Source organism: Alosa pseudoharengus, unplaced genomic scaffold (genome assembly GCF_046254945.1).
Source record: "Alosa pseudoharengus isolate Yale_2024_CS ecotype anadromous, Long Island Sound unplaced genomic scaffold, YU_APseudo_1.1 YU_APseudo_1.1_scf_20, whole genome shotgun sequence".
In the NCBI taxonomy this organism is placed as follows: domain Eukaryota; kingdom Metazoa; phylum Chordata; class Actinopteri; order Clupeiformes; family Clupeidae; genus Alosa; species Alosa pseudoharengus.
Genome location: NW_027468664.1, coordinates 4,035,675 through 4,178,502, shown reverse-complemented (window position 1 = coordinate 4,178,502; position 142,828 = coordinate 4,035,675). Strand labels below are relative to the sequence as shown.

Below are 142,828 nucleotides of genomic sequence, written 5' to 3'. Positions count from 1 at the left end.
AAAGGGAAATGATTCAGATAGATAGATAGATAGATAGATAGATAGATAGATACTTTATTGATCCGTAGGGGAAATTCAAGGTCACAGTAGCATACAGACAAAATACACACACACATTCACTAACAGCAGAAAAAGTAATTAAAAGTATATAATATAAAAAAACACAACTAAGCAATAAGGACTGTAGAAGATAAAGAATATACTAAATATACTAAAATACAAATTATACTAAATAAAAATTAATCTAAATCAATTCTAAAAAACAGTATCCACATAGTGGGTGATTAATCAATAAAGCAGGGACTGAGCCTGTGGTCCTCTGTGCATAAGGTAAGGTAAGGTGCTCTTTGTGAATGAGTCTCATGGTGATGGTGCAAATGAGTAAGTCAAACAGTGCAACAGTGCAAGAATAAAGTCTATATATCTATATATATTTAACTATATTAAGAAAGGTATATAAGTGTGGTCACAGTTCGGCTGTGGCATGGAGGGAGGGGTTGTGCATAAGTGTTAATAAAGCACGCAAACAGTGAGGCAGAAGACAATGGTAAAGTGGCTAGTGGACAGACAGTTCAAGACATGGAGGTGGTGAAGAGGCAGACAGACTATGCGGAGAAGTCTATTTCTCCTCTTCCCTTAAGTGATGCATTGAACAGTTCAATGGCCCTGGGGACAAATGACTTCCTCAGTCTGTCTGTTGTGCAAGGCAGTGAGCGAAGTCTCCAGCTGATCAGGCTCTTCTGCTTAACAATAGTGCTGTGGAGTGGATGACACTCATTGTCCAAGATGTCTATCAGTTTGGTCAGGGTCCTTTTGTCAGATATTGAAGTGATGCACTCCAGTTCAGCTCCCACTACAGAGCCAGCTTTCCTTACCAGCCTGTCAAGTCGCCCAGCATCCTTCTTCTTTGTGCTTCCTCCCCAGCATACCACTGCATAGAAGAGGACGCTGGCAACAACAGACTGGTAGAACATCCTGAGGAGCTTGCTGCACACATTGAAGGAGCGCAGCCTCCTCAGGAAGTACAGCCTGCTCTGCCCTTTTTTGTAGAGTACGTCAGTGTTGGCTGACCAGTCCAGTTTATTGTCCAGGTGGAGACCCAGGTACTTGTAGGTGCTTACCACCTCGACATTGACCCCATCAATGGAGACTGGTAGCAGAGTGGGCTTAGACCTGCGGAAATCCACCACCATCTCCTTGGTCTTTGAAGTGTTTAGTTGGAGATGATTGAGTTTGCACCATTGCACAAAGTCCTCCACCAGGCTCCTGTACTCCTCCTCCTGCCCGTTCCTGATACACTCCACAATTGCTGTATCGTCAGAAAACTTCTGCATGTGGCATGACTCAGTGTTGTAGCAGAAGTCAGATGAGTAGGTGAACAGGACTGGAGAGAGCACAGTTCCCTGTGGCACTGCTGATCACAGTGTCAGAGAGACAGTTCTTCAGTCTGACGAACTGTGGTCGCTCCGTCAGGTAATTTGTGATCCAGGTTACCAGGTGAGCATCCACACCCATCTGCAAGAGCTTGTCTCCCAGTCTGAAGGAGTTGGATGGTGTTAAAAGCACTTGAGAAATCAAAGAACATGATTCTTACAGCACTTTTCCCCTTGTCTAGGTGAGAATGTGTCCTGTGTAAAAGATAAGTGATGGCATCGTCCACACCCACTTTCTCCTGGTATGCAAACTGTAACGGGTCTAGTGCATGGCGTACCTGGGGTCTGAGCATACCTAAGACAAGTCGCTCCAGTGTCTCCAGTGTCTTGAAAATGCTCTACACTCATGCTCTACATGCTCTACAAATATAAATGGCTTCAATGCAAACACAGGAAACAGCCAGTATCTGGCCAACTATGTAATACAAATTTTGGATTTCAAATAGGAAATCCTGATGGTAAATATTTGAAATTAATATCAATTCTAGTAAAATAGAGGGGATTGGATTACCTCGAAATTGCATGGTTTGTGGCTATTTTATTTCTTAATTTATTTTTTGCTTACATTTGCCCATGAAGACAGAATGAAATTGTGTGTACATAGCTGCTCACAACCCATGCTGTGATTCGAACAATGTCCTATTTTAATTCACCTAGCACAACTGATGGTAACATGCACAGGCTCGTATATCCTTTTTAAAAATTGCAACTATTCTGCATTGAACACAGCTGTTCAAACTTCAAATGTTTTTCCAAATATCTTTTTCACCAAAACCCTCTCAAAGCTTTGAAATAGCTTAAGACCCCCATCAAAAACAGCAAGTGAGTTTTTTAAAAAGCTGTGGCATTTAAAATGTTGTTTAATGCCTTCCTGTTTCAATTCCCCTTATCAACTAGATTAATGAATTTTATGGTTGAGGCAGGGAAATGCAATTTGTAGCCGAGATCGAATCATTGCAGATGAGTTAGAGGTGTATGGCCGGGCATCTTTTCTTTTGCTTTGTCAGATGGTCAAATCTTATCTGATAAAGTTCAACAAACTCACAGCACATCTCTCAAATGTTCCCTTGCTGCTGGTACCAGTAGCGATCTCCTGCCTGGGCTGACATTTACAGCAGAACAGAGGGTACCAGGGCTGCACAGATGGATTAGGCCTCAGATGAGTATGATATACAAGCTGTATGCCTCTATGTGCAACTCTCTCTTCCTCTCACTGTCTGTGTGTGTGTGTGTGTGTGTGTGTGTGTTTGTCTGTCTCTCACAGCAGGGATTAAGTAGTCATCCCAACCCCCCTGTCAGATTTCAATTAAAATCTACATGATAAATCTCTGGGGTGTCAGCAAAACTATCTCTCCTGACACCTCTCTACATCAGCTCCACCAATACCTTCATCAGCAGAAATAGAGAATATCCAGAACACCCAGAAACAGGAAACAAAACCCTGTTTTATGTTTTTAACAATTCATTTTGATGAAAGAGAAAGAGAATACAGGCCTGTGCTCGCAACAGTCGTGAGAGGTCAGATGAGTTTCCTGTGATTTTGACTGGCATCATCATTTCTGCTTACAAATGAGGAACGGAACGTCTTTTGGGTTTTGTTACTTTATATGAAGTGTGTGCTTGCTGCTCCCTCCAATAAAATGGGAAAGATTGAAGGATGAAGATGTATTTCATGATGTGTTTTAATCTGCATGTCTACAAGTGCTTTCCTTTCTCTCCTACAAGCACAGGTTTGGTGTCATGGCAACGTTAAGCTCCATTGTAAAGGAGAGCATTTCAAATGATCAGACAGAGACTGCTCCTCTCTGATCTGCCTCTCATAGCTATCATGGCCAATCCACACAGATGAGGATGGGAACAAAACAATAAATGACCACATTTAACAAGTGACCGGTTGACACAGCACTAACAGCATGGGTCACGGCACACTGCCACCCGTGGAGCTCAATACTTTATATTCTTCAACGTGGACAGGAACAGCATTATTTGTAATCAGGTGTATTTTTCCCCCCAAATCCATGGATCCATGACCTCTCATATGATGAGCAGAAAGGCTTTCAAGGATAGAATATGGATGTCATGCTCCTGCCCTCCACCAGTCAACAACCCACCCCATGCTGACAAGCTGCACTTGATGCTGTGTCTAGTTTTCACACGGTAAGAATCTCTTCTACTATTATTCCTCTATACCGCCTTTCTGAGGCCGGCCCAATCTTACATGCAATGGCAATAAATGTCATCATCCATCTGCTCCAATACTGACCTTCACAGATGTTAACCACAGACCAGCGCTTGGAGTCAGGGGCCCCAGCATGGTTAATTTGACGCCCAGTGCCACCCCTTGGGCAGATAATGTGCCCCCCGGAGGGTACAATTACCTGGCGCTGGTGTGTGGTGTCCCACTCATCCTCATCATTATCCTGGGGAACGTTCTGGTTTGTCTGAGTGTTCTCACCGAGAGGTCCCTGAAAACGGCTACCAATTACTTCATCGTCAGCCTGGCTGTGGCGGACCTCTTGCTGGCAGTGCTGGTCCTGCCGCTGTACGTCTACTCCGAGGTAAACTCTATTGCGCTCTCTCTCATGCAGACATCACAGGCATGTAATCACGCTGAGTGCAGTATCTCTGCTCTTAAGGACATCTCGTAACCCGCACTGTCATTTGGCCCTATGTTTTTATGACACTTTCATTTCTTCATGGTAATTCAAACACACTCCATACCCACTCATCCCCTTCACTCTCCACTCCACTGGTCCTTTAAGTCTCTCCTCGTGACTTTCCTGAATGACCATTCAGATCAGCCATTCAACAATTATGAATTCAGCTCCCCAAAAATGTACAAATCTAGAGGAGATTGTCCTGCTTTAAAATATAGATGCATATCAAAATGATAGTGGCTTAAAAATGAATCTACTGTAATGTGTTAAAGGAACAAATTCTTATTGGCTTCCAGCTGTTCAGACTTGCCTGAGTTAAAGGTTCTCTAAGCATGGTTGGGTCACTTCTGTTGACGTTTCAAACAAAACAGAAAGCTAGCTCGCCTAGGGTTGCCACATGTACTGGATTTTCTGGGAATGTTTTTTTGAGTGACTGTCCTGGATAACTAATAATATTTTCCGGGACACGAATTGTCCCGGCTTTTGGTGAAAATTAACTTCTGATTATAATTTCTACTAGTTTCAAATGAAAGGCAATGAATGTCTCGGATTTTCACAAATCAAATGTGGCAATCTTAAGCTCGCCCCTCCCTCTCCCTCCCTCCCGTGCAGTTGAAACTGACATGAACGCGCATCTCGTTGGTGATTGGCTGGAACAGTTTGTTATGTTTCATGGTCCAGGCTGGACCAGGCTGTTTTTGTTGCAGTTTTTGGAGCCTGGGCTGTCCACAGAGACCACGTTTTTTACAGTGTATTCAGGGGACAGGCAGCTAGTGGATTGTGAGGAGATGTTTGTTGTATGTGACAAAAAATGTCTTAGCTTAGAAACCGCGTAACATGACTCATCGCATCTTTAAGGAAATGGGCTGTTTAATGTGGTCATATACTTACAGTAAGTGCTCCTCATGCTTTTGTGTCCCGATGAAGTTTCTTGGGGGAATGTGGACACTGAGCATGTACATCTGTGATGCGCTGATGACCATGGACGTGATGCTGTGCACAGCCTCCATCCTCAACCTCTGTGCCATCAGCGTGGACAGGTGAGACTGACTCATCTCCTCAGTTCTGAAAGACACGGAACATACAGTATCATGACTAATGGCCAGTGCAAACAGGCTTATTGCACTGTATAACAGCAATAAAGACTTTGGCAAAGACCACATCCCTGGCCTGCTGTCTGGATTATAGGCACATTCACAGATAACGCCTAATGGGGAGGGCTGGTATTGACTTCCCTACAGACTTCCGAATACGGATATAGCAAACTGTTGCTGAGAGACACTTGATACTTGATACACTTGAGACACTGAAAGCACACAAAGATACAACTTTGTTCAACAACAATGTTCTAAACGTGAAACAGATTGGATAAAACTAATGGATAAAATGCAACAGCTTTGCAAAAGATAAATTAAACAAGTTGTTTGTTGTTTACCAGTAGTCAATAAACCCTACTTTTATCTATGAGAACAATACAAAATATAACATCACTTTATGAATTTTAGGGATTAGAAATAAGATCCAAACTGAATCTGTTGGTTGGTTTTATCACTCTTTCTATGGTTTTCCTCTTTACACTTGCACAGGCTAATTCGGATAGCTAGGCAACAAATGAGGGACTCCATTATAATACATTTAGCTCATCTAAGTCACTGTTGAAGTGATCATGAAATTTTCATGTGATGAAATGTGGCTGTTCTGCATATTCTAGTGCTCTGTTCTCACCTCCAATCTCCAAGCATCTGAGAATGGGCAGTCAATTTGTACAGACTGACGTCATCTTTAAGTTTTTAAAATATTCAAATCCTTTTTAAACAAAACATCAACATAAAAAATGTCCACCTTCAAGAGTGAAGATGCACTGAGCCCCCTGAGGGTTATGAGCTACTTTTGCATTCTCTTTGTATTCTCTCACAAACATTTTTGCAATCCCTCACAATAGGCTTTGTATTCCCTCACACCATGCTTTGTGTGCCCTCGCAAATGCAAAAGTATTGAAATTAAGAAATTAAACATTAGGCCTACATTGTTTCTATAAACAATTCTGTAACTGTCTATTTTAGGTAGACTAGATTGTGGTGATTAAAATTGATTTTGTTGCTCTTACCATACCGCTACCCATACTTCCCCTCCCATTTTAAAATGCTACTGTATATGTAAGGCTATTGTTTTAAACTAGTTCCAGGGTGATTTAAAATAGCTTTGTGGTTTGTAGAGTGGTGAATTATTGCTTTTCTTTTGTCCCTCAGGTACATTGCTGTTGTGGTACCTCTTAAGTACAACAGAAACCAGTTTAGCATGCGGCAGCTAGCTCTGATTGGGGCCACATGGTTCCTGTCCCTGACTGTGGCCAGCCCAGTAATATTTGGACTGAACCAGGTGCCAGACCGGAACCCACACGTGTGTAAGCTGGAGGACGAGCGCTTTGTGATCTACTCGTCCGTTTGCTCCTTCTTCGTGCCCTGCCCAGTCATGCTCTTCCTGTACTACTGGATGTTTCGGGGGCTGAGGCGCTGGAGCTCGGGCCGCAGCCGATCCCACTTCAGACGGCCGGCGAGGGGCCCCCAGAGCCGGTCCATGCGGCTGGGCACGGCGCTGCGGAAGAACAAAGGTCAGGCGCGGGAGAAGGTGGTGTACCTGGTGCCGGGAGGCCACATCCCCAACTCATTGACTGCAACACCCGCTACACCCGTCATCTCTGCCACAGCTGAAACTCCTGCCTCCCCCGACACCACGACACCAGCCAGCCCTCTGAGTCCTGTCAGCCCGCTGACCTTGACGACGGATGAGAATCAGCTGGCTTTGGGGGCAGAGAGTGATCCTATGACCACTCAAATAGACAGTGTGTCAGATGCTGAACCCATGGAGAGGCCTCTTAATGCAAGTGGACCTAACGTTAGGGTGAATGGGCTTGCAAAGAACCATGGCTCCCAGCGGTCCCGTCGGCACAGTAAGAGCAGCCGTGTGAGTGGACGTGAGCGAAAGGCCATGAAGGTGCTGCCTGTTGTTGTAGGTACGTTAACACATATTACACGTTAACAAAATACATAAAAAAAATGTATAACATGGAATTATGGACATACCCTATTCCAGTCAATCAATGTGTTCAGAAGCACTGAAGAGAAGGTCAAAATTTGATTGGCTGTTGAGTTTGAAAATCAACAACCTTCTGTCCCAATTGAGGACTATGGCCTACATTTACAGTACACAAAATCAGTGAAATAAGTGAAAAATGAATATGAATGATGGCCTATACAGGTAAGCTACTGTGTATTTGTGAAAACAACCAATGTGCTGTTGTACAAATAGCTCAGTAAATGAAACAGAATACAAGCAGAGAGATGCATTTCATGAAATAACTAGGGCTGTCAATCGATTAAAAAAAAGAATCTAATTAATTACATACTCTGTGATTAATTAATCTAAATGAATTGCATATATACTTTTTATTTGAAATATTTAAATTCAAATGAATCATTGAATAATCAGCATTAGTGACATTAAAGTTCAAAAACTCTTTTATTATTATTTTCACTGTTCAAATAATTGGCATAATACTCTATGATATGACCTAATATGCTAATATGTCAACACTTATTTCTTTGCATTGATGTGCGACTATAGAGTTGATGAACTCCGGTGATATGCAAATTCCTTGCTGCAGACATTGCAGAGGACTTTATTTTCAACACTTTATTTTTTATCAACGCCATCAGGCCATTTTTTAAAAGTAAATGTTCCAATCAATGATCCAGCACGTTTTCTTCTCTCCTTCATTTTACAGTCTAATTTTTACTGACTAGAACGGCTCGGGGTCAAAGGTCATACGGAATCGATTAATCTGCACTAATTTTTTTAATCAGTTATTTTTTCTCTAATGAATTAATCTAAATGAATCAGTTATTTTGACAGCCCTAGAAATAACAGCTTTCTATGTCCTGCTGTGCTTGACTAATAGCCATTAATCTCTCTCTCTCTCTGTATGAGTGTGTGTATGTGTGTGAGTGAGATATAGAAAGACAGAGTGAAAGAAAGAGAGAGAGAGAGAGAGAGAGAAAGAAAGTGCTTGTATGTGCTGAAACTGAAACAATGTAGCAGTAAAAAGGAGAACATATAAGCACATGTAGCTGAAAACTCCACTGATCCTAAAATGCAACACCAATACACACTTTCAAAAGATGCTGCTGCTTATCTAGATATTCATCAGATATCAGTTTAACTTACTGATCAATCTATGCCAGGTTATTTATCAGTAATATTTCATAGTATATACAATTTCATATTTGACATAGTTAAAGACCTTTAAACTATTTCAGTTGTTTTGACAGTATGTAAATAAAATTCAAAATTGCATTATCACCACCACCACATAATTGGGAAATAATGACTGTTTGTGTATGTGTACAGTATGTGAATGTTTGCACTGTACAAAGACATGTGCATCATTTGGCATATTTTAATACCAGTAACAACACACACCTGTCCTTTTGCAGAACACTTAACTGCATCCTTAATCAGTGTCCCCAATCTCTCATCTCACAGGTGTGTTCCTGGCCTGCTGGACCCCATTCTTTGTGGTTCATGTCACCAACGTCCTCTGCCTGTCCTGCAAAATTGAGCCGTCGCTAATCAGTGTGGTGACATGGCTGGGTTATGTCAACAGTGCCGTAAATCCCATCATATACACCGCCTTCAATGCAGAGTTCAGGAATGTCTTTCACAAACTCCTCTGCTGTCGGACATGAAGCCTGTATTTCTCCACCAGGGATAAAAAATAAAATAAAAACCCTCATATACATTGGGTCACTGTGGAAAACTTAAATTATGCCTTAGTCAATATGACTGAACACAAAAAATGATGCTGCTTGCCTTGTAATATATTTTCAATCCATTTTCAGTGATTGTTTGAGGTACACTCAAGAGTACTGTTGACATCATGGCCCAGAGGCATAAAATATGTGAACATGTCATGTGCAAATAAAAAAAAACATTACTGTACTTGATGTGTATGTAATGTACAGATATATTGTATCTTCATTTGAATGATGATTGTTTGAACTGTGAGTTACCAAACACTCTTTTGTCTCATTGTGAACACATTCTTTGCTTTTCTGATTAAATATGTCATTGTTGACGGGATTACTAACTGAACTATTGACATTGACTGCACCTACACACAGATCTGGTAATGATCGCAGACAGAGGCATGATCCGGTGATGGTGCCCATTTAAAATACCCATTTAAAAACATAGCGTACCATAGTGTAAATGGTCTGATGATTATGGTTTCCAATATATTGATGGTCCATGGAGTGCTGTAAATGTGTATTTGAACCCAAATGACTCTTGAACAGAACACGTGTCTCTGTATTGTACTGAATATTAAAATGTGATAGTTGAGAATATTGAATGAGGTGTTATATCAATTTCAATTCAATTTCAATTTATTTGTAAGGGACAGTGTGCAATTAAAACATAAATGTAAACATTTGATGCATTGCACCAGAGTTAGCCTTGGGCTAATTTACATCTGTAGTCCCACAGAAAGCACAAATACAATATTCAGGGGTAACTAACATCTGGCAGATATCATATATTGCATTTCTCACATGCAAAGTCTATTTCAGTGCTTCAAAAAAGGTTGTATTCATTTCAACTGTATTCCATGTCAGTGCTATGGTACACAATAAAAATCTGAAGACTAAAGATCTAAATGAAATGGCAGTTGTGTCATGAGCTATGGGACAAATGGAAAACAAGATGTGCAGTCCTCTGTCAGTGAAGCTGACACTTCCACACACAATCTCCTAGAACTACACTCTCACTCCACACCGGCTGACCTGTAGTCACGTTTTAAAAGACGGACAACACAGCAATGGCAGTGTACATTAAGCGCCAAGGTGGGCTACACTCTCCGCAGCTTTGCCACCTGGTGAAGAGGCAGGGGCAGCACGCATCTGTTGTCATATATGCAATTCATTTGCCTGCTGCAAAGAACGTTGGTGTGGTTTGCTGTCGCCTACACCAGATGGAATGGTGGCTGAACACGTAGGTTCTGGCCGAGATATGGCAATGCTTCTGTGTGGCACATCAAGGGAGATGACCCACTGCACACAACAACACACTCCGGTGGCAGACTCCCTGCATATACTGTGCAAACTTCGCCTTTCTGCGAGGGAGATGACCCACTGCGCGATGTGGCTCTCGATTCACAACGCCCTTATGCTCCTATACGTTTCCCCCCATTCACACTCATTTGTACAACTGGACAGAGTACGCTCGGACGGCCACTTGGTGATCCTTATCGCTCTGCACTGGCCGACCCAGATATGGATGTCGGACATCAGGTGAATGCTTTGCAGCCAGCCTTGGCAGCTGCCAACACACAAAGATGTTCTGACACAGGCACACAGACTCAAATAAATGGCAACTGACCATCTGGCCCCTGGACAGGTGAGCTCGGACGGCCACTTGGTGATCTTTATCGATCTGCACTGGCCGACCCAGATATGGATGTCGGACATCAGGTGAATGCTTTGCAGCCAGCCTTGGCAGCTGCCAACACACAAAGATGTTCTGACACAGGCACACAGACTCAAATAAATGGCAACTGACCATCTGGCCCCTGGACAGGTGAGACTGATAATGATCGGGCTAGGCCCCTCAGTTGTTGAAGCGTTTCAGAATGCGAGAGCCTCATCTACACGGTCCATCTGCTATTTGAAGAGGGCAGCCAACTGGTGTGCTGACAATGATTGAGACTCAGACTCGATTAGTGTCTCATTGACTCTGTACTGACATTTTTACATGATCTGTTTGAACGGAGACATTCCATCTCTACCCTCAGTGGTACCCTCAGTATCTCCGCATGGCACGCAGGATGGGCAGACGAGGCATCAGGTGCACATCCCCTGGCGTCCGCTTTCCGCCGTCGCCAGCAGCGCCAATGCCCCTGTGGTGAGGAGAGTGCTTCCACTGAGCCGGTAGACAATATTGAGCTCAACATGATGTCCCTCAAAACTGCACTTTTACTGGCCTTGACATGGGTCAAGCATGTGAGCAACTTGCCGGCCCTATCAGTCAAGCGTATTTTTATGCAGTTTGCCATAGGTTTTGCGATTACCGGTATCTTACATCCTAACCCCCTCTACCAACCTAAGGTGCTGTCCCTCGGAGTAGAATCATTGGCCTGCCCGCTTTTCAGACGTCCAGCAGGTGGGACTTTGGCTGCACAAACTCTGGCCTGAGAGACCACTGCACGCTACCCACAAACAAACACGCCCCCTGCGTAAGACGGAACAGCTGTTCATCTGCTGACGGCAGTCGGTTGTGAGTCGCTCGCGTTGAGAAGTTCAGCATGCACCGACAGACGGCACCAGCCAATCAAGCCAATCGACGGACGGCACCAACCAATCAAATTACGGTTATACTTCAAGTCATTTGCATAGCTACCGTCGGGAACACCCACTGGCATGTGTTGACGGAATGCAACTGTGTGTAGAAGCCATGAGGCTCTCTGTGATGCGCACCACGTGTGAGCTTCATCCTGCGTCAGCGCGTTGACACTTCTCATCCAGCATCACGACTCTGCTGCGAGCAGACACCTGTGCGCTAGGTGCGGTTTCATGTGTGAATGAGAGATGCCTCTGGTACAGTAGCACGTGTCTGGCTGTGCACCGTTGAGCACCTTATGAGCCTGCCGATAGGCTGCCGTGAGCTGACAGCACAGCCATGACCAAACACCAGCGCTTGTGAGTATTCTGCTTGTTTTACATTGTAAAATTGCCACATTGCCACTGTGCACTTGGAAAGGTCTCTTGCGTGAATGGTATATAAGTATAGTATATATACTCTTTTGATCCCGTGAGGGAAATTTGGTCTCTGCATTTATCCCAATCCGTGAATTAGTGAAACACATTCAGCACACAGTGAACACACAGTGAGGTGAAGCACACACTAATCCGGCGCAGTGAGCTGCCTGCAACAACAGCGGCGCTCGGGGAGCAGTGAGGGGTTAGGTGCCTTGCTCAAGGGCACTTCAGCCGTGCCTACTGGTCGGGGTTCGAACCGGCAACCCTCCGGTTAGTCCGAAGCGCTGACCAGTAGGCCACGGCTGCCCACCTCCAGCAGCGTGCTTCCGGCTGCACACCGTTGAACACCGTCCCGACCAGTAAGGTACCGCTCCTACCACTGCAGGCAGACACTAGCTCTATCAGTGTGCACTTCAGGGGCGTCACTAGACCTTATTCACTGGGGCACGTGCCTTAGTAAAAGTCTCCAGTGCCCCAGTAAAATTCTAGCGCTGATCTCGCTGGAAACGGCATTCATGAGCGCATCTCCATGCCTGCTTTAGTCATGACTCGAGCCTGTCACTTACCAGCCAATAAAAAAAAAAAAGGAAAAAAGAAAGGGGCCATAATAGCCAATCAGGAAATAGCACCTCTGTAGCTGGGTAAGATTGAAAGCAACAACCAATGAAAATCGTTCACATGATTCTTTCGAGTGTTTCGTTGTACACACACATACACAGTGGAAACTGTTGCAAATTCACAACTTGTTTGACAAGTTGATCGCTGTTAGAGAATGTTGCCCACATAATTAGCATCTGTTTTTCAATGCTTAGCGTCATTGTAGCCTACATTTAGCAACAGTTTACCAGCTTGTGCTCTCTCCCTCACACACACACCATGCGTAGACTGCATGCACACATGCGGACAATTAATAATGATACGTATACTGTAGAGAAAGTCCTGTAAAAGTAGCCTATACTGTTTGTGAAGCTGTCCTACTGTAAAACTAAACATAGCCTTCTGATAAACTATTCAGAGATGGACATCATAAAATTCTTCCTGAACAGAGGCAGAGGGAGAGGAACAGTGAGGAGATGAGGAGGACGAGGGAGGTATGATAATTGCCCACATTAACGGTAACATTAACATTTATGCTGGTAATAGCCAGTGCTGTGATTTGATCAATGGTTTAATGGCAAACTTAAATAAGTTTGCTGCATTTGCAAATGTAGCCTATAATAATCAACACAGATATTTGCAAATGATCACCAAAAGTCAGTATGAAGGCTTTGGTATAGGCTATTTAAGCTACAAAGAACTATTGCCAGGATGACTATAGGACCCTTGCCTGGGAGGGAAGTTTATCTCAATTTTGACTAAAAAAGTCAGGAAAGACTATTAAATTCATGCAGTGAGTATAGGCCTACTTATGCCTATGTGTTTGGATGTTGCTGGATAGTGGCTGCTACAACAATTGAGGGAGAGAGTGCTGGAGGAGGAGGAGGAGGCGGAGGAGGAGAAGAAGGTCGAAGAGAAGGAGAAGAGAGGGGAGAAAGAGCACAGGCCAGGCAGTCAAGTACCAGGCAGGGTACCTGTAGGCTAGCCATTTATTTCATATTGCGCGCACAATTTTTTTTTTGTATTGGGAGTTGGGGGCCTGTGCCCCAGCAAAGCTCTAGGTCTAGAATCGCCCCTGGTGCACTTGTGCTATGTTGTTAAGTTATATTCTTCACCTTGTTGTGCGTACAACGCCCTCAATAGATCTGAAATGGTGGGTGCTTGGCCATCGTCGCCAATGAGGCGCTGTGGTGTACAGGGTACATTGATTAATGAGTGAACTCTCTGAGAGAGAAAACAAGATGTTAACCCTTTCCTGCCTCATTGGACCTGGCCTTAAGGATCGTCTCAGAGGCATTAGTGACTAGTAGGGTGCATCATCCGCCTCACTTTTTGAAAAACATTTGAAAATCAATCTGTCCCTAGAATAATTTTGTTCCATTAACAAAATAAAACTTCCATGAGAAATGTTATTGAATTCTATTGATGTTTAAGTGTCCCACCGAGCCTCTGAAGTTTCCAACTAAAGACGTCCATAAAGCTAGGCTGAAAATATCATTTTTTTCTTAAATAACGCCAAAAATAATGGGTCTGGCCCTACAGTATAATGTCAATGGAAGTTGAATATAAATATGGACTTTCCGCATCATTTGGTGTGGGTTGTGTGTCTCTATCTTTATTACTTCCTGAGATATGGCAGTAGTGGACATTTTGGGGGAAGCAGCCAGACCAACGGATTCCTTGTCTAAACTGAATTACTGAAGCTAAGCAGGTGTGGGCCTGGTTAATACTTGGATGGGAGACCTCCTTGGTAAAACTAGGTTGCTGCTGGAAGTGGTGTTAGTGGTGTTAGTGGTGTTAGTGGTGTTAGTGGGTGGTCAGTAGGTGGCACTCTTCCCGCTGGCCAAAAAGATCGATCCCAATGCCCCAGTGCAGTGACGCTGTACTGTAGGAGATGCAGTCCTTCGGATGAGATGTTAAACTGAGGTCCTGACTCACTGTGGTCATTAAAGATCCCATGGCACTTATCGCAAAGAGTAGGGGATTCCCCGATGTCCTGGCTAAATTTCCAACCTGGCACATTCAATCTGGCCCCCTAATCATCCTCCACTGTAATTGGCTCATTCACTCCCTCACTCTCCACCTCAATCTTGTGTGTGGTGAGCGTTCTGGCGCACAACGGCTGCCGGTCTATCACCCAGGTGGGTGCTACACATTGGTGGTGGTTAGCGAGGTCCTTCTTTCCATGTGAAGCACTTTGAGTGTTGAGAAAAGCGCTATATAAATGTAACATGCTTTTGTTGCTGGAAGATGCAATACAAATTGCCTTTGCCAGGCATTTTCAATAAACAGCATGAAAGTAAACTATCAATAAAAGCTTGCTGTCATGGGTTTTCCCAGTACCAAATTTGAAGGCTGGAAAACAATATATATGTGTCCCACCAAGTCAATGTAAAATACGCATCATGTTTGAAAGTTGCCGTTTATACTCCGATCAGTCATTATCACTTCACATTCACACGATATTTGCTGATTCCCACTTTGTTCTGTTTTCTGATGAACCATCCGAAAGGTACCACATGAAGCACCTGAGAACTTGACAAAAGTTTGGAAGACGGGATCCAGTGATAATCGAGTCATCCTGAACAAGGCCACTGCCCAAACCAAATATCCAAGATGATTGTCTTGTAGACAGAGTACATTTTGATGACTGTGGATTGGCATTAGGCTACTAATTAACTCTCCACTAAAAGCCATGTTGCAAGAAATGTCATGTAATCCTGTGTGATACAACTACTACTCTACACTAAACAAAACATTCCCACGCATGTAGCCTATATCTGATTTGGAATTATGAGATTTTTATAACACCATAGCAGTTAAAATAAAAGATTAATGATAAGTGTTACAATACACATTAAGGTGTTTTTCATCAAATAACATATTATTCAAAATAGAAAAGAAAAACGTTTTTCTGAGAAAAATCACTAAAATATGTATGACAACATAAAGAAACCCAATGTTTATCCAGTGAGCTGTGCTTTATGCCCTTAATATAGTTATTATTCAATTAACTACTGGCTAACAAATTGAAAATAGTGAAATAATGTGAAATATACCCCCATAGTCCCCCATATTGCCAGCCGATTTCCTGAATTTGGCAACAATTTCGACCATTCATAAAGGTTAATGGTGGGCCACCTAAATATTATCCAATTTACTTCAAAATTTACCAGGAATGTTTTTTTGCTCATTGGAACATAATAAGCATAGGGACAGATTAATTTGCATATGTCAAGGCGGATGATGCACCCTAGTGACTAGCCTACAAAACACTCCTGAAGATAATTTCCCATTGGTGTATTATTAAGGCATAAAATTCTCCAATGGTAAACTAAAAACAAAGAGATTATTTCAAGACAAACGGAGAGAAATAAGGCTTGCTAGTTGTCCACCATGAACAGAGGGTGATTGGATTTTTGTTGGATGAAAAGATGGAAAGCACAGACAATCGTGTTATTTCCAGGGGGAGCCCAATGCAATCACACAATTACAAAGATTATGTTCTCAATGGACAGGCCCCTGCCCGTGATACTCAGATTCAGCAAGTTATCACAAATCCAACAAAGTCCATAAAACACAAGGGGATGTCACACACACACACACACACACACACACACACACACAGTCTACTGGGACGCTGCTGTCTGGTCCTGATCTGATTACCGGTATGCATCAGAGAAAAAGGAGGAATGATATCAAACCAACCTCTACATAAATGTGACATTTATCATTGACATTTTAATCTCCCTTGAGTCGTCCTGCCACAGTGAAGGTGCTCTGTAGTGGGTTTTATATCACTCCTTTGTGCTGTGGCTTCATTTAAAAGCAAGCACAGCAGGAGAGACGCGTGCTGCCTGCCTGTGTGAGCTGTAGCGTGTAGAAGGTGTCTGCGCTTTTAGAGCTCAAAAATAGATGAAAGACTGGATTTCACCACCTTGGACCTCTAAGTAACCACGGAAACAAGGCAGAATGAATCCATGTAAAGGGCACTCTCCATCCTACTGTAAGTGCACTGGCCATCAGAATGTCCAGATCAGACACTTGACACTATCAATTTAGCACACTTCAAGCTCTGTATTGTAGCCTATGCTCCCATATATGGCCTCTGCGTGCTCTATGGAGCTCTAGGACACTCTACACAGATTGAGTGATGTTACATGATGTTAAGGCTGTTATGTAGCATTGCATTTAATTCATGTTTAAGAATGCTGTGGAGTGACCTTTTTTCCTGCCACATTTACACAGAGATCTTTAACTCAACTACTGGTAGAGCAACCTGTAGAGTATTGTGTGCTCATTTGACTAAAACGACTCTACATTTCACAGCCATGCGCTCACTTTAATGAAATTGTGCACTCATTGTAAGGATTTAATTCCCATGTTTTATTCACAGAGCCAAACTAGGCCAGCACAACAAACAAACTTGGGCTACTGAGCTGCACACAAGTTCCCAGAAGCAGGCCGTTGCACTACATGCACTAAGTAAGGTAGACACCAAGTTAAAACCTATCATTCACAAAACCCAACTCCAAGTACATAAATGGCTCAATATTGTGGGCTGCTGGATGAGGACGCTGTCAGGATGAGTCTACAAAGGTGGATTATTGCTTAGTAACACCCAGACATCCCAAGTCTCCTGGAGGTTCCGGGAGTCTCCCGCATATTGATAACGGCTCCCTGATGCCCGCAAATTAGATAAAATCTCCCGGAATCTAGAGCGAGCGAGCAAGAGTGCGCACACGAGACCGAAACTTCAAATCGTGTGTGCATCTGAGTGTAGCGCGCACACGACGGGGATAGAGAGAGAGAGAGAGAGGTAGTGCGTGTGTGCCTGTTCAACACAGAGAGCATCCTGATTGGCCTGTTTCATGTTCAGTTCAGTGGGAACAGGAGCGTCATGGCAGAGGCAGAGTGCCCCCCAAATAGGACCCATTTCACATCAGACTACACGAAAGTGTACCCTTGTCATAAGAGTTCAAAATAACGATAGTCTTGCATGCTGCACTGTTTGTAACAGTGACTTTAGCATTGCCCATGACGGGTTAAATGATTGCAAAAGACATGTTGAGGTGAGTTTAACAAGTGTCATTTCATGTGCATATTATTCAGGACTAGCCTACTAGATGGCTATTTGCCAAGGCTACATAAAGACCAAACTACCAAAATCTACATATTTTATTATCACAATTTCTAACTATAGGCCTTCCTTATTTGGTGTGCTGAGTAGAAACAATCAATTAACAAACATAGACTATCTATTCATCACTATTTCAGTATCTAAGAAGGCTAAAGTAATTTTTTATATATATTTTTTTTTTATTTATTTATTTATTTTTTTTTGGGGGGGGGGGTACCTCCCTGAAATGGCTTTTTGAGAAGTTATTTCCTGTTTGTTATCAGCTGATTGACATGAAACTACCCTCTTATTACTGATCTGTACAGTGAAGTACAGTACTACCAACAAGCACATGATTGAGTAGAATGAGTGCACGATTGAACAAAATGAGTGAACAGTATAACAAGGCCATGATTTAGTAAAACAAGAGTGCACATTTATTTAAATGAGCGCACTATATACAAATAAAATTTTGCAATGATGCCTCCTGGGCTCCGGAGTGGACGTTATGTGCAAGTTATGTGGACGTTATGTGCAGGTTATGTGGACGCTATGTGCAGGTTATGTGGACGCTATGTGCAGCAGAGATGGGAAGTAACGAAGTACAAATACTTTGTTACTGTACTTAAGTAGATTTGTCAGATATTTTTATTTTACTTTACTATTTATTTTTGAGGCGACTTTTTACTTTTACTCCTTACATTTTAACACGAAAATCAGTACTTTTTACTCCTTACATTTTACAAAACTGGCTCGTTACTTTAGTTTGAAATAATTTCAGTGGAGTTACCATTATTATTTTTCACGTCATCAATAGCGGATGGGAATATAGCCTATGTTGCACTTTACGTACCACTTCAAGATGACTCGACAGATTTGGGCGGCATTCATTCGTGGCAAATCGTTGCAGCTTGATGGCAGTAACGTTAACGTTAGCACGTAGTAGTATGTCTCAATTAAATTAGCTGTTGTGCCAAACTGTGCTGGAGAAGAAACACATTTATTTAGCATGACCAGCATTGTGTGGAATAGTGCAGTTGGTTAGGAGGACAGCTCAACAATAGATGCAAATTTGATATTTCATATTTAACCTGTACTATGATATACAGTGGGCTCCACAATTGTTGGCACACCATTGTTAAATATGAGAAAAAAGGGTTATAATAAATTCATCCTTTGAGAATAGTTTAATCTGACACAACAAAATGTTTACAAAAATCCAAGTAAATTTCCCTCATCGACAAATATTCCATATTGCATATTCCACAACTATTGGCACCCCTTGAAAATCAAAATCTTACTAATGCATTTTACTATATTTTTTATACATATATACAAACTATATTTTACTTTTGAACAAGCAATAATTAATCACTTCATGTCACACAGATAGGCCCACATTTAAGGTTAAACATAGTCATATGCCCTTAGTCATTCTTCAACATGGGAGAGACTAGATCAGTGATTCACAACTGGTGTGCCGATGCACACCAGAGTGCTGTGAGACAAAGCCATTTCATTTTGAGGAACCGGGTGTGTTTTTTGTACAGGCTCATGTCCTGTAGAGGGGTCTTTTAAATAAGCACAACACAATAGTTTACAGCAACAGAATAAATCTTTCCTAATCTCTGAATAATCTCATGTTTGCCTTTCTTTTGTGCTTTGCCTGGTGTTATAAAGGAACCCTATAAGCAGCTCAGTGAAAACTTAGTGTTATTGTGCACTTATCTGAAATGGCACAAGCTAATAAGTGTATCATAACAACATTTTTAGGCGATTTCCATATTGTTGTGTAACTTACTATTTCTATGTTTGGTTTTCCATGTGTAGATCTTAGCAGATGTGAATTCAACCTGGACTGACATTACCAATTGGACAGTGAAAAAGGACATGTCACCTTATCTCTCTTCCTTTTGACCTGATTGCAGAAGTAGGCCATGGTTATGGAACTGTACTCATATCAAGATATATAACCTTCAAATTAATTCAACTTTCATTCTTAAAGCAATACTGTATTGTGTCTTTCTGTGTTCAGGATATTACTCCTCATGTTTCCAATATGCACCTCTGTACAGATCATGATACACACTGTGATAACTCTGATAGGACTGGCTCAGTCTCCTTCCCTATGAACAGTGTGATCCTAATGATTTCAATGTGAGTACAGATGGGCTTTTTTTTTGTTCAAATGGCACCTTGAAGTTTGATATAGCTATTTGAGGAGTGCTAATGATATTCCACAGCTGGTGGGTGGAGGTGTCAAGCAAACACTGTCAGTGTGTCAAGTAGAAGAAAAGCGCTGGAGAAGAAGGGAAGAGATAAGTAAGTATATAAACTCTTTTGATCCTGTGAGGGAAATATAGAAAAACAATGAGAAATCGAGGCACAGAGATGTAGAACTATTTTTTTTTTAAATCAGTGTGTACTGTCAGAGGATTGGCTGCCATAATATACAGTTCTAACACATTCTTGTATGATCCAGATCAAGTGTTAATAAGTGTAATCAGCAATAGGGTCATATTCTATTTTTACACACATGATATACAAGTCATTTGCACCTGAACAAAGCAACGATGAGGGGAGCAGAAGAGAAAAAAAGAAAACAAACCTGCGTCATCCCTGCAGTAGACATACAGTAGCACTTCCACTTTGGAGGAGAATGTAGACGTGTTAGGTTAAAGGCAGATAAATTCACTAGAAGTAAATGCTTCTGACTTGTGCCTCCACAAGAGAGCTTTCTAATGATGTAAAGGAGAAGGTCAATGACTAAAAACACTGGAAAGGGGGTCACAAGTCAAAACTAATTCATGAGCTGGCCTTCAGAGACACAATGTGAAATACAAATAAATCCAGTTTGTTCAAGGAATGAGGATTTCGACCAGAAAAAAAAAAAACATAGAATAATCTCAATTTAGAAAATCTGCCCCTGGACAGTTTGAGCACGTAGTAAGGACAAAATAAATGGTTTGTTCTGAAAATGTTACATCATTCCTGCTATAGCTGAATATATTGCCATGTCACTGCCAATGGATACATTCTGACTATGCAGTAACATCTACAGCATGATGACGAATTCTGTTGGCTTAGAACTTAGAAACACTAACATTAGCAAATAGGCCAACATATAAAAACTGTTTGCAACAATAGCTAAGCATGGTTATTAACACTCTTGCAAAGGCAGAAAGGAATTGACTTAACAAAGCAAAATGGTTTTCTAGAGATACCATGTGATCATGTGTGAAGCTGGTTGTAAACTTATTCTATTGCTTTATACTGTAGTTGTCTAACACTTTTCAGTTGGATATACTAAATACTTGCTGGAATTAGCTGATGCAATGTAATTAGAGATGCACAATATGGAATTTTAGGGCCGATAACGATAACCGATATTTATTGGTTTGTTGTGGCCGATACCGATACGATAACCGATAATATTACTCTTGAAAAAAAATTGTGAAAAGTGATTTGGGGAAAGCATTTAATAAGCATAATTTTATTGCAGTAATTTTACCTACCACCAAATGATGGACAGAACTCATAATAGTCCTCAATAGTACAGCAGTCAACATAACAGTAGCCTAGCCCTATACAGTATATGTGGCTCCTTTAAGTGAACCTGACGTCAGTGAATTGCGAGTGAGTGGCTAGAGAGTATGAATCGTTTTAATTTAGGACTAAACATTCATAAACGGCTCAGCTGGGAATAAGCTACAGTATAGCGACCAAATCAGAGTTTGTGAGGGAAACTTAGGTTTAGTTTCAACTGCGGGTAACTGAATAAAGCTGCAACTCCTCAGACTGTATCTTATGTCCGTCTACTCTGTTGCGCACAACCTGCTGCAGCAGAAATGAAAGGGGTTAGCCCAGTTTTAATAACTTATTATGATGACCTGTCTGGAACTGAAGCAGGAATGGTTAGCATATTTCTAGGTAATAATACAAAACCCAAGCTAAAGTAATGCAAATATAATACTAAAACACAACTTAGAACTAGGCCTACTTATGTACTCGTCCCACTAACGAGTTTGTTTATTTGTTTCCCCGACCAGCGCTGTAAAGTGCAAACACACCAGCACAAGACGGCTCTAGATAGGGCTGAGCTCCGCTCTGGTAAGGTTAAATGGCGGATCATTCACGAGAGGATTTTGAGATGCACAGATTCCCAAATGAACGCATATCCACAGATTTTTTTAGAGTGGTGAAATACATTCACGCCGCTGACATTAGGCTATATTGAGGAAAAAGTATATCCAACCAAGCTCAAGTAGCTCAGTGTAGCCAGACGGACCTTACATAGTCCTAAATTAGGACTTTAAAAAATATCGGCGCAAATTATCAGCCAGAATTCTGTTATCGGACCGATAATGATATTTTCATTTTTTCACTTATCGGCCAATAATATATCGGCCGCCGATATATCGTGCATCCATAAATGTAATGGCATCTGTAAAGCAAAATAAGACAATCCAATAGATCATACAGTATATCCAAATCAGCCAACTGCTTTAGAGACCACCATTGTCATGAATCTCCTCTGAAAACAGGTTTAGCCCATTATGAAATGAAATGGCCGTTCTGCTTGTGCACTAAAACTGAAGGTGTTTCACGAATGAAACACCTCTCATAAGAGAATCATGAGAAGTGGCACGTTATGGGTAGAGTTGTCCATTTGTGCATCTGTGCATCTCTTTGTGTGCAGTCTGCTAGCTTGTGTGAACAACATAAACACTGACTGAGTAGTTGTGGTTTAAGTTTAAGTGGTTAAGTGGCATTACATGTAAAGATGAAAGGTTTAGTTGACTCTTAAGATGCTCTTTCTATATTAATCTCAAACTTATCAAATTAATCTAGATTTTCCCAGATCTATGGACACTGCCCCTTTGATTTTTTGCAAACCCAAAGTGCCATCTACTGTCTGAAATGAAAATCAGATTTGTAGACCAGAACATTCTGTAACTCAATTGTGCAACAGTTAGAATTATTCGGCCAGAGAATTAAGAAGACAGCACAATGTTTATAGTTGATCCACTAAACCTAACACAGAAATTCAACTCCATTCACAGTACCAGGGGATTTAGCACAAGTGTACAAATCTCATTCACCTTTAGCCACATTTTGATATTCTTTCAAATAAATTATGAAAGAATAATAAAGCTATTTAATAAGAATAAACAACTCTTTGTTGAGTGAACTTTAGACACATTGGATCTTAAGATGCTGGCAAACATGTTTAGGGGCAATATGCACCTGTTCCAACAAGGAACCAGAAGTGATGCAAGTAGCTATTGTGTTTTGCTTTAAGCACCTCTCAGAAACTTAAAGAGACAAGGCATGATCAAAAAGTACTTAACTATAGCAAGTGCACATGTACATAACTGTGAGTGGACGTGCACAAGAGCTTTGATGTGTCACTTGAGATTTCATCCGCAGGACAAGGGCATGGGTCACTAGTTAGAGCAACAGGATATAAAGGTGAGCTCGGTCTAAGTCTGATCGGTTTCTCTGCAAGCATGGGAGAGAGGACACTGTAATTCCACACGTTCTGCCAGATAAATAGAGGGGGGAGAATTGGAAGGGGTGGAGGGATTGAGAAGTCCTGTGTCTGATGATTAAGTCCATTTCCATTTGAGTCACAGTCTGGCCTAATGTTCTTTGATTGTCTGGCTCTGCAAGGCAGACGCTAGTGTACAAGGAACAAGAGGGGACTTTGACACCATTGTGTATGTACATAGAGCCATGGGAAGTGAATAGTGTTTAATCCATAATAGCAGTTAATCATAGCACAGCGGTAAGAGGACTAAACCAATTATCTCCTGTTACTGCCTTTGCTGTAAGCTGAGAGAGTTGGGGGAATACATGAAAACAAGTGGATGTAAGGATCACAACACAACAGATTCTGGAGCGGTCTAGTACTGTTTCCAAAGTATAAGATTGTGGAGCAAGTTGGAAAGCAAATGAGAGAGACAGGGGCAGTTTAAAGGTGAGAGGGGGAGGAGAGTGCTGAGCTACATAATCCCTTGTCAAATGTGATTAATGAACAGCAGTCTCACAGAGGGTTTCTAAAGGGTGGGATTGACGTAGCAAAGTCAAGCAATACGAAAGGAATACCAATCCAGGCATCAAGGTTAAACTGGGTCCTAGCAATGAGTCTGAATGACACAACTCCACCAGTGAAAGAGCCGCGTGGTGTGGTCATTACAGAGGACACATCAGTCGAGAGCGCACGTGCCTCAGGCTGCGGGCCAGTGTGGAGGAGGAGGCAGGACCGGGCAGCTCAGGCTGCATGAGCTTGGCACACAATAGCCTCTCAGCCTGCAGCGTCCACGCTCTCCATGTAACCTCACTCAGTGGCCACTGAGCTCTCCTGTCCTGGGAACGCCTTCTAAGCCCCCCCTGTCTGCGCCTGGCGAAAGCTTTTAATTCTCTTTAAACACACACACACACACACTTCTCTCCCTCTCCCTTTTGCTCCCTCTTTATCATTAACAGTGAGGCCCGCAGAACGTGTTTACATGTAGCGCTGCTGTGGATACCTTCGTCCCCGAGAGAGAGAGAGACAGAGAGAGAGAGAGAGAGAGAGAGCGAGAGAGACAGAGACAGAGAGAGAGAGAGAGAGAGAGAGAGAGAGAGCGAGCGATGTTCCGTGAGGAACGGGGACGCGGCCTGGAGAGGGAGCCTGCAGGATCCCCCGAGTTCCTCCACATCAAGGGCTGACCGCTCCTGGCCCCAGAGTGAGATTCCATGCCTTCATAAATGCAAGTGTGAGTATGGCTCATGGAGCTGCTGGCAAGTCCTGTGCATATGCCTTGTGTTCTGCTTATTGTTGTCTGCTTTAGGATTTAGTCTGTGTGTGTATGTGCATTTGTGTGTCAAATAGAAAGAACTTCATCCTTATTCTAGTCGTTTAGTCATCCATGGATTTGTATATATTCAACTTGATGGGCAGTTGTTTTGCTTTATCTATGCGGATTTGCTCGGACAAAGGCTGATGCTTGAGTTAAGCTTAAGGGTCGAGGTCAAGGGCTCACAGTCCCAGAGGGGCTGTACAGGTGTGGGGAATGACTGTCTCTATCAGTGAATGTAACACATCAGAGACATCAGTGAATGTAACACATCTAAGATCACACACATTTCTGAATCACTGAGAAAACTCACATACTCCCCAATGCTTGTGTATAGCTAAGTTTTTAGTTTGAGTTTTGAAACAGAATGGTGTTGTTTTGCTGTGGATACTGAGCGCGTTCTCCCTCCTAATTGCTTTGAAGATGTTTGGTCCAGTCATCCCATTAGACTAATGAGACTAGTGCTGGGAGAATGGAGGAAAAGAGGCCTCACAGAGCTTTTCAATATGCCCTTCATAAGCACAAAGTAAACAACACAGAGTATCTGACCTGACACTTTCCTCTCATGCTGTTTCCCTCAGTGCTAAATCCCCAGTAATTCTCATAAATGAGGTACATTTGAATTGAATGATCTTACACACAAACAATACACAATGCAAAGATGAAAAGAGATGTAACCATCAGCAGTGTGCAGTAAGGGGTTGTGGGATATCAAATTACATTGCCCCGTAATCCCCATAATCCTACTGTGTGACACAGACCTACTTCCTGAAGCATATTTCATGGCCATTAAGTCACTAATCCATATGGTTATTAACCATTATATGAATTGCATATTGTATAACAAAACCATGTCATTGAATAGACCTGATAACAAATTAAATGAAATGATTAGGTTTGTACTACTATCAAGTTAAAGTATGAGCTTACATGTTTTATATTCAATACCAAGCTAAGTCCATTCATTCATTCAGTCATTCATTAACTCAATCAGTCTATTCATTTTGATAAGAACGGAATCTTTGTCCTTAATATTGCTATGTAGACTATATCTGTGCATTTGTCAACTAGTTTATATCTGTCTGCTCATGCAAGTTATAGCCATGCTTCTAAATAGCCATCTGTGGTATTACTACAATCCAGATTTATATGACGTGCTGAACAGATTATACTAAAAAACAAAGAGATGGGGTTGCCATACTGTTAGAAGTACAAGTGTACAAGTACAAGTACCAGAGCCATATACAGCTCTGACAAGTACAAGTGACACCTTGGGTGTTCTGCAAAAGGTAATTCTTCCACAAGGGTAAAACAATTACATACAAAGAGCCGACCCATTTGATGAGCAGATCCAAACAAATTGGCAATTTTTTTTACATTTAAGGAAGTGTTAACTTCAGGCCACAGTTTGGAACCTTTGTGAACCTCTTGACCCTTTGTGAAGTAGAGAGTAGGGTCATCTGTGTCCTTCAGATCAGTGAAGTGCTTACACGATCATGAACTCTGAACTTCACTTTGAAGCCCCTCAGACCTTCTTATTCTCACCACTACAGCGTAGTCCTAATGAGGAGCTTTTAATAAACACTAAACAACTTAAGACGATCTCTCTTCATTATCTCTCACCCACTGTCTCTGTGCGACAGACGGCTTTGAGAGAAGAGAGACACCCAGTGGATCACTAGGGTAATTTCAGCTGCACATACACACACACACACAAACACAGATCTGGACATATCAAATGAGTTATGTGTAGCTACAGTGATTTAAGATTCCCTGATGAAGTCAGCGAGAGCAGCACAGGGATTGTAGCTTTAGTGTGTGTGCAGTGTGCTCAACACTACAGTGAGGTGGAGGAGGGAGAACATGGGGTTCTAAATGGGATTGTAGCTTTAGTGTGTGTGCAGTGTGCTCAACACTACAGTGAGGTGGAGGAGGGAGAACATGGGGTTCTAAATGGGATTGTAGCTTTAGTGTGTGTGCAGTGTGCTCAACACTACAGTGAGGTGGAGGAGGGAGAACATGGGGCTCTAAATGGGATTGTAGCTTTAGTGTGTGTGCAGTGTGCTCAACACTACAGTGAGGTGGAGGAGGGAGAACATGGGGCTCTAAATGGGATTGGCAGGGTGAAAACATGCCTGTAGTAGTGAAGGTGTTAGCGGACTCACGTCATCAGGACGCTCAGCCAAAACAACTTCAGCAGGAGGTAAAACAAGCTCCTTGTTTTTAACAGTATAAGGAGGAAAAAAAAAAAAAAAAAAAAAAAAACCTCCTCACATACCTTCTACAAACATATATCATGATACTATATATTGGACACTTAAAAACACACATACTGTTACTATTGTACTCTAATCTTACACTAACTGTACATATTTGCAGTTGGATAAAAGTGTCAACTAAATTATCATTAATAATAATAATAATAATAATAATAATAATAATATCAATTACTCTATAATATTGTTTAAGATGCACTGCACTTATTCTTAAATACTTACATTTCATTCAGTCTTCATTGAATTTTCATGGAATCAAACTGCTTATTAAGGGCAAACTAATAGTCAGTATTGCCAGCCCCACTGTCTCAAGTCAAATGACTTACATCCAGCATAATACTCCAACTGAGTTATTTACTCAAGGTCAAGGAAGACTTTGTTAGGCTATCACCATTTGACTAACTTCCTGAGCCTAATGTATTGCTAGAGCAACTGATACTAAGATTAATGTGTTAAACACTTTAATCCAAAATGAGTTACAATACGAGCATAACACTAATCAAAGACAAAACATACTGTACAAAGCTTACGGCTATTCAGGTCTGTAAAATACCTCCACAGTCGACACTGTACACAGCTCTACTAACTCAAAAGCAGCAGCCATTAAAAGGCAAAGTAATGTTCTGCCCAAAAACATGTGACTGTGTGACCGTACCAAAGAACAGAATTCTAAATATTTCATTTTCTTGCTAAACTACCCTAAACAAGTATATCTGTCCTTTCACTTGAAACTACATCATGTTATTGCTTCCCCCCAGACAGACAGTGGAAACAGAACCCTGCTGTTGTGGAAGATTTCAAAACATGCTGACTCCCTGGAAGCTTCTCCTTTGCCAAATGGCAATGAATATATTCTACCACGTCGTAAAAGGTAGACATCATTCATGTATCAAATCTATGAAAACCTTTCCACAGGAAGAATGCCAATGATCAGACATATGTGATACATTCATGATAAATCTACTGTTTGATTGCTAGCCAGCCTATGCCTTGGTGGGCAGGATATTTTTGCCTCTGTTCGAGAGAACAGTCCGACAGGGGAGTTTGTTGCAAACATCAACATGGAAGGAAACCCTGGAACCACTACTGTTCGACTGTGCCTCACTGGAGAGAATGCTGATTGGTTTTTCCTAGAGGGGCAAAGTATCAGACTAAACTCCTCTTACACTAGGGGTTTAGATCGGGAGGTAAGAGTCATCAACAGACAAAATGTCTTTTTTTTCCCTTTAGTGGCGTCATATTTTCCCAATCATTGAATTTTCCTATTCTCCTAATCATTGTCAAAAGGCTCTGGGGTCAGTACTAATGGCATTCTTGACATGTTATGAGGATGACATAGTACAGGTATGGCATTCATATGATACATATTTCATTCAATTACATTATACATACATACAATACATACAGTGCAACCGGTTGCACTGTACCTCCCAATATAGAGAATCCTTTGACGAGGTTGTGATTTTCATTCTATCATCCCTAACAGAGTGAATACAGAATCATGGTTGAGATCTTGAATGAAAATGACAATAAGCCACGGTTCGTGGAGAAAACAATACAACCCCTGTACATAACTGAGGTGAGGTATCAGTTACTATTTTACACTCTTAAACAAATGTGTTGGGAACAACACAACCTGTGTTGTCCCTATCTGGACATAGAGATGTGTTCAACACATTCGTTTTAAGAGTGTATGTTTAATAAAGAGTTGAACAATAACGATAACTAAGATAAACAATAAGGACAGTAAATGTGATCAAATTACCGACTGCAAGTAGCCATTAAAAACGTCTTTGCATTTCTCAAAGCTTACTGCAGTAAACTCGGAAGCTTTTGCAGTGAAGGCCAAGGATGCTGATGGTGACACAATTGTATACATTCTTGATCGCACATCGGTGAGTAATGACTTGCTAGTGTAATGCAGCAAAAGCAACACAACAAGCCACAATAAATGAATACATATATATCCTCTCTTTGTTTGATCAGCCTGATGCTGACTACTTCAGAATAGACTTGCCCAACAGCGGCAAAGTCATCCTGGACAAGCCTCTGGACTTTGAGACAAAGACTCAGCTGGAGGTGACCATATATGCAGTGGTGAGTAGCACAGCCATTCACAGTGACACAGTCAACCATGTGCAGTTACAACACATGGAGTTTCTTTGTATTCTGACTACTGGTACAAAAACGCAGGAGATGAACACAAGGGAGAAGTACAACACTACTGCGACGTTGATTGTGAATGTTCTGGACGGGGATGACCAGTACCCAGTATTCTTGCCATGCACTCCCATATCACGACATCAGGATGACTTGATCTGTACCAATCCCTTATACACTGTCAACATCACAGAAAAGGAACAGGTATACACATCCTTTTACAGTACTTTTACAGTCACATTGGCATCAAACGGGAATATGAAAGCTCTGGGCCTGTATTCTAATCACAACTCACCTAAACTCTCCATGTTGTTTCAGGACAGTGTGTTACATTTTGCTCCCGGTCCCATTCATGCTGAAGACGGAGACAAAGACATCAGAGCTCCTATAACCTACAGCCTGCTTTCAGGTCTGTCAGTCTTGGCCACATCACATTTGATCTGCCTCACACGAGAATGGCCACCCACAACATAAACACATGTGTCCCCTGCAGGTGATGACCATGGACGCTTCATCATTGACAATGCGACTGGACAGATCACGCTGACCAGACGTGTGGAAAACAGACTGCTGACACCCAACTACACATTACGCATTATGGTAAGACTTCTTTCTATGTATGCAGTGGGGATGAGACAGTGGGGAAATGCAGGGTCATGCTCTAACACCACAGGCCTACTCTACCTACCTACAGGCTGCTCAGAAGAATGACCCAAAGAAGTACACTGTGGCAACAGCACTTGTGCATGTTCAAGCTGATAACCACTTTCAGCCCCACTTCAACAAAACCACCTACAAAGGCTTTCTCATAGAAAGCTCCAGTCCTGCAACACTGGTCTCTACCTATGGCAATGACGTCCTGATGGTCCAAGCAATTGACCGGGATTTCAGAGATGTATTAACAAAATTCTTTCATTTTTCTTCTGAGGGACTGCCAAATATTGTGTAACAAATTGTTGCTTAGCTTGATCCACACTCAGACACTGTGTTGAAACAAGAGAAACAAATCTACATGGGAAACCTAAATCCTGCCTTACATAATCACATTCTTGGTCTGCCTTTTCACTTCTGTTAAAAACACTTTAACAGAACATTTGATTTGATTTGATTACCAATTCATAATTAACTTTCAGAGAATTGTAAAAAAAAACTACATTATATTTAATGTAAACAAAGTTACCCTTACCTACAAAATATTTTCAACTTCATCAGTTTTTTTTTACAATTACAGGGAGTTAATCCTAGGATGGCGTATTCCATCCAACCAAAGGGCTCGAGCACTAATCTCTATCACATAACACAGGACGGATTCCTGATTGCAAGGACTGACCTCCTCCAAGCATTTGACAGACACATTCTCAAGGTGAGGTCCAACAACACAGAACTATTGAGTCTGGACATGTGTGAGATTACTGGTAAATCCAACTGTAAACTGTTTTGAAAGTATCCTTTTCAACAACACTCAGGTGGTTGCCATGGACCTGGAGACTGGTGAGACTGCTCAGACTTCAGTTGATATAGAAGTTCTCCAGAAAGGCCAATCAGGTAAACATACATCACACACACACACACACACACACACACACACAGTTATGGTGATGGCTAAGCCAGGTTAATGAAAGGAATTAAAGACTAAAATAACTTTATGCCCATTAGGTCCACATTATATTTTATTAGACAATTTCATTTTACATTACACAACAGTTAGGTCCGGTCGAACTACTTAATTCATTTCTGATTGGATGAGAGGCATTCCATGAGTGGCAATATCCCAGGGTATCCCCACTCAGACGCCTCACACCTAGTAACTCCACATTTTGCATTGACTTGTCTGACGCAAACATACCAGTCATTCAAAGCAAGAGAGTAGTGATCACATTTGACCAGATTAGCATGTAGGGCAGATTAGCATGGGGGGGGGGGGGTGATCAAAAAATCAAGATGAACTAGAAAACACAATTTGTTGTCTTTGAACTTGATTAGTTTTGAGTGGAACTGTATAAAAGCAATGTGGTACTGGTGATGGGGGCACTGGTAGGGTAAGGGATATACCCTCCCGCCCCGTGGGTACTGTCAAAACACCATGGGTATATATTTTTACCAATCCTACTTTCACTCGTGCCATATTGCTTAATTGTATGGATGTGATGAGCCACCTAGAACCTCCTCAGATCTAGTGAACATTTCTATAGCCTTAGTTTCAAAATCTAGGGAAATTGCTCCTAGCAGTGGTATCTATGAATAAACAGCCATACTCTTTCACAAAACAGGCAAATATTTACCTGCAAATTCTTTTCTAGTTCCCCGGAGTCAGTTTGGAGAGGAACGGCTGTTTGGTGACATGGACGCAGGCCTAGCTGGTGGCATCGCTGGGGTAATTCTCCTGTTGGCTGTGGCGGCACTGTGCCTCCTCATACGGATTGCGAGGAGGTGGAGGGATAGGCAGGACCCTGGAGAGAGAGGCTCTGTTGCCCTAGGGAAGCATCCTAATGTGGTAAGGGATGGTCCACTCATGAAAGCAAGGGTATGTCAAACCAGAAGTATGTTAAAATCTAAATGCAATGAGTCTGGGTTGGGTTAAAATTGGTGAGAGAGCGGTGGTGTGGGAAAGCACCAATGTAACAAATCTCTGCAAGGCAAACACATCACATATAGCTACTCTCCACTTTCAATCAATTCAAACAAGTACTAAAAACTAAAGCAACCCACATTTGTTCTCATCCTAATTTTGGTCCAACTCTTGGACAATTGGTTGTTTTTTTTCTAACTTCAAAAAACAACCAGTCTGCATATGATTCTAACACTACGTTTCTGTCAAAATTAGTTTCCAACTTTAAATATACCAAACTAATTACACTCAGCAAAAACATTTCTCTTCTCTTCATCCTTCCTCCTCTCTTCTCTCTTTGGCACTATTAATCCTGCTACTCTAGAGCTTAAGGTGGTACCAGATGGTAAGTCTGTGCCATGTGTGTCGTGTCTATTGTGTTTTCTGTGCTGCCGTGATCCTGTCTGTGCTGTGAGTGGCGTAGTGGTGGCAGGGCTTAAAGTAAGGACGTCTCAGAAACATCTGAATCCATTACATATACGTATCTATTTTCAAATCTTCAGCAGCCTGGCCCATGCCTGAATTCAGGCAGAGTGCCTAAGAACTTTAAGCCCTGTGGTGGACATGTGTTCAGTTACCATTATGAACTGACCAGTAAAGGTGTGGGCATCAGCAAAATCCCTAAAAATGCGCTGTTTACACTGGTCAGTACATAATCTCTTCCGTGTGTCTTCCGTGTGTCCATTTCTGTCGTGTGCTGTGGAGTCGTGTTTCCATCTACGTCATCAAACACATCAAATTTCAACATCCAGTTCCAAACATGGACTGTTTAATTTGAAGTGTTTTCATCCATGGACTGCATCAGTGGATATGGCAAGTGCACAAGCACTCTTACTATGCTAGATGTTCCTAAACGACATTTCTTCATGATCGACAGGTGAATTCTGGACGCCCAGTGCCCCTTATTGAAGAGTTCTCCTACAACAATGAAGCATACCATGACAATGAAACTGACTTTAACAGTCTTTGTGGGAAGGAAGGAATTTACACTAAAAGCAATGACATTTCTCTACGCCCAACCTCACTCAAGCAGTTCAGATACAGAGAACCCAATCAACACCGGAATAATAACAACAACATGCTTCCTATTCTAGTCATGCCAGAACCACTGACCGATCCTCATCCATCCTCATCCATTTTGACCAATGGAGAGGTCAGGGAGAAATTCCTTGATAAGTCGGCCTCTTTCAGTGAAGGGACCTACAGAGGGGACTGGGAAGCCAGCTCGCTAGGCCAGAGTAGAATAAAGAGATTGGAGCGACGTCACACCGCAGGCCGGATGGAAGGCAGGGGAGACAGCTCCATATTAACTCAATTCTGCATTACATCCAGTGTTTATGAGAGACGCCAATGCATGGAGAGTGAAAATAGTGACGATGAAGTTCTAATGATTGATAATTCAACATCAAAGCTTATAGCCGAATGTCAGGAGAGCCGCGAATGTTGTGCCAGTGATGACATTGAGAAGGAGGAGATTATAGAAGAGGACGGTGACAAGGAGAAGGAGGAGGAGGAGGAGTTCATGGAGCCTACGTTTTTCAGTGCTGATGAGGAAGACACAATGCTAGAAGACAGGCCAAGAATTACATTTCAGTTCAAGAGACCCAAGCCACCCAGGGCTCATAAGGAATTATTATCAACACCTAAACGTGAGGACTCCCAAGCCAATAACAACAACCAAACATCTGTATCAATTCCAAAGGAGGACGCTGAAGTACAAGGGGATCAGGAAGCGGATCCTTCACAGACACAATTTCTGTGCATTGAAGACAATTCTGCTGAAGTTGAAGTTTAAGTGTTTACAAAAAAATCGGTTCAAGCCAAAACGAATGTGAATTGTGTTAATATCGGAGTAGGCTACATATTCTAAACAGAGTAATCTGGAAAGGGAATATAGTTTCTATGATGGAATGATGAATGAATGATGAACTTATGACAGAAACTTGTGTCTTCTGTGGAATGAGCATAATCAGTCAGCCTTAATTTGTGCAATACCTGTGTGACCATATGACATTTCAAACTAAATGTGTAAAACTGTCATGGGTCAGAGAACTGTCAAAAGATTATTTAGACTTGAATGCAGTCCTTCTATAAATATGAGGAAAATTAACAAAATGATTTACTGTAGATATATGAAAATCCAGTTCATATCTTATGAATGTTTTGATTATATATTGTGACTATATACAGTATATTTTGTGTTTTATATGTGTGTGTCAATGATTTAAGTTGTAAAGGAACAACAGAACATTGATATGATCTTTGATCATACACTTCATTTTTTAATAAAGTGAGTTGATCAGATCAAAGATCCATTGATTGCTGTGGTAAATCAAACCTGTTGATTTCCACGAGTCTGAAAGCTTGAATGATCAGCGCTATGTGCTGAACAAATTCCATCACAAGAGCCAGAAGTGGGCGAAGTACATCTCTGATCCCCATCGATATGCTACGAATAAATCTGATCACTGGCTCACAGATGATATTGAACATGGCACCAAAGAGAGGAGTTATGACATCTTCTCCCACCACCTCCACCAGTCCCATGATCAAGACCTATTGTGTGACAGGCCAGGGGAATACAATGAGCCATGATTATGGTATTGTACACTGCTCCACTACACTCAGGAGTTAAGTTTATTTATTATTATTATTTTTATTTTTTTATCTCAGAGCACAGTTAGGATTGAAGGGAAACTACATGACAATGTTAAGTCATATTATTTGTTTCACTTGACACTACAACTGTGAGTGCCTGAATAGCTATGATGAATGATGTGTAAGGACCAGTAAAATATCTTATATGATTATGCCAATATAACCAAAGCAAAAATGGTAAAAACACCTAGGGTGCATTGCACTCAGTGAACATTAATATCAGTTATGTACTATACATAATATAGCTAACACATAAGTGTGGTAAATTAGACAAAACAAATACAGAGCAATCTCTCACCTTCACTATGCCAGTAATAAAGGTCACAAGCTCAATGACCACAACAGAGGCCAGACTGAGCGGGAAACTGAGGGTTTGGAAAAATGTTCGGCTGAAGAGCTTAACTGCCAGATGTGATCTTTCATTGAGGAGACATTCATAAAAGCTTATTATTGCAAACAAAAGGACTCCTGGTAAAAAAAAACCTCCCCCTCCAATTGGGGTCATTGAGACTCACAAATTCAAACAAAAGAATCATCCAAAGATTTCATCACTTTACCTTTTCTGAGTTTGTTTCAAACAGTCTTCACTTTCCTCTTTAGGTGATGACCTGAATTGTGACAGAAAAATAAGAAGAAGAACATATAGCCCAGGTTAAAGATTAGATCATGTCTATCACCTCTTCTCTATAATATATCATAATAATATGCTTGTATAACGATTGACTACTGATTATTAACTATTTCAGATGTATTCATGTGTATCATGTGCACTGTGCTCACACATTATTCTCACACATTATTCTTCATGTTGCAGAAACTCCTCTCATGTGTCCTCTCTCTCTCTTTGTCTTCAGGAGACGATGTCACCATACTTAACCCACCGAGAACCTTAACAACAGTGAGCAGTGTTCAAACAAATCCCTCCATGAGACCATTTGCTGTGAACATACTGTAAGATTGTTTTGAGACAGACACAAACACCTGTACTGGACAACGACTGTGGTACCTCTGCGTTGTGCCCCTTTGATCCACACTCATGGCTACCTGGGCTGTCCAACTTCTGGAGGAGCTTCTGAAGTTGATCCTTTTTCAGTGACAAATCTTTCAACAGAAGGAAACTGGAATGTTTAGTTTTAAAACAATGACAAAGTCAAGAATTTTCAACACAATTTTGAAGCAAACATAATCTCATGTAAATTACCAAATATTTTTTAATAAAAGAAAAATATCCACACCACTCAGTTGTATCTATCTTGCATACAGCATGCTCACTCACTATTATATTTTACTACAAGAGTGCGTTCAATCTCACCTTTTACATGTTTGTTCTTCTGGGCTTGGAGACGTGACACTGTCTGCTCTCTGATGGCCGTCATGTTTAGCTGGCTGTGAAGAGGAGGCTGGGCATGCGAGGGACCTGCCCTCTCATCTATACTCTTATCTTTAACAGGCACACCATCAGCTGAAGGCTTTAGTGGCCTGGGTGGGGACACCACCATTCCGGAGACTAGTGCAGGATCAATGTACTGAGGTTCTCTAGTGATGACTGTACTCCCAGGAAAAGAGCTGCATAGATAAGTGTGTGTGTGTGTGAGAGAGAGCTGCAATCAGGGTGAGCTGATTAATTGTCTGCCAGTAACTTAACTGCATAAGGCACCTTCCATAAAGAAAAAGAGTTGTATGTATTGAGTCGCCTTTAGTATTAATTATTCTGGGCGCATTGAATGAATAATCTTGGAGCTGGTCTGTAACACACACATTATTGAAAACAGTGGTTGAATTCCAGATAGGCTAGATGACAGGCAGTGCGTTGTAACTACTGTTTCAGTTTTACAATATATGAAAAAGCCAAGAAAACTGTTGCGACAGCTTCAAAAAGTTTCACCTTGTAACTTCGACGTCTGTCATAATGAGAGTGATAGGCTACTTCATCCGTCGCCGCACTTAGGCCTACTTGACCATCACCAGGTTATCTAGGCTACAGCTAAGAATCCAGCATAAAAAACGTCATAATAACATTCGTAATGTTCATTGTATGTTCAGAAATGAGTCTCGATCAAAATCAGTCTACCTGTTTGAATAAAAAAAAAAAAACATCTGCATTAAATCAGGCTTTTGTCCATAAATGCTTAGCTTGAAATGCTGTAAGTGAACACAATTGTCAAACATTGGAGGGTTAATAAACCATAGAGTAATATATGACGGTAGACAACTATAGGCTATATTTGATTAAAGTGTAAACGTGACTTGTATCCTTGTAGCCTACATAAGTAGGCTATATTATACAGGTTGATTGATGCAGCGTGCGACTTGTATGACCGTGCTGACAATAACAAATATGACACCTACCCAGCTTCCGTCTGTCAGCATGTTGCTAGTTAGTAGGCACCCGGAAGGGTGGTACCTGCGCAAGTTCTTCAATTTGCAGGCTTATTTTTCAAGAGCTACAGTGTGTGGAAGTCAAACTTTCGCAATAGTTAAACAAGACGGTAAGCCACAATTAACTCACCAAATTTAGCCAACTCGACACCGATTATCGTCAGTTGAAAATAAAATTGGAGTAAACTACCCTTACCCTGGATTGATTTTGTGCGCGCTGTTCTCGTTGGATTACCTGGGAAGGTGTAGCCTAACACCTTTCGACTCTTTAGACGTTCCCCTTGCCAACTGAAAAAGTCGAGAAGATCGTATACCATAAAAGGACAGTCTGTTAAAGGTGAGTATTGAGTAGGCTAAGTGTAACTTTCTTGACTTGAAACAATGTAGCTTTTTGTGCGCATATGCCTACAGCGATGAAGGACATATTTTAAAGCCTGTGAGAACTGGTGTCTTTACATGTTTGCCTACCGCTCATTTTTATATAATCACTGAACTACTCTACCAAGAGAGATGGTTGCAGAGGACACTGATTTTGACATTAGGCCTATGCATGCAACATTTTTGACAAAAGGGAAGTAGGTAACGCTTTTTGTGACTTCGACGGGTAAACCATTGGTTACTTCCCTCGTTACTAGACTCAAGTTTAACGTAAAATGCAATTTAAAGTAGATCTCCACAGCCTGATGGCCTACGCCAACTTATTCGGCGCTTTAAAATACTGGTAAATGCGTCTCAGGAAATGAAGGCAGAAAGGTAACCCTACCAACTCAAAGCAGCAGGTATAACTCAGTAGCCTGCATAACCTAAAGAATTCGCTATTTGCTGGTAGCCTATGTGGTTCTTGATAATCATGTTGAAAATGCCATAGCTCCTTAAAGCATAAACTTTTTTGGTTGGTGACTTCTAACCATACCGACCCACTTCACATCCAGTAGGCCTACTTTTGGAGAAATAGTTTTCTCTGTAGAGACTTAGGCTAATTACTGTACGTTCTCTTGAATTTGATTTTAGTGATTTTGCAATCAAAATATAGCCTAAGCTGTAAAATATAGCTAGCCCAGGGCTTGTTTATTTCTACAGTGCATCAATGCATTGCATTGCAGCTGGGAGAACAGCAGTGCAGAGTAGGCCATCTGATGTAGGCTACCCTAGGCCTTCCCGTGTTTATGGGATTTCTTTGACAGTTGCAAAGGGAAAAAAAGTGAAGAAAGTATTCTTAGCTCCCAGACAGTGTAATTTAATAAGTATGTTTCAACCACTCAGGTCTTAATCAGAGGCCTACACCATTATCTGTTGCAATATCTGTGTGCATTCCTACATTAGGTCTATTTCTTTGATAGTTAACATCATTTGCTACCACACAACAAATACCAATACGAAAGTTTCTCACAAACTTTCCTGCATACTTCTTAAATGTGCTGCAGTCAGATGGGTGTCCTAAAGACATAACTATATCTTGAGCATCTATTACCAGTGTTGAATGAGCAGTTTTTGCAGTGATCACTACTGGACATTGCTAGACAGCACCTGAGTGAGGATAGACTTATTTCCATTTCACAAATAACCATTGCTATCTGCAATAGCTACAGGGACATTAATCAGTTCATAGCTGAGGATTTGTCCTAGGTCCACTTTCCTTCCTTTGTAGTAATGATGCACTGGAGAATGTTTCTTTTTGTTGCACTATAAAGGATATCTTGTCTAAATTCTTTGCAAATAATGCAATCTCCATAGCACTCTTCAGCACTCCTCAACCATGCACACTCTTCCATTTTTCTGCATGGCTGGAATTTGAATGATAGGAAAGGGCACCAGTGAGATGTTTTAACTAGGCAAGCACAGTCGCCTTTACAGTAAAAAAATAAATAGTGTAAATCCTCTGTAAAGACTGACAACTGTTCATAATAGTTAGTGACAAAGGACTTTCTACAGAAAAATGAGCAGTCACCTACTATTCTATTAATTTATTATGAAGGAATCTATTTTGTTTCTAAACGTCATACTGAATCTTTATATTTGAATTTTAGCTTATTTTATTATTTGCTACTTGAAGGTCATTGGGGTAATTCCTGTCCTGTCCTGTCCTACAACATATCTGATACACAAAGAGTACAGTATATTAATGCCTTATTTTTTGCAATTCCTATGATATCTGATGGCAAAACCAAAAAGTATAAGTATAGTATAAGTATATATAATTTTTTGATCCCGTGAGGGAAATTTGGTCTCTGCATTTAACCCAATCGGTGAATTAGTGAAACACAAACAGCACACAGTGAACACACAGTGAGGTGAAGCACACACTAATCCCGGCGCAGTGAGCTGCCTGCTACAACGGCGGCGCTCGGGGAGCATTGAGCACCCCATAAGTATGTGAATTATGCTAATTAGCAAGCTTAAAACTCAAAATTGAGCTTGGTAAACAAAATATTTGAATTCAGCACCCTCAAATTGTGTGAAATAGCCCCTTTTCCGACTTTTCCTCAAATTTGCCAACAGGACTTTTTCTGAACGTTTGTTAGCTATCTGCTCTCCCTCTTTGTGTGTGTGTGTGTGTGTGTGTGTGTGTGTGTGCATGCATGTGCTTGTGGGTGTGCCTGTGTGTGTGCATGTGCCTGGAGGCAAACATATGCAAAAAATTGGTCATCCTAGGCCCTACGGTTCTCAAGATATTCACAGAAAACTCTGTTGGTGTACGGTCACTAAATGTACACATAAATGAATTTATTGTATGGCCCCCCATGAACGAAAGTCCACGAAACTTGGCATGCATTCAGAGAGTGTCATAATGATCCTACACTTTCAATTTCATGCAGTTTTGACCATGTCAGCCAGAGATATTGTGATTACAACACCTAATTTTTTGCTTTTTAATTTTTAACTAGGTGGCGCTATACATGAATTGAGTGGTAATGGGATGGGTTGACCTGGCCCATTAAGACCAACATACAAAAAAAAGGTGGTCCTCCTAGGCCCTACGGTTCTCGAGATATTTACAGAAAACTGTCCGGCCACCTACAGGCCAGTTGGTGTACAGTAACATAAATTAATTTATTGTATGGCCCCCCATGAACGAAAGTCCACGAAACTTGGCATGCATTCAGAGGGTGTCATAATGATCCTACACTTCCAATTTTGTGCAGTTTTGACCATGTTAGGTCACAGATATCTGCGATTACAACACCTCATTTTTACTTTTTTGTTTTTAACTAGGTGGCGCTATACATGAAATGAGTGGTTATGGAATGGGTTGACATGGCCCCTTAAGATCAACATACAAAAAAAAGTTGGTCCTCCTAAACCCTACGGTTCTCGAGATATTCATAGAAAACTGTGTCTGCCCTACCCTCCTTTCGGGGGGTTCAGTCCAGTGGGGGGGCTACAGATCCAAACGAAAAAAATGATGGTTCCATGCTATCCATGTGGGGCTACATGGCCACCAAGTTTTGATGGAAATTTGGCCATGCGAAAAAGAAAAAAAAAAAATAATCTGACTAAACCTATATGACCGCCGCTTCGCTGTGCGGCGGTCATAATAACAATAACATAATTACAGTTTCACTGAAATTAGGAAAACTGGAAAACAACATAAAACAAATTATTCATGAAAATTCATTCAAATGGAGGATATAGCATTTGGAACCAAACTCTACGTATAGTAACTTACTAAGTATTCTTGATATTCTGTTGTGATTTGAGACACCATGGCATGACAAAGCAGTATTAGAGTCTCTGGGTTTTCCCCTGCAATGCTGTTTCCATCATTGGTGTAGTTCCTTTTTTCTTCCTCCCCTGTCCAATTTCCCACCACTGGCTCAAGTTGTCTTGGATTACACTGATCAAGGTAATAGACACTCAAACGCCCTACCCTGTCCTGCTTCTAGGATGAGTATCCAACCAAGGAGGATCCGTCTGAAGCCATGGCTGCTGGCTCAAGTGAACAGTGGGAACTATCCAGGGCTGCAATGGCTCAGTAAGGACCACAAGCTTTTCCAGATCCCCTGGCACCATGCTACCCGTCACATGCCCACACCAGAGGAGGAGAACACTATATTTAGGGTGAGGACAAGCAATGTTAAAGAAACCAGGATTGTGAAATCCTACCATTCTAACACGTCACATTGAGCATGTATTCTGGTTCAGGGTTCTCTTTGTGCACGGAAATGGCTTCAGTTTCATTTCAGTTGTCTGTGCTCTGGGATTTGACTTAAGAGGAACTTGGAGGTGCAAGGGGAAATCCCTTAAAGGACACATGGACTGATACTTGTCATTAAGCAATAATTAGTCCATCTGTGCTGGCCTGTAGCACACTAATATGGACAGCTTTATGTTTTACCATGGAAATACTCATATTTGTTTACATTTCAGGATCCTATTAAAGTATGTTTGGAAAACTATTGAAGTGCCTTATAATAGGAATTTTGCTTTAAACCATTATCTTCCCTGTTTTTCATGTATTTTTCATCTTTATTTGTATGTTGAAATGCTCTGAGGAAGTCTACACAAGATCCAAATTCCTAGCTGTACAGGATTATTTGTTAGTCATAAGCTTCATAGGGCCTATGTTTGCCACGAAAACAAGAAAACTAAAATTGAGACTTACTTCAATGGCACACTTACTTCAATGGCACAGAATGTAATGCTGCCAATTTGAAGGGTTGCAGAGTGTTTTATAAAGGCTACACGATTTTCAGTATTTTTAAACAAATGTATGGACACAATAAAAAAAAACACAGATAGAAAAATACCAAATACTAAAACAAAAACGTATGTGCACCCACATGTTTAATGGCTCATTCTGAAAATGGCATGCCAAATATTGCCAATTTGTAACTTTCTACAGAATTATTAAAGTAACACAATAGATGAATTCTGCTCTATGTCCATTGTCAATGCACAGGGTACCAATTTAGCGCTAAGGGAGATTTTTCAGGTCATGCACCTACCTGCGACAACACATTATATAGTGCAATAGCAGGCATTCTTGGCGCACATCCGCAAAGTCAAAGGCTCCATGAGTTTGAAGCCTTTATTTTTACGTAACTACATTTGTGTTTAAGGCCCAGAGGCATGTATATTATGAAATCACAGAAATACAGCTACAAATGTACAGTCTTAAACTCTGAGCAAAGCCCGTATTCTTCAACTTTTGCCCTCACTCTTCTGTACATTGTGCTGTTCCCATTGGCTGTTGTTATCCATAGGCTAATACAAGGGAGTTTGTTTGTTAATTTCTGTTGCATGTTTAGGCCTGGGCCCTGGAAACGGGGAAGTACCAGGAGGGAGTGGATGAGCCAGACCCTGCCAAATGGAAAGCCAACTTGCGCTGTGCTCTCAATAAGAGTCGAGAGTTCAAACTGAAGTATGATGGCACCAAAGAGACGCCTGTCCAGCCTTACAAAATATATGAAGTGTGTGCCCAGCCATCCAATGGAGGTGAATTTAAATATTGAATGCTTTTATCCATATTCATCATTTCATTATCATTCAGATAACAAATATTCTCTCTTCTGAACAGTTACATTTTTATAAATTATGCCCATCATTTGTCCAGCTTAACTTGTAAAATATATTTACTTCTCAATTTGTTTGGAACAGATCAAGAAGGTGAAGAAGACGAGGTGCGTTGGAGTAGATCAGTTTCAATATTCTGCATGCTGGATTTTTGTAACATATTTATAATCTGTGCTTATAATTGATAACTAAAGTACATTTTTCACTTTCAGCTACCAGACATTGTAAACCTTTCCATTGGTGAGTGTTCCTTTTAATAGACAATCTAATCTGCTTAATGATTAACCAGATGAAATACTTGGAAGCTAAAGTCAATTTGTCCTCCTAAAGTTCTAAAGTTATTTTTGTCCTCCCAACATCAGACTCCAGAATGAATGATCCCTCAAGTTTTCAAGTCTATTCGGCTCACAGAAGCGATGTCCCTTTCCCGTCCCCCATGAGTGACCGGTTTGGCCCTGCCCACATCATACCCGCCATGCCGCTTCTGCAGGACAGCGTCCAGGCTAATGCGGGTGGGACTGCCAACATGACTGCCCACCTCTCCCAGACGGCGGTGGCTCCCCAAGAGTTCGGTAGGCACATGGCCATGATGAGCAGCGTGGAGCAGGGAATGCTTGTGCACAGAGGGCCCATGGAGAATGGACTGGCCATGGACACAGGGGTCATGCCCAACCCTGTACTCACGGAAATCTCTACTCCTGCCATCCCTGCTGTGCCCATGGTGGAGAGCCCAATGCCAGGAGTGCAGACTGTAGCAGAACCCCAAGTTCAGCCCTGCATTTATGACCTGCTGAGCAGTCCACATGTGCTGCCCTGTGAGTCAAGATTTCAACATCCAATATTTTCACTTTGCAATTATTTGAAACCCAACCTAGTCATTCTATATATTTACTTGCTTGTTGATGTCTGTATGTCAGGTCATATTTTCACACAATGCTAAACTTTCTCACTGTAACATTCACCAAACTGACTAATATATATATATATATATATATATATATATTCTTAGGGTTGAGGGTTGACATTTGAGAAGTGTTCAACAACAAGACTCTTTGTGCGCCTGTTATATCACCGGGGCATGATTAGGTCTACTTCTCTTCACAGTGACTGATCTGGACATTAAGTTCCAATACCGTGGTCGGATGGCTGGGTCACTTATTGTCAGTAACCCTCAAGGTTGCCGACTTTACTATGGTCACCTGGAACCAACACCTGAACAGGTGGACCTGTTTGGCCCTGTATACCTCAATCAGGTGCTGTTTCCAGGTACAGCAGAGATTGTGAATGAAAAACAGAAGTTCTACACTGACCACTTATTGGATGTGATGGACCGGGGATTAGTCCTGGAGATCCGTGGACAGGACATCTATGCTGTGCGTCTCTGTCAGTGCAAAGTCTTCTGGTCTGGCCCAGGAGTATCAGAAAATGGTCTTCCCAATCCTATGGAGAGGGAGAAGAAGATCAGAGTGTTCAGTCTTAATGAGTTCTTGCATGGTAAGATTAGCTTGACTGGAAAGCTATACCTCTTCAGCAAATTGTCAAAGTAACTGATCAATCTTGATGAATTTTAAAATAATTTCTTGCATGTGTCATACTTCTGACAGGACTTATCTTGTACCAAAAAAATGAAGCCCCTTCCCTGCCACCTTTTGAAATATATTTCTGTTTTGGAGAGGATTGGCCTGACAAGAAACCTAAAGAGAAGAAACTCATCATTGTTCAGGTATGCAAAATGAATATTACGTACAGATGTCTAAAACGGAGTCTGTGATTGTATTCTCTGTATTGTATTCTAGCATTAATAGCATAATAGTTATTTGATGACTTGTTGAGCAGAGCATGGTATTTGTGTTTGGGACAAAGAACTAACACTGCTCTGTCTGGGGCATAGAACTGACAGTCATGTTCTTTATGGGAGTCGGGACCGGTCACACCAACACTAGATAGGTGTATGCATCTTTTTAATCTATTTTCAGGCATAGGTGTTTATCACCACTTGTTTACTTAAATCATTTAGCCTAGAATCTTGGTCTTTGTTTAAGTATACTAAATTCAGATAACCATTGTAATCTACTGTATTTGATTTTTGCATGTGGCCACTGAAGGGTGCTTTTATTCAGTAAATGGCAAAATGGCTATTTACACTTTTAGTCTTTTAGCTGAGGCTTTTAGCCAAAGCAACTTAGAACAATCAAGGTACAATAAAAGTACAGTGCCACTAGGATATTGTTTATGATCACATATAGAATAAATAACTGTTCAAGCGAAGGCAAGGGAGGGAGGAGAGGGAGTCAGGATGGGGAAGAAGTGTGTTCTAACATGAGAGAATCAGTAATAATCGTATGTCAAGCATACCTTTGATAAGCAATTACTGGTATGAGGTCCACTGACCCATAATTACATTGACTATTTTTCATTTAGAAAAGGCTTTTTTTGGCTTTTATCCAATGTAACTTACAAAATTAGGATTAACATTCAAGATGCTTCGCAAAAGAAAAGAGGATGTTGCCATATGGTCAAGTCGGCATACACTAACGTAGCTCCAGTGTAGTATTGAAGCAAAGATTACTGTTGTAGGATCCTCCAGTTCCATTGGTTCTGTATTGACATTGACAGTCGCTTGTTTGTTTGTTTGTTTGTAGGTGGTACCTGTGGTGGCAAGGATTCTTACAGAGATGTTCTCCGGTGAGCTGTCCTGGTCTTTAGATAGCATCCGGCTTCAGATTTCCAACCCAGATCTAAAAGACCAGACAGTGGAACAGTTCAAAGAGCTGCAGAGACTCTTGCAGAGTCAGCATGGCCAAAACCTACGCCTCTACACCCAGTCCTGAATCAGATTTACTACTGACTGACTGACTTAGTTGGTGTCAGGAGCAGCTCTCCTGGGTACCGCACATTCTTCAGAAGGCTGTATGGACTTTATCCTGTGTCATGAGGGCTTGAGTTGCTATCCAACTCAATTTGGCCCGCTCACTAACATTTCAATGAAATGCTGGCCTTTAGATTACTAGCTGCTGTCTTTTTTTTAACAAACTAGCCATGGACTTTTTTTTTTTTTTAATGAAAACTTGGAACAGAAATGTTCCTTTGACCTAGTTTTTGTGTCCATTTTTACTCAGGTTTTCTATTTCAATAAATACCATAGCAGTGTTAGACAGTGGGGCTATCGTCTCAGATTTCTCTACATTATTCAGTTACCAGTTCGATCCAGTTACCATGTATGACACACACTCCCAGCCTTGCCAACTAAGATCAGGGCGTAAAATATTTGAAGTTGATGTAGAAGCACCTAGCACAAATCCTGCTGAGGGAGAGAGGCACCTGCAAAGTGGTCCTGTGTGTGTGTGTCTGTGTCGGGCTACGTTCAATTGAAGTCAGAAGTTGGTCTGTCCAGCTCCATTATTAGATTAGCGTTATCAGACAGCGCTGTGAAATGTGTGCGGGAATTTCTCGCATGATGGCTAGAGTTGCGGGACTGAAATAAATTATGCGCAATACCCGCGCTGAAATTCAGATCCTGTAAGATGAAATAAATGTAGCGCTCCCATCATTAACTGGGGCATTTTACATTTCAAATGGGCCTCATAAGACCAGTCAATAGTTCCAACTTCCAACACTAGGTGATGAGGTTTGTCATTACCAAATTTGTGGACTTCTGTGGACATTCCTCAATTCACTTTTAGAATCCACAGAGCTTGGGAAATGCCAGGTTAACTGAAAAAACAGCACTTCCCTTTACTAAAGTCTTACTTGGCAACGGCCTGTATTCCCTTGTTTCTTGGCAAAATGCATGCTCCTCAAGAACTTAGAGCAAACCCCTTTCAACGACTTGTAACGCTTGAACTTTGGCTTCTTGATGCCATTTCTGTGCCATATGCAAGACCGGTTGTGGTTGGTATGATTTTTTTGACTGTCATTTCAGTAGCTGATTCTGCCACACATAAGGGTTCTACACTGGAAGAGCTTGAAACTGAAATTCTAAATTAAATTCTAATTCTAAAAAGGTTTATTTGTCAAATGTTGTGCACTAATTCATTAAAATCTGTGTTCCTAAGCATTTCACCACCTGACACGAGATACCAAAAACATGCTAAGATGTTTTGTGTGCATAGAAGTCTTAGATTTTTTACTTCAACTCATGAAAAATGGGTGACCAAGTAGCTTACTACTCGACTCGACCCTACTAGATGCAACACACACTCAGCATACTTGAGTCTATTAGGAAGAGCGCTACAAGAGTGTAGTTCCTCAAAACGGAAAAAAACTGGTTAAACACAGTCACACATGGACAAGGATTTAATTCAGACAATGACCAGGACAATTTTATATTTGTTCCTCAACTTTTTTTATTGTTCACAAGATGTCTACACATTGCCTGATGATTACACTCTGTCTAGAATGGGCAACGCCAAAAGATGCTGGTGGAACAACAACAAAAAAAATCTGTTTGCCAGGATCCAGTCAATTGTACAATACAGCTTAGCCTGCTGGCAGTCCATATTAAAACTTCAGCCAACTTTTTAAAAGGGTCAAACGTGACACCGGATCTCCCTGGACAATGCTTTCATCCTCTTCGTCAGACAGGCAGCCGCTGTCTTTGTGTTCGTCTTTGTTATGGCACAGACAGCAAAGCTAGCTTTGCTTTCTAAAGACACGTCCATGAAAATAAATCATTTCTCCATTTTTTTTCTTTTTTTAAAAACTTAGAAGTCTTTTTGTTTTTAATAATGCATCATCATTTGCAACCAGGCACATCTTTGTTTTTTTCTTTGTTTGCTTTTTATGTTGTGTGTGTGTGTGTGTGTGTGTGTGTGTTTTTTAAATGGTGGATCTTGTAGGAATCCAACTGACGCTGAATTAAATCCAACTTAAGTCAGTGTGCTTTCCTCACCATACTTTACTTTTACCACAACCCTCAAAGTAGAGGAGTTCCCTCCCATCACACGTCATCTTGCGGTCACGGTGGCAACGGTGGGTGTCGGTGTGTGGTGTGGGGGGGGGGGGGGGGGTGGCGAAGGGAGGGGGGCTCTTCTGGTGTTCAGAACCAAGGCAAATGCGCATTTCTGTTAACCCTGTCACTCCAAAGCTGTGATGCGTCCCATTGGCTGTCCACAGTGCCAAAGTGCCAAGTCCCACCAGTCCTTCATGAAGGAGTTCCCTTTAAGTTTCTCTTCTGCAGTCAACATCTCTGAATGTTTGCAAACAAAAGATCTGACCTAAAGGGAGGAAACAATGATTGTCATTTACCACACATCTATGGTCTTACTATTAACCTTCTCCCATTGTCCATTGACAAGTAGTATAACCTGCAACAAAGGATTGAAGAGACTGAGTAGAAATGGCCTCGCTCACCTGGTATGGAGACATGACACGGCTGCCATGCTATCGGTATAGCCTGGTGAACTCTCTGATAGCCCAGCACACCTGCTTACATTCCTCTGCACTGTGTAAGAAAGACCATACAGATTACACATATTTAAAAGTGCTCTAAGTGGTGTTACGTGGTTTCTAAGCTAAAACATTTTGTGTCACATACTGCAAACATTACCTCACCATCCGCCAGCTGCCTGCGCCCTGAATACACTACAAACAACGCGGTCTCTGGACAGCCCAGGCTCCAACAATGGCAACAAAAACAACTTGGTCCAGCCAGGACCATAAAAACAAACTGTTCCACAGGGGTGGGTAGTAACGTGTTACAAGTAACGCATGAGTAAAAAGTATTTTTTCGAGGAACGGCAACTTTGCATATTCCTTATTCAAAACTGTACTTCTACTCTTATTCAAGTACGTGTCAGTAATCTACTCTTTACATCGCTACACTTTCATACTTCATACTATTTTCAGACTTCATTTCATAAGGCAAAACATGCATGATAGTGATGGGAAGCTTGAAACTGCTGTCTCTGAAGTATCAAAATGCTTTGCAGTTGGCAAATCATTCGCTAATTTAACTAACCAGAGCCACATACATAACCATAAGCCCATACCCATGAGCCCATACCCATAAGCCCATACCCATAAGCCCATCCCCATGAGCCCGATCAGTGTTATAAAGGGTCAGAGTAGCACGGTTGCACCACAAGCAAATAGGCTCCTGCACCAATTCAAGCTTGTGCTTGCCCTGGTATATAACCATTCCTACCCTCTCCCATACCCCTCACACCAAGCCTGTTTAGGCATGCTCAGCAGCAACTGTGTATGTGTGTGTTTGTGTGTGTGTGGATGCCAGTGTGTGTGTGTGTGTGTCTGTGGATGTGAGTGTGTGTGCATGTGCGTGCGTGCTTGTGGGAGAGAGTGTGTGTGAAGAGTCTTGCCTTGTAGCTCCTCTCCTCATCATCCTCTACCAGCAAACCTACCAGCAAACCTACAGGCCGATAGTGTACAGGTACCAAATGTACCTATAAATTACTTTACTTTATTCCCCGCCTTGGATGAAATTCCACGGAACTTGGCATATCCCCAGAGGTTAATCATACACATGAAATTTGGTTATGGGCTAGGTTGATGCGGGCCATTGAGACCAACATACCACAAACATTTTGTCATACTCGGTGCCACGGTTCAGGTAGTTATTTGGGAAAAGCTGCATTTTTTGGGTTTCGGGGGGCCCAGTGCAGGGGGTGGGTGGGGTTTTTTTGCGGGGGGGGGGGGGGGGGGGGGTGACAAAACAAAATTCTTCTGTAAAAGTCTAGTGGGGCTGTTTCGGTGTCCCGGGTATCATTGACCAAAAATTCAGGAAGTAGATGACTCCCTATATGGCCGCTAGCGGTGGTCATAATAACAGTCCGGGCAATCAGTGACAAATGAGCTGCGAAAAACATATTGACATATTGGCTTCCTAAAAGATGTACAAGGGAGAGATAGAGTCATTGATTCTGATGAACAAGGGAGAGATAGTCATTGATTGAAAGTGTCCTTACCAAGTCCAAATTCCATACACAGAAACAATAGCAGAATGAGCTGCTGAACGTTTTACAACTGTGTCAACTCTCACCTGGTGACCTGCTTGTGGAAGTCTGTAAGTTGCTTGTGAGTGACTGAGACAGCACCCCCGGCTGTCTCCTTGGGAAGACCCTTCAACGCAGTCTCCAGCCAGCGGCAAAAGGTCTACACAGAATTACCAGTGTTCACAAACTACACAAAAATGTCATACTTTTTTGCATACTTTCCCATAATCACAACAGCCAAATCTGAAGATAAATTAGTATTGACAAATAACACAAACTCTGTCATTCGTGAAACTGTCGCACATAGTGACCCCAAAAGTCAGTTGCACATAGTCAGTCAGTCGCACATAGTGACCCCAAAATAGTGCTGACAAGTGACAACACTGCCCTCTAGGGTCTATCTAGTGGTAGTGCACAATTACTCAGCACAATAGCATGACCATGCAAGCCCAGTTTACTGGAAGTGATGACGCAGTCTCTAGGACACTGCATATCAACACTGGGCTGCTTGCAAACTCTTAATTCAACATTCAATTATTTCTCCTGATTCAATACTCATAACTATCAAACATTATCCATATTAATATTTAACAACAAGAGGCACGTCTACATAACCTTTAAGAGGTTATGTGTGACAATCAACATCAAAGACAGTGGAGATCATCAAGACATTCTTCAATTAAAATGGAACCTGGGCTTTGAATTCAGCCCTTGTAGTCACAAGGTAATAACAGAGAAGCCCACTTCCATCACACGTCCATTTTAGAAACTACACTACCCACAAGGCAAACAAGTGCATCACTCACGAGAAATCGCAAGGCTCACTGTGTGCACAGTCATCCTGTAATGTGGCGTGACTGCATTTCACTCACCGGCCGATCGAAGACCATGATCTCCCAGAGAACCTCGGCCACATCAGGGAGTGTGTATGGTGGCAGGCAGAAGCAGCAGGAGTGCACCAGCTGAGTGACCAGCTGCTGGCCATGTTGCCCCATAGCCTGACCAATCAGCTGTTTCCGGACCTCAAAGTCGTCCTCATGCTGCCAGACACACCCAATCAATGTGTTAATGCACTAACCACAAACGCCTCCGTGGAGCAGAACATGATCTTACACTGTTTGTTAGGGGTGGCAGGGTTCATGACAAAAAAGGAAGTGAAACAGAAGCTAGATAAGTGTTGAAGATTAAAAGAAAAAATAATAACAAGAACCGTAGAGAAACGAAAACCGTGAGCCTAAAAGCGTGATGGGAACCGAAGCGTGGGTTTTGTGAACCGTGCCACCCCTACTGTCTATGCACCAACTGTGTATATCACATTGCACTTCTGGTTAGAGGCAAACTGCATTTTGTTGTCTCGGTACTTGCACAATGACAATAGAGTTGAATCTAATCTAATCTAATTATTAGTAACATGTTCAGTGTGAGAAACAAACATGCACATGAATTAACTACATGAGTTCATTACTAATCTGTTTCCTAAACTTAATGAGTTTATATTAAATCAGCTAAGGATGTTTGTAGAATAATGGAATGTGTTCCCTTGATACTAGTACACATGCTACTTACATCATTGGAGACGCCAGTGTGGACCAGATCACGAACAAACTTCATGACACTGCAGTTGGCATCTCTGTGGTCAAGAGTGGTGGCCGCAATGGCACACTGGATTATGTGGACAATGATGGTACTGCTGAGTAGAGTGACAGGACTGCGCTGGACAAACCTGAGACCGCATGACGGAGAGGGAACAAGGGCCAAAATCAAAGATGATCAGCAAGCAATGAACATTCAACATGCATCAGAAAAACTTTCAGAAACAAAATGGTTAAAGGCAAAACGGAATCTACACAGAACATTGATGGCTAAAGAGGCAGGAACCTTGTGGCAAGTCTGAAGAGGTCATCCACGGTATCAGGGTGGTTACGCAAGCCGTTGGGCTGCTCCAGGAGCTGGAAAGTAGGCATACACAGAGCCTAGGAGGACACACACACACACACACACACACACACACACACACACACACACACACACACACACACACACACACACACACACACACACACACACACACACACACACACACACACACACACACACACACACACACACACACACACACACACACACACACACACACACACACACACACACACACACACACACACACACGCCTGTTACCCAGGAGGGTGAGCAAAGGAATGACAGCTGAATGCTTTAAGGGTCTGATCTTCCACAATAAAGATGAATTCTTTTTTCATGTTCCAGAGATCCTCATCACTGACGTTGGTCCTACGGTGTGCAATGTTCTGTTCTTACCTGCAGCATATCTAGAAGTCCTTATCTACCTTGTCCTACGGTGTGCAATATTCTGTTCTTACCTGCAGCATATCTAGAAGTCCTTATCTACCTTGTCCTACGGTGTGCAATGTTCTGTTGTTACCTGCAGCATATCTAGAAGTCCTTATCTACCTTGTCCTACGGTGTGTAATGTTCTGTTGTTACCTGCAGCATATCTAGAAGTCCTTATCTACCTTGTCCTACGGTGTGCAATGTTCTGTTGTTACCTGCAGCATATCTAGAAGTCCTTATCTACCTTGTCCTACGGTGTGCAATGTTCTGTTGTTACCTGCAGCATATCTAGAAGTCCTTATCTACCTTGTCCTGCGGTGTGCAATGTTCTGTTGTTACCTGCAGCATATCTAGAAGTCCTTATCTACCTTGTCCTGCGGTGTGCAATGTTCTGTTGTTACCTGCAGCATATCTAGAAGTCCTTGTCTGCAGCCCTCTTCCATGCCGTATTCATCCACCAGGATGCTCCCCAGGTAGAGGAAACACGAGTGGGGGTACACCTGATACACACTGACCATCTGCACACATGACACACAGATTACCAGGGACCGAGACACAGAAGGACAGCAAGGTAACAATTACACCATGCCGTCCAGCAAGCTGAAACTGACCCCCTCCCACACACACACACACACACACACACCTGTGTGACCAGGGGCTGCAGCAGGGAGGCGGACCCCTTGCCCACACACACACACACACACACACACACACCTGTGTGACCAGGGGCTGCAGCAGGGAGGCGGACCCCTTGCCCACACACACACACACACACACACACACCTGTGTGACCAGGGGCTGCAGCAGGGAGGCGGACCCCTTGCCCACACAGCGCACTGCGAAGCGCAGGCAGCGACAGCAGCGCTCCACGATCCGGTTATCGGCCTGGTGTGCGTTCAGAGTCTCAGAGAGCACTGGCCAGATCTGAGCACGGGACACAAGGAGACACTCAACACATTGACCAGAACATCGAGGGCTGTCAATCAAACATGTCTTGCAACAACAGGGCTACATCAATAATCATCTGCATATCAATTGGACAAACACATAGGAACACAGGAAATGAATAGATCAGACGCTCACCTCCTGAATGACCTTTTGGCATGGGTGTGTCTGGCCATTCTCTACCATCGGGTTAGTGTGTCTAAAAAAAAAAAAAAAAAAAGTTTCAAAACATCAGCAAATAAATGACTACAAAAGAACACTGAGAATGCATTCTGTTTAGCGCCAGGAGTGGTTGGGTTGTAGGGAACCTACCGGAAGATCACCGCTAGTCTGTCCAGCCACACAGTGGGGTCTGCAGATTTACCATTGCTAGAATCCTGAGCCAGCAGCTATCAAAAGATAAAAGCGACCGAGTTCAATTTTCTGAAAGAACATTCAACCAGACAACAAGCATGCACAAAAAAAAAAGAGATCAAGAGATTGCAAATGAGCTCACCTTCTTCAACGCCATGACTTGTACAGCACAGAGGTCACTCAGACACTCCGCAATTTTCTCTAGAGGGAGTCGGGCTAAGACTAAGGCGGTACCTGAAAAGGACAATAGCACAGGTAATGGTCACACACTTACACTGTGTTAAGTAGAGTAATTCTACTAGGCAATGGGCTGGTGCACGTGACGAGCGCTATACCCTTAAGCAGGCCCACAGCAGCTTCTGAGGACAGGGCGAAGGTGTCCAGTGCACGCGCTATGTCCAGCAAGCCCTGGAAGTGCTGGGCCATGTGGTCACGGCACACAGAGCAGATGTTGTGGATGGCTTTGGCGGCCACTGAAGCGAGAGGCTTCTCCCGCAGACCCTTCATCAAGTAGTTCAGCACCGGATCTACACAGAGCAGCAAACGTCAACAACACTCTCCAGCTCCCAGCTCCCTCCTGACCGACACCATCAAGACATGCTGGCACTTGGTACGGATTTATGTGCATTACATTGCTGCAGTCAAGAACGTACGGCAGTTAGGGCTGCTTCACCTACAGAACAGCATTGGGAACACTTTAAAGGGTAGGGCAGACCATGGTCAAGTCAGAATGGTTCACCTAAGAAGCGGGGGTTGCGGTCAACCACTTCACTCATCTCTCCTACGAGCTCGATGCTGGTGTAGCGGACTGCCATGTGCACAGTCTGGGGCAGCAACACGATCTGTTCCAGCACCTCCGTCAGGGTGGGGTTGTTCTCACTGCACACAGAGGAACACTGGACAGTTACTCCATGCAATACTTCATGTCTCCTGAGGTCTGCTCTTGGCAAAACAGAAATTTGAATATGGCTCATTTTTTGCCTTGTTGGGGACAATGGCTCCTCTGTATCTCGAAGGTAAATAAATGTTTAGAAATGACTGTACAATTGTATGCCAGACGAAGCAAATAACCAAAGCAGGCAACAAAACGCCGCGGCTGAAGCAAACGAGAGGTGGAGTTGGCGTGGGACTCACGGATCTACGCTCTTGGCGATGGCCGCCATGATGAAGAGCACAGCTTCAGTCACCTCCCATGGGGGGTTCCCCTCCCTCAGAGTGGAGTACAGCTGTGGAGAGAGAGAGAGAGACTGGCATCACTGCACTGCACTGCAATATGCTCTGCAAGCTGGCTGCGCTTCCTATGGCCTCGTGATGCAATGCGTCCATACATATCTACCGGTAGTTGACATTATCAGAACGATATGAGCATGTTAAGTACCTGTGAAAAACATTCCATGGAGCCAACGAGAAAGATCACATCCTTCACAAGATCGGAAACTCTCATCCTGAACTCCCCAAAATCATCGGTGTCCTCGGGTATGCCTTCCTGTTAGGATCCGGGGAAAACAGGTTTTAAGTATTAAGTATATATACTTTTTTGATCCCGTGAGGGAAATTTGGTCTCTGCATTTAACCCAAACGGTGAATTAGTGAAACACACTCAGCACACAGTGAACACACAGTGAGGTGAAGCACACACTAATCCCGGCGCAGTGAGCTGCCTGCTTCAACGGCGGCGCTCGGGGAGCAGTGAGGGGTTAGGTGCCTTGCTCAAGGGCACTTTAGCCGCGGCCCACTGGTCGGGGCTCGAACCGGCAACCCTCCGGTTACAAGTCCAGAGTGCTAACCAGTGGGCCGCGGCTGCCCCCGGTTTTACGGTTTTACGGGAGAAAGCCGAGTACATCACAATGGGGAGCTGTTAAGCAGTGCCTCTGAGAACCAGTCAGATGACTCACATGATCTGGGTCCAGCTGACAGTGGCGAGCCAAGCTGTGCAGCAGTCTCTGGATGTAGGGCCTGAAGACATTGTGAAGGGCTGGGTTGTTGGTCTTGTAGAGATGCTCTCCCAGACGGTACCAAAAGTTAAAGGAAATCTCTGCCACCTGTTCAGCAAAAGCCAGCGTTTAATTAACACAGTCACGGTCACAGTCAGAACAAGAACAGAATTCATACTTTTCTATGAATGACCATCAAATGAAATGGCATGTTTTTTGTATGTTGTGCTGAGGACAGTAAGTGCAGAATAGGTGTGAGCCGGTGTGTGATGTACCTCATATTGTGGATGGCCTGCACAGATAAGAAGCAACTCCAGCGTGCGCAGGTCTCCCATGCCCTGACCAGGGCTCCTGACTGTGATCTCCATGAACGTCTCGCATAGCTCCGTGAAGATCCGGCAGTAATTCAGCACTCTAGGGCACAAACAGGGATGAGCATGACGCTGACCCAACAATACGTGCAAGTGGGAAGAACGTGGGTTCATATGCCGATGGGATGTTTCGGTTATGCTCTTACTTGTCCAGGTCTTCTCTGGCCACAGCCATGTGGTAGGCAGTCTCCAGCGTCAATACACCCTTGAACAGCTGCATAGCCAAGGCAACGTGTGTGTCCACATTCTCAATAGCATAAAGTGCCGAACACACACAGTCAGAGGCAGCCTCGTGCAAATTGGTGGATGTGTCATGCCTTTGCTGAAACACAAAGTTTTGAAAATATGCTCATTGCTCACCTAATTCAGAAAAGGAATCACTTGTTTGTATTATCTTACAGCACTTTCCTAGAGCATAATGGGCACTCACCAGAACTTGGAAGAGCACTATGATGAGATGGTTGCTGGCCATGAAGTTGCTGTCCAACACCCCGAGGTTAAACCAGCTCCCCAGGCAGCGGAACACCTTTATCAACATCTTTTCATCGTTGCCCGTCTTCTCCACACACGTCACCTAAGAGCCATTGCAACCATGAGAAGATCATGAAACGATTTACTCATTTAGATATGCTAGCAACATGTGTCACCGTTTGTCACTCAAAAGTGAACTTTGAAAGAGTGAGTTTCTAGCCTGGTTTCACCAGACTCACTCGCTTTGTGAAGGTGTCTGGGTACTCCCAACTGGGAAATGTTTTGAACATTACGAACCTACTTCACCTAACCTTTACAAAAAACGATGATATATAGCATAAGCCACTTTCGATTTCGAAAGTAAGGTCAGCCCTTTTGTCACTGATTGGCCTGCCTTCCTAGCCTAACATAGGCAGACTCAAATCTACTCAGAATTTGAGTCTGGTATCAACCGATACTGGTGTTTCAACCGATACAGGGGAAAAATGCCTCTGCACACAATTGGATAGACCTTACCAATCAGTGCAACGAAATATGTGAATTCTGTCGGGAGGCCCAAGGAGCCTGACTAGTAAGTAGATCAGTGGAATGAAAATGAGCGGATATGCTAGGTGGGCGGGGCCTGGCTAGCGAGTTTCAGCTATACGACCAAAATTAAATGTTTGCTATACGACCACAACTACATCAGATTGAGAATAACTGATCAGTATGCAAGGCGGAGCAAAAAAAGGACAAGAACAAGACCCAAGTGAAGCAGACAACAGGAGGAGGCAAATGCACACCAGAGGGAGAAAGCGCAAAACAGAAATAAGATTAGTCTAGCTAAAATAAGTTTGTTCTAGTTTCTTACCAACAAGGCAACAACAGTGCTAGAGCAGAAGGCTAGATCCTCAATGATTTCTGTGCGTCTGTTTGCACCAATCCTTAAGGACCGGCTGTGTACTTCCTCTGGTAGAACGGTGAGTATCTCAATCAGGAAGGGCATGGAGGAGATGTCGTTACTGTACCTGAGAACACAAACAACTTGTGTGTCACACTGGGCAACTACAAAATTCAATAAAATAAAAAAAATGGTATATTTTTAATAACATAAGGTGTATGTTCAAATGAGAGAAATCTTACTTTTCAATGAGAGTATGGACACTGCCCTTCCACGAAGCCATCTGCAGAGCCAGGTCAGCGATTGCTAGGGCAAGCTGACCGAGACACAGAATGAATAGGGGAATATTAATACCAGATAAACTCAACTGGGATTAGAAACCCAATATACAAGTGCTTAACCCATTTCAAATGCCCTCTAACTGAGAAACTGGCTTTACAATGTCAGATTTTTTTTTTTTTTTTAAAAGGCATCATCATCAGGCTATATGTCTTAAAGAGCTGACTACCTGGGTTATTATAATAGGAGAGAGATCTTTGAGGTTCTGTATGTGAGAGAGCAGTGAGTCACGCAGGGCTATGTGGGTCTCTGGAGGAAGCTCGTAGAATGAGGTCTGAATCTTCATCTTCATAGTCTGGGCCGCAAAGTAACAGGACTCCACGTCCTGCTTCAACTGCAGCAACTGATCTGACACTTCCCATGCATACATCTGTATGGTTTCACAAACAAATAAAAGTGAAATTAGTTGTACCTTAGACATAAATTTTAGATTAGGGTGTGAGTGTGTGTGTGATGTAACACCTCCAATTATCACCCATTTCGTTTGAAAATTCTAAAACAATGTTTTTTTAATACTTCAAAATAACATTTGATAAATGAACCTTACATTTTTCAGTAGCCATAGGTGTGTAGATTTGAACAAAATCTGGTTTGGTTCTTACCAGGACTTTTACTGCCTGAAATATCCGATTTTGTTTAGCGCGCTCAGAGGTTAGTGCTGGCCTGGTGGGTCGTCTATTCCCAACCTTTCTCACGGCACATCAACGGTTAGCCCGAGAATTCTCGTCGCAATTCAAAATTCCACTGGAGCTCCAAGCGGATTTGTACACGCAGCCTTATAAGACTGTTTATAGCTCTTCGAGTCATGGTAAAATGTAATTTTTGGTACATAGCTAATTTAGATACACTTATGGTGTGGGTGCTTGCGTTTCTTTAGGAATCCGCCGTCTTGGTTTGTAAAGAAATGAATAGTAAGTGACACAAACACGTAAGAGGACGGAAACACGGGACTGGTGCTAATAGGGGCGATCCGATATGAGTGGCCAAAACAAATACATGTCACATACAGGCAAATAAGAACAAACTAGTGCAATGAACACCTTAGGTTTCATCTTTTTTTTTTTTTTTTTTAAAGCGGAACTAATTATAGACCATTTCAATTTGTTCCTAGAGGGTTTCCGGCTGAAAAGTCCCAATCCAATGCAACCAATGTCCCCAAGTCAATAAGCTCAATGCTGTTTTCTGCCTTTAATGCTGTTTGCTACCTTTAAAGCAACACCAAAGAGTTTTTTGTACCTTAAAATAATGTTTCCAAAATCGTTTCAGTGGTTCATCAACTTGTAACAGGGTGAACGGCACTTCTGCATTCGCTTCACAGCCCTCTATCGGCTATAACCGCACTATGTAAGTTTGCCAGATCGGGTAGCGGATCTGTAGTTCGTTGGAATGAGACATAAGAAACTACAAATTTGACTTGCATCTGATGTCCGACGCAATACATCGTACTTTCATAAATCGTGCAACATATTCTACCTTGTCTATGGACATTGTTATTTGCAAAGCCGGTGCTGGATAAACAAATAGCATGCGTGCGACAGAGGGAAAGTTCTTTGGTGTTGCTTTAATGCCTTAGGAACGCACATGTTTGATAATGCAGCTGAGGGGGTCTATTGATTTTCTTTGACCAGGAGAACTGCTGTAGCTACTGTTCATTGTGCATCATCAAAAAAGGGACAAACATATCCATATATCAGTGAAAATATGCTCAATACCACAGCATATTTATTAGTGACATGTCAAAGTTTATTAGCTAAAGGTGTGGCACTATTTTTCCACAGCGCTTGTGAAATTATGTCATAATGGACAGTTGAGTACGGAGTTGTGTAAATATGCATCCTGAAGATTTTCCAGTACATTACTTTTATGTAACTTAAAATAAGCATACTTGTGGATGTTCGGGATTGTGGAAGTCCCCTTGGTTTGAGAAAATATGTTTGTATTTAAACAGATAGACATCATCACACTCTTGCCACACAATCACTAATCCCCCCCCCCCCCCCCCCCAATCTTGACGGCAAGAGGCCGCTGGTCAGAGGCCATTAAAACCAGAGAAATGGTTTTCATGGAAATTGGTACACTGACTATCCGAATAATATTCTATAATATATTTCAATCGAAATTTCAAAGAAATAATAACTAAAGATAATAAACTGTTAGTCAGAAGTTGCACACATTCTCTTCATGTCCACTCTTGCATTACATCAACTAACGTTAGACTAACTTCTAACTTCAGCAATGCGGAAATCAAAGCGAGGGAAAAAGTGCATAAACGCATATAGCTTTAGGGAAGTCTGATTGACATCGTTAGCATTACATGTTTTGGTGACCATTTCAAATTACGATCAGCTCTGCTTTGCAGGCAAAAGCTTTGCTTTTGAACTTCCAAAATAATGTGACCAACACGGTAATGCAACACGCCCCTTACACCATTTAGAAGGCAGCTAACGTTAGCTTACTAGCCATCACTTAAAAATTACACAGCTAACGTTAGCTACCAGGCTACCAGTCTGACATACTCTACAACGCAACATATTCTAAATTGGGTATTAACATCGTTTTCTAACTTGCCTCTATAAAGTCAGCATATCTAGCAAGCTAAGGAGGTTTGCCTTTCTTCATGTATACGACCGATCCACCCACTAAGCATGATTTTCAATACTATACAATGTCCATGGATTATTTACTGTGGTAGCTGGTTACGTTAGCTAACTGGCTTCAGCGTGCTGACGTTAGCTATTTTGGACACGTTTCTACTCAGGCCATTGTCGGCTTCTTTTGAACATCCAAATGGAGTTCTTTCAGTACTATGTCTTGACATATACGTATATAAAAATGCAAGGAAGGCAATCGTCATTGAGCTAGATATCCGAGCTAAGTTATCTCATACACGCTAATGCTAGCAGGCTAGGTCCTTAAACGCACTGCGATGGGTGTTTCTCTGTGTTGCCCGTAGTGGAAGCAGGTCTCGGTGATGTGACTAAACAAGTTTATGGATAACGTTATAATATGCAATTCTACGACAGCATGTAGCGCTATGCTGAGGCTATTCAAAGATCACCACACACCTCACACAACTTACCGATCTTTGCAGTTCCTCGAGCCATACTGAGGCTCTCTCTTTACCGGCAGGGTCTGGATCATGGTAAAGAGCCTGTACGGCTTGGTATACAATTGGAACGGACGGTTTGGTACCATCCATATCTTTAACCTCGCTACAACTAGTTACAGTATGTGGGTATTATGGTAAATAGCACGCTTTTTCCCACAGGAGGAATTGAGGTGGTTGATATTTATTCGCTTCTTGTGTTGTCCGCTCTGACCGCCATCTCACACAGCTTTCCGTGTGTCGCGCAAAAGCCACCGTGTGGAAAATGAGGGTGGCGGAACGATGGATTTTTTTCTTGAACCTTATGCAACACGTCAGTGGCACATAGCCTCAAAATGTAGTCTACCGTAGGCTATGCCTACACAAGATGATAGGCACTTTTTTTAGCCCAGTGATCCGTTCTTCAATTAGGGACACTGCTGAAAGAGAATGCACCAAAGAATGGTTCTTAAAATATGCGTGTGTTGACAAACATTTTCATCACTTGTACAGGAGGTTAGTTTTTTTTTTTTTTTTGTGAAAGCTAATTTTAATTTTAATTTTAATTTTCCATCTAAACATAAAACAATACAACAATGATGCAATAATGATGTCAAATTTGTTCATTGGTAAGCTGCAATAGCCTATTCCCATGCAGGGGTGCCACTATGTTGAGCCCTAAAGAATAGCCTGTGACATGGCCCTCATAAGTGCAGGGCCCTTGGGTTGTGTTCTGCAGTCTGCTTCCCCTGCGTTAGGCTACAGCCGTACTGCACCCATGCTCAAGTCTTAGGAGAAAAGTTGGAATACAAACATTACAAATGTTTCCCATTGTCTCTGAGACAGATGTTTTTGCACCAGGCGAAATATATTCACAAACTAAAGGCGCAGATGTCGACATGCGTCTTAATGTGAGCATGGCAACAGCTTGGCAACAACTGATTCAGCTAAAGCTTGGCCAAGGGGGTAATCCGTGCATCAAAGTTTGATGCCAAGGGTTCTAACCATGCCTCCACATTTGACGAGTTCGGAGTGACACACAAACGAGAAGGGCATTAGCCTACATACACTTGACCATCATTGAACTTTCTCACCCAATAAAAGCTTACTAATCCTATATATTGGTACTGTAAGACCTCAATGCAATCACTTTAGACTAACCTTCTTAGTGTAGGATAGGTGTTGAAATGAGATTGACCACTGTCTACTCCTCACTCACCAGGTGATAATGTGGAAACTGTGTTCGCATGCCCATAGACAGTGCCGTATTAAGGAGTTGTGAGGCACGGGGATATGTGCCAGGAGGAGGCCCTATATCGCCTAGACCAGCCTTTCTCAAACTTCTTTGAGGCCATGGCAGACAGAACCCCCCCCCCCCCCCTTCACAATTATTATTGTTATGCTATATTGATACATGCACTTCAAAGCAGTCCATTTTTAAAGTGCTAACATTGTTCAGAAAAAAGTTTGTGAAAACATGCACATCAGAGGACTGCTTTACTAATGTAACACATGGAGTATGATGCTTGCATGAGAAATTCTTCTCAAAACAATTATATGGGTGCCATTGTTTTGGGATGTTTCCCTCATGCAAGCATCATACACTGGTTGGCAAAATGAAAAAAATATTGAAATTTCATTTGAATGCCTAATAAGGATTCAGGAAACACAATACCAGCTTTTGTGTATGACAAATGGCGGAGCAGATAGGCGTAAATCTGGAGATATTTAACAGGAAGACTAATTATGCTACAAAAGCTTTTGGCCACGTTAGGACATAGGGCCTATTAAAATACTGCTGTGGGAACACAGAGGATATTACAGAGATATTACAAAACATGCACTACCATAGAACTAGGCTACTATAGAACTAATATAGCATTACTGTAGTTATTTTTCATAAGGAAAGATATACAGTGTCAGACTTATGGCATGCACTGAGAAGAGAAGGGTTATCCTCTTATCTAACTTTGGGGTAGACGGCAAGTATTTCCCAAAAAGTTGGCATGCTCTTTTAAGATTTATCAATATACTGCAAATAGGCAATGTCATTAGCATTGTCGTGTCATTGTCAATGCAATTAAGGCATAATTTAAAATGTATCAAGAGGTTTTGTCATCAGTACTGCAGTATCTACCCAATCAGCTTCATTATACATCTTTTCAGTGCCTTGATTCCATACAGGATATCGTCAGAGTAGACTAAATGTAATGTTGCATTAATCAGCAAGATATCCCTGTTATTATTGTTTTATAATACATTAGGCCTAAGCCTAGACATATGACAAAATTACATCAGACACCTGAGGAAGTTCCAAATGTACATAAAAATCAAGTGAAGAAGTAGCCGAAACGATTTTCAACTGTATTTATTAGGATAACTACAAAATATTTTATATACTCCTCTTCTTCTTCCTTCTTTGTTTTTATACAACATATACTTGAAAATTACAAATGACATTATCAGATTAAATCTGTTGTAGTAGTGTAATTTATCACCAATAATATATAATTATTGCTTATAAATATCATATAAAGTGTAAAATATTATTATGCAAAATATTATTGCACGGTTAAATATCAATGTCCTAGACAACTTTTCAAAGTCACTCATTACAATGGGCTAGAAAAGTTAGGGCATCTTTGTTTCTTCTGTTTGTAACTTCCCTAAACCCAGGTCGTATCATACCCATGCACTATAACACACAGCTTGGTTATGATACAACCCTGAGTCTCTGGAAGCTGGGTCACAGAAACTCCTGTATGCATTCACAAGACAACTGCTTTTGTTTGTTATCCCCCAGATGATTTCAATAAATCAACAACTACTACCTGACATTAAATTATCATGTGCAGGAGAAACTGACGTGCTGCATTATAAGTTATCAACATCTACTTTACCTTGACAAAATTAAAGACAGGTGCACTCAATATATTCCCAATTGAAATGGAATAATACAATACAACATTGCTTTGCGGAAATGACAATTACACACAGTCTTATAACAGTTTGAAAATGCTACAGAATGAAATACAATTTCATTTGCTATCCAAAACAATTGTCATCACCTAAATTACTGACTGTAAATTCATAATCGTCTATGGTTTAAATAACAGGTAACCCACCTGAGAACAGAGTAGAAAAAGAGAAATAAAAGTGACCATGGTTGCCAGGAGAGAAAAGGAAGTCGAGATGATCTGGCATTTAAAGGGGGACCTAAGGCATATAAGAGGAGAGAGGAGGAAGGTGGATCACGTCTTAACATTCAACCCCTTCTTTACCCAGATTATCGAACTTGACACACAATCTGCGGATTCGCTGAGATAAACCACCGGTTTGTTCATCCTTGATCCTAAAAGTCCATAGGGCTTTCCAGGATTTGAGGGATTGCGGAGGTCAATCGTATAGCCAGATTGATCCCTGCCCCAAGGTCAACTTAAGAATCAGACTTATATTGCTTCTTCGGCCAGTGCATAGCAGAATAAAAAAGTGAGGGGTCGGCAGGGATTGCCCTAGCTCTCCTGAGACATCGCATGCTAGCGATGTCTTCTTAACAAGATAAATACTTGGCTTATTTACATGACTGATCCATTTGGTGATGTCATGTTGTAAAGTGTGTGCTTACATCGTTATATGCTATGTACCCCCATATGTGTTGATCTTCTTCACATGACCATTGTGATGGGGATGTTGATAATGTAAATATACTTTTAAGGCTTCCTTCAAAATGGTCCTTTAAATATAAATTGCATTCAGAAAGTGTATTTATTGGTATTATTTGTTCATAAATTATACATATATTATTTATATGTAGTTATTATAAGCTTAAAGGGGGAAACTGCTATATCACATTGACAAAATAGACACTTTGCTCAGACAACGTTTACAGTGTTTTTTTGGGTATGTGCACCAAGCCTTGCACATGGGTTTTTGCATGCGTCTTAGCTGTGTGCTTATTGTCCTGGAAGTCGAACTCTCAGCACAGCCCAAGGTTTTAGGTGCTTTGAATCTGGTTTTAAAAGGTTTTCTTTCTTTTGTTCCATTCAGTTTCTCTCAACCCTAGTTGCCTAGTCCTGCCACTATGACCCCTGCATGCTGCTGTCACCACCATACTTCGCCGTTAGGGTACTGGGCATGTGATAAGCAACACTTGGTTTCCTCCAGATATGACATGTAGAGGCCAAACAGTTCAATCTTGGATTCATCAGGTCCCAGAATCTTGTTTATTCCAGTCTAAGGAGAGTCCTTTAGGTGTTTTTGCAAATTCCAAAAAGGCTTTCGCATATATCTTTCACTGAGGAAAGCCTGCCGTCTGGCCAGTCATGCCCATGGAGGGTTGCATCTCATCAAAGTCCTCCCAATTGGTCAATTTCACAAGATGTTGCCACCATGTAAAAATCCTTCTAAAACATTCTACAAAGTTAGTAAGTAAGTATAAGTAAGTCTTTATTTATATAAGGCTTTTTGCATGCACAGAGTGAAACCCAAAGCACTCCACACACAGACATTAAGACTTAAACAAACAAATGAACAAATCATTTAAAAAAGTTAGAACAGACTAGTGGAATGACATGACTCGCCAGCATACCCATAACCTAGCACAGACATTAGGACTTAAACAAACAAATGAACAAATCATTTTAAAAAGTTAGAACAGACTAGTGGAATGACATGACTCGCCAGCATACCCATAACCTAGCACAGACATTAGGACTTAAACAAACAAATGAACAAATCATTTTAAAAAGTTATAACAGACTAGTGGAATGACATGACTCGCCAGCATACCCATAACCTAGCACAGACAATAGGACTTAAACAAACAAATGAAGGAATAACAAAAAGTTATTCGTTTTCCGATGTTTGGTTGTGTGATGTAAACAGAGTAGTAGAAAGTCCCTCTTCAACAACACAATTTCCAGAAGTACAGGGAGCTGCTTTACCCCACATTGTGAAATGGGCTAATTGGTCATTTTGGTCAGGTGGTCAGTTCTGGTTGCTCCTAACGAATGGTACTAGTCTCTGTACAAAACATGGCCATGGGTAGAGTGTATCCAGTGTTGGAGAGGTTAATGACCCTTACATATTTTTGCGGCCAAATGGAGACCACTTCTGGGGTTGATCGCCACTTTAGTGAGGTCAAGATCATCTGAATGTTTTTAATGATATCTTATCAGTCGGTTGGATGATATGTGTCAGATTTGCAAAGAACACACAACAGACATACTGGGACACAGTAAAATATTCATTGCTTTATATAGAGGTGTGCTCTTGAAAACCTTCAATAATTGCTTTTGCAGCGTTTCCTAGATCTGTACCCAGGCCAACTTGGTCTGTGAATTTGTAGGCTTCAGTGCCAGTTCTGAGAACAGTTGCTCTCAACATTATCCAAGGCTTAACAAAGATCCACAAATACCTTTCTAAAATGTCTTCTTATCCCTTTCTTCCCCTTACTTAACTAATTGGATTAATGAAGAGTTACAGGGCGGAGAGTTACAAACTCCCTGATTAAAACATTTGATCCTGAAAGGTAATCAGGATTTATAAGAAGTGGTTTAAAACCCTATATAAGGAGAATGTATCACTGTCCTGGCTGCACAGTTGCATATGACACTGCCATAAAGATGAAGGACTTCTACCTATATGAGAACATCTCAAAGATCAGCCCTTTTGAGGGCCCACAGTATCATATTGCTCCAAAATGGGCATTTTATCTGCAAGCAGCATTCATGGGCTTTGTGTTTTTTGCTGGAACACCCCTCAATGCTACTGTCCTGCTCGTCACTGCAAAATACAAGAAACTGCGGCAGCCTCTGAACTACATCTTGGTCAACATCTCTGTCGCTGGTTTCATCTTTGATGTGTTTTCCGTCAGCCAAGTGTTTGTGACCAGCCTAAGAGGTTATTACTTTCTTGGTCACACAATGTGTGCTCTGGAATCTTCAATGGGTACAGTAGCAGGTATATTAAAATAGCTTCATTTTGTCATCCATATGTGCATGTTTTTAATCCATGTTGTAATTCCTGCATTGAAGTAACTAAAATAGAGTTTAGCTACTTATCCTAGCAGAGCTTTAGGTTTGGTAACAAAAACTTCCCAGATAGCAAGATCAGATTAGATATTGGAACATCGGTAGTGTGCTGCTGGTGGCATATCACTTCTCGTCTGCTGTTGGACCCCCATCACCTTCAATCTAACTTGAATATTAAGAGGAAAAAAAACATAAAATGTTATTACAATGTTGAAAGAAGAATACATTAATTAATCCAGAAGTGTTACAATTGGCAAAATGGTGAGGCGTTGAGCGAAATGCCAGCGGACCACCAGATCTGCCCCTCAGTGGGTGGATAGTGGTCCACCAGCCTCTTGAAATTGTTTTGTATATTGTTTTTGTTTTTTGTAACTGTATGTCTTGTATGATTATGTTGTAGCTGTCTTATTATCATCTGACTAAGCTGTTTTACCCTGTCTTACGTTTGTAGAATGTTTTCTGTTTAGACGCAGCATGAGCGACAAATCTAGAGTTTTATAGCAGAACCTAAAAAAATCAATGTATTGCCTTGCAGGCTTGGTAACAGCATGGTCGCTTGCTGTCCTGGCAATTGAGAGATATATCGTCGTCTGCAAACCCATCGGGAATTTTAAATTTGGTTCGAGTCATGCTCTTTGTGGAGTGGCCTTCACCTGGTTTATGGGGGTTGGATGTGCTATACCCCCATTCTTCGGTTGGAGCAGGTTGAGTGGGATTTTTTTTTTTATACATATGTGTTTTACTGGTGCACAAGCCAATTAAAAAAAAACTGTCACACACCACTCTTAGGGCTCTTTCCAGTCAAATGATGGATTATTGACATACATACATACAAGCATGGCTTTGCAACTAAACGGGTTTTCTTCTAATCATTGTTTCCTGTAGATATATCCCTGAAGGCTTGGGCTGCTCCTGTGGACCTGACTGGTACATGCCTGGGACAGAATATAACTCGGAGAGCTACACAGCTTTCCTTATGGTTACCTGTTTCATTGCCCCCCTCAGCTGCATCATCTTCTCCTACTCACAACTTTTGTCTGCCTTGAGAGCTGTAAGCTGTTATTCTATTACAGAAAACAGAAATATTAATGTAAAGGATGGATGACTGTGTAGCCTACCACTTCACATACTGTCTGTGGTTACCCATGTGTGTTGTAGGTGGCAGCACAGCAGGCTGAGTCAGCATCAACACAGAAGGCAGAGAAAGAGGTGTTCAGGATGGTCCTTGTTATGGTGGCATCCTATATAATATGTTGGACGCCTTATGCAGCTGCTGCTTTGTACTACACATTTGACCATGAAACACCCAAAGATTACCGTTGGGTCACCATTCCTGCTCTTTTCTCCAAGAGTGCCACTGTTTACAATCCATTGATCTACTGCTTCATGAACAAACAGGTACATTTCTATAACAAACAAAATATTCTGTAACAAAATATTGTACGTAATGAGACTTAAACAGAAGGAAAACACTATAGAGATAATCAAGCAACTATCAATGTTGCCAAAAGTTTTCAAATATGTTAATGAATTGAACTAAGTAAGTTGAATGTTGGAGCTGGGTTGTATCTTTGTTATGCTTTGAGATGAGCCATGCTTTGATCCCACCATGATTGCATTAATTATTGAGTACAACCCACCAGTGGTTCCTCACTACTTACTTCCAAATACAATGTCTGCTTCGGGACAACTTACTCTCAAACTGTCATCACAAGGAGCACTAACATTGGAAATGATTTATTATTCATTGATTCAACACATTTCATTTGTGTTCAACTAATGTCCACATTGCAATTAAGTAAATGTAATGGGTTATTTTTTCCAGTGAATTCCACACCCAGATATCAGTATTTGTCAGAATCAACTTAAACAACAACTTCTGACCGGTAAAAGCAGTTGATTTTGTTCTTCATTCATGTGTTTTCAGTTCAATGCATGCATTATGGAGACAGTGTTTGGAAAGAAGATGGAGGAATCCTCAGAGGTGTCCAAAACCGAGGTGTCCTCTGTGGCTTAAGATATGACTCAGAACTCCCTTGTCAAGCACACTTGAAGAACCCAAATATTCAATCTTGTTCCTTTATTCAAACTTTTAATACAGCATGGAAAATTATTAAGTCGAATGGCAAAGTACAAAAAAGAAATGTGGTGTGATTTCTCTGTTGTACATTGAACCTACATTGGCTGTTCTATGAGATTTGTCTACATGTATTTTATACACATATAAAACTTCAAAGACTTAAGTGATGGTTTCTCCAGTGAATATCTCACCACAATTTCCTTTTTCTATATGCCTATTTTATTACAGATACTAGTAAAATTGCAGCAAAAATACAAAAAAAATATATATTTTTTGTTTTTCCTTAAGTGTTCTCAGCTTCTCAGATGTTATTTTGTTGAATGGTGATTATGGATCTTTCAAATAAATTCAAGCAATATTGACTACTAGTGTTTTATCCAACTCAGGGTTGTCATGCAAGTCATATACTTGTAGAAGTGCAAATAGATAAAAATAGAAAGGGTGTACTTTAGAGTGGGTAAGACTGTTTTTAGTGGCAACACATACCATTGACTTGCACTAGCCTAGCACCTGCAAACTCTGCAATTAGAAGGACTGGATGAAACGTGTTGAAAACGGTCTCCACTAGTGATGGGGACGAGACCACCTATGCCGAGTCCGAGTCAAGACCGAGTCTTTGAAGGGTCGAGACCGAGTCTGTTGGTTTCCAAATACAGTCGAGTCCGAGTCAAGACCGAGTCTTTGAGGAAGCAAGTCCGAGTCGAGACCGAGTCGAGACCAAGACCATAAAAAAATGTCAGTTTTCATATTCATAATGTAATATCACCCCAGTTAATAATCAACCGTTAGGCCTACAGACTAAGCTAGATTGGGAATTGTTTAGAGGAGCAGTCTTAACGTCTTAATATGGACTATGCTGACCTACAGACACTCACCGGCAGCAGAGCCATAGAGATAAATAAACGGCTCTGACGGCAGTATCTCTGCATTGCACCATGGGATGTCATTTTTAAATAATGCCGGTCAACATTGCATTTTATTATTATTGTTGTTATGTGTTGTGTGTTTTTTTTATATGAACATAAAAAATGTGTTGGTCTCGAGGACTCGGTCTGAAATTACGAGTCCTTCTCCACCCACTGTGGTCCGAGACCGAGTCAAGACCGAGTCTTTGAAGGAACGAGTCCGAGACAAGACCGGACTCGAGTACTACATCACTAGTCTCCACTGATAAACATCACACTTGCTTACTTGGAAATGAGGTCCTATGTCCAAAATCCTGAACCACCCCTTTAAATCTAATGGAAAAGACTGTATCCAACCCAACTAAAAGTGACAAGTAAAATGGACAAGCCAGCTGTTTCAGGTTGTTTTATTGAAAACTGTGTTCTCCGTACCAAAATGCTTTGACTAATTAACTGAGGAGCACATTTACACAGACAGTTCCGGCAATCATTCTGGCAAAGTATTCAATGTAGTCCTTGCTGTTTTCATGTTTCATACAATCATGTACATATTGCAAGTCTTGGTAAACTCAAGTGTAGTGTTTTCATTACTAAATATACCTACACTGTAGTGGTCACCTCAACCGAGAACTGGTCAGATGAAATTGAGTTATTGTTGTTCACAAAAAAGATATCAACAGTACTAAAAGATAATGAAGATGTGAAAAGATAATCCTACAACACAAATAGGGTTTCTGAGTTGCAGCATGACAAACTGTCTTTAAGCTTTGCATAACAAATTCAAATGAATGCTTAATTTAAAGTTTTGCAACACTGCCTGTAGTAGTAAATCAATGTCAATGACTTCACAGAAAAAAAAGTTACAATATCACAAACCAAAATAATGGTGCGTTCATACATGAATAATATAATAAAAAAAGAATCACAATCAACATCAAATTTTTAAGTGTTGTAACAGGATTTCATATAAAATAAATTATGTTCAGTAACAAAATGACTTTAAAAAGCTTTTAATCCACAAAACAGAAACAGAAAACAAAAAATTAAAACTCATCATGCCTTACTAATGCTTCCCCAAAGTCTGTAGCTTGACTTCCAACAAACAAGTCATACTTGTTTAGGATTTCCTCTTTGGTAAGTTTTCCATCCTAAAACAGAAATCAAGCAATAAGTATCACAGGAATGCAACCATTCTCAACTATACAGTTACAGTATTTCCCATCAGCAACAGCACCTTCCTTTATTGGCACCCAAAGATATATGATTTTTGGGTGATTTACTGTATCTGTCATACATTGAAAACAATAGCAAACAAATTCAGGCCCCGTTTACACGTAAGAAAAACACATATATTTTTATGCGGTTTGGCCTTTCAACACAATATTTTTTGAAAAACGAAGGAGGGGAAAATATCAGTTTTTCAGAATACCCTGCTACGTATAAAAGTGGTCTCAGATTTAGCTAATATCTCCTCACAATCCACGAGCTATCTATTCTATGAGTATACTGTTAAAAAAAAAAAGGTCTTCATAAGCCCTAGCTCTGTGAACTAGGAAACAAACAAAGTGGAGCAAAGCTGTTCCCCAAACATAATTAAACTGTTCCAGCCAATCACCGAAAGGGGGAAACGTGTGTTTGGGGAAATGGAGGGTTTGGTGTTTTGATGGGTGTTTGGTTTAAATATCAACAGACCTAATCACTGACCCCTAATCTAAAGAAGTTATATATAAATGGAAAAATGCTTCAGTTACATTTTGTTTTTGAATTTTAAAGGGTAACAATAATTGTGTGGTACATGTCACTTTCATTAAAATAATTTCTTGATGAAGGATTTTCTTCCACAGAAGGTGAATTACTTATTACAATTTTTACTGAACTTTACCAGGGGTGCCAATAATTGTGGAGGGCACTGTATATTATGAATATATTTTCCATTCATACAAGACCAAACGGAATCCCACCTTGTCGGAGTCAGATTCATATACCAGGTGTTTAGCTTCTGCCTCAGCGTGGTCATAGTCAGCTGGAAGAATCCAATCCATAGTCTCCTCCTTATCCATCTTTCCATCCTTGTTTTTGTCCCTGAATTCTGAAAACTGCTCACGCTCTGTGGCCACCCATTCTGGCTCATTCTGCTCATCCTCATGATTGTACATGTCACCTAGGACACAAAAGAAAGAAACACATCATCATAACATTACTAGATAATATGAGTCTACTGATGGAGCTACTCTTCTGATATAGGATTTAGAGCAACCTCTGATCACTTCGGAACAATCTCCTGGGTGCATCTGCAATTTGATCCCAACTAGTGTGTTTAAATCACACAAAATCAACATGCATTAATACCCTGTACATTTTTAATCAGTAAGCAAATACAGTGCATACTGAAAGTATTCACAGCGCTTCACTTTCTCCACATTTTGTTATGTTAAGGCCTTATTCGAAAATGGATTAAATTTATAATTCATAATACCCCATAATGACAAAGTTTGTTTGAGATTTCTGCAAATTTATTAAAGATAGAATTCTGTTTCCACTGATCATCCTGGTTTCTAATGTTTCGGTTTCTAAATGTTTCTACAGCTTAATTGAACTCCACCTGTGCTAAATTCAGTTGATTGGACATGATTTGGAAAGGCACACACCTGTCTATATAAGGCTACGTTTACACATGGCCGGCTATTTTCATAAACGAACATTTCACCCTCTCTGTTTTCAAAAATAACATAATGCACACCTGTCAGTTTTCGCTTACACTAACCCAGGTATATGCCGTCAAGAGCATGCCAAACCTGTACGTGGCAGTGTAAGGAGAAGCTCAAGCCCACGTTAGCCAATCAGAATCCCGAAAATAGCAACAACAGCAAGGAATCACTTCCTCTTTCTCTTTTGAAATGACTAAAAAGCCTTGTCACATAAATCTCCGTTTGTATCTGTTTAGACGCAAACGAACAAACAGAGATTTCCAAAAAAAACGATAAGCCCTGAGTTTTTAAAAACTCTGTTTGCGAGGGTTAAAACCTCCGTTTGCGTCTAAATGGCAGGGTCAAACGCAGAAAAATATAACAGTGCATGTCAGACCACAAAGTAAGCATGACGTTGAAGGAGTTGACTGTAGATCTCCAAGACAGGATTGTCTAAAGCAGCAGAATTTTTTCTGAACCCTTCCCGAGATCTGTGCCTCGAAAGGTCCCAATGAACACAGTGGCCTCAATCATCTGTAAATGGAAAAAGTTTGGAGCCACCAGGACTCTTCCTAGAACTGGCCGTACCTCTAAACTAAGTGATTGGGGGAGAAGGGCTTTAGTTAGGGAGGTGACCAATAACCCGATGGTGACAGCTCTAGGGTTCCTCTGTAGAGAAAAGAGAACCTTCCAGAAGGATGACCATCGCTGCAGCACTCCACCAATAAGGCCTGTATGGTAGAGAGGCCAGACGGAAGCCACTCCTTAGTAAAAGGCACATGGCAGCCCACCTGGTGTTTCCAAAAAGGCACCTGAAAGACTCTCAGACCATGACAAACAAAATAATCTGGTCTGATGAGACAAAGATCTCTTTGGCGTGAATGCCAAGCGTTATGTTAGGAGGACACCAGGCACCACTCATCACCTGGCCAATACCATCCCTACAGTGAAGTATGGTGGTGGCAGCATCATGCTGTGGGGATGTTTTTCAGCTGCAGGAACTGGGAGACTAGTCAGGATTGAGGGAAAGATGAATGCAGCAATGTACAGAGACATCCTGGAAGAAAACTTGCTCCAGAGCGCTCTTGTCCTCAGACTGGGGCGACAGTTCATCTTTCAACAGGACAACGACCCTACGCACACAGCCAAGATATCGAAGTAGTGGCTTCAGGACAACTCTGTGAATGTCCTAGAGTGGCCCAGCCAGAGCCCAGACTTGAATCCCATTGAACATCTCTGGAGGGATCTGAAAATGGCTGTCCACCGACGCTCCCCATCCAACCTGATGGAGCTCGAGAGGTTCTGTAAAGAGGAATGGGCGAAACTGGCCAAAGATAGGTGTGCCAAGCTTGTGGCCTCATATTCCAGAAGACTTCAGGCTGTAATTGCTGCCAAAGGTGCCACAACAAAGTATTGAGCAAAGGCTATGAATACTTATGTACATATCATATTTTTTTTCTTTATTTTTGTGGAAAAGTTAAGCGCTGTGAATACGTTCTGTATGCACTGTATCATGTACACCGTTTTCTTTAATAGGACAGTCACTTTTTGGGCAAAGAATACTCTTTTGTACCCAGAGGAAAATGAAAATGACATTAGACATTAAAAATGTCTCTCCTTTAATGCACAACAAATAAATATTATCTAAGATCAGACCGGTTTCTCCTCCAGAGTGTTAGCCCACCACGGAATGCACATTAAGTTACACATTCCGATTGTGTGTATTAATCAATAACAACAATGAGATGACTGCACCATTTCAAATTAGATGATGCATCATGGAAATAGATAATACTTTAACAAACAAAAGAACGTTTGCATCTACATTGCTGCATTCCAAAATACAACATTTTATCAACTGACCACATTACTCACCAATATACTCCTCCAAATCAATGAATCCATCCCCATTTTTGTCAATGTCTTCCACTGTTTCCTTGTGTCAAGAAAAGAGGGATTGCATTTAGTGGTTCAAACTAAACCATTCCACAATATGCAATATAATTTTGTAAAATGTTTCATTTACCAACACCACAATCTCCTTCATATGGTCATATTCCTCTGGGTGGAGGAAGGCTGTGAACTCTTCCTTATCTGCAATATGATCTCCATTCTTGTCAGCCATTTGAAAGCGCCTCTCATCCCTGGCCATCATTTGCTTATAGTTATAACCATCGTCAGGCTCTGGATCCTCTGTGGGATCACAACCAAATTTAACCCATAAATAAATACCAGTAAAGAAATAAAGTTATTTTGGGATCAGTCAAATGTGTGAACAAGTAAAACTGGAAATGCCTGAAATGACAATCAGACTCTTCAGTATAATATTTGTAGACTATCCAAACGTTCCTCCTTACCAAGGTAAGTACCATAAGTGACGTTCTTATACTCATCCCAGGAGATCATGCCATCATTGTTCATATCAAAGTCTTTCCATTGCCGGTCCACATTGTCATAAATGTACTTTTTCTGAGCTTTCTTGATCCAGGCTTTGAGCTCTGCTTCTGTTACAAAGCCATCCTGATCGGCATCAATTTTGTCCACAATTTTACTGTAAGAGATTAGAACATAGATAATTAAAAACATAAAACATGACACTACATTAACAGATTACACTCACTCAAGAGACCTTTAGCCCAGTCCAATTATGTGTATCTATACATACTTTGCAGCACATAGGTGTTACATGAATGACCACTGGTTATACATGCAGAATGCAAATGTAGTGGACTAGCATATCACTTTAGAATTCTAGCTTTATTTATGTCAACAAAATGCAAAATGTTGATAAAAGGATGAGCGGACAATCGTCTGGTGCACTAGACGGACATGCTTGTAAAGTCAGGCCTTCTTCCACAAACGTTAAATGGAGGCATACAGGTCTGCCAATTTCTAATCTGTCTGTGCATCAGTTATATTGTGGTCTTTCTAAGTTTGGTAAATTGTACATCCATTTTGAAAAATAATAAACCGTCCACAATGGGGTTTCTCACCCTAGCCTGTCTTTGCTCTCCTCAGGAGTGAGGTCATCAAACGTCTTAGCATCAGCCTCTCCCAGAAAGGCATCATGGTCATAATCAAAATTCTCTCCATCATCATGCTCCTTACTGCTAAGCACTGGATCATGATGGACACGCTCCTTCTTCTCCGTTGGTTTGCTGGTGGCGTAGACCACACAAAGGGCAAAACACATCAGCAATGGTCTGATCTCCATCCCTATGGCCTGAGGAGGACACACAGAAACAGTCACACTGGGGAACTTGACAAACACATTTAAGCCTATAGACTCATTCTGAACTTCACACCAGGAAATTTGTGGAAAAAGTCAGAATATCCCAATAGCCAAAAACCAACAGGCTCCACTGCTCCACATTACCCAATTCTGATGGCCTAGATGCCCAAACAGACATTCTTTAATAGACTCTCATTTGGACTCTGTAGGGCTATGAAGGATTGGACACTTCACTGGTGGAGGGGTGAGGGCTGATTCAATGTCACTGGTGGAGGGGTGAGGGCTGATTCAATGTAGTGCTTAACATCACACATAGGCCTACTATGAGTTGCTTTTATAAATAGGCCTACCAACCTCTTCAGTTAGACAATATTACCAACGTAGGCTACAACTCAATTCACCTCAGTCAAATCTATAGGCCTACAATAATAGCGAATCAGTGGCATTGGAAAAGCGAAAGTACGTGTTGTTTCAGCTTACAACTTGTTGTGTCGCATGTCTTGCGGACCTATGTGCTGCTGCTGCTGTAGCTGTAGCGGGTGATCGTAAGCCGACAATTGAATATTCCAGTGCCGCAGAAAATAAATTCTATTGCACGTTGGATCGAGGAAAATAATCTCACAAGCTGGGGAATGGGCTCATATAAGAAGTTGGATAAATCTTTTACAGTGTAAACAAGTATATTTGAGATACCTTCAAAACAGTAGTGACCCCGTTTTCCCAAGTGAGACTACGTCAGGGTTTTGGTAGACATTATTGCCTGGCGATTTTTTTTAACATAATGTTGCTAACAACCAGAGTGCCTTCAATTCCACAATTTAAAGAGAGTAAACTGATCCAAAGAAATGACTTATGTTATGGACGACATGCAACTGTAGCTGTAGCCTGAACGGTAAAACTGTCGGCATCGTTGGTCAGCGGTCAATGGACCAACACTTATATCAACATTGCATTTGATTCAACTCAAGCAAATGTAAATAGATAGGTATACTTAGCTTAGGCCTGTTGGACATCATACAATCTCCCAGATTGTATGAATTCCAGAATTGGTAGAATGTTTGACTGTATTGTAGCCTACCGGACCGGACCTAGTGCCCCAGTCATCGAAGAGAGAAGACACTCTAAAGCGCCATGAAATATTTAGGACTAGCGTTTCTCTAGGAAAAAAAGATGTTGGCCTACTTACCGGGGTGATTGTTTTCTGTTCAAAGACCGATGCTTCTGTAAAAAAACGACTATCCTATGCATGCACACCCCTAAATCACCCTGTTTCCTTGAACGTGAAAACTAGTATCCAATGATGTTGCAGATGGCACCGTCATGCTTCTTCATTGGTCCACTTCAGCAAGTTGCCGTGTGTACGCAATCGAAGCTTATGTTTTTATTAAGCGATGAAGCAACCAATTCCTTGTCATTGGTTTCTTTTACTAATCGCTGGTCCTGTCACCCAATCCGCACTGGAGGATGCATGTAAACGGTTTTTGAGTTGTGTACAATGTCTTAAATAAACGTTGTCTCGTCTAAGACGTCTGATTGGCCAGGAGTTGCCACGTATCCAAATTTAAGACATTTATTTTGTAACCATACTGCAATGTTTGTAGCTCTTGTCAGGTGAAGCCTTGTTGTCTAACCAAATAGACATTGTTTAAAATTAATTTTTAAATAAGTTTGTTTTGGCTGCCACTTAAAGCCTTTTCAAAAGCAAACGTAGCCTACGTTTACTCACCTTTTCCTGTCCGGGGTTTTTATTTTCTTTAAACAATAATTCTAATTTCTACAAACACGTGTACGTGTGTGTGGTCAATTCCCAGCTGACTGAGGAGCAGCGAAGAGGGATATGTGTATCGGCAGAGAGCCACTGAAAAGGAGGCTGATAGAGAGGTTCTGTGCAGGATAGCCTGCTCACACAGCCTGGTAGTTCTGCTTTATCATTTTATCAACACAATAAATAAAACTTTTGCTAACTTGATGCAAGAGGGAGAAAGGGCTTTGATAAATATGCGAATCTTCACGCAATGTGGGTGAATGTATAGAGTGCTCTGGCTCGGTAGCCTGCATGTCAGGTCATCGCTGTCATTTCTAAGGCTGTGGGGAAGGGACGCGGGGAGTGAGAAGTGAAGCGCTGCAGTCACACAGTGCAGGCTGCTGAAGAGCACAGCAAAGAAAATATTCAAACAGCAAAAGCAGAATATTCTGGACAATGCTTGGGTATTCGCATAGGCTATGTAACAATATCATCCACCGTGTTCAATAACGAGAATGTCTTAAACCGAGCTTAAAGCTTATGTATCTTGTAAAAACGTAAAAATATCATATCTTGAAATAACATGATATTTTCACGTTATGTGAAAATATCAGTATCATGAAATAACGTGATCATTTCATGTAATAACGTCACACATATCTTGTTAAAACGTGAAAAAGATATTGTTATAACAAGAAACCTTTCACGTAATTACATAATAGCCTACTGAGCCTTTTTATTTATTTTAGTGTGGCCGCAATACGCTTCCGTACATCATAGCTTAAAAGGGCACCAATTGAGGTGTAGTGCATTTGAATGTTGTTCTATTCACTTTTTCTCTAAATCACCTGAACTCTGGACATGAATGGAATCCACTTGGAGGGCAAAAAATCATTTCCACCATACTGTAATGTCTCTTTAAATGCCTTTGTAAGGCTGTTTAGGTAGTTTCTATGAAAATGTACAATGACAGCAGTCTGCTAGAGGAGATTTCAATTTTCATCAGAAACTATTGAAGAAATTCCAAGCTAAATATTGCTTGGTCAGATAATGTTTTTTTATTGTATGTCATTTCCAAACATGCTGTGCCTAGGAATTTGTAAAACAATAAACATTTTAAGTTAAATATGTGTATTTTGCATGCAATGTTAACTATTGGCTCAAAGCTAATCTGTATTTATTCAGAAAATACTGTAGAAATTGCCACCACAGTCATTTCCACCACACTGCCCTTTGTGGTGGAAAAGACAATACAACATTTCTACAGTATTTTTGTACAAAGTCAGGTAGAAAGTCATATATTTTTTTTTAGACTAGATAGGCTACATTATTCCCTTGTAATATTTTAATCACAAGAGGACAGGCTTTGTAGCAAAGTCAGCCACAACATGTTCTATTGGTTTTTGGTTTTCGAGGACGGCCACCAAAAGGATCTGAAACGCATTTCCGATTTCTCTGTCCCCGCGAGAGTTTAACAGGTGCGATAATTCATAATCCCCATGTTATTTTCCCATAAGAAAAAATCTCAAGATACTGGATCTCCAAATATGTGGGATAGCTTTTTTTGTAGGGAAACGTCAGAGGTCTATGGCTATAGCAGAGGTCATGTTCTAACCTGAATCTGACTGACTCTGAAATGTTACCATGTGTTTCTGTAGTAGTTGTTGGTGCCCACATCAAGGGCTTGCATGTTTGCTGGGTATATTGCTGACTGGATCATAAACGGCCACAGCAACAAGGAGGAATGACCAAAGAATTTGTTGTTAGATAATGGTATTTGGGTGGCCGCACAAGAGTTTGTGTTTTGTTTGGTTATGTTGTGGATCTGATCATAATTGGCCACAGAAACAAAGAAGACTGACTGAAGAATTATTTGGAATTTGTATTTTCTGGGAGCCTGCATCAATGACTTTTGGTTTGTCTGGTTAAGTTGCTGATCACATCATAAAAGCCCACAGTAATGAAGGGAAATGACTGAAGAATTTGCAGGTACTTGTTATTTGTTGTGGCTCTCATCAAGTGTTTGTGTTTTGTCGGGTGACAGACTAGTATCTCAGTGAAATAAAAAATGAACGGAGGGTTTGGCCAGGCGAGATACGTTTCTGATTGGATCACAAATGGCCACAGCAATGAAGACAATTGACTGAAGAACTTGTGGATATTGGTGGATGCCAGCATCAAGGGCTTGCGATTTGTGTTATGTTGCTGATCAGATCATAAACGACCACAGCAACAAAGAGGAATGACTGAAGAATTTCTTGGTTTTGTTGGTATAGAAATTAGTGTGGAGGGGGGTGGGTTTTTTACATTCACTTTCATTCATTGTTATGTACATCACAGCACACATAAAAAACTTCTCCGCAGTTTATAAGCTCATCTCCTACTTGATGTAATAATACAGGTTTTTTATTTTCAAAACATGTCTACCCATGCCAGTATGATATTTCAGATTGTGGTGGATGTCTTATAATGCATACAAATGTATGATAATTGTAAATGGGTTCAAACCTGGTATAACTAGTTATGAAAATGGTCTAGTATTATTGAGTGACGTGTCATAATATTTTTAAATTATAGATGTATACTTAGACGTGGTGGAAATGACATTTGTTCAGTGCATGTCAGGAAAAAAAATATCTTGTGATATTAGTGTGCCCTCTGGGTCTTAAAACTACAGTACACATAATCTCATGAGACAAGGATACAAGGATACAAGGATACAAGGAAGTTTATTGTCACATGCATATAGTTACTGGAAGTAAGAAATGCAGTGAAATTATGTCTGGTGTCAGCCTATTTGTGCATTAATGGGGGGGTTAAAAAGTGCAGTAGAAGAGGGGTTTAGTAGATTAAGTGGCAAGGGCTGCATAAAAAAGGTGGGGGAGGATTGGGATTGGGTGGGGGGCACCAACAAGGAGCACCCAAGAGCAACAGGGGCAAGGAAAAACTCCCTTACCAAGGAAGAAACCTTGGGAAGATCCACGGCTCAAGGGGCTAACCCAACTGCCAGGGGTCTTGGTGTGTGTGTTGGGGGGATGACAGGGGAGATGGGATAGTGCTGTGTATGTGGGGAGAGGGCAGTGTGCAATATGTGTGTTGGAGAAGCTTCCTCATGAGACAATGTGCTGTGTATTGGGGGGGGGCAGGGACTTACTATTGCAAGCAGAGTACTGTATGTATGATGTATGTGAGTGATGACAGTGAAGATGTGTGTGTGGGCGGGAGGGGAGTGGAGCAGTGACTGTGTGTGTGTGTATTGTGTGTGTGGGCAGTGTGCTGTAAGTATGTTGGGGATGTGTGTTGGAGAAGGGGGGGGGGGGCAGGGACTTACTATTGCAGGGGGGGGGGGGGGGGGGCAGGGACTTACTATTGCAAGCAGAGTACTGTATGTATGATGTATGTGAGTGATGACAGTGAAGATGTGTGTGTGGGCGGGAGGGGAGTGGAGCAGTGACTGTGTGTGTGTGTGTGTGTATAGTGTGTGTGTGGGTAGGTGGGGGCAGTGTGCTGTAAGTATGTAGAGGATGTGTGTTGGAGAAGATCCTGAAGACAATGTGCTGTGTATGTAGGGGGGGGGCAGTGTGCAGCAAGTATGTAGAGGAGGCTTACTGTAGCAAGCAGTGTGCTGTATGTATGTGAAGTGATGACAGTGATGATGTAAGTGTGTGTGTTGGGGATGGGGGGGGGGGCAGAAAGGCTAGGCAATCAAGGACATGGGTAGATGGAGGAGAAATCAAAAATAATAAATAAAAAGTTCTATGGAGATGTGCAAAAGTTGGAGAAAGTCAGATATGTGTGTGTTTGTGTGTTTTGACGTGTGATGAAATAAGAAAATAAATAAAAGGTCTGTAGCATAGGGAGAGGGATGTATAAGTGCTAAAAGTCTTGTAGGTGTGTGTGTGTGTGTGGGGGGGGGGGGGTCATGAGTGCTGAGTAAGGAATGAGTGCAAAGTCAGTATAGTGTGAGTTCAGAGTTGGGAAATGTTTGAGAGTGCTGAGGAGTGAATGTGTGCAAAGTCAGTATAGTGTGAGTTCAGAGTTCGGATGGCCTTGGGATAAAAACTTCTCCTAAGTCTCTCAGTTCTGGCTTTGTGACTACATAGGCGTCTTCTTGATTTCAGCGGTAGGAATAATCCATTGTTTGGATGAGAAGAGTCCTTCAGAATCTTTTGGGCTCTTAGGAGTACTCTTCTGGAATAGATATAGAGCAGGGAGTTGAGTTCTTATAGTACGTTCAGCTGAGCGCACTACTCTCTGCAGAGTACTACAATCTCTAACTGTGGAGTTCCCATACCAGGTGATGATGCTACCAGTTAGAACACTCTCAACCGCTGAAGTGTAGAAGGCCTTCATGATGGATGTAGAAACTTTGAATTTCCTTAGCTGACGAAGGAAGTAGAGTCGTTGTCTGGACTTCTTCTGAACATATTGAGTGTTAACAGTCCATGTTAAGTCTTCAGTAATGTGGACACCAAGGTATTTAAAACTTGTGACTCTCTCTACAGGTTGCCCGCTGATCATTAGTGGGGTGTAACTGTAGTTCTGCTGCTGCCTTCTGTAATCCACTACCATTTCCTTGGTTTTATTGATATTCAGTGTCAAGCTGTTAGATTGACACCACTGTGCCACCTCATCAACCTGATCCAAGTAGAGCTGTTCATTGCTGTTACTAATCAGGCCCAAGATCACTGTGTCATCTGCAAACTTGATGATGGAGGTATGACTACTGTTGGCTTTGCAGTCATGTGTGTAGATGTTGTACAGCAGTGGACTCAAAACACAGCCTTGGGGAGCACCAGTGCTGATGGTTAATGCGTCAGATGTCAGACCCCCCACTCTAACCACTTGTGAACGGTTGGTGAGGAAGTCAAATATCCAGTGACACAGGGTGGTGTTCAGTCCTAAGGCCTTCATCTTTGTGACCAAGGTGAGAGGTACTATCGTGTTGAATGCTGAACTAAAGTCAATGAACAGCATCCTCACATAATTCCCATTCCCCTCCTCCAGGTGAGTTAAGGTGGTGTGCATGAGGTTTGAGATGGCATCCTCTGTAGACCTGTTGGCTCTGTAAGCAAATTGGAGGGGGTCGAAGGAGGCAGGGAGGGATGAGCAGATAATGTTTTTCACAAGCTTCTCAAAACACTTCATCACTGTAGACGTCAGGGCTACTGGGCGGTAGTCATTCAGACATGATGGACTTTTGTTTTTCGGTACTGGAACAATAACAGACTGCTTGAGGCAAGTAGGAACTGTCTCTTGAGCCAATGATGTGTTAAAGATATAAGTGAACACAGGAGATAAGTGAGCAGCGCAGGATTTCAAAACCCTGTTAGAAATTCCATCCGGTCCAGTAGCTTTTCTACAATTAACCCTCCTAAAGGCATTGCTCACATCGACCTCAGAGACACAGAAAGGTGCATCCTCATTTGCTTCACATGCTGCAGCTAGTCCAATATAGTCTGTGTTTTTCATGTCAAAGCGAGCATAAAAAGCATTAAGTTCATCAGGGAGGGCTTTACTCACATTCATCTGTTTCACATGAGACTGTGAAAAGTGTGATTTGGGTAGGTAGAGGTGGCATCTGCGACTTTCGTCTAATCACTTTGTCATGCTCGGTGCGTAATTCCAAGATAAATGTATTCAAAGTGCCGAGAAAGCATTACAGGCCATGAAATACAAAAATAGACAAACGTTTCGGGCCTAGCCCATCCTCAGTGTCTCAATTTAGAAACACGTCAGCAGGCGTGGACGCCTCTTGTAGGTTCCCGCACCAATCAGTTTTGTATATTTCTCAGCCCCTGAGTGCTGTCTCTACTTTTCTACTACATAAGTGTGATTGGAACATATTTTTTTCCAGAAGTTCACAAGGCCAAAAGGGCACCAAGTTGAATAATCACCCCTTAATAACTTTGAATTGAATTGAATTTAAATACCTGCATTTAGCCTGTAGCTGTCAGCAGCACACAAGCTGCTGTGACTGTCTAGCAAAGCATCATATTAATGGGGTAGCTATAGCTATAACTGTAGTAAGCGAGGGGTTTAAATGAGTGTTGGCCTCTGAGAGCCATATTAAACCCACAGCTGACAATTGAGTTGGGCCATCTCTGTGACTCATTGTGTGTCCCTCAACCTTTGCCAATATTTTGAAGTAGACTTACACACAGGAGTTTAGTCATGAGCTATCTTCCTAGTTGATTTCCTAGCTGTCAAATGGTTTGAGGAAATAAACATCTTCCAAAGAAATACGTTAATGTGTCATTACTGAAAGGTCATAAGGCCAATATGGATGGATAATAATCAAAGGTCAAGGATGTTATGGGCCAGCCATATACCACAACATAAAAAAGGACATAACTTCAGGTGAAGTTTAAACAGTAGAGAGTATTTATTAATCTTCAGACTTAAGAGATATGAATCACATGGCACTTATTGCAAAGAGTAGGTTCCCAGTGTCCTGGCTAAATTCCCGACATGGCTCATTCAGTCTGGTCCCCTAATGTGCACGTGATTGGCTCAATCATTCATCCTCTCACTCTCCACCTCAAGCCGGTGTGTGGTGAGTCTTCTGGCACAAAATGGCTGCCATGCATCACGGGATACACATTGGTGGTGAAGTTCCCCCTTCACTGTAAGTGCATTCTAAGTGCAAGTTGTTGTTTAATGTCTAGGGGATACTATGTGTAATGTTATGGGTTCTTAATAAAATGACTTTTGTTATTTCTCAGTTGGTGTCTTTATTTACATCCTTGCATGGTTATCTCGTTACACTTGTTCTGCCATTCCTAGGTAAAGCTTAATCTCTCTAGTAACCAAACATCGCCAACTAGTGGTCATAACGTAAATACCATTACACTATGGCCTTTTCGTGGAAGTGAACTAGTGAATTGATATGTATGATAAATGTGTGTTGAGGGAGAGATCTTCTAGCCTACACCCATTTGTTCAATATGTGTTCAATCTTGTGTTGCAACCACATGGCCATGTTCCGGTCAGTGCAGAGCCACCAACAAAACGTTGTTTCAACAAAATGTTTCAGAAAAAATATTTCTAAAATATTTCAACCACAATTTCACAGTTTAGAATTATAGCAAAAGTTGAATGCATTCATTTTTAATTGTTGATGATGTTGATGTTGATGTTGATGTTGAAGTCACTACTGATATTGATTAAGCACACTGTTTAGGCTACTTCTTAACAATGATGATGACTTAAGCCATGCATTAACAAAACAGGTTCAAAACAATCAGTTGACCAAAAAAAAACATTGTTGATGAGTAATGGCAGGACTTGTTCTACTTACTTATCACATATGCCTACTTATCATGGTTATGGTTATGGATTTGGCAGATGTCTTTGTCCATAGCGAATACTTATCATAGCCTACTTCACAGAAATACTCAATCACAAATATGCTTGTCACACATTCAGCACATATAAATATTTGTGGGCTTTCACAAACCTTGACCTGTGTATCCATCCATCAGTTTGCTTCAAAGTCTTTCATTCTAAAAAAAGAACTGTAATAACAATGTTGCTTGAAGGAAACTCATATTAGGCAGTGTGCCAGATTGGTTGGAATGAGACCTTGTGGGGGGCTGTCATTGTCATTATCGTTTTTCTGCATTGGTATCAAGAGTGTTGTTTGATGATGATCTACTTCTTTACCCACTTATGAGCAAACAAGTACAAATAATGTACTGATTTCATATCTATGGCTCTTTTTCTCTTGAAATGCCCTACTTCCATGTCTGTAGTCAGCTAGTGCATAATTGTTCTAAGCCCAAAACCACTGTGTGAGCCAGGGGCCATAGTCCTGTTTTGTCTGCATTATCATCGTTGACTGTTCCTGATGTTCAAATGCTGTTCTTCAGATGGGACTTCATACACATCTGTCACAGTCTGGTAGCTGTACGACGTACTAAGAGGCCCCTGAACGTACATCAGACCTCCAACGCAGTCCACCATCCTGAAGAGAGTTGCTGCAACAGCCAATAATGTCGCGGCGAACAACTTGAAAACTCCAGTCATGGTCAGTGCTGTCTTCGATAAGACTGAAACAAACAACACAATAAAATATTTTGTCTCCGTGTAGCCTTGAGCAGGTCTAGCCTATTTTTGAGAAATGGTAGCGTGACATGCCAACCATTTTCAACACTATTCATTTTTCCAACTCGTGAAAAAGAGACATAGCCTACCTCGTGACGCTATCAAGCATGTGTTGATACAGGAAACAGGTTTATCTTCTTCAGTCTCCCTCTTCATATAGCAGTTCGCCTGAATTAATTGAATGTATCCGCGGCTATGTCCTGATACGTTCCCCACGTTTCAACAGACAGCCAAAGACTCAACCTTCCTTGGAAGTCACCTTATCGAGTAGGTTTGTCTAGGCTACTTTCGATGCGTCACCTCAGACCCGGGAAATTCCGAATCCTACTGTAGCTGCGTTCCTTCGAAGGGACCTCACTTTAACCATACAATTATACAGGGTACATTTTGTCTTCAAGTAACGTGGCTAGCATATAACTATTTTAAAATGGATCTGTAATTCTTGCGTTTAGTTAAAAATAAAAGCAAAATGTGTGTGTGTGTGTGTGTAAAACTACTGCCGTTTGAGGATAAGTATTAGGCTACTTATAGCCTATTGAATACATTCTACTAGGTTTTTAATCATTAACAACATTTACAGCAAGGATCATTATTAAGCCTGGTATAGCAGTTAGAACTGCTGGACAAGTTTTGTCCCATTTGTAGAACAGGGGTTTTCAATTTGTTTGGTTCCAAGGATCCCTTTTGGGATAGAACATTTTCCATATGGCCCCATCATACAACATTTAAGCATGCCATTTGTATTCTGAAGTTGTGGCCAGGTCCATTATCCCATGTTTTCTGGCAGGTGGGTAACTCAATTTTGGATTTTGCATCACTTGACGTTGAGACATGAACTGACTCAAACATCTAACATTTCATCGGCTAGCTAGGTGACAAATAAGCAAATCTAAGCAGCAATGGTTCTTCATGTCCTGAGTAAAGTTTTTCAAGTTAAATGTGGATGGGAGCAAATAGACACAATTTGCTTGTTTTATGGATGAAAAGGGGTGCCATCTCATCTGTACACATGAATTAAAATGATAATCCTCAACTGTTAAAGGATTGTATGCTTTTACATAGACTTGCAATATTCAGATGTTGCTTTTACTATCAAAAATAGTTCTATAATGAGGCTTTTACAGTGAAATATGTTGCTTATTGTAAATCTAAATGAAATAACTTGTTTTTACAGCATAATGGTCATGGTAATATAGCAGAAAAAACAAAGTTGATTATCCAAGTTTAACATTTTTAATTTACATGTTGTTTTGTAAAGATGATTATGATTGCAGCAACACAGCTGCTATGTTTTTTTCCATAAAAATAGTGGGATTTTTTTTAGAATCTGACCTGGTCTGACCTTTTGTCTTCCCTTGTTTGTGCTTGTTTTGATGAAGTTCTATGAGTAAGTTGTTCTTTGGAAGTCTTACACAACGGATTTGTGAAAACTCTGTGACTGTGACAAATTTACTGATGGGCAATTCCATGGAAAATTACATTTTTTGTAACATCCATAACGCCAATAAAATGTGATGGTATAGTATGATGTGAATGATTACATTAATTTTGAGCATTTGCTATTTTTGGCTGAAGAATGTAAATGAGAAAAAATGCACAAAAAATGAATGTTATCATTCACATCATACAAATGCAAAGGCATTTCACTGGCGTTATGGATGTGAGAAAAAGTCAATTTTCCGTGGAATTGCCCTGATACAGATCTGTGACTTTTGGCACAAAATCTATTGCCACAAGTGCTCAGGAGTTTTGCACCAAATATACCTTCATACTTAGTTAACAATTAGTTTAAACCCCTAAACAGTCCTTTTACTTATATGTATGTATGTTAGTTTCAGATCACCTTTGTTTTGTTTCATAGCGTCTTTGCAGGTATTGGAGAGGATCTGATAATGTAAAAAGTGGGGGTTCACCCGAGATTGTATATCTTGTGTCCTGTGGCGTCCTGTGTTCAGTAAGTTTATTAGGCTAATAGAATACACATAGATGCAGGACCATCAGTGCCAGAGAGAGCATAATAGAAGTTTAGGTAGGTAGATTTGATAGAAGTTTACAAAGACACTTACTTTAAGGCATTTGATTGCATTGTAGCAGAATGGTCATGGCCTAGAGAGGAATGGGTTAGACTAATTCTTAGAAGGCCCAATAGGCATACACTTAGTTTGGGCTTTGTTGACAGCAGTGACTATGAGACGGTCAAGAAGGCTGCCCTCCTGGCATATAACCTGGTACCGGAAGCTTACAGGGAGCAGTTTAGACATTCTGAATTATCACTGGGTCAGATCAGATGTTGACTTTGCCAGGAGGCAACATGAGCTGGTGTTTGATGAGTGGCTGTGTGTTAGTGGGGTCCATATAGTTTTCAAGAGTTGCGGCAGCTGATAATATTGGAACAGTTCAAAGCAAGTGTGTCCCGTCCCACTGAGGTTCAATTAAATGAACAAGTTGGCAGGGTAGCGGAAGGCAACCGAATGAGATAGCGAACAACTATGTTTTGGCCCACCATGGTCCCTGGAAAAGCAAGCCCTCAGATATAGAGAGAAAACTGGGTGTAGATGGGGAAAACCTAGTCAGTCTCAGTCTTACTCCTGCAGGCAAAGCCTTTTTAAGCCTCTAGTCACTCTGTTGAGATAACATGCCACTACCATAAGAAACCAGGGCATATGAAGTCTCGTTGGCCTTTAGAGAGGTCAGTGTAGTTCCCATCATCCTGTGGCCTGAGTTTCAAGTACCGTGACAGGTGCATGCGACTCCAATGACTGGTAACCTGGACATCAGGAAGACCCAAGTCAAGATTCTCAGGCACTTCTATCGGCCTTACTTACATAGGTGGTAGCTCTTTGTGGATCTTGCCATGCCTGCCAGATTGGTTTGGTGGGAAACCCAACCAGATTATTCCATTGGCTCCATTGAGTCCTCTGCCCGTTGTGGAGGACCCATTCTCTTCTCTAACTCTGAAGCCCTGAGTAACTTTTCCCAATGTATTGGTCAGCAAGCTGACATGACTCCTTTAGTACAGGATTTTGCAGATTTGTTCAAAGACGTTCCAGATCATACAAATGTTGCCATTCATGATGTGGAGACAGGTGATGCAATACTTATAAAGCAACATCCTTATATGTTACTGCCAGCTAAGCCCAGGAAGGTGGAGACAATTACATCAGGAGAGCCAGTGGTGGTGTAGACACAGGAGGCCAGATCATTTTCAGGGACACATGTTTGTTTATTTCTTTAATCTTTTTGTCTTTTTCTTGAAATGTGCAAACATTTACAGCACAAAAATGCAAAACTAAAGAAAAAAAAACATGTCTAAGTATAAATAGAGTGATCTGTTCTGTGTCTGTTTTTCGTCCAATGGCCCTGGGAAGTGGGAATGCTCCATGGAAAACCTGGGCATTTTAAAGGCACCATAAAGAGTTTTTTCTACCTTCAAATATTTCCAAAAAAGACGCATATTTAGTTCATTTAGGCTATTATTATGCTTTTCAACTGTAGGGGGACCCCAAGAGCAAATCTTCTTCAGTGCTGCTCTAAAATCTGGATGCCTCTGCCAAGACACCGTATTGGATCATCCAGCAGGTCAGTATTCCAAAAGGTGTGTCCAGATCAACACAGTAATGATTTTACTGAGCCACGTTTCTGCCATGGTTATCAGTTCCCTGATCTGAACTCAAAAGAAAACCAGTGGGGTGAGTGCAAGAGGAGAATGCACAAAAAAGGACCTAGGAATCTGGATGACCCGGAGATATTCTGTAAAGACGAATGCCCTTATATCCCCTGCTTTGTATTCTCCAACGTTGTGAGATTTTATAGGGGGAGACTAAAAGTTATTTTATCAGCATATGGAATCTTTGCAAAGAATGAAATAGTAATTGTTGCTTGCTTGCTTGCTCTTTAAAGTTAAAAAAAGATTTTTGTTATGCCTCTTTTTACTCATCATTGCCACGTCATATAAGCCAAAGTGAAACCGAATGCCCACATCTGCATTTTGAGCCAGGTTCAGATGATTGTGTAGGATGACCACGATTACCTTCTGTCTTGTATAAAAAAGTAGAACCAGTACTTTTGAAATGATCTGAGCGGACACGCACATACGGATGTACAGATGGACAATGCATTCTAATTCTGATTACAATGCATTCTAATTCTGATTACAATGCATTCTAATTCTGATTACAATGCATTCTAATTCTGAGGAATTATAATCATAATTTGACCATTGACAGAGCACACCACAAGGTGGCAGCAGAAGATCATCAGCAAAAAGTATTACAGGTAATTTAAAGAGCAACTTCACTCAAGCAGCACAATTCTGAAAAAATGTGAGCAGTGTGTGCAGGAGGGTGAGGTCACTCTGAGAGAGGTACCAAATGCTCGCTCTGGTCTTGTGAGGTGCAGGTTGATTTAAATAGATAATGGTGTGCTGAGCCATTTTCAACCCATGAAATGCAAATGTTTACATGTACATTTTTATCCATATGAATAACAGCTCTGATGTGTTTCACCACAGTGCAGTGATACCAGTTTCAAAGTTCCAAAACATATTTAAAGTTGTGGTTACATTTTCATTATATTATTATGAACCCAAAGAAATGCAAGCAGGTGGTGTAGGCCTCAAAAGAATAACAGGAATGACATTTTCAGCAGGTTTTGAATGTAAATGTATTCATCCAATGTCATTTCTGGGTCCTTTTTTACTACTGGGCTTGCCCCTACAGTTGGGGAGTTTGTGATGCGATCTAGGAAAACTCTTCACATGGTATGCTCAAAAATCCTTGATTTTTGTTCCGTTTCAACCCTCTCTGGTGAAATTTCACCAACTTAAGATTCTAATACCATCCTAGCAACATTCTGGACACTGTCCTCTAGCAAAATCCTGGATACCATCCTCCCAAAATCTTGGAGTGACATATAAGACATAACACAACATATAAGACAGGACAAAAGAAAGATAAGGACAGACAAAGAAAAAACAGGACAGAGAGGAGTGTAAGGGGGGGGTGTTAGTCCGAGATGGAGGAGGAGGGGGCTGGGAGCATAGGTAGCCTTCCTCCTGTTAGTCCTAGCCAGAGGACAACGCAGACACCTGCCAGAGGGCAGCCATTAAAAAACTCTATGTAGGACATGGGTAAAGTCTTCTAAGATGCAGTTGGCTTTTCTTAGAGTTGCCTTATCGTGCAGTGATGTCAGAGACTGAAGAGGGTGGCCAATGATTTTAGAACATGTGTTCACAATGCTCTGGAGGTGCTTCTTATTTTTGACTGAGAGGAAGTGAAACCAGCACATAGACGAAAAGGTCAGTATACTTTCAATAAAGGAGGTGTAAACAATGCTGAGAATCTTCCTGTTCACTCCAAAGGAGTAAAGCTTCCTCAAGAAATACTGCCGCCGTTGACATTTTTTAATAATCACTTCTGTGTTAGAGTCAAAACGCAGTTTGTCAGCAATGACAGTGCGCAGGTATTTATATATATGTACAACTTCCACTAGTTCCCCATGGATTGTAGTTGCAGTCCTGCTTCCTCTACGCTTAGTGAAGTCAATGAACATCTCCTTGGTCTGTAACATTTAGCTCCAAAAAGGAACTCTCACACCATTCCACAAACTCACTGAGGACAGGCCCGTGATCTTGGACAGAACCATGTAGCAGGTAAAGGAGAACAGTATCGTCAGCTAACTTCACTAGATGACGATCAGCATGGCGGCTTCTACAGTCATCTGTGTACAAGATGAAAAGTAGTGGTGAGAGGACACAACCCTGGGGTGAGCCAGTGGACGTATATCTGATGTCAGAGAACCTCTTGTTGACCAGCACCTTCTGTGTTCTTTGGGTCAGAAAGTCTGTGATCCACAGAATTAGCTGATGATCCAGGTTGAAACAGTCCATATGTTTTTTAGCCAGCATGTGAGGTTGAATGGTGTTAAAGGCAGACGAGAAACTCATGGCTTGCACCCTTCTCCCTGAACAAGGTGGATTAGTTAACAAACCAACAAAGATAATCTCTAAAGAGCCATGTCGACTGACATGATAATATTACATGAATTTATAGTTTGCTACTGCACATTTGTCGTAAAGCAATTTTGCTGTTTCTCCGTAGATGGGTAGGGTTCAGCTGGTAAGGCGCGCCTTTCCCCATATTACACATTAGTTTACCATAAAAATTACTTTATTTACATTTACAGTATTAATTTAGCAGACACTTTTTATTATCAAAAGTGACTTACATATGTCAATTACAAGGGCCATTGTCCCTGGAGCAACTTGGGGTTAAGTGTCTTGCTCAAGGGCACAACAGTGGAAGCTGGGAATTGAACCCACAACTTTTCTGGCTACTGCATGCTAGCCCAGTTCCTACCGTACGCTACCACCTGTTAGTAAGGCAGGCTTAAAAACTTGCATAGGATTCCTTTAAAAGATATGTATTCTTTTTCATTAAATGAATGGTTTACAAGCCCACATCAGTATATCTGATCTAAGAACAGTGACCGAATGAAGGTGACCCATCCACATGTTCACATAAATCCCCATTGAGCAAGACTGAAACATGCCACCCGTGTCAGTGATATCAGTGTGCCACTTGTAATCCTTGTGTTTGTTATGAAAGATTTGGCAGACCTGTCACAACATGTTATTAATCATGTATTGAAGTTTACAAAGTCTAACCACGGATCTTGTTGCACACCTTGTGCCTTTTATTTGGTTTACAGACACAGATCATGACTGTGCGTAATGTCTTTTGTCTGTTGAACAGATGCCAATTCTTGACTAGCCTCTGGAAACCCATAAGTCTACTAGTTGCCTTCATCTGAGCTGTCTAAGATCCGCAACTCAAATACACTAAGCTGGAATTGACTGATGTCGTGCAGAACTGGAGTCCACTGACATGTCTTCCATATAAATGGAAGTGAGAGGATTATTTCTCATCTACACACAGATAAATTAATACATGTGCACTCCCACTTACACACATTCTCATTGCACAGCATAGTGCTACTTTACTTTAATACTAAAATCCTCTTTGTGAATGTGGCAGGCGTCCTGTCACTAACCCAACACTGAGGTTAATCAGGCAGAGAGAGAGAGAGAGAGAGAGAGAGAGAGATGTCTGGCCCTGAAGGGTTGTCTTTATCTTTCTCTGGTTGCTTGCTTACTTTCTGTCATGCCCTGGCTTTATTTTCCCAGTTTCCTTTCTCATAACAGCACAGCAGCTAAGTGCAACAGGGGCATTCACACACAGAGGGACACTCGGCTGAGAATATTCTTCTCATGGTGAGCAGGTGTGTATTTCTTAGACACAGCATGTTCTTGTTTTGGTCTGTCTCTAATCCCCTCTCTCTATCGCTCTCTCATAGGAAAGTTTTAAGAAATGTAAAGAGATTGCACTGTGAAATAATTAACCCTCACACCTCCTAATTTTTTATTTTATTCTACTTTCTTACCTTTTACTTTTAATCCTGCCTGCCTCCTTTTTTTACCCTACAATGTTCAGTGCTTTGAGTACATGATAAAGCGCTCTATAAATAAAATGTATTATTATTATTATTATTATTATTATTATTATTATTATTATCTTAACAAGTGAAGACCATTTTTTAATTGGGTCCTATCTATTTATTTTCACAGCGACACATGGTGCAAATATTACCCTGTGAAATCTGAGACTGCTGCAGAGCTCCTTTGAATAAAACTTGCGCATGTGAGCTGACTGGATCAGGTGGACCATCCGTCTGCTCTGCTCAAGGTTGTCAGGGAGAGTAAGAGTGAAAGCAGGAGCGACTCTGTTCTGTTTCTGGAATCTGTTATAACCACCATTGCAGAAATGGAGGCTTACAGTCATGGGCCTGTCCAGCTGGATGCAGAGCAAAGTGGTCAAATACTGGGCTACAGTAAGACTGGGGGTAACCTACTGCCAACCTCTCACCTGCTGTCGGATAGAGACCTTCACTTCCACAGACCCTCCTATGGATTCGGACATGGGCATGAAACAGCAGCTCAGCGCTACAATGCCACCCGCATCCAGGCTGGATTTGAACCGGAAAGGTAAGAGAAGGGGCGTAAAGTGGGAATAGGGGGCTTATGGTCTTATAGGCCATGGTGTTATATTAACTATGCTTGTCTGAATTTTATGAATCCGATGATGGTATTTAACCTGATGTAGGCAAATCTAAGTATGCAAAATATGTCATTGTCAGTTTCTTTTAAACCCATAAAACCTTTGGGTACCACAAATAAGTGTGTCACATGTTCTCATGTTGCTGGAACAGATGACACCTTATGTCTTGGTATTTTTGGACTGGCAGACTGGATATCCTTGAGCTGTGCGCACCAAACAGTGAGAGTGCAAAGCTGCAGTAAAATCCAAATGGGCCTAAATTGGTGCTTTAAATAGACACTCATACAGTACATGAGAAATCTCTGACCCATATATCTGGTGACCCACATATGGAGAAACACACAGGACCTCTTGAGGTTTCACCATGGTTTATTACTGACTTAAATATAAACACTTAGAGCAGGCCATGTTGGTATATCTTTTCTGTTTTTGATATTATATTATTTTAAGATTGCAGGCACAAGGCACTTCCTTTCCCTGAATTGTCCAATTAAAAGAAACTTGAAAGAGACAAATCTGTGAGTTAATCAGTGAGACATCAGTGTACACTAACGTATGTCTAATCTGTGTGCTACTGAGGTAATAGTGCAAATGTATGCAATGTGGATACTTTTATCTGACTGACAGTCTTTGTTTCTGCTGGTACTCACATGGACTGTGCTAGGCAGGCATGTGAGACTGCTGTCTATACATGTAGGTAAGGAAGACTGTAACCAATCTATGTTGTTGTTTTTAGTTTTTATCCTTGCTGTGTATGTCATTGATGGCACTCTATGGCACTCAGATGTTTCACTATCTTCTCTGTTAACGGTGCAGGTAGTCACAGATTAGGAGGTCTACACAGAATATTAAGTATGTCACAGCTGATGTGTGTGTGTAATCTGCAGGCCATGTTTCTGCTTGACTGTTAAAACACTATGGTTGGTGGTCATTGGTTATGCTTGTGCATTCTTGTCATTCTTCCTATGCTTTTTGAAGACTTGCCTTATATCCGGAAAATGCAGGTGCATCCTAATGCATGCAGCTGCTGCCTGTTTCTAAATGTGATGTGATGTCAGTGGAACTTCAACCCATCAACCCAGCAGTGACCTTTGCCATGCAAATGCTAACAAAAATAGATTTTTGATTGAAACAAATATCTTCGCTCAAATATAAACCAAAACTTCTAAAATTACTAGAAGTGCAAAATGGGTCATTAGTTACTGTTTACTTACAGTAATCTGCTATTGTCTTACCCTCCACTGACTCAAAATATGCTGCAATGACTGACTAGTACTGTTGTGTCTGAGGACAGAATAATATATGTCTGTGTGTGTGTGTGTGTGTGTGTGTGTGTGTGTGTTTGCATGAACATACACTTGCACGCTTGTACTTTCTAGTGTACATTTGTGCACTAGGAAGTCCTCACATCGTACTATTATTAGTCTGGGTATAGAGTGCACTCTCCTGCCTTCATTTGTCTAACTGGATGCTTTCATTAGATACTTAACATGTATCCCCTTAAAAATGCACTTGACCAAAGTGTGTGTGTGTGTCTGTGTGTGTGATTAAATATATTGTCAAGACATTGTAAATGTTGTTCACTGCATTCAGAGAAAGGAAAAGGAAAAGACAAATACTTTTTGCCAACGTTGGTCTTAAAGTTTTTTCAATGACTGTAACTGATAGTGTACTGTAGTTGGAAATGGTTGTTTTCTGAGGAATATCTACAAAGGTGCGCACAATGCAGGTCCCATTCACTGCAACCATCACTCCTGTGCTACACTGGCACATTACACTACATGAGCAGGATGATAATCATAGTTGAATAAAAGCATTAGCATTTGTAGGGTTTATTATGAGCAGAAAGAAAGAGCTTTCATCATAAACATCAATCTGTTGTAGTTTGGAGGCAATACATTTTCAAGAAACTGATAATGTATCACAAAGGCATATCACTGCATCCACAGAACAGTAAGCTGCCTATAACCAAGACAGGAAGTGAATCATGACCCACTTACGAGAATGAAAGTATCAGTCTCTATTTTCAGAATCTTTGTAAATAGTACCTTCAAAAATGAAAGAGGTGAGGTGACAGAATATTGCCCTCCTAGCCAGAGTTTCAATGTAAAACTATCTGAGAATATCCAATTAAATGATTAAAATAGGCAAAAGAAAAAGACTGGATCATATAGTCACATCGAAATCCTATTGAGCTGTTGTGGGATAAGCTTGACCATATGGTTTGGGAAGTTAGATTGGCCCAATCCGAATTTTGGGAGATGCATTAGGTGACATTTTTGCAGCCTAACTCAACGCATTGACAACACAAATTCCAAAAATTCTGTAAGACTCTTATCATTGCAAATTGAGGATCCTTGAAACCATTGCAATGCCTTAGCTTCTATTTATTTTATTTTTAATGGGTAAAAATATTAAATGAATTGTGACATGAGTCATTCTAAAATTTTGATCAGTTTATATGTTCTGCCTGGCTTCGAGTCAGTTGAGATTAATCTTCAAATGCTGAACCAGTTTTGTCATCTGCAAATTGTTTAGTTGTAACTGGTCTCAGCTGACTTCTAAATACAACAGTGGTGCTCTCAGTTAGCCAGCTCAAATCCAGCACTGACATAGTGGATTCTCATTTGATAGCAATCACAAAAATCAGCCTAGTACAGGGATAAGCTTTCTCATTTTGCAAGCTAACACATATTTTACATTAAGCATAGACTACAGTTGTTTTCAAATCCCACTGAAGACCAAGTATCCCAGGCCTTTCTAATGTGCTGCTGGCTAAATTGTCCGTCATTGTATCTTAAACAGGCCTAGTAGGAACCAAGGCTGACATGTTTGTGCACTGAAAGTCTGCTGAAAGTGAGGGGAAGGTTGACTGCTCTCTACAGCCATTCATATAGATACCACATCAGTCAGGCCCCAAGTTACAAACATAAATAAGAATAAATAGGCCTAACAATCAGCATATGTCTAAAAAATAACGACAATAATGATAGATTATAGATTAGGCCTAACGCATTGTAACATTTCAGTCTTTGATTTAATAGCCTATAGCCTAAAAAATACGATAAGATAATACGGTATAAGTAGGTCTACTTTAATGTCCGTTTAAGCACGGGAATTTGTCTTGCATTACAACTCAGCAATCAACATAGAAAGGCATTAAAAAATAACATTCAAATATCAAATGAACAGATACGGCCCGGGTACGGACAGAATAAACTATAAACTGGTTACAAAGCCCAAGATTCACATGTTGCCAACTAGGCTACATTGTAGTATGAAAGGGTTAACCCAGCCGTCACCACGTGGATGATGCTACATTTGAGGGGAGGATGTGACGCGGCGACATAAACTGTCTTTTTAACGCTGAAACACTGTAGCCAGAGAAAGAACCCAACTTTTGTGGGACCGTCAAACTCCGTTAACAGCAGAAAGACGAAAGGTAATAATTGACTTTTACTTGTAGGCCTACCTTCATTAGTGTACTTTGTAGAGATTAAGTGAACCAACTAACGCTAGAGTAAACGTTTGCGGGTAGGCTGTGTTATTCATTATGTCAGAAAGCCTGATTTGAAATGTTGAGGAATAGCTTGTGTAACTTCAATGGTTTCAGGACTACGGATTTAAAATATTTCGCTTAATGCATAGCACTGTGGCTACATCATATGGAATTTTCTCAAGGTTAGCATACAGATTTGTTTGACTGCTACTCGCTAACGGCAGCTAACATTACTAAAGGCAGGCTACGACGACACGTTGTCTAGCCTACTCATGCTCAGGATGCATGGTGACGTTTTCCTACGGTTCTGTTAGTTTGCTGTATTGATTACAATCACATCACATCCTTATACAGCAAGCAAGTCGTTTGCTACTGTCATAGCAAATAGAAACTGTCTAACACGTGTGTTTATATTGGGCCTGTGAAGAACATGCATCTTTATGAAAATAGGGCAGTGCACACCGTAACGTTAGCCTACTTCATAGAAATGCATTGTGAAGTGAGCAGTCTGCGCAGATAAAAATGTGCCATCACGCCTCTAAATATAGCATTTTGGAAATGTTGTGACGATGCAGATTTGTGTGTGTGTGCGTGTGCAAAGGTTGCACTCCACCCTGATGCAAGTGATTTAGGATGGATGTGCGCTATGTGGGTCAGCAGGCCAGTCGACCAGATTTCAGATATGAATGAATTGCGTCAAAACGGGAGTACCAGGTGTAGACATGCATTTTTGCCCTGTTTGACACTGGAATCACAATGGGGCTACACCTATTAATAAAGTGCTACTCTTCAAATAAAACGGAAAGCTAGATGACAAGCCACCTCATTTGGCTGGTATGAAATAATGTCAGGATCATCAACCTGATAGGGGAGTAGCCTAATCATGTTGTTTTGGCTCAAAATAGGCTACATTATAGCATTTTTGTTGGAAGTTATTGAGCCATGGGCTCTGAAGTGCTGTCAATGTATTTGTTTATTGTAAAGTAGGCATTATCTTATGATATCCAAGCCATGTGCCTTCACTTCACAGCAACTGATGCTAGTTATGCATCCCTGTCTCTGTTCAAAACAATCATAGCCTCACTCTCTCCCTTTCTCCCTTCCCTCAACAGTATGGCTGATTACTTGATCAGTGGAGGCACAGGTTATGTCCCTGAGGATGGACTGTCAGCACAGCAGCTCTTTTCTGTTGGTGATGGACTCACCTACAAGTAAGTGGTACAGATGTCATTGACACCTTTCTGAAGAGAAACCTTTAATCTAAGTGAACCGCTAAGACTGGGAGAGGGTCAGAGCAATGTAATGGGCAACACGTTGCGTTTTAAATTGGCAGATCAGATCAGCAGTCTGTCGCAGACGGACTCAAGGCGGAAGAGCTATGCTCTAGTGGGGACGGTATTACTTACAAGTGAGTAGCCAATGGTCGACTTTATTTCCATCTGTTTACGACACTACACTGTTACCTGCCGCTTGAATGTTCATAGGGGAAGCAAATAATTCTTTCTCCATTCAAACCAGTCCAGTCCACTCAAAATATAATAAATACTACTGAGAGAAGGCAAAAGCCTGTGTGCCCTGGCGGAACATTCAGCAATACCGTTAGTTGCAAATAAAAGGGGCAGAGTGTAGTCACCTAGGTTGGAGTTCTGATCACTGCTTGCTATCATGTTTGTCTGTGAATGACTTTTGCTTCCGATAGTGATATGATTACATTCTGGCTGTCATGAAGAATCACAGTGCATGTCTTGATACCTGATTCTTTGGGATGATGGTGATTGGAAACCTGATCATATATTAAATGAATTAACACAAAGGAATTCATCATATCATCTCTAATAATTTTCTGCATTCTAATATTCTAAGTTGTATAAACAACACAATAGTTTAGTGGTCAAAATGTTTTGCACATTGAACTCTACAGGTGAATGCTCTATGAGGACTTTGACAGTGAATGCTTTGACTTGGTGTCATTCTGATTGTTTTCTTCAGTTGCTGACCATTTGTGTCCAACTCCTATTCCTGTCAAACTAACAAATATAGTTTTACTGACTAACCACCTACATATTGTTTTCCTTTGGTCAATAACTTAAGTGTACAGTGCTGTAGCTGCAAATCCATAGTAAAGATGCATCAAATGCATGTTGGTAAGCATTCATATAATGTATATTGTAAGATTTAAAAAGTTTAAAATGATCATGGTATGCATTTGGAAGGGTGGGTGGGAGATGTGTGGGGGTGGCTGCAAATTAATCTCTTCAGATCTCTGTTGGAAGATCATTGACTGAGGGTAGGATGTCATTTATAGTGCACAGGGTTAATTGAGCATGTGCCACTGTGTAGTGGATGTCAGGCCGGGCTGTAATGAATTCCACACCGGGACAGAATGCTTGGCACATGACTGTCCTGAGGCTCTGTCATGTGAGGCCCTTGGGCTGAGTGTGGGGGTGGGAGGTAGGAGGTAGGCCCAGGTTCTGTGGAATGGTGTATGTGATGGGATCATAATCATTTTTGACACAAGTGCATGACACTACTCCCACGTACTGCACAGCCTTTCTTGCATAACCATATGTGTTCACACTAGCATGTAGAGAGAGAGTATTTCCTATCCTGGTTCAAGTTCACACTACTGTGTTATTGCAGAGGGAATGCAGCAGATCTGTCTCACTGATCTTTTCACATGAGCATGAAAGAAATACTTGGCCCAGGAGAATTGGAAGTCTAACAGTAGTTCAGATTATAGTAGAAGAACTGTCCTGTAATCTGGTTTCCGGATGCATTTACTACATCAGGACTACATGTGTACGAGCGGTTTTGGTAGCAGCCAGGTGGCACTGCCCATGCACAAAATAACCCACCAGCTGGTAGTATTAGGCTATTTCAAGAAAAGTAGGCAAAATACTGGTCCGTTTAGACATCAGTCCCATTGGCACATAACTGGTTCATATTAGATGTATTTCCTCATGTAAATTAGATTATAAATTGACCTGAGAAAGTAGATTCTAAATGTCTTAATGAATTTGCCAGGTAGATGTATGCAAATTCCGAATGTCACTAAATATACAGAAGGAAACACTCAGTTCAAATGTCATTATAGGGTTGATCCATAAAGCATATGAGTAGCCTTCAATGAAGAATCTTTGGGCAAGGCTACTTAAAAAAAAAATGGTAATTTGACTAACAAATGATTTTTTTTGGTTTCCCATACTTGTGCAATTTCCATTCTTCTGCAAATAGTGGTGGCACAGTTCACTACAGTCAGTATGCCTCCAATAAGTCATAGGTTTGGTATCCTGACAAGTCAATAATCTTTGGGCAAGGTTACTTAAATAGTAATTTGACTAACATTTCTGTTTTTGTGTGCAAATGGATTTCAATTATTGGGCCAGTAGTGATTGCACAATTCACTACTCAATTGTCCTCCTATAAGATTAGAACTTGTGGCATTTTTGGTATGCTGACAAGTAAATAAACCATAAGTTGGTTAAATAGACTGTACATCGGCAATGTTTGAGGCATACCAGTTGGATTTACATCTAGACTCCACTACAATATACACTTTATTTCTACTTGTCCAAAGTCTTAAAGCCTATGGCATTTTGACAGCATTTCATCACACTTACAAAAACATTTCCTGATTTATTTATAATGAAACTGGTGGCCTGCTCATGTAAGTACAGACACACCCCTGTGCGTTCAGCTTGCAAAGCAGTCTTATTTTAGGCCCTGTCTGCCCACTTTCTGTGGAGGAGGAAAGCATACTGTGCTCTCAATGTGGTCAGGGAGCCCCCCCCCCCTCTTTCTTCTCTGTCTGGCTGTCTTCTGAAACTCCCTCCTTTTCTCTCTCTTTCTCTTGCATGAGCCACCACTCTATCCTTTGTCACATGCTGTCTGTTTTCTTTCTTTGTGGTTCCCTGTACAGCTGACTTTCCATGCTGGCACTTCTCCCTGCCTTATTTCCCTATTCCCTCCATCTGCCTCTCTCTCAGGGTCACTGTTAAACAAACTAGGGCCTATTCCTCCAGTCTACGTTCACACCCATTTGCTAAACCACACAGTGAGCCTCCCATCTGATTGAGGAGCAGGCTAACCACTGTGGTCACACTCCAGCCTGCATTGTTTATATATCCAGTCTGACTGCAACTACATTCACCCATTCCCCATGAGTTGTTTTTGTTATATATCCAGTCTGACTGCAACTAAATTCACCCATTCCCCATGAGTTGTTTCAGACACAGCAGTTTGAATATGTAGTCTAAATGTCAATTTAAGAACAGAAGGCCTAGTTATCCAATACTCAGTTACACTGTCACGCTGTAGGCTATAGTGACTAGTTTAACTATAGGAGTAGTTATATGAAATCATGTGATTACTAATTATAGTGTAAGTATAGTGTTTTACATGTTTGAGTGACCTACTTCAGCTTGTGGACGATGCTGTTTCATGACAGGGCGCTTAGATCCACTTATGTGTCTGGTTGTTCTCTTATCTGTACTCCTCCTCTATTTCAGCGACTTTCTGATTCTGCCTGGATTTATAGACTTCAGTGCTGATGACGTGGTAAGCATCCTGCTTGTGCTTTATAAACTTGAGTCCTTTAATGATATTGGAAAAGCGCATACACACCACATATTACTTTGATGACCTTGGAACTATTCATGTCATGAGGTTTGGGGACACTGGTTTGCTTATGATCAATAGAGCTGAATTAGGCAAATGTTCACAAACAACTAGCTGCCATCTGGGGAGCCATAGCATTACCACATTCAAATCAAAATGGCTGCCTGCAGTCTCGCCTTCCAAATCTCTCTTTTGCTCTCTCACTGTGGATCTTTATTTTTGTCTTTGGTCCCATGTTGCCTCATTAGTACATTGATTTGGTTGTTTCTTTTTGTGTCCTTTTTTTTTTTTTTTTTTTTTTTAAATTCGGCTCATTATAATTTCACTTGGAGTGGGTGATGACACCATTCTAGCCTGATACCTAAACCTGGTCTCCATGTGTTTGCTGTGTCCAGCATTTGTTAAAGTTTAAAATCCTCCAAATGTGATTCTGTTCAAATGACATCAGATCAAGTATGGTGATACAAACCTCAAGCACATGTAAGTGAGCAAGTGCTCATCACTAGCCCCTACTCACAGGAGCACATTTAGGCACGCAGAGCAGAAATTCTCTCATGATAAAGCTTTTCCACGTGCAGATATGGTCTTGTGCAGTCATTCCTCGTGCTCAAGTTTGTAGCAAATTAAATGGCATAATTAGATTATTTGCTAAAAAGCACTTGTATTCAATATTTAAAGTCCAAAAGTGTGTGTGTGTGTGAGCGACAGATTCCTCCTTTATCCTCCTTTCACTTTTGTGCTTATTAATTTTTATTTGTGCTCATCATGTGAACAGGTACTGAGGGAGGTGCTCAGATTTTTTTGAATGAATAAATGGAGTAATATAGTCCAAATATTTTAAATTATGCATGTTTTTACAGAATTAAACTCACTGGTGACGGCCGACCAGTATTGGCGGGTAGGCGGGTAGGATGTGTATATAATATTGCGGGTTGTGCGCGGATCGGGTCAAAATCGTTGGATAGCAAAGTGAGCTATATCCATGAAAATAGACATGCGCAGAAGTAAGATTTCCACCTCCTCTCTCTGTCTCAAATGCACATGGACAAGATTTCCACCTCCTCTCTCTGTCTCAAATGCACATGGTTCCACCTCCTCTCTCTGTCTCAAATGCACATGGACATTGGACATGAAAATACTCCATAGGAGGGGACAAAGCTTATCCACACAATCAATTCAATTTGATTCTAATTATCCAGATGATGGCCTAAAAGACGCGTCTATTTCATAAAACGCCTGATGTAAGCGAACACTACTCCATGATATGGATGCAACCACGTTACTCCTCATTAAAATTGGCAATTGGTGGGTCGGGTTGGGTTCAGGTCGATGTTTAACGCATATTTTGTCTGGTTGGGCAGGGCAGATTAGATCTCCAATGGGTCATAAAAACCCCCGACCCACGCATACTACTCCCATTCTTTTTAGACATTCAGTAATAGTCTGCCCTCTTGTGGAGAAATCAACACACATCAAAATCTAAGAACTGAATTTGCTGAAATTATGACATGGTAGAGTTGCTGCTAAAATGAATATTTTCCTCTGTAGGATCTCACATCTGCTTTAACCAGAAAGATCACACTGAAGACACCACTCGTTTCATCGCCAATGGACACGGTTACAGAGTCCTCAATGGCCATAGCCATGGCGGTAAGGGCCTCTGTGTGTGTGTGCGTGTGTGCGTGTGTGCGTGCGTGTGTGTGTGTGCTGTGTCTGCTAGAAATGGCTTCCTCTAATGGCTGAATTGTTTTCTAGCTGATGGGGGGCATTGGTCTTATCCATCACAACTGCACTCCAGAATTTCAGGCCAATGAAGTTCGCAAAGTGAAGGTGAGATTGTGTTTTTAAAGATTATAAACAGATTACAATGCCTTTACATTCATGAGTTCCTGCTGAAGCTCTAAAACTCTAGCAGATCTTTTCTTCACATATTGGTGTACTTTTTTGTGTGCTTGTCTTACTGATGAGGCACAAGCTTGAGTGCTTTTATGTCTGTGGATAAGATTTCAACCATGCTAAAATCTCTATCTATCTGTCTGTCTGTCTATCTCTCTGTCTGTCTGTCTATCTCTCTATCTATCTATCTATCTATCTCTATCTATCTATCTATCTATCTATCTCTCTCTATCTCTCTCTCTCTCTCTATCTCTCTCTATCTATCTATCTATCTATCTATCTCTCTATCTCTCTATCTCTCTATCTCTCTATCTCTCTATCTCTCTATCTCTCTATCTCTCTGTCTCTATAGAGGTTTGAGCAAGGATTCATCACAGACCCAGTGGTGATGAGCCCACACCATACAGTGGGTGATGTGTTTGAGGCGAAGGTACGCCATGGCTTCTCAGGCATCCCAGTCACAGAAACAGGCAAGATGGGCGGCATATTGGTGGGCATCGTCACATCACGAGACATTGACTTCTTGTTGGAGAAGGACCATGGCAAGCCTTTGTCTGAGGTATGTTTGCCTACATGTCTGCTTTGGGGTTGTGATATTTGTGTGTGTGTGTGTGTTTGCTCTTATGACGTGTGTTTTTTTTTCTCCAGGTGATGACTAAAAGAGAAGAACTTGTTGTTGCTCCATCTGGCGTCACTTTGAAAGAAGCAAATGACATACTTCAGCGCAGCAAGAAAGGTAACTATTTAACCGTCCAGGTTAATGAAAAACCTAAATCCCAAATAATTTGTCTGTAAATAATTGAATATCCATGTTATGGTTTATTCATTTATCCTGTATGTTTTTTTTTTTTTTGTTTACTGTGAATTAATATGAAATGATCAAATCTGAAGTAGGTTTAAGAGCTTGATTGCTAACAGACATCTGTGTTTCCATTTAGGCAAGCTTCCCATTGTGAATGACAAGGATGAGTTGGTAGCCATCATAGCTCGCACTGACCTGAAGAAGAACAGGGACTACCCACTGGCCTCCAAAGACTCACGCAAACAGCTGCTGTGTGGTGCTGCCATCGGAACCCGCGAAGATGACAAGTACCGTCTAGACTTGCTGGCCCAGGCTGGAGTGGACGTAGTAGTGCTGGTGAGGAGGATTATGATCTGTGGAATGATCTGCCATCCTTAGGCCAATCAAAATACCAACCAAAAGCCTTTGTTTACCAGGCTTGTGCTCTAATAATACATTTGTGAATGTCAAGTTTGTCATCGCCACTGGGAGGGATCCAGTCACAGAATTCTATGCCAAATGAATCATTGATAACTAACTTTGAGCTGATAACGCACATTGAGCTGCTGACTCATTTGTCCAGTAATCTCTTGTAGTAATCTCAAACTACAAATTAGCATTATGGAATATTTCTTTGTATGTTATGTTTTTGTTGTCTCTTACCGATATTATGACATAAATAAATAGAACAGCTCTGAACATTTGTACCAATTCTTATGGCATTGCCAGCTCTGTTAATTTACAGTGTTGATGTTTTTATTTATTTTTTATCAGTGTAGGTTGGACCTCAATCTGCAAACTTCTTTTGAATGACACTTAAAGACAAATGATAAACGCTACTAGATATGTAGCGCTGTTCAACTGCTGACTACCTTTCCTCTCTTAGGATTCTTCCCAGGGCAACTCTGTGTATCAGATCAACATGATTCACTACATTAAGCAGAAACATCCAGAACTGCAGGTGGTTGGGGGGAATGGTGAGTGTTTTGCCTGTTAAGAATGGTTATGATGTGTTACCAATGCCTCTGTGTTATGAGTGCATCTATATGAAGTCATTTCTCCTCCTGTCTCTTGTGAAGTGGTGACTGCTGCCCAGGCAAAAAACCTGATTGATGCTGGTGTGGATGCCTTGCGAGTGGGAATGGGTTGTGGTTCCATCTGCATCACCCAGGAAGGTCAGTAGGGGGCGCCCGCGTTCACTAGCACAGGAGCTGATGTGAGGCCGGGTGGAGAGAATGGAGTTCAAATGAAGAGTGGCTGATTGATATGCATGTTATTCCATCCATACATATGCCCACTGACCGACTGACCTTTCTTTTCCCAGTAATGGCCTGTGGGCGGCCACAAGGCACCTCCGTGTACAAAGTGGCTGAGTACGCCAGACGTTTTGGTGTCCCCATCATCGCAGATGGTGGCATTCAGACTGTGGGCCATATAGTGAAGGCTCTTTCTCTTGGAGCATCAACAGGTCTTTGTTCTTTGAATGATATATATCTTTAATTTCGTTGTAACCTAATTGTTACATTTACACCATTGCATTGCACTCGTCAGTTGACCAGTTGACCTCTTGACCTCTGCCACCAACAGTGATGATGGGCTCTTTGCTGGCTGCCACTACTGAAGCCCCGGGCGAGTACTTTTTCTCCGACGGTGTGAGGCTGAAGAAGTACAGAGGGATGGGCTCTTTGGACGCCATGGAGAAGAGCACCAGCAGTCAGAAGCGCTATTTCAGGTCTGAACACATTGAAGAATCATAACTCTATGTATTGGGCATGATGAGTGCTTCCAAATGTCATTTATGGTTGATTGTGATCTTTGCTGTGTGGCAGTGAGGGCGACAACGTTAAGGTGGCACAGGGCGTATCGGGCTGTGTGCAGGATAAAGGCTCCATCCACAAATTTATTCCTTATCTTATTGCTGGCATTCAGCACGGCTGCCAGGATATTGGAGCCAAAAGCCTGTCTGTACTACGGTGGGTATCTGTCTGGGTTTTCCATGGTTTCTATTTGAGAAGGAAGAAGAGAGGCTTGAGTCTAACTTGCCTTGTTTTCTTTCTGGCTTCCCCATGCAGCTCCATGATGTACTCCGGAGAGCTCAAGTTTGAGAAGAGGACGATGTCTGCCCAGGTGGAGGGAGGAGTGCACGGTCTCCACTCGTAAGTCAGCAGGGAGTCTGTGGAGCGCTAGGGGCATCAGGAGTGTGAGGGCTAACTGGGGGCAGTAGTGACCTAGCCTTTGGTTCTGCTGACCACTTCAGCCCTATTCTAACCCCTTTCTGAAGCCAGTAACATCATTAGCTTTGACACGGATGTATTATTATTCAGCTAACCAAAGTAAAGCAGCTCAGTAGAACACATTTGTATGTAGTCTTCATCCACAGTGAAATCTCTCCTCTGTTTGTCTCTCTGCCTGGTCTGTAGGTACTCTTTTGTACCATGTAAGTACATGCTAAGCTTGTAGTCAAGAGTCCTAAACATGGTTGCTGTAGTGATATGCCACAGTAGGTTGGGAGGAATTCAGTCGCCACATTAACATGCCCTGACGAGAATAGGCCTGGTCTCTCCTTTCGGAACTCTCCCTTCAAGATGTTGACCCACCAGGCCTCTTTGCATGATTTGACTAGGTTGTCCTTCACGATTTGACCTTCAGGTCTGAACGGATCAGCTGTATGCTAATATGGTGACCAGTTGCTGTAGACTGAGCGAGTGGCATATGGATTTGTTTTGAATCTGTATCCAGTATTGTGGGTTTTGAAATGTAACCGTTCTGTTCACAGTTACGAGAAGCGACTGTACTGAGACTGAAGCGAAGAGATGTGTGAGGGAGGCGCCTGATGTCCCTACTGCAGCAGCGACCAAACGCAAACGATGTATCTGACCAAACCTCATCTGATCCATAGAGTCCACTCCACAGACCTCCCTGTTCCTCTCATTGTCCCTCACTAATGCGATGGTAGGACCGAGGGACCCCTTCTGAACATATGGGTTTTGCACTAGATGAGGCACCAGGGTTTACAAAAAAACAATCCCAGTTAACAGTGAACTAGTGAGATCTTGTTTCTGTGCGTGCGTGAGTGTGTGTGAGTGTGCGTGCGCAAGAGTGTGTGTGTGTGTGTGTGTGCACTTGTGTTTGTTATGGTGGTGATAATCACAGTGAATATGGCCTTTCTGGTGCTTGTGAAGCGGTTTCTAGTCTCTGAAGTCACCATGAGACGCTGCACCATTATCAGCAGTTCCAACTCTCCATTGCCAACAAACATCCAGATGTCCACTCAATGCCCAAAGAGCGTCACAGTACCTCTCATGTATAATGGCAAATTTAATGTTTTGTAGCCATCAGTTATAACACATGGAGCAGTTTTGTACCCATCAAATTTTCTTTTTGAAATGTCAAAATGTGTATGTTCCAACATCTTGATGTGTATATCTAACTCATGGTGTCTCCCTCACCATGTTTTGCATCACCAATTCTGTGATGGCCCAGGTCAAGGGTATTGTCGATGTATAAGCTTACGTTTTGTATTGGTATGCCATACCCATCAAAGAACCTTAAGCCAAATGAATAGTCATTCTTTCTTAGAATATAATGAAGATTTGTTCGGTGTACTGTGTCTGCTTATTTTAAGGTTTGGGACCAGAAGCTAAATCTAGCTTTGTTTTTCTGGGATAGTTTTCACCCTAAGGTGTCTGATGACAATCGAGAATCTCCTGACTGGAATTTTCTGAACGTTATTCCCGACTGATGAAGGAGAGACTGTGGCTGCATGAGGGTTTTGATATGCATGCTCTCTTAATTGATGATTTTTTATATATAGCTATATCATGGCTGTATTTGTACTACACTTTTTACTCTAAACCTACAGCTGATGTGTGTATGTATTTATCATGCTCTAACTTGACATCCAAGCCTGTCAGGAAGCATCAGGAGTTACCAGTCACATAACAGTATTTTGTTCATTATTAACTTCTAGTATGTATTTGTCTTGCGTTGTTACTCTTGCATTGGCCTATGTGTTGCCATTAATATGCCTTGAAATAGAGAATCAGATGCAGAATGCTGAGGTCAGAAGTCTTCTATCTAAACAAGCTTAGATACAGCCATTGTTTGCTCAGTACTTGTCACAGGTTGATGGTTAAACATTTTTGATGCATAACATTGGGTCTTTTGAAGTGTGCTTCATTGTCTTCACTTTCTGTGCATCTTGCATCTTGGGTGTAGTGCCCACTGCATTGGAGAAAATGCAGGTTTTGCTGCGAATATTACCTCATCCTCAGACACGCAGTGGTTGATCATTGTTGTACTATATGTTCATGTACATGATGTGTGAAGATGATGCAAATAACAGATGTTTGTTGCTAGTTGAAGGTTGCATACATCATGGTCAAAAATCTCTTGACACGTGAATATTCAACACAATATTTAGCTTACATTCAAATTGCTTATGCTGTCAAACATTGTTGTCAAATAAATTGAAAAAATAAAGTTTATCACAAAGGATAGATTGGAATATTTTTCATTTTATTCTATTGTAATTAAGCCATTAGTTGTCATCGCTGATATCCTTTCTATATGGCATTTCACCAACATATTTATAAAATAACATGCACACTAAAAATGTAGAAATTCACATCTTTGTTAATGTTTTGCTAAAGAATATGGAGAGGGTAGTACAAATTTTGGCAGATAAATAGCTTAGCACATTACTTATATTCAAAGGTATAACCCGCTGAGTACAATCAATGCAGCCTCTTTTTGACAGCATGTTCCTAATGCCACCAGAAGGGGGCGATACAATGCTGCTACAAAATACTGTGCATCTCTTCTATAGGGCAAAGCAGATGTCTCATCAAGCAGTACGAAATCATACAAAACTGAAATTAAATGGTTTTACCTGTAATATGCATTATATATGTATATTTATATAAAATGTGATAATACCTTTCAATTCTATTTAAATGGATTAACATTTCAGTAGTTATTCAGTCACAGTATTCTTTCTTTATGTAGAATATAAAATGTTTTATACAAACAGGCTTACAATTATCAACAATATCACTTATCTGAAACTTTCCAAAAAGTTTACAAATCTCTGCATCACACAGTTTTACATTTTACAAACTTTACAAAATCAGCCCTGACTTTCAGAACTCTGGCACTTCATGCACCTATAAGTCACTTACATGAGTCCTCCTATCTGGACAATGTACAGCTTTATTTATTAACCTGCAAAAATGCCTCAGATATTGATTGTGGCTTTGATTTTTGATTTTTCATCTTAAGGTCAGAAGTATCTCCTCATTAGAACGAATGGACAATACTAAGAGATGCTCTGTACCGACCTATGACAATCGCAAATACACTCTAAGCTTAATATCCTTGTCAAAATCAGTGTTTCACAACAGAATATTAGTTTACATTAATGTTGAATAGACAAGCTAGACTGCACTATGAAAAGTAGACACAATGCACCTTTGATTTGGCTAGTCTTCATTCAGCAACACAAAACTGTCCATCATTCCAATATTAATCCTTGCTTTAGCACTTTAGACAGTAGATCATCAGCCTGTTGATTTCACTTCTACATTACCGTATTTATACTTACAAGGTTTATAAATCTGTGCTTATTTATGTCAGTGTACATATTGGAAACTATATACTTTACAAGTCAATAGTTTCACTACAGATGCTCAGCGCATCTATCTGTCTGCACACACTTTTGAATTCCTCCTGGACTGACTGGTCCAGCTCCGAGCGTTGGTCCAGACTCTCCTGCGAAACCAAGTCCAGATTACGGTACTGTCTCTGGTGGTCAGAGGGCAGCATGCGGCCTGAGCTGCCGCTGAGGGAGGACGGCCGGGGATTCGGCTCTGGACTGGAGCAGAGGACTAAGGAGGAGTCGGCCAGGGAGGGCCTGCACAGAGAAGACGTGCTGGAACTTCCTCGCCAGCCCTCGGGGGACGAATAGCAGGACGACGTGGCGGGAGAAAGGGAAGGGGGGGGCGGCAGGCTCACCCCCGAGGCCTCCTGTGGCTCACGGCTGGGGAGAGGAGCCTGAGGGAGGATCTCCACACAGGACGCGGTCCGGAAAAGACCTGGGTCCGAGGGGAGACTCTCCCTGAGTGGCAGGGTGCAGCTGGACTGGGCTATCAGGGTGCCGCGCGGGTCCAGGGACTGGTCACAGAAGCTGAAGGGCCTGAGAGGACTGAAGAGGCTCATGGGGAAGAGGTCCTCACTGAAGAGAGCCTCGTCGATGCTGCGACGCAAGTTGATGGGGGATGGAGGTCGCAGGTCAGTCGTGGAGTCACTGGTACAGGATGACTCCCTTGTGTCAGGAATGGCATCAGGTTGGTCAAGGTCAAAATCTCCATAGGCCAGGGCACGGTTGCTATGATATAATAGGTCCAGCCCATTTAGACTGTGTCCCAGTCGCTCATCAACCAGGGAATACAGGGGAAGACACTCTGTCTCCCCATGGCCAATGGTATCACAGATGGCTAGCTTTTCTTGCTGGTTCAAGGTCCAGTGGTAGGTCCCTGGAATGATGGGAGATTTGGCAGCCAGTAATTCTGTCCAGCAGTTTCCAGGCTGTGGCAGGTGGTCGGAGCAGTAAACGGGCTGTGCTACCACCAGGGCCAGGGTGAGGCATACTCCCGCCTCACAAATCCGACAGCTGAGCTGGAAAGACCACCAGGGCCAGGGCTTGAACACCTCTGGACCACCAGCAAAGCCCAATGCGTGAAGCATGGCATAAAGCTGCAGGCCGGCACAGGCTAGTGACAGAAGGGCAGAGAGCAGGGTGGCTGCGGCAGCTCGCTCCCACTCACGGCTCTCTGCGAAGGGACAGCGGTTGTAGCGCTCCGCCGGAGTCGGGGAGGTGTTGTTGAGGTGGTATATGTGTTTGGAGTCGGCGCGCACGTAACAGTAGAACACAAAGTAAGCGGCCGACAGAAACGAGGCCAGGACTACGAAAGCCCCTCTGGAGACCAGCGAGAGGAAGAGGCAGAGCGGCGCCCCCTGCTGGTCTGTGCCCAGCAGGGTCATGGGGCCAAACGCGGCAGTGAAGTGGAGCAGCACCAGGCAGGCTAGAAAGCACGGCCTCTGGAAGGCTGAGTAGGACAGCTGCATCCTGGAGCGCATGGAGAGCAGTAAGAAGACCAGGCCGAACGCCGCGGTCAGGCAGGGGAAGGGAGCCTCGTACAGCAACAGAGACGCCTCAGCGGAGCCTAGTCTCTCCTGGTGCCCGTAGGCGTCGTACAGCAGGGCAAAGGCCCTGGTGCTGCCAGCCGCCAACAGGAAGATGCTGACCAGAGCAAAGTAGCCACATCCTGAGGGGCAACGCAGCGGCAGACAAAGCAGGTTTAGGGCTGAGGAGAGGGTGACCAGAGAGAACACCCCGCCCAGACCATAAATATGTGCCTCCCAAGCCAGTCCCCAAGTTGCCATGGCACTGTTCCAGTCAGAGTGGAGAGCTACAAACATTGGTGAGGCTGGCACCAGGAGAGAACTACTTGATTGGTTGTAGACGAATGTGGTGGTGTTTGCAGGGTCCTTGTGACTCGGAAATATGGGGGGCCAGTTGTCAGTGGTATTGCAGATTCCTGACCGCTCCGTATTGCAGTCTGGGAGTAGAGACATGTCCGTGGGAGCTGGACCAGTTCCCCAGTCCTCCGTTGATGAGGGTGTGACTTCTGAAAAACAAGAGATGTCTGGCTTAGTCATTACACACCCAAAGGGTCTTGTCTTTATCATACAAAGCTGGCTGTTACATTTTGCTGTGTGTAGAAACAATAACATGTCGACCACAGGGTGTTTTCAAAGCTGTGTCACTCGTGATAATGTCTGCTTGGGGGGAAAAACTGGTACCATGCCAGGTCTCTGAAAGTATGCTCATTTCTGCGTTAATCCGCAATAAAAAGGGAGGCTGTGCAAGTGGCAGGCTCGTGCTGAGCAGGGGACAGAAGTGGAGAGAGCAGGGGGAGAGCTGCCAGGGATCACGCTGCACTTATTCCTGACAACATTCTGCCAACATCTGCTGTTTTAATCCAGAATTACCATGGTGTCTTGCATGTCACTGAGCGGCGTGGGAGGAAGTGGCCATCTTTACTCCCTGTGGCTTGGCTCTGAAACTTAAGGGTGTTACATCAATCTTCTGAGACCTATGTTAAAATGGCCTGAGCTGTGTGTGTTTAAGGTTGCTCTGTGAATGGGTGCCTGCAGGCCAGTCCACAAATATCACACAACCTCACACACACACACACACACACACACACACATGCTCTTTTGTGTAAATCATCATCTGCATGTGGATGATCTGTAGTTTCTATGTTTCTGGTTTCTAGTATCACGGAAACACCACAAATAAAGTTTATCACTGTAAGGGACACACAAATGCCCTATTTCAAATCTTAGCTGTCCTCACATGCTCACATGCCACCATGTCCATGGTTTACAGGAGAGATGCAGGATGAAGGAAGGTTTACAGGAGAGATGCAGGATGAAGGAAGGTTTACAGGAGAGATGCAGGATGAAGGAAGGTTTACAGGAGAGATGCAGGATGAAGGAAGGGCTCAATGTCACTGAGTAGATGACCCTTATAAACCAGATTGTGCTTAGATTTCTCGCTCTCATTCCACCTGTTAAACCATCAAGCATTCTTAAAAGAGTTCTCTTCCGCCTCTTCTCTTCCAACTGGGGCAAAGACTAAGGACTTGCTGAGGCCACTGCATACTTCACAGTTAACATACTTCATGCAATGGTGCTATATATTCCCAAATCTTTCTTCCACTTTTGAAAATTAACAAATGGTAAATTCATTATGCCTGTCTTATTTGTGTGCCACAGAGGGGGGAGTTGGGGGGGGTTAGGACTATTCTAAGGGCCCAGCACTGTCAGGGGGCTCTCAGAGAGCCCCTCAGTAATACTCAGTAATACAACTTCCTTCCACGCCCTTCTCTGCATGCAAGGCATTGTTTATGTTCTTGAAGGGCCTCTTTTGAGCTCCCGACTCCTATAGGCAGCTTTTGTTCTTTTTTATCCTTCCTGAGGCCAGTCTGACCAAAAATACTCCATCTGGGCGTTGGTCAGCCACAGCATTAAATTGTTGCATGTTACTTTAGAGGCGACCATATGCATGTATGTGTGTATGCACGCAGCACACCCTTGGGAAAATAAATGAATGTCTCTGTCTATTATTGTTGTTCCTCCCCCACTCGGTGTGATTAATGTGATGAGGTTTCCTGAAGAGGGTGTGTCTTACTGTTCATTAGCCAGCCAAAGGGACGTCCCTCTCTCTAATCAGGAAACCACAACACCAAACTGCACCCTGACGAGTGCTCCTCAGATCTCAGGGAGTTGGGCTAGGCTGCTGTGTGCCCTTTAATAGGTTGTTAAACACACAACTCAGCCACATCCTGCAGAGAGACAACTGTCAGCAGTGGTCAGCTCTCAACTGGAACTCGAGGCCATCACTCATCACAACATCATCAACTTCAAAGCATCAAACAGGGATTTCAGTAAGCCAATGCAGGATTATTGTCGAAGAGAATGTATCCCTTTGATGATGTCTATTGCACAAGCATGGAAAACGAGCTCATAGCTCCCGTGTCGTTGTAAGTAATGGCAGCAGGGTGTCTTTGTTTTTACTGATGCAGTGTTTTTTAATTAGCGCCGCTGAATTCTTAATGATCACAAATGAGATGTGGTTAAGGCTGATTCCCTTGTGCGTCATTAGCTTTTGTGTGGCTCAGATGAGGACGAACGAGAAACAGTTTCTACTGAGAACACACATATGACATTCATAATGGCAGTATACCTGCAAAAGTATTTTCTAAGCAGGTGTTATACTATAATACAAAAAAAGGGGCTTTGAATATACTTCAAAGATTTGCCTGGCAACAATGTATCAGATCTGCACATGCACAATACTGTCTGATCCACACCCAGGCCTGAAATAACACAAACTGATAAAGGAAAAGGAAAGAGAACTACTGAAAGTATTCCAAGAGCTGTACTGGTGAGCTAACTGGAAACAGGAAGAGGCTGTGTGGATGTGCTTTGTATGTCTAATGGCTTGCTTACTTTAGTGGGACGATGCCATTCTCCCTGAGGCATGAAAATGTGACCAATCTCTGGGCTCTTGCCCGACTTTCCGTCTGCCTTCTCCTGCCTGTCAGTCAGTGATTAGTATGGCCTGGATTCTGTCAGGGAGGTCGGAGTGATGACCCTTTTGGATTCTGCCCAATTTAAACCACTCACCATGTACAACAGCATATGTGTGACTAGGTCATCATCAGTAGCCGTTGGCTGATATTCCACCAGGCATACTGATGTTTGTAACAGTAGCATAATTCATTTGAATAGAACAAAATAAATAATTATGCTTATAAATATTAGTCAAAGACCTGGATATTTTCAACCTAAGGCTCTGACGTTAGTGGATAGGATTCAGTTCATTTGAAAAACCGTCCTGATTTCTTGTAGTGCTGTGGTGACTGGTTTGATGCAACAGATCTGATCCTGGCACAGCGTTCTATATAATTAGGATTGGGATGTTCTGCCATCATTAAATCCAAGGGCTCGTTTAGCTCTCATCTGTTTGACTTCACTTTTAATTTAAGCTGGCTGAAAAGGCAATTTACTCAGACTTCAGCATGAAGTGATCTCATACATACTGAGGTAGCCCAAACTACGCTAACCAGCATGAGTGGGGGCTTTGTGATTCACTATTGCCTTCAAAACAGAACACTGGCTTGTTAAACTCATTCTGTCTGAAACAGATTCACATCCCTACCATGGTGCTTTCTTAGCTAAGAGATATAGATACATGGGGGGGATGAATCCATTGCTTGAGAAAGGCTCCCTTCTAAACTACATTCAGTGACTATTTTGTTCTGTGATTTTGTTCTGTTTTTTCCCCATGGTCTATTAATGGAATTTAGGTTACGGGTGTGCCACAGAGATATGGGTTATGTGTGAGTCCACAAACTACTGTTATGGATGCCACAGAGATACAGTATGGGTTATGTGTGAGTCCACAAACTACTGTTATGGATGCCACAGAGATACAGTATGGGTTATGTGTGAGTCCACAAACTACTGTTATGGATGCCACAGAGATATGGGTTATGTGTGAGTCCACAAACTACTTCTACATCTTCATCATCTGCATATCAATCAGATCCTGTGAATGAATATATGTTGGCACAAAATATACAAGTGGCAGTGTCACCTTTTGTATGCTAATTGGTAAGTCCAATGTTGAGGTAACATCTGCACTGAACCCTTACGGAAATTAACCATGGCTTTACTATGACAAAATAACCATGGATTTTCAGTTTCATGTTTTTTTGGGTAACCATGACTATAGTTTGACCATGTTTTTTGTTTCCATGGTTTATCACTATAGTTGATCAATAAGCACCACCCCCCGCAGGGGCACTGCTAGAAAACCTGGGCCTACGACAGACAATCATTCTGGGCTCCCTATCAGGGCTGGGCCCTTAGAATCCTTGTTGTCTTTCTGCACCTGCTATTCCCACACAAAGTTACAAAATTGTTACATGGTTACCATTTTAAAATCACAGTTGTACCACAGTCACCATGAAGTGCGATAGGGAAACCACGGTGGTACCAAAGCTTTTATGAAGAACTATGCATAAACCATAGTAGTACTATGGGTAGGAGCATGGTGATCATCATGACCATGGGGTGCCATGGTAAAACCATAGTTACTGCATTAAGACCATAGGAAACCATAGTGAAGGGAAAAACTGCCAAAGCTTCTTGCCTTGCCTCTTTTCTATCAAGTAGCAAATTGCAGGGCCCAGTAGATCTTTTGGATCCATTATATCAACCCATCTGAGTGCAGACTTTAGATGAGCCTGACAACATCTCCATGGCTGCACTTGACAGACATGCTCATGCTCATTCATCATGCTCTTTTCATTCCAAAATGTCAGGATGATTTGAACACAGGACAGTTAGGAGGACGCCATGTGACAGGTGATGACTGGCCATGAGTCATGCTACTTGGCCTGCTCCTCTTGTGTCACTAGCTTTTTTACAAAGCATCAGTTCTGAGACGGAAAGTCTACTGCGGTAGCTTGGAAAAATGCAGACGCAAATCCGAAAGATTAAGGGTCTGGCTACGAGTAATGAAAATGGCCCAACTCAAGGGGCGGCACCAAGCATGCATTTGAAAATATCACTGCAAGCAATTGGATAACACTACGACCAATGTTTCCGGACTTTGACGTCGCAGCGATATCGCCATCTGTTTAGCTCGCCTCTGGCCCGCCTATATCAGATAAACCGATGTGATTGGTGCAGCTTGGCTCCATGGGCATAGGTAATGAGCCTGATTACTCATCGCCAGAGTCACTCGTTGAGCAAATTCAAATTGTGCTCTTGCGAGAACTCTGGATTTCCAGGGTACTGCTACGGTATTACATGTCCCAATCTCTTAATCAAACATTCATTAGAAACCATTCTCTCCACACACACCTCCACTTTACTTGTTACTTCCTTGTATTTAGTCATAACTGACATGGAATTGCTGTCAGTAGGAGTGTGTCAGGTGGTATGATGACTGAAAAGTGGGCAAATGTAGGCTATGGTCAGGACATGAGAATTACCATCATTCTGTAGTTGTGGTATGATGCCAGGAGACCACAGCACTTTTCCAGGTCCATCCCTCTGGGTGGGCTTCGTAGTAACAATCATGTCGCTTCTTTTAGTTTCTGTATCAGAGATATCAGAGAGGAAGCAAAGGACAAAAACCACATTACACATTATTTGCTCTGAACCACACACACACACACACACACACACACACACACACACACACACACACATACACACACACACACACACACATACACACGCACACGCACACGCACACGCACACGCACACGCACACGCACACGCACACGCACACACACACACACACAAGAAATAACTAGAAGAGTATAGCAATGGTCTGTCTACTTAACCCAGTTATGTCAAGAGGATCTTCAACATGCCCTTAAACATCTCCAACCATCCACAACCTCAAAATCAGCCTTGCATTGACTCTCTCTCTCTCTCTCTCTCTCTCTCTCTCTCTCTCTCTCTGTGAGTGTGTGTAGATACATGTTTGGCAGATATTGTTTGGCAGACCCATTATTCTACTGCAGCATCATTGATCTTGTACAAAGGATAATGCACAATAACAAAGGAGAGACAAAACTAAGCATCTTCTTTATACACACACACTCTCTCTCTCTCTCTCTCACACACACACACACACACACACACACACACACACACACACACACACACACACACACAATCTTCTACTTCACAAAGCAGCCTGAAACCCAGCTGGCCATGTGTCGTGTTTGTACTCTACACAATTGATATGATACACATGTACAAACTCTATATTGTTTGTGAGAGGCTACCTCTGAAATGCTTTGCGTAATCGGACTATTCTTTCTGGTGTTTTCGGTGCTACTATTAGAGCTGTAGGGAGATGAGTGTACTTCCTCTCTGTGCAAGCTCTAATTAGAATGAGTGATGAGTTGTGCACCAACGCTGGGTGATGAGTTGTGCACCAACGCTGGGTGATGGGTTGTGCACCAACGCTGGGTGATGAGTTGTGCACCAATGCTGGGTGATGGTGGCGCTTTTCCCTCTCTCTGCAGCTCCTTACACTCTCTTTCACTCTCTTCCAACTTCACCCTAAAGTTGGCATGACTCCAAAAGTACGGCCACAAAACTGTCAAATCCCAACAGCTCCTGTACCCCCCCCCCCTCCACACAAACCACACACACCTACACACAAAGGTTTCCATCTGTTCTGTGTGCATGAGAATGCACCATCACTGTTACCTGCCATACCAGTCTACTGTATTTTGATGCCAACGACACAAAACCATTCACCATAAATGTACCACTTTAGAGTGGATTTTCACAGAGAGCTTTACTCCCTCTTATACGCAATCTTGTTCAGTTATTGCACATTTGTCAGAGGTGACCTGTACATCATTATGGCAAAAGGCTACATAAAATAATAAACCCATATCACAAGATAGTGGCAAATAACTATGTTTTCACACCAGCTACAACACATTTTTCCAGATATGCCATTTCATGGATTCCTGACATGATACTCTATAGAAGTACATTCCAAGCTATAATACTCGTGATGCCAGACTCCACGGGTCAACCCCGTGTCATGATTGGAGGGCTTTGTGAGTTTTGCTAATGCCTGTAGAGATGCTTTAAGGCAGGGTTCTTTGGCAAGGCACCTACAGGCTAGCAACCTGTAAACAGCAATAAAACTCAGCTATAAATTCAGCTACAATCACGTACAGACTACTCTTCCCATTTTACCTTCATATAAATATAGTGTGTTGTGCAATAATGGAGTTGTAGTACACATCCTCAGCCTACAAATATCTCAGCAAATGAGAATGAGAACCAATCAATGAACTGTGACCTTGGCAGCTTATCACGCTTCTATGACTTGATGTGCAAGGTGCAACTTTTCCCAAAAGAGTGCAAACCCCCACATACTCCTCTATATCACACTGGTTTGCAAACCCTCACATACTCCTCTATATCACACTGGTTTGCATTCACTTCCCCTCCCTCCTCTCTACCATTTCTCTCCCTTTACTCTCCTGTCATTAATAAAGTAGAGATTAGATCAGGATATATAACTCTGTCTCTTGTACGGAGTGTATCAGTTAATCTGGCTGTTCTGGCTCTCAGGTACAGGGAACGGGGAAGTGCAGTGTGCTGCTGTGTATAATGCTCACATTTATTAAAACGCGATATTTCTCCTTCTGTAATTTCCTTCTCATCGGGGTAAAATGCAATTTTGCAGTCTCCATCAGGGATTAGATTTATTTGAAGTAACTCAGTTGTCTAGACATATTTATGGAGTTCTTAATTCTGTTCAATTATCTTTTATATTTTGTGTCTGTGTGTGTGTCTGTGAGTGGTTAATAATGCCCATAATTGTTATGTGTGACTACATCACCTTTGGGGTATATTAGCAGACAGTCTTTAGCAGCATTTTCTTCATTAACTCAAGACTTCTCTCTTGAGCACAATTGAGACATGATGCCTAGACTCTCCAACTCTAGTGCTGAGTACTGGAGTGCTGTATTTATGAGTCCCTAAAAGGTATTCAGAGCCAATGTTTCAGACCATGAATGCTTTCACATGTTTGCATTTAAATGAGTGTGTTTTGAATGTGGAATGTGAGCTAAAAGGGTTTTCTGATGTCTTCCCCTAATCCATGTCTAATGCATTGACTGCAGTGTGTTTCTGTTTTGTACACAGCACTGTTTGCTTAATGTATTTTACAAGAGCTCTATCATCATACGTGAAGGAGCTCCATTTGAATTCCCCCAACCCCCACAGAGCCTCCTCCCTTCATGCCTCCCCTGTTCTGCTGCTCCTCCTCCATCCCCCTCTCCTCACATCATTGACCTTGGGCTCTGCTCTCTGCTGAGGCCTGCCATTGAGGATGGGGAATATGCATTATGATTCTGCTTGCACCGCCAAAGGACAAGGTGACACATCAAGTAATCGATAGTCTGCACATTCCGTCAGAATCCCTGTGATTCTATTCTCATAGTAGCCATTAGCCAAGCAAGGTAGATTGTTGTAGTAATAGTAATGCGACTTGTGCTGGCTAATCTGTACATTGCTAGTATAAGTATCTAGTATAAGTATCTAGTATCTATTTACCCATTAAGAGTGCCAAGTGAAGAGATACATATAAAATCATGTTAGTGTGTGTGTGTGTGTGTGTGTGTGTGTGTGTGTGTGTGTGTGTGTGTGTGTGCTTTCACTGGACTTCATTTTAATCCTCCACATGGGATAATAGTAATTAACCTTCCAAAAATACATTCCTTCTTGTCTGTGTAAACATAAGGATGAGATGGAAGGAAAAGTAATGTGGAAAAGAACAAACCAGGATGTAAGGACAACACAAATGAAGGGGGGAGGGCAGATGATTGGAAGAACAAATGATCCAGACAGAGGCAGAGGCAGAGGCAGAGGCAGAGGCAGAGGCAGAGGCAGAGGCAGAGGCAGGCAGAGACAGAGGCAGAGGCAGAGGCAGAGGCAGAGGCAGAGGCAGAGACAGAGGCAGAGGCAGAGGCAGAGGCAGAGACAGGCAGAGAGAGAGCTAGACAGAGGGGGAGAGACTGAAGCATATGAAGCGTGCATGAGCAGAGATGGGGAAAGGAGCAGTCCCTGGGGAGAGCAGATAGCAGCGGAATACTGATAGCTGACCACTGCTAAGCCACCCAGCTGACTGATTTTAATGCATGATCTTTGCTTGGTGTTGCCAGACACAAACACAGACATGCGCGTGCACACACACACACACACACACACACACACACACACACACACACACACACGCACACACACACATGCACACACACACACAGCTACATGCACAGACTAACACAAACATGCACAGAGAGAGAGAGAGAGAGAGAGAGAGTACTATACACAAATAACACAGCACACCCATGTTTAAGGTGTTGTTTTGTGAGGTGAACAGAACAACAAATCTTTAACACACCTAATAGTAAACCTGCAGACCCTATCTTCCCATACAAATATCACATCCAAGCATCCCACCCTCTCCACTAGCTTCAGAGGTCAGTGTTACAGGTTATTGTGATATGATAACTGTTACGCTAATGGCTCTTAGGGCTTTTTTTCACCCCCAGAGGTTTAACTTCTTTACTGGCTGGTCATCTTTGTCTCCTTAGCGATTGCAATTTTACCTCCGGGGAATGGCACTGTCAGGCTCATTATATAAGCAGCATTCAGGCAAAGAGGGTGGGGTACTTCCCCATGTAGCACAGGTGAGTGGCTTGTTATCTCACACTTGTAACAGTAAAAACCTGACATCATCATCATGTCATCTGAAGGTTCATCTCATTTGAAATGCTACAGCTGCAGATATTCTGACATGCTAAATTTAGGTCTTACCTTGAGGCCTTGTGGCAACAAGCCAGGCTGCTGTAGTAGATTCCGGAATCACTCCCATCCGCTCTTGTTTGTCTCCAACACGTTTGGGTTGTGTCACTCCCGACTGCTCCCTCTGTGATTGTTGCCCTCTCTCTTCACTCACCCTGGGGTCCTCAGGATGTTGAGGAAGATTAACTGCTGGCTGGGTTACTTGTTTGATACCTTTTACTTGGGTTGTAGGAGAGCTTGTGATGACAGGCGTTGTTCGTGGCATAGTTTGTACAGAGGGAGTTGGCAGATCTGGTTGTATTGATGATGACGATTCAGATTGGTAGTTTGGGGTTGGATAACTTTGATGACCATGGGTCATGCTTCTGTCAGTAGTTTCACCATTGGAAGTTAATTGTGTGACTGTCCAGTTTTCTTGGTGGTGTGTTTCAGAAGTTCTTTGGAGGACCTCTTTCTGGCTCGTGTTGCTTGGGGGCCATAAATCCAAGTCAAAGCTGATGTCAGGACGTGGGTCAAGAGCGGGTTTCTTTTTAACTGTTGGTTGTCTGGTCCTGAGCAAAGTGGAAGGAGATTTTGTTCCTGTGAGATAAGACATTGTACCTTGTACAGGGATGCTGTATGGAGTTTTCTGTAGCGAGGTTGTCTGGATTGGCTGATATGAGGGAGAGTCAGTCCAATCTGATCTTTCTTTAGGACCTGGGGCAGTGCTTGTGGAAATGGGCCCATCATTGAAATGACTGGTATCTGAAAGTTTGTATGTCCCATTGTAATGATCTGGGAAAGAGTTAGGCTCTGCTTTTGGGGGAATGGGGGTCACAGTTCCTGTGTGCCAGGGCCATGGAACATGAGGGGTGCCCTGACTGGGACTTGGCGTGGAGGTATCATTTGTAGCGACCTCTGGGTTTGGGGCTTTGCGTGTGTTAACAAGATCCCACGGAATAAAGGGCAGGAGTGAGGCTGGCTTCACCGCTGCAATACTATTTCTTACAGATTCCAAAGGGTTCCAAAAACTAGTCCCCTTCTTGTCAGAGTTCTTGTGTGGTGGTGCTGTAATCAGATCACTGTCTCTGTAAAATGACCAACCATGAAGAGGGCCGGGCAGTGAGCAAGAAATGCAAAGCAGTAGTGTCAGATGAAAGAGAAGCATACTGTCCCTTTCTGCTGATGTCGTCCAGCAGTCACATATTGCCTTCCATTCTCCAGGAAGCCCTCAAGGCTTGCTGGGGCCGTTCCTACAGAGTGACCTAAAAGAAAGAGAGAGAAGAGTCTGTGACAACCAATATTATGGGGATTACCTGACATGCAACAAAGAGGACAAATGCACTAGTTAGATCAGTGACCACTGAGCAGCTGGCGAAGCTTTAGTATTGTTTTCCCTTTCGATATGTGAACAAAAATGGGTCCTACATGTTGTGGCTGGGTGAAAAAAGGGGTGACATTGTTCCATGGGAACGGGGTCTGTCTTTGTTGGGGGGAGGGGTTCTGGGGGCACGAGGGTAATTTGGTAGTTCAAAGCCAATGCACCGTTGCCTCAGTGAGGAGATTGGAGCTGCAATGGAATTTCCTTTAGAGAAGAACCTGTATAGTGAGCAGAGCCTCTGACTCTGACTGCACGCCCATCCCCCAATTCTTTTATTCTGTTCACATTTTATTTGTTCTTTAAATAGGGATAAACTGCCTGTATTACCCTGCTGTGGATCATTTGGGTGATATCTTTAAACAACCAGCTGAGTGCTCTAAATCCCTCGCTCACTCTATCAATTCTACCTTTTGTGTGCTGTCGCTCCCTCTCTCTGTCTCACTCCAACAACACTAAATAGCTTCCTGGGTGGGATTAAATCCATTGTCAATAATCTATAATTTGGCATTATACCCACACCAGGATTAACATGTCCCAAGAGAGACTAGTCTTCTTCTGTGGAGGAGCCAATCTATCATAAAGTTACGTGTACCTGATTTTTTTGCCCATTAGTGACATGCCATTTCTGGTCCACCGTTATCTTTAACTTGGTAACCATATCGACAAAATAGCATAAAATACCAACAAAATGAACATGTTAAGTATAAATGAAATAATCTGCAAAACAGTGTAACCCCTCAGTGGAGTACCCATATACCGATGAGCAAAACCCCAGTTGACTGCCAGATCTACTTCCACTGACAGGTCCACTGGCCTCTTGCTGTCTGGGTCATAAGTGACAGTTATATCAGAATACTGCAACTTCTGTAGTTGCATGCATTCACTGGGATCAGTAGGGATCAGGTATGCATTGACTGGAGAATGCCTAGTTACCTCATCTGGTTCCTCCACACTTTTTTAACAGAGCAACCAAACTAAATGTAACACATATCTGTTAATGGGAGGAAAACATTCACATAAAAGACCAGTGCTGATCAGTTCTCCCTACATGCACTTCTGCTGTTCTTTTTCCCATTTCTCTTCACTTCATATTCAGTTAGGAACACAGAAGAAAGGGAGAGATGCTTTGTTTTTCTGTTTGTTTTGTTAGTTTGAATAATGTATTCTTCTGTTGTAGCTATGCTAATTTAATGTACAGAAAGTTAAATACAGTAAACAAATACAGTACGTCAACACAGACACTTACATTTGTTTTACTTATCTCCATCATTCATATGACTGACTTGGCAATACAAGTGGTTTATTTGTCATGCCAATATAGCATTTTAAGTGGGAGTGTGTGTGTGTGTGTGTGTGTGTGTGTGTGTGTGTGTGTGTGTGTGTGTGTGTGTGTGTGTGTGAGAGAGAGAGAGAGAGAGAGAGAGAGACCTATCTGAGCACTTCTAAACCTATTACCAGTGTTACAGTAGTGGCTTAGTTCTTACAGTAGTTATCTCCGATAGGGATTCTTTGTGTTACTTGCCATTCACACACGTTAAATATCCATACACTGTTAAAATCCTTTTCTTTTTATCCACTGATAATTACACCAGCCGCTTCAACATGATGAGCTCAGCGCTGTCAATTAGGACTTTTAACTTAAAACAGTTATTACATGTCAGATGTTATTTACTTTCAATTTACTTTCGACTCAAACATTTCATCGATGTGAAGTTAGTTGTTTATTTAAGTGTCCTTACATAGAGGTTGTTTCTTATTTTTTGAATGCCAAATGATGGTAATGGGTTCACCTACAGAGGTTGTGCTCTCTGTGTAGATGTGTATCAGTTGATGGATTCAGGGCACAACGTGCCACAGTCGATTGTCCTTTGCAGCTATTGATTGCTGTCATGTGTCCTGGTTTACCTTCTGCTTATTTTCTCTACAGAACAGGAACCAGTGATGAGGGTTCAAACTGTTGATCAGTTGCTGCTAGTCATTACTGTCATAGAATTGCTCTACAACCAATCAATATTCGTGTTTAGACATATTGAGACCACCTGTTGTCAACAAAAAGAAAAAAATAATTTCAGCTGATTCATAATGTCTCATTATATCCCCTGTGTCATAATGTACTTCCACCTCTCACCACTACTGATATTCATCACAGAGATTCAATTATGTTTGGCTGTGAACATCCAATTATTTACATGCTGTATTAATGTTTGAGTTAGGCTTTCAGTTAGTGACTCAAAAGGACCAGCTCACACCAATCAGATTAATGGTGTACCTGCTGCATACGTCATATTGTCTGCAGGAGCAGAATTATTTTTTTTATTATTAATCTGCCATGCTTTCAAATTTGTACCCAAACACCCTCAGGATACATTTCTACCACACAACGTTCAACATACAACCTAATTCTTACACCAGTGGCATGATTTCAAATTGCTTTCACCATGGAAACAGAACCTATTATAAACACTGACATACATGTACAGACCCAGAGAGCAGCACCAGCTCTCTCTCTACCTCTCTCTCTCTCTCTCCCTCTCTCTCTCTCTCACACACACACACACACACATTCTATCACATTCTATCTCTGACATACACATATAGGAACAGACCCTATTTATAGATGGTCAAAAATATTCTCCCTCCCAGATTAACAAACCCTCATCAGCAGATTACACCCGTAGCAGCGTGGGGAGATGGTTGAGCCAGTGAGAGCAGAGGCACCAGCTCCACTCTGTCTGTGTATGTGCAGAAATGTGCCGTCCACAGCTGCATACAGCGTTTGCACATACAGCATCCCCATTCTACCTGAGGACGATCCCTTTGCCCTGCACCCTCAGCGTTGTCAATCAAGTGTGATGCACGTACCTGTCCTCAGAGATGTAGACTGCTGAATCTGTAATCCAGTATAGCCTTGAGATGCGGCTGGAAAAGTCTCTCGCTCTCTATCTGCGTGCGGGAGAGTGATTCTGTGCAGTCGCTCCAGAAACAGCTCCCTCCCTCTCTTGCTGCTGCCTCTGTCAGTCTGCCTTATTCTGTCAGCCGTTCTGCCTCTCTCTCTCTCTCTCTCCCTCCCTCCCTCCCCCCCCCCCTCTCTCTCTCTCTCTCTCTCCCATTCCTACTCATTCTCATGCTGGCTTCCTCGGCTGTTGCCCGTGCTGTTTCTCCATCCCATTCTCTCTGTCCCCTCCCCTCTCTCTGACCACCCCTCACCCCCTGTATCGCTGCTTTAGTGTGCAGCCCAGACCCACAATGTCCGTGGTCACACCTCAGTGAGCAGATTGTTCCTGGGTAGGATCTGTTTGCATTATGAATGCTGGGGAACAGAGTCACATTAGTCAGGATGGGTAAGACACTTGTCTGCACTCAAACCTATCACTACAGAACACCAAACAACTTACCAACGTGACAACTGTTCACATATATTCTGCATGTCTGCAACATCATCTTGTCACATGGTTTGCCATGTCGAATCAACTCTCTCTCTCTCTCTCTCTCTCACACACACACACAAACAAATTCATCAACAGAGAGAGTGTTTGTGTGTGTGTGTGTGTGTGTGTGTGTGTGTGTGAGAGAGAGAGAGAGGTGGTTTGTTATGCTGAATCAACATAACACACATACAACACACATATTGAGAGAGGGGGCGGGGGGGAGAGAACACAGTGTTTGACCCTTCACATATTCCCCTTTCTCTTTCACAGCTGTACCATGGTGACTTTTGCCATGCAAAGTTATTGTTGATTAGGCGCCAGTCTATGATCCAGTCTGCAACACAAATATGACATTGTGTGCGGGGCAAAAGGAACATTCCAGCCCTGATTGCTCCTATGATCCAGAGCCATTCTCTACATTTAGAAACAATCACAATGGACCTTGCCCAAGGAAACGTCATTTCCTGATATCTGCTGACGGCTCTTGTTGGATTCCAGTGGATTGCAGAGAGACTGATCTTCACTCCAGCTCAGATTTGACCTTATTCTCCCCAAACCAGAGTAACAGTGGGGTGAGGCTCACCAAGTCTGTCAGACTGACATCAAAATATCATCTACCTCATTTGATTTTTTCATTTTAGTGACTAAATACAATGTAAACTTTTATTTTCTGATCAAAGTATTATAGTAAAACAATTTAATATAACTTTATTTCAATGTTATGGTAGCATGATCCAGAATAATTCTCATTACCAATACGGTAAATGACAAAGGGAGACCATTACTAAGAAAAAATAATTAGCAGATTTGTTTTTCATTTACACAAATAAGTATATTAAATGAACAGTGCAGTTCGGTGTTTGGTGTTTTAAGCCCCCAACATTGTCTTCCAGATAGCGCTGCATGGAAGGCACTAGGGTTAGGGCTGGGTTAGGGTTAAGGTTAGGGTTAGGTGCCTTGAAGTCGACAGTCGCAGAGCTGCCTTGAAGTCGACAGTGGGGGCTTAAAACACCATCAAGCATGCAGTTCATCAAAATGATTGTTTTATATATTTTTAATTCCATTAACTCTCATTACCGAAATACCACAGCATATCGGTAATGATAATCTACAGTATAACAGAATAAAGATTCTATGACATTGACACAAATATCATGATGTGAGAGAAGAGAGAACAACTGAACTTGATTCCATTCTAAACCTTTTGTCCCAAGTGAAGCAGGGTCTGCTTGTTCATTGAAAGGAACAGTGTAGTCTTTATAGTCCCATTACGGTAATGAGGAACATTTAGTGTGGACACAATAGTTTTACAATAAATGTAATATTTCCTTTTGCAAAATACCATAAATATAAATGTTAACCATAAATATAGACATTTTTACAAAACTTTGCATAATCTTAAAATCTAAAAATGACTTTTCATGAAAATAAAACAAAAAATAGGATAACGGATCCGGACACATTTTGGTAATGAGAATTCACTTTTTGGTTAAATTGCTATGAAATTGTAGCATGGCTAACGCCAGACCTCATCTCAATCTACAACACTGAGATTTGGGGTCTGGGAACCACACATTTATTTTTTCGTATTTGAGGCGTGGTTTACGAATGCCCAGAGCCATTTATTGGGCGCTATGAAGGTCCAAAATGCGCCTGTAGGTAGCTCAATCGTATCAATTATACCAGATGACGTATGTAGAGCGACAGAAATTCGACAAGGAAGAAGACGATGGGTCAGAGATTTAGCCTTAGCCACTAAGAGGGCTAGCTGATATAGTACAGACCACTACGTTAAGCAACGCTTCCATGGCACTATTGACAAGACGGTGCTCTGCCGAGCACATTAAGAATTGTGCCAGTAGCATCGCCAGTTTGAATCCAGCTTCATGCTTCGGCTGCCGTTGCGGCCGGTGTCACGCGTTCTCCCGTTATACGCTGTCCGGTGGTCAGCCGCCCGTTTGCGAGTGCAGGCCGCCACGCGAAATCTTATGAAGCCAAGTGCGTGACTGTTTGTAACTGTTTGCTTTCTGTTTGTTGTGCTTTTTTACTGAGGGCATTCATATTAATCATTGATATCAATTGCAACAGCCAGAGAAATAAAAATCAATTTTACGAAAAAGGAGGACGCCGCTGCGCGGCAGACTTTGACCTACACGCAATAGCCAGCGTCACGAGACTCTAATAATGTATATAATACAGAGCAATACATTAAGCAGCGCCTCCGTGGCACTATTGAGAAGACGGTGGGCCAATTTGGTGTGAATATCGCCAATTTGGTGTGAATACACATTACACACACACAAGGGAAATTTTCTCTCGTTGTTGAGTAGCCTGATGGTACGCACAGTGCGTACGGACGTACACCTGCAGGCGCGCCTGGATAGGTGTGTAGATTTGAACAAAAGGAGGTTTGCTTCTTAACGGGAGCATTTACTGCCTGAAAATGTTAATTTTGTTGACCGTGCTCGGAGTTTGGTGCTGGGCTGGTGTGTGCCCTATTTCCGGCACATCAATGGCACTATACTCGGCACATCAACAGTTGGACAGAGAATTCTCATCGCAAAATCAAAATTCCACTGGAGCTCCAAGCGGATTTGTAGGCTACACTCTACTCTCAGCCTTACAACACTGTTTACAGCTCTTCGAGTCACAGTACAATGTCAATGTCACAGTACAATGTCACAGTACATAGCTAATTTAGATACACATATGGGGTGGGTGCTCATGTTTCTTTAGAAATCAGCTGCCTTGGTTTGTATAGAAATGAATATTAAGTGACGCGTAAAAGGGCGGAAATATGTAGCTTTAAGCCTCATATGCAACCTTAAAACTATCAAAATTGTTAATAGGAGGTATACCAAGTTCTGAAATACTATTTTAGATGAGGTATATGCGAGTGTAGGTTCAGTGGGTATACATTAATGTTCTGAACAACTCCTTTCATTACAATGTATTTATTTCAGCACTTTTCATTTTTTAGCATCTGGTAGAATTGATCTTTGACTTTGTTATTAAGCAGCAGAGATATACCACAAACACTGTTTGTTAAAGAACAATACAATTATGTAATAATATGTGGGTGAAAGGTCAATCTGGACACCATATGTTTGATGCATTTCATCAAGAGCATCCATCTCATACTGGACTTAATCTGGGTTTGTTGGGCCAGCATCCAATATAGGGTTGTGTGTAGGGCATGGGTAACAGGCACTCATAATAGACTATGAGGGAATAGGCTGTTTACTCCATTTTGCCCCAAAGGATATGAAATAACTAATAATAGCTGCTTGTACTTCTGATAAAGTAGTTTTGTCCAAGGAAACAATGGTCCTTAACTGTCCACATTAACAATGGCATCTCCAAATGTTTCTAAGAATATCACAATCTATACTTAGTATCTGAAAAGCTAAATATCTTTTTACCATTGTTCAAAGAAGGGATATCTTGATTCATCTTGAAATATCTTAATTTCTATTGTGGAATCTATAAGATAGACAGGTTAACACAAACACAAGTATATATTTAATAAACACCACCAAACCCATTCATTTGATTTTAATACAAAGGGAAAAGCTTACTAGTGCACAATGTAAATATACAGCATTCTTGAGTAAAAAGACAAGTTAAGTAAACATCAAAACATCTTTTTCTTTGACATCCCATAAATTGAAGAATACAAACCAAGGGATTTGAAACCATTCCACTTCACAAAATCTCTTCAGAATATCCAGATTTCTAGGTGGCTCTTTTTGGTGGAAATAGACTGAGATGGCCATGGCAGAAACTTGATTTTGTGTTCAGTAAACCATTGCTGTGTGACCCAATATATGTTTTGGATCACTGACCTGCAAGATGGTCCAATCATGAGTTTTAAAATGTCAAAGTATTTCATGGAGTTCATCATGCATTCTAATCACGTTCCCTGAGCCTTTAAAATAAAAACCCCACAACATCACAAATACTCCATCAAACTTATCAGAAGGCATGGGATTCCTTAGAATCATCCTTCACCATGAACACCAAACCCACTTTTAGTATTTACTGAGCTTTATGTCTACAGTATACCAGTGAAACAACAAATGTATTAGTGCTTTGCAGTTTATTGACACTCGCAATTAACTTAGAGAAAGAAAAAAGAAAAAAGGAATTTGCATCCCTTCAAGGTTGGATAAATATATACTGTATATATATATATATATATATATATATTTGTTTAGTGTAGTGTGTGTCAATATACATAACTTCAGCTGTTCACTCCACCCACAGGAGAGAACATATCTTTCTTCTGTCTCTCAAGATTCCTCCATCCTGCTCCTAGGATTAAAATTTTTTAGCCTGTTCAAAATATATTCTGAGGAAGACCAAATCCATTTTTCTGGATGAAGTACACTGATGCATGGTTGTGTTACAGTACATGTCTTATTTATCACATGATCAGTGTGCTCCTACGCATGTGCCTGTGAGGAGAGACGGGTGAGGGTTTGCTGTATCTCTAACGCATGTTTGAAATGAGCACGCCTACACATGTGTGAAAGGGCATTTTCCCATCCCAGTTCCCGCTCTGAATCTGTTCATTCTCCACTGCGTGGGCAAGGGCATCTGTTATTATGCACTATAACTACCCGAGGACTGCCACTGATGTTTGCCAACATGTGCTAGTGAGCAGGGTGGGGTGACTTACACATTGAAGCCTCCGATCCACTCACAAGCAAACCCACAACCACTGGATGAGCAAGTGTACCTTCTATACAGTGTCTTAACTTTGTAAGAAAGTAAAAACAGAGTAGTATGTCAATGATCAGGTTAATGTAATGTTTGGATTAAGGCATTTGTCCATTGGAATAAGCATGATTAACACAACACGTAAGATTCATTTGAATCGTGATTTTCGGTTGTATGTGTGAACTGAGCCAATGTGGTCAAGTCAGTGGAGTGTCCCAAAGAGAGATGGGCATTCTGAGTGTGTGAGAGAGGGTTGACAACAAGCCATACACAAGCTAAACAATAGTCAAGGAAAGCAACAATGGGCAAGGACTGGGTCAGTTCCAATGATGGGGACAGTGGGGGGTAGGTAGGTAGAGATGCCTTGAACAGATCTATATGGGTGTCTGGTTGCAATGCCTACACAAATATCATCTACAACAGAGGAAACATATGTCATTCTCATACACACACATGCCTTCATACACACACACACACACACACACACGCATGCACGGACACACACAGACACACAGACACACACACACACACACACACACACGCACGCAAGCACACACACACACACACACACACACACTCATACACACATACACATCATTCTCATAGCAAACAATGAGTTTCTATAGCAACAACAACCCTAGCAGCAAAGAAAGATGGTGAACACTAAGGGAAGTACAACGGAGAGGAGAGAGGAGAGAGGACAGTGACCAAGGAGACAATGCTTGATTGAGATGCTAAATAAGATCATCAGGGACAAGAAGAGGAGAAGGACAAAGGAAATGTCATATTAGACACCAAAGACACACACACATGCAAATATACTCATTCACCACAGAATTTCTATGTATGATACACATGCAGAAATAGCCACACAGTTGACTACCAAAAAGTCATGATTGAACTCTACCACCACCCTGTGGTTTGGAATGGAACAGGCAAAACTTTTTTTTCAAAACCACTCAACTATTTCAGTTTCTATCTACCATGTGTACGTAACACATTCATGCATCTTAGTGGGAAGTCCCCTAAATGTTAAATATAACACTCACAGGATTTTGACACCCCACTCCCTTAAAGTAAACTGAGAATCAAATTATCTATCAAATTGACCAGTCTCGTGTTGGACAGTCTCGGTGAAGCAGTCACCAGACGCAGCACCCACTGGGTGTTTCCATGTCAGAATCTTTTCCATTTCCATTTCATGACTGTGTTCCCTTTATCACAGTCATCCCCATTTATAATGGATTGGCTCTTTTCCCATATTTTACCCAAGAAGGTGTTTCCCTCCTATACTGCTAAGCACTGTGACTTCCTCACCGATGGCTTAGACTGGACTTAGAGAGCTTTGTGTCTCAGTTTAACTGACCTCAGTCCATCAGAATTGGGTAAGGATGAACATAATATTGTAACAAAGTATATATTAAAATAAATTGTAACAATGTTTCATGAAAAAACATCCTATGAGCCTACAGATAAAGTAGAATAGAAAATTATTTTGGATTTTTGTTCTGTTTTTATTCCCATTTACTGACTCCATGACGGCATGGCCTCGCTGTCTGGTTGCATCAATTCAGTCGAATTGTACTTCCTGTTAAATGGGTGTTGGGTTGGTAAATAATGGTAGGACTGTATGAGGAATGATGTATTTAAGATGGGTGTCTCACTGGGGTGTCGATCAGAACACAAAAGAGTCGATGCAATTCAATCCAGCACTTTACTTGAGGTGTTGAAGAATCTACACAGCACAGCAAGCACAATAAGGTACACTGGTTGTTATGTTCCAATAGCTATGTGTATCTAGTTATATCTGTTTCCGTGTATCTGTGTGTGTATGTGTGGTCTGGAATAAACAAGAATAAACAAGAAATAATGTGTTAATTTCCCATTCTAAAGTTACATAAACATTGGCATCACTTGCATTAATACAATATAAACTGACATTTCTCTATTATAATGACAATTCTATAATTTCTCTATATAATGATCATTCTAATGTAAAACAGTAATTACCATTGAAATGCAATACAATAGTGCCACCTTGTGGCCAGCTGAATTACCATTAGACTGTACGGCTAGGGCTCTGGAATTTTCCATGAACGTGGCCACTAATCTAATTACAAACCAGTCACATCTTACACATGGCATACATCGTCAGAAACGGGTCTAATAAGGCAAAATAATGTCACATCTAAGTGCTAACATAGTGTAGATATGAAACAGGTTACAGTTTAAGGAGATAGCAACATTAACCTTAGAGCACCTTACCATACCTCAGTCATTGCAAGCGCCTCTGATTTATTAATCACCACTATGTGGATACTGTTTTTAGAATTGATTAGATTAAGTGTTAGTATAATTTGTATTTTTGTAATTTGTATTTTAGTATATTTTTATATATTGTATTAAGTGTTAGTATAATTTGTATTTTAGTATATTTAGCATATTCTTATCTTCTACTGTCCTTACTGCTTAGTTGTGTTTTTATATTATATACTTTAATTACTCTTTCTGCTGATAAAGAATGTGTTGTGTTGTATGTATGCTGCTGAGACCTTGAATTTCCCCTGGGGATCAATAAAGTATCTATCTATCTATCTATCTATCTATCTAATCACGAACTACAAGGAGTTACAAAGTGCAAGTAATCTCCGTAAATGCTAGATTCTATTGACGAGCTCTAAACATGTATCTAAGCAACTACGTGAGAACGTGACAACACTGAAACATATGGTTATGGTTATGGTTATGGATTTAGCAGACGCCTTTGTCCAAAGCCACATATAAATACAAAACAACATAATAATATTTAAAAATGAACAGGGAACAGATTAAAATCTAGGTCAAATATAGTAAGGAGAATAGTTGTAGTACACAATAATATCAATTCAATCAATAGCCTAATAAAAAAAGCAATGTAAAAAAGGGGAAAGGCAATAATAAAACAATAATGTCAATTCAATCAATAATATAAAAACAATAACATGCTAAGACTACATTAAGGAGAATCTCAATAATAAACAATAATGTCAAATTAATTAACAGCCCAATTAAAATAAAACAACATTATATAAACCATAACACATAAGCGCTTAAACAACTAAGTATATGTTGAATAGGAATGTCTTTAGACCCCTCTTAAACGACCCAAAACTACCACAGGAACGGAGAGCACTGGGCAGTTCATTCCACCAACATGGAACCACTGAAAAAAAGAGTCTGGAATTAGACCCAGTTTTTATGACTGGTCGACACAACATACGCTCACCAGAAGACCGCAGTGGGCGGTTGGGGATGTAAGGCTTGATTATTGAATTAAAATAACTAGGAGCAGATCTAGTTAGTGTCCTATAGGCCAAAGTGAGAGATTTAAATTTAATTCTGGCTACTATAGGGAGCCAATGGAGAGTAACTAGGAGAGGAGTTACATGTGTCCTCTTTGGCTGATTGAAGACCAGGCGTGCTCCAGCATTTTGAATCAGCTGTAATGATCTTGTTACACAAGCGGGTAAGCCAGCTAATAGTGAATTACAATAGTCCAGCTTAGAGATGACCATGGTCTGAACAAGAAGTTGTGTGGAATCTTGTGTCAGATAAGGTCTGATCTTCCTAATGTTGTAAAGCATAAACCGGCATGATTTTGCAATAGAAGCTATATGCTCAGAGAAGTTAAGTCGGTCATCAATTACAACGCCCAAGTTTCGTGCCGATCTAGTTGGGGTCAGTGAAGTAGGCCTACAATACGGGAATTATACAGAACAACTCACTTTTTCAGCATTGACGCACACATCACACACAAAGGTTTTCTCCCTCTCACTCCGCTGCTGCACAGATCTAACTAACTTGAGGTGACGGCGGGAAATGTTCATAGCCTACTGGCACATGCGCAAAGACACGGCCTTTCCAACACTTCCTATTTGTATTTTATGTTTATTTAAGCAGGAATTTGATTTAATTTATTGATTGATTATTATTGATTTATAGAATATACATAGAGAAATTGCACAGCTGTTATCCAGCCACTGTGACTTTCCAGTAGGCTACCTGTTCCCAGAAAAGCTTTTACATCAACAAACACAAAGCATGTTCACAAATAGAAGTAAACAGAATTCAATTATGTGATGCATTTCAGGGCTTTCAGGACAGAAAAGAAAACCCATAGCCTACTGACCACCATACTGAAACAACGCCACATTATCATAATGATTTAATGTGTTTCCCCCAGGCATTTACACAAAACATTATTAACATTCCATGAGACAACCGTTACACAGGACCACTTAAATGCCCAGTTGAGTGACTGTACCACTTTGCCCTTTAAAGTCACTGTCTCTAGGTATTTGTTGTCCACTGAAATGTATGAGCAATTAAACACTGAGACAATGTTGAAGTTGTTATACATGTGGCATTGAATAGTTTACATATCATCACAAACCTGGCTGGCATATACAACTAACTAAAAACGAACTAAAATAGGCAAACAGACACCAAGAGAAAGATTGTTCTTGGCAGGGGGTTCTGAAATAATTCGGAACAGACATGTGAAACCTGGCCAATGCATGCACATGTTTCCAGGAATAATAATGAAAAAACACATCTGAAAAATCACATGACTGCAGGAATTGCTTTTGAAACATCACAGTGACTGAGTGAACAGAGTAAATTATACGTTGTACGATATGACGCTGATATGGCTTAACCCTTGAGTCATGAACTTCCATCTCCATATTCACACACAGGTCTTGCTCCAATAATAGCTGTGCAGCTAGTACAGTGAACACTCATAGCATGTCATTGCTACCTCACAATGGTGACACCATGAAATTGTTATGTTTTCATGTTTGCTCAACTGAAGGAAATAAGTCTATTAGAACTTCTGGTACAAGGGTGGCTAATAAATCACAAGAAAACATATTTGCTAATGTAGCCTACCCTACCCTGGAAGTATTACTGGCAGTAAAGTAAAATCTAGTTATGACTTCAGTTGTTGTTGGTCATCACAAGACAGCATTTGGCAATAACATGTACTGGTTGTTTTCGTAAAGTTCTACAGTGCCTGCCAAAAAACCAAAGTTGTAAGAAGTTGTGTCCAGGCTGGCCTGATTCAAGGCATTCATTCATTATCTGTTTTGTAGCCTTTACTGTTTTTCTGTAGTCCACTGCTACAATGCCATGTTTTCCAGATAATTATTGAAGGCCTATGTTTTCCCTGGATTGTTCTACAGGTATCTAAATTCTCTGTAAAAGCTATACCAGTAGCAGAAGAACATTGAATGTCATGTGTCTACAAGCCACTGCAAGGCCAAGGGCTCATGGTAAAATAGAAAATAGGTCTACCCATTTATCTGCCCAGGTATTTGGTTTGTAAAACCATCTAGACTAATACAAAACAAAGTATAACGTCCACAAATTCAACGTTTATTGATGCCGTCAAATAAGGCTTAAGCAATGACTCAGTTTTAAGGTAGGCATCCCATAACTGTTCACTGACATGACATCTGACTCAGAAACGTACAATGTCTGTTAACAAATGACACAACCCTTCATTGCTAAAGCCAACTGATACAACCCATACTTACAAACCAGCTGTGTGGTGCTAGCCCATCCATTAGCCTATTACTGTAAGTTGTGGCACCACATATGCTTATTATATGGGGTGACAGCTGTACAGTCCCACTGTCCTGAGAAATACAGGGAAAAAAAAAAAATATATATGCATTTAAAAATATGGTCTATCCAATCCATGGTCTATCCAATCCATTAGCCATATGCTAAAGGCTAAAAGTTAGTTAAACTATTTGTCAGTGCTGCCAAGGTTAAAAGGCATTGTCACATATTCATCTCCTGTGTAATCATTTTCTCACGGACTGCTTTAGTGGCCTATCTGGAATGTGGCATATTTTCTACTTCTGATGAGGTTTAAGCTGCCCAGGCTCTGGGTTTACCATTCTTACATCACATCCTCTGTTAAACAAGACCATATGATGGTGACGTATCTGGTGTGCTACTGGTCTTAAAACAGTACTCAATATGGCAATCCCATCCCTATGAGAATAAGTTAATGTATATCCATACATGATATATCCATACACTGTTGGGCCTATGTAAATTGACATGTGTTTCAGAGTTTTAGGATAGAAGACACATGACCAGGCCCTCTCATGTTAAATCACCTTCATAAAGCAATTATAAGATGCACATTCACTGTTAGCTATCTGCTTGTGCAGTGGGGCCATTACAGATGATTCAGAATGCAGCAGCACATCTGGTCACATCTAATCAGCCAAAGAGGACACATATAACTCGTCTTAGTTACTCTTTTTTTTATCTTCCTATACCAGCCAGAATGAACACTCTGTAAAGGGCACGAATAGCACCTTGCTATTTGAATTCCATGATTCAGTTATACGTCTACTCTCGCCTACTGTGGTCCTCTCATGAGCGTCTGCTGTGTTGACCATTCATACACTAATCAAGAGTCACAATCAAGACTTTTTTTCACGTTGGTTCCTCATTGGTAGTTGTTTATGTGGTAGTTTTGGACTTCCAATAAGTGTTTAAAGAGTCATTTGTTCACCTTGCACCTAATCAATTAAATGTCTTACAGAGTTATGGTTTGTATTTATGTTTTTTGTTATTATTAAATTATTATCATTATTTTCATTCTTGACACTTGATATTGTTATTGATATTGTTGTTATTATTACTATTACTATTAGCCTATGTTTTATGTAGTTTGGACAAAAGCATCTGACTGCCAAATACCAAAGCAAAGGTACTAGGCAGAGCCCGTAAAGAGTGCCACACAGGCTTACCCGAAGCAACACACATTTCTATTTTTGGTTTCGTTAAAGTTTGTGACATAAGCTATTTGAGCTCTAAAATGGAAACAATGACCCAAAATCAACATGTTCTGTGTTGACTGGAAGGTATTGTTTATGGCTCATTGCTGCCAATTTGTAGTGGATCATGAATAGCTCAATCTGACATAGGCTTAGGCTTAACTATGAGAAGACATATTTCTCATTAAACATATTAAAAAGAGACATTAAAAATTGAGTGGACATTATAGGCTGTAAAATAGGCATTTAAATGATGTTGGTTTCACGGGCACTGTAGTGTTACAATGTATGTGACAAGGCTAGCTTGAGGTTAAAATTGTTCATTAAAATAGCCTATGCATAGCCAGATAGATATGCTGCCTTTAATTATGGCTATGTTTGCGCATCGGCACATCCGAGATGCACGCTGTTCATTTACTGAATATATGGATTTCCTTCGGCCTATTTCGGCACACCTATTGCGAAACACTACACACAATGTCTTACATTAGACACTTTGTTCAAAAGTGAAATCTCCTGTCATCATTGGAAAAACACTTCTATTCAAAATTAAAACACTTTCAGTCTGAGGCTTAGCAGTACAAATAGACTTGAGGTATAGTTTGTTATTGTGTACCTGTTCAAGTGTGTACTTTTACATTGAGTACCCGTTCTGTATTTGCTCTTTTACTCCCCATTTCTAAAACCTATCGAATAATTATTTTCAGTGGGCCATTGAAATGTATATGACCACCAACCACATACCTGCATGCCTCTTTTGCAAGCCATTGAGGTGGGTTCAAGGGTGGATATGGCACACAAGGTGATATTTTCCCCGTTGCGTAGCCTGAGAGGACATCACATGTCAACGAGGACTTGTCGCCAGATCTTAACAGAAGGTAGGATCCATAACCCCCCACCCCACACCCCACCCTAGCCACACACACACACACACACACACACACACACACACACACACACAAACACACACACACACACACATACAATTTTCAATAGCAATTTCTCCAGTTATTGTTTTTTTCTTTTTACGTTTGTTTTGTTGCTACATTCACTGCATTGGTAAGTGTGATTCTATTTTTCTTTATTTCTGTAAGACTGTTTGTTTCCTTGCAAACAATGACAGTTGATTACTGCAGATATTCTACTTTTGAGTTTCACAGAAGACTGAGTCTGAGAAAATGAAAATAAAAACAGAACACAAAGACTGCAGTGATTTATATAAATCACATCAGTGTGTTGCTGTTGATTTGAAAGAGTAATTCAAATAGTGCATCTGTGTATGGTTTTGTTGCAATACATGTTTAGAAAGGATTGTTGAGTTTTGATTGTAGTGTTTCATTTTGACAAAGATGTGAGTTGCTGTGAGTTGTCAAAACTCTACACACAGCCAAATAACATACCTTGGAGATAATGAGCCAAATTCTGCAAAAAATTGTGTAAGCAATAGGCAAAAACTATAAAGATGACTCAGTCATTGACATCTTGCAGATACCGTTGATTTGACAGCCATCAGGCTACTTAATGTCCACATATTTATTTCTCTCTTGACATAGAAAAATATCATAGATTGATTAAAAAGTTCTTTTTTCTTTATTCTTAATTATAAAAGGCTACATATTTCTGTAACATCACCTCAGCACATGGCAAAATAGCATTTCATGTGAATTTGAGTGCATTTCAGTGCATTTATATAAAATCTGCTTATAAATAACAAAGAGAAATTCAGGAAGTTACAATACACCAAGAGCCCTTGCATAATTTACTGATAATTTAGTTTCCTTTAAGGCCAACATTTTAAGGGTGTATGTGTGTGTGTGTGTGTGTGTGTGTGTGTGTGTGTGTGTGTGTGTGCGTGTACGGTATGTGTGTGTGTGTGTGTGTGTGTTTGTGTGAAAGATATCGGCACAAAGAGAAGAAGAGTGCCTGCTCATTTAACATGGCTTTAGCTTGTCCAAGTTTAGACACAGTTTCTCCAGGTATCTTTGAAGATCCAGCAGGCTGAGGTAGTTTGATGTGATGGGGAAGTCCGTCTCAGACTTAAGCAGAGTGCTGCCAGCCTTAGGTAGCGTGCAGCCCTGACTGATAGCCGTCCCACGAAGGTGACCAAGCAGAGTGTCCACATCCTCCTCCACTTGTCTCAGATGATGTGCGGGTGGGACACGCAACCTCGCCAGCAAGGAGCTCAGGTGACCGACAATGGAGGTTAAACCTTCGATGGGAGTGTCTTCAAAAGTGCCAAAGCTTATCTCAGGAGACATATTAAAATGCTAGAGAGAGCAGGAGGGAGACAGAAAGCAATCAAATGGTAAAGAATTGTGAAATATGAAATGATAGAATATGATTGCAAAATCGTATACCCTTCACATACTGTAGAAGGCATGTATCCAGTTGTTCATAGTTAGAGTGAATTAAGAAATGCATTAAAGATTTACAAGACACACATCCAACTTGATTCTGCTTAAGGGAATATACCTTAGGATATTTCAGGACAGTTATTTTTTTAACGTCTCTGAAACCATTAACATAATTAACATTAATAATTTAGGTTTTTACCTCAGCTTTAATCTTCTTGATTCTGGCTATTGTGATTTTGGCCATGGTTTTGATCATATCTCCTGTGATGGTCGGACGAGCATATGCCATGGATGAGCATGCCGACACCATGGCATAAAATAACACCAGTGACAACTTCATATTTCTACGGGGTATAGAATTTAAGAATAAAAAAAATGCAATGCACATTGTAACATTAAACATTTAACATTTGAACAGCTTAAACATTATTGCAGTTATCATGTTTTGTTCAACCAGGCAAAATGTATTGTAGAGTTCAAATTCATTTCTGATTAAGAAACAATTTATCCAATTCTAATAAATAAATAATAAGCATACCCTCACAAAATGCTTACCTTTCTTGGTCTGTGACTGAAATATACAATATCTCAACTGAGGTCTTTCTCTCTTTTATACCCTAGTTAAGGTTAGTCAGATGGATGATTCATGTCTGGGGCGCTCGGCTCCACCACTGTCACTGGTGAGCCAAGTGAGCCAAATCCAGCCCTCCTCAGGTGAAGACATGAGGAGATGAGTGTGTAGACTGTCGCATAGAGATGTAGGACCATTTTTCTAAGAAGACTTTTAATAAATCAGAGGTAGGTATATTTACATTTTTATCCACTGCTAATTTGATAGAATAGTAAAACTTAATTGTGCTAGATGATAATTTGATAACTGACTGACTGTAAAACTGTAATATGTTAAATAAATTCACAAAGCAGTTTCACCGTGTTGTTGTAAATATAACAGAAAAACTATTTGAAGCTCCACATTACCCCATGATAATAGTTTGATAACCATCGGTAAGCTGTCAAAAACTATTCATATTAACAACCTACTTAAAAGTAAAAGAACAAAAAAGGTATAAATTTTTGACTCTTTGATCATTTTCAGTATGGATACTATTTATTGGTAAAATGATAGAGGCATTTCTTTGGAAAGGAAACTCAATTAAATATAAAATTAGATATAAATTCACTTGTTTTTTCTTCATACACTATCTGTATTTTCAAGGTATAATTTGTATATGTGTTGGTCTTTCTATGTTAATATCAGTCAAAACCCAGACTGATGTGTCTTTCGAACAGATGAATCTGAGCTAATAACATTTATTTTCAATTATTCAGGAAAATGCAGAGATCCACTTCATGTACAAAAAGCAACATAGAAACATTGTGAAAAACACCTAATATTAAAGAGAAAGCTAGAAAGTACAAATGTATAGGAAATATGGACAGAATCAATTGAAACACGTTGTTTAATAAGATATGCAGTGTATCCTTTTCCCCAAATAATGTGTTCATGTAGACAGAGTGAAATGTATTGAATACACATTTTGAGAAACTTATGCAATACTGAAAACCCTCTAAAGCAGCCTATTTGTAGAAATTATGTATAATAAGTATGGCAATTACAATCTCAAGCATACTTAGATTGGAAATAATTCCATTCCAGTTTCATTAAAATGCTGCTCTGTTTCAGTGAATATATTGAAGTTATTGAAAAGTGTCATAGTTTCCAAAATGATTAAAGTGACACAAGTGACACAAGTCATTGGGAATCAACTGTCTCAAGTCTTGAGTTACTTTTGCCAACTTTGTGGGTAATAATCTAAAACATTAGGAAAAGCAATGTGAATGTGATGACAGAAGTCCCGAAGTTGCAATGGTATGATAACTAGTCCTATAATCATTCCACTTATGTGGTGGTGAACACCACACAAATCAAATCAATAGATTTCTGTCAGAAATATCACTGCATTGTTTTAAATTATTCATAATTAAATGTATTTTATTTTCAACTTTCTACTTGTATAATGCCATCCTATGATAGCTTTGTACATTTCCTACACCACCGTTTTCAGTCCACTCCACAATTTGAGAGGGCAGTCCCATTGGATTGGAGTAAAGATGCATCATTCATACATTTCTTTTCAATATGCTTATTTGTATGATATATATCTTTTTTGTATTTATACAGAATGGCATGAGCCCTAGGATGCCTAATGTAGCACTGTGTGTGCGTGTGTGCGTGCGCGCGTGTGCGTGTGCGTGTGTGCGTGTGCGTGCGTGCGTGCATGTTCGTGTGCGCGTGTGCGTATGCGTGTGTGTGCGCGCGCGTGTGTGTGTATGCGTGTCCGTGTGTGCGTGTTTGCGCGCGTGTTCGTGTGCGTGTGTGTGTGCGTGTGCGTGCGTGTGTGTGTGTGTGTGTGTGTGCGTGTGCGTGTGTGTGTGCGTGTGCGTGTGTGCGTGCGCACATGTTCGTGTGCGTGCGTGCGTGTGTGCGTGTGTGTGTGTGTGTGTATGTGTGTGTGCGTGTGTGTGTGTGTGTGTGTGTGCGTGTGTGCGTGTGTGTGCGTGTGTGTGCGTGTGTGCGCGTGCGCGCGCGTGTGTGTCCGTGTGTGTGTGTGCGTGTGCGTGTGTGTGCGTGTGTGCGTGTGTGTGTGTCTATGTACTCTATGTCAGTGTGTGTGTGTGTGTACAAACCACTCAACCCCCACCATGCTGTGACTACGGAATCCTGGAAATAGCATGTGTTGAATTTTACTGCTGCATTCCTCTGTACAAAGCTGTGAAAGTATTTCCAGGCTTTTTCAAGGGGCCCTTTTTCAAAATGTTGGTGTGGTGTAATAATATTATTCAGAACTTTATGAGGTGTTTATTTGAATAATGGTATGATACATGCTTGCAGAAAAGTACTGATAAAGGTTGAGATTAATCATGTTTTGTTAGTGAGTTATTTTGTTGTAAGTTACAACTTCTGTACAATTTCTTGTATAAGTACAAGTAAGTCTCCTGAGCTCTCCCTGAACTACGTGAAAATATTTATCAATGGACTGATTTGTCAGCCATGGTCTCCTAAGAACCCTTCCCAAAACACTTCTCTGTCATGTATTAGGGTTCTGACAACTCTGTTTTGTTAACTTCCTGCAGTTGCTCTTAGGATACACCATTCTCTGATTTGAACATTCATGAATTCACATTGAAATCAGAACTGTGTTGAATGATTCATGTACACCAGCTTGCTCGTCTGGAGCAATAGAGATAGACCTGTGAGTGGGTGACCGTGAAAGTGTGCCGACATGTGATTGTTTGTCAGCATGTGAAAGAGAGGGAGTGTAAGAGAGGGTTTAACAATTTATTGGATTGGATTTACAAATAAGTGTTCAAGTTCAAGTACTATTTTAGACTTTGCGTCATTGATGGTGATACCAGTTATGGCTTTTTCCCGTAAGCAGGTCAAAAATGACAACACACTTCAGTGAGCATTCTTTCACATTCCCATAACTTAGACTTACAGTAAATAAAGTTAGATTATGTGTGACGAGTTCCGCATGGTGCTGGAACATATCTGCTTTCACACATTCCTAATTCATCATGCCACTTATCACAGTGTGCCATAGGATTGCTGTGTTAGCAAAACAGAACACAACAGATGCAACATTCTGCCCTTTAGTCACATTTTTACAGAATGTATTGGCCAATAAAGATTTGTCATACCATGAC

General features: G+C 41.5%; 10 protein-coding genes and 1 long non-coding RNA gene across 15 annotated transcripts; 5 read left to right on the top strand and 6 right to left on the bottom strand.

The window, feature by feature from the left end:
• The first annotated feature begins 3,745 nt into the window (after window positions 1–3,745).
• drd4-rs (dopamine receptor D4 related sequence) lies at window positions 3,746–8,835 on the top strand. The gene is made up of 4 exons (XM_076296274.1): window positions 3,746–3,991; window positions 5,018–5,130; window positions 6,340–7,103; window positions 8,633–8,835. The coding sequence occupies exons 1-4, from the start codon at window positions 3,746–3,748 to the stop codon at window positions 8,833–8,835; spliced, it is 1,326 nt and encodes a 441-aa protein (XP_076152389.1).
• Window positions 8,836–23,760: 14,925 nt separating this feature from the next.
• Window positions 23,761–33,298, top strand: cdhr5-rs (cadherin-related family member 5, related sequence). Its single transcript, XM_076297495.1, has 14 exons — window positions 23,761–23,842; window positions 27,714–27,922; window positions 28,023–28,079; window positions 28,222–28,314; window positions 28,544–28,630; window positions 28,722–28,832; window positions 28,929–29,099; window positions 29,214–29,304; window positions 29,389–29,495; window positions 29,590–29,790; window positions 30,127–30,258; window positions 30,362–30,440; window positions 31,196–31,389; window positions 32,381–33,298. The coding sequence occupies exons 1-14, from the start codon at window positions 23,761–23,763 to the stop codon at window positions 33,296–33,298; spliced, it is 2,532 nt and encodes an 843-aa protein (XP_076153610.1).
• A 509-nt stretch (window positions 33,299–33,807) lies between these two features.
• LOC143136822 (uncharacterized) lies at window positions 33,808–35,850 on the bottom strand. The gene is made up of 6 exons (XM_076297494.1): window positions 35,474–35,850; window positions 35,168–35,262; window positions 34,955–35,049; window positions 34,719–34,769; window positions 34,460–34,577; window positions 33,808–34,059 (listed from the first exon to the last, which is right to left on the bottom strand). The coding sequence occupies exons 1-6, from the start codon at window positions 35,658–35,660 to the stop codon at window positions 33,808–33,810; spliced, it is 798 nt and encodes a 265-aa protein (XP_076153609.1). The 5' UTR covers window positions 35,661–35,850.
• A 709-nt stretch (window positions 35,851–36,559) lies between these two features.
• irf5 (interferon regulatory factor 5) lies at window positions 36,560–46,059 on the top strand. 2 transcript variants are annotated; one of them, XM_076296267.1, is made up of 9 exons: window positions 36,560–36,877; window positions 40,425–40,599; window positions 41,790–41,976; window positions 42,139–42,161; window positions 42,267–42,294; window positions 42,417–42,869; window positions 43,159–43,548; window positions 43,659–43,777; window positions 44,697–46,059. In XM_076296267.1, exons 2-9 carry the CDS (start codon window positions 40,426–40,428, stop codon window positions 44,883–44,885), a joined length of 1,563 nt encoding a protein of 520 aa, XP_076152382.1. In that variant the 5' UTR covers window positions 36,560–36,877; window position 40,425; the 3' UTR covers window positions 44,886–46,059. The 2 variants fall into 2 exon arrangements, with proteins under 2 accessions (XP_076152382.1, XP_076152383.1); XM_076296268.1 differs by having other exon boundaries at window positions 40,361–40,599.
• A 324-nt stretch (window positions 46,060–46,383) lies between these two features.
• Window positions 46,384–60,002, bottom strand: tnpo3 (transportin 3). The gene is made up of 23 exons (XM_076296263.1): window positions 59,727–60,002; window positions 56,817–57,017; window positions 56,551–56,624; window positions 56,279–56,435; window positions 55,388–55,531; window positions 55,104–55,279; window positions 54,862–55,000; window positions 54,548–54,694; window positions 54,031–54,138; window positions 53,787–53,878; window positions 53,392–53,531; window positions 52,988–53,179; window positions 52,795–52,886; window positions 52,611–52,687; window positions 52,437–52,497; window positions 52,137–52,277; window positions 51,755–51,871; window positions 50,883–50,977; window positions 50,571–50,727; window positions 49,877–50,044; window positions 49,052–49,164; window positions 47,407–47,497; window positions 46,384–47,270 (listed from the first exon to the last, which is right to left on the bottom strand). Exons 1-22 carry the CDS (start codon window positions 59,844–59,846, stop codon window positions 47,437–47,439), a joined length of 2,772 nt encoding a protein of 923 aa, XP_076152378.1. The 5' UTR covers window positions 59,847–60,002; the 3' UTR covers window positions 46,384–47,270; window positions 47,407–47,436.
• Window positions 60,003–65,356: 5,354 nt separating this feature from the next.
• On the top strand, window positions 65,357–67,781 carry LOC143135917 (ultraviolet-sensitive opsin-like). The gene is made up of 5 exons (XM_076296279.1): window positions 65,357–65,693; window positions 66,300–66,468; window positions 66,650–66,815; window positions 66,923–67,162; window positions 67,692–67,781. Exons 1-5 carry the CDS (start codon window positions 65,357–65,359, stop codon window positions 67,779–67,781), a joined length of 1,002 nt encoding a protein of 333 aa, XP_076152394.1.
• Window positions 67,782–69,141: 1,360 nt separating this feature from the next.
• On the bottom strand, window positions 69,142–75,964 carry calua (calumenin a). 2 transcript variants are annotated; one of them, XM_076296276.1, is made up of 7 exons: window positions 75,855–75,964; window positions 74,430–74,659; window positions 73,794–73,987; window positions 73,463–73,629; window positions 73,312–73,372; window positions 70,711–70,910; window positions 69,142–69,897 (listed from the first exon to the last, which is right to left on the bottom strand). In XM_076296276.1, exons 2-7 carry the CDS (start codon window positions 74,648–74,650, stop codon window positions 69,793–69,795), a joined length of 948 nt encoding a protein of 315 aa, XP_076152391.1. In that variant the 5' UTR covers window positions 74,651–74,659; window positions 75,855–75,964; the 3' UTR covers window positions 69,142–69,792. The 2 variants fall into 2 exon arrangements, with proteins under 2 accessions (XP_076152391.1, XP_076152392.1); XM_076296277.1 differs by having other exon boundaries at window positions 73,806–73,987.
• Window positions 75,965–82,773: 6,809 nt separating this feature from the next.
• Window positions 82,774–84,822, bottom strand: LOC143136542 (uncharacterized). Its single transcript, XR_012989335.1, has 2 exons — window positions 84,608–84,822; window positions 82,774–84,463 (listed from the first exon to the last, which is right to left on the bottom strand). It is a non-coding gene; the product is annotated as an uncharacterized LOC143136542 (long non-coding RNA).
• A 7,501-nt stretch (window positions 84,823–92,323) lies between these two features.
• impdh1b (IMP (inosine 5'-monophosphate) dehydrogenase 1b) lies at window positions 92,324–107,924 on the top strand. Of its 3 annotated transcripts, XM_076296250.1 has the most exons (16): window positions 95,966–96,074; window positions 97,244–97,342; window positions 97,465–97,539; window positions 100,640–100,688; window positions 102,297–102,398; window positions 102,504–102,578; window positions 102,997–103,203; window positions 103,293–103,380; window positions 103,583–103,782; window positions 104,312–104,402; window positions 104,505–104,600; window positions 104,750–104,893; window positions 105,013–105,157; window positions 105,255–105,398; window positions 105,498–105,581; window positions 106,202–107,924. In XM_076296250.1, exons 2-16 carry the CDS (start codon window positions 97,245–97,247, stop codon window positions 106,221–106,223), a joined length of 1,620 nt encoding a protein of 539 aa, XP_076152365.1. In that variant the 5' UTR covers window positions 95,966–96,074; window position 97,244; the 3' UTR covers window positions 106,224–107,924. The 3 variants fall into 3 exon arrangements, with proteins under 3 accessions (XP_076152367.1, XP_076152365.1, XP_076152366.1); XM_076296252.1 differs by lacking the exons at window positions 95,966–96,074; window positions 97,465–97,539 and adding an exon at window positions 92,324–92,559; XM_076296251.1 differs by lacking the exon at window positions 97,465–97,539.
• A 987-nt stretch (window positions 107,925–108,911) lies between these two features.
• Window positions 108,912–112,077, bottom strand: prrt4b (proline rich transmembrane protein 4b). Its single transcript, XM_076297493.1, has 3 exons — window positions 111,845–112,077; window positions 111,289–111,368; window positions 108,912–111,113 (listed from the first exon to the last, which is right to left on the bottom strand). Exons 1-3 carry the CDS (start codon window positions 112,075–112,077, stop codon window positions 109,084–109,086), a joined length of 2,343 nt encoding a protein of 780 aa, XP_076153608.1. The 3' UTR covers window positions 108,912–109,083.
• A 26,620-nt stretch (window positions 112,078–138,697) lies between these two features.
• Window positions 138,698–139,460, bottom strand: lepb (leptin b). The gene is made up of 2 exons (XM_076297260.1): window positions 139,320–139,460; window positions 138,698–139,033 (listed from the first exon to the last, which is right to left on the bottom strand). The coding sequence occupies exons 1-2, from the start codon at window positions 139,458–139,460 to the stop codon at window positions 138,698–138,700; spliced, it is 477 nt and encodes a 158-aa protein (XP_076153375.1).
• Window positions 139,461–142,828: the final 3,368 nt, after the last annotated feature.

What these genes read in the sequence shown, in the direction of transcription:
- drd4-rs (XM_076296274.1), top strand. Translation starts at nt 3,746, where the DNA reads ATGGTTAATTTGACGCCCAGTGCCACCCCTTGGGCAGATAATGTGCCC. An exon ending in CGCTGTACGTCTACTCCGAG is followed by an intron (nt 3,992 to 5,017) that starts GTAAACTCTATT and finishes GTCCCGATGAAG; the next exon opens with TTTCTTGGGGGAATGTGGAC. An exon ending in GGTGCTGCCTGTTGTTGTAG is followed by an intron (nt 7,104 to 8,632) that starts GTACGTTAACAC and finishes CTCATCTCACAG; the next exon opens with GTGTGTTCCTGGCCTGCTGG.
- cdhr5-rs (XM_076297495.1), top strand. Translation starts at nt 23,761, where the DNA reads ATGAGTCTGAATGACACAACTCCACCAGTGAAAGAGCCGCGTGGTGTG. An exon ending in CTAGGGGTTTAGATCGGGAG is followed by an intron (nt 27,923 to 28,022) that starts GTAAGAGTCATC and finishes CATTGTCAAAAG; the next exon opens with GCTCTGGGGTCAGTACTAAT. An exon ending in TAGGGAAGCATCCTAATGTG is followed by an intron (nt 31,390 to 32,380) that starts GTAAGGGATGGT and finishes CATGATCGACAG; the next exon opens with GTGAATTCTGGACGCCCAGT.
- LOC143136822 (XM_076297494.1), bottom strand. Translation starts at nt 35,660, where the DNA reads ATGGTGGTGTCCCCACCCAGGCCACTAAAGCCTTCAGCTGATGGTGTG. An exon ending in TGCAACATGAAGAATAATGT is followed by an intron (nt 34,770 to 34,954) that starts GTGAGAATAATG and finishes GTCACAATTCAG; the next exon opens with GTCATCACCTAAAGAGGAAA. An exon ending in TTATTACTGGCATAGTGAAG is followed by an intron (nt 34,060 to 34,459) that starts GTGAGAGATTGC and finishes GTCACACAATAG; the next exon opens with GTCTTGATCATGGGACTGGT.
- irf5 (XM_076296267.1), top strand. Translation starts at nt 40,426, where the DNA reads ATGAGTATCCAACCAAGGAGGATCCGTCTGAAGCCATGGCTGCTGGCT. An exon ending in AGGAGAACACTATATTTAGG is followed by an intron (nt 40,600 to 41,789) that starts GTGAGGACAAGC and finishes TTGCATGTTTAG; the next exon opens with GCCTGGGCCCTGGAAACGGG. An exon ending in TGCCCAGCCATCCAATGGAG is followed by an intron (nt 41,977 to 42,138) that starts GTGAATTTAAAT and finishes TGTTTGGAACAG; the next exon opens with ATCAAGAAGGTGAAGAAGAC.
- tnpo3 (XM_076296263.1), bottom strand. Translation starts at nt 59,846, where the DNA reads ATGGATGGTACCAAACCGTCCGTTCCAATTGTATACCAAGCCGTACAG. An exon ending in ATCGCCAAGAGCGTAGATCC is followed by an intron (nt 53,532 to 53,786) that starts GTGAGTCCCACG and finishes CTCTGTGTGCAG; the next exon opens with TGAGAACAACCCCACCCTGA. An exon ending in CTCTTCAGACTTGCCACAAG is followed by an intron (nt 50,728 to 50,882) that starts GTTCCTGCCTCT and finishes ATGCGGTCTCAG; the next exon opens with GTTTGTCCAGCGCAGTCCTG.
- LOC143135917 (XM_076296279.1), top strand. Translation starts at nt 65,357, where the DNA reads ATGAAGGACTTCTACCTATATGAGAACATCTCAAAGATCAGCCCTTTT. An exon ending in CCATTCTTCGGTTGGAGCAG is followed by an intron (nt 66,469 to 66,649) that starts GTTGAGTGGGAT and finishes TGTTTCCTGTAG; the next exon opens with ATATATCCCTGAAGGCTTGG. An exon ending in TTTTGTCTGCCTTGAGAGCT is followed by an intron (nt 66,816 to 66,922) that starts GTAAGCTGTTAT and finishes TGTGTGTTGTAG; the next exon opens with GTGGCAGCACAGCAGGCTGA.
- calua (XM_076296276.1), bottom strand. Translation starts at nt 74,650, where the DNA reads ATGGAGATCAGACCATTGCTGATGTGTTTTGCCCTTTGTGTGGTCTAC. An exon ending in CACTTATGGTACTTACCTTG is followed by an intron (nt 73,630 to 73,793) that starts GTAAGGAGGAAC and finishes GTGATCCCACAG; the next exon opens with AGGATCCAGAGCCTGACGAT. An exon ending in ATGAATCTGACTCCGACAAG is followed by an intron (nt 69,898 to 70,710) that starts GTGGGATTCCGT and finishes TTTCTGTTTTAG; the next exon opens with GATGGAAAACTTACCAAAGA.
- impdh1b (XM_076296252.1), top strand. Translation starts at nt 92,339, where the DNA reads ATGGAGGCTTACAGTCATGGGCCTGTCCAGCTGGATGCAGAGCAAAGT. An exon ending in CATCTGCATCACCCAGGAAG is followed by an intron (nt 104,601 to 104,749) that starts GTCAGTAGGGGG and finishes TTCTTTTCCCAG; the next exon opens with TAATGGCCTGTGGGCGGCCA. An exon ending in AAAAGCCTGTCTGTACTACG is followed by an intron (nt 105,399 to 105,497) that starts GTGGGTATCTGT and finishes TTCCCCATGCAG; the next exon opens with CTCCATGATGTACTCCGGAG.
- prrt4b (XM_076297493.1), bottom strand. Translation starts at nt 112,077, where the DNA reads ATGCTTGATGGTTTAACAGGTGGAATGAGAGCGAGAAATCTAAGCACA. An exon ending in ACATGGTGGCATGTGAGCAT is followed by an intron (nt 111,369 to 111,844) that starts GTGAGGACAGCT and finishes TCCCCTGCTCAG; the next exon opens with CACGAGCCTGCCACTTGCAC. An exon ending in ACTTTCAGAGACCTGGCATG is followed by an intron (nt 111,114 to 111,288) that starts GTACCAGTTTTT and finishes CTTGTTTTTCAG; the next exon opens with AAGTCACACCCTCATCAACG.
- lepb (XM_076297260.1), bottom strand. Translation starts at nt 139,460, where the DNA reads ATGAAGTTGTCACTGGTGTTATTTTATGCCATGGTGTCGGCATGCTCA. An exon ending in TCAAGAAGATTAAAGCTGAG is followed by an intron (nt 139,034 to 139,319) that starts GTAAAAACCTAA and finishes TGCTCTCTCTAG; the next exon opens with CATTTTAATATGTCTCCTGA.